We start from the raw sequence: 144,179 nt of genomic DNA, 5'->3' as shown, positions 1-144,179 counted from the left end.
AACACTTGATAGGTCCCTATTTCTTCGATGGCGTAGTCAACCAACACTCCTATCTCGCCATGTTACGGGCATTTTTTGTTCCACAGCTCCAAAGAATGAATCTCCTGGGACGTTCCTGGTTTCAACAGGATGGAGCACCGCCCCACTATGCCATTGCTGTCAGGGAATATTTAAGTGAAGTGTTTCCCAATAGGTGGATAGGACGCGGATCGGTACATTATCCGGCGCCTCTGGATTGGCCTCCCATAAGCCCTGATCTCTCGTCTTGTGACAATGCCCTCTGGGGCATTATTAAGGAAAAGGTATCAACAACGATACCAAACAACAGAACAATTAAAGGACGCTATTAGGGCAGCCTTTCAGACAACAATCACGAAAAATTTGCTTCGTAAAATCACACACAGGTCATGGCGCCGTGTCATTTTGTGCCATGAAAATAATGGTGGTCATACCGACCTTTTGGATGCGTGAACAACATCCTGGTTGACGCTGAATCCATACGTCTTACAAATTGTTACATACATATGGAATGATGGCTACCTTACACTTCATTATATTATATTGCATTATTATAAAATTTTATTATTATCAAGTTATGTAAAATTATGGGGGTAACAAGACATATGGACCACCCTGTATGTGTCTTGTGTTGTATGTTTGTGTAGTAGTTTTGCTGTCTAGTATGTTTGTTTTGTCTTGCGTTGTAGTTGTGCTGTCTAATTTGTTTGTGTTTGTCTTGTGTAGTAGTTGTGGTGTGTAGTTTGTTTATATTTATATTGTGTAGTAGTTGTGGTGTGTTTGTGTTTATATTGTGTTATAGTTGTGATGTGTTTGTGTGTGTCTTCTGTAGTAGTCGTGCTGTCTAATGTGTTTGTGTTCGTCTTGTGTAGTAGTTCCTCCATTCATATTGGGGGTTAGGTGTAGAGCTGACAACTCTGCACTGTAAAAAAAATGTCAAGAAACAGCAATATAAGGCCATGGATGTTCCCAAGGTAAAATAGTCCCCCCTTTTGATCTCCGGGTTGAGACTACTTTGGGAGGTCCCTGGATTAAGGATAAGATCTACATTAGGAATAAGGATATTAAATTAGGCACCTGGAATGTTCTGAGCCTTTACCGGCCTGGGGCATTTCACTGTACAGTTAATGAGATAGTTAAGTATAAATTAGATGTAGTAGCTGTGCAGGAAGTTAGGTGGCCAGGAGAAGGGAATTGTAAAACTAAAAATTATACTTTTTTCTATGGTGGTACTGAAAATCATAATTTTGGAACATACTTTTTCATAAATAATAGAATTATCTCGGCTCTTAAAACAGTAGAATTTATTAATGATAGGATATCATATGCAGTTTTACAGGGTAGGTGGTGTAAAATTATTTTAATAAACATACATGCACCAACGGAAGATAAAGATGATAATACTAAAGATGATTTTTATACAGAGTTAGAACAGGTCTTTGATAAATTTTCTCAGTATGATATGAAAATTCTGTTAGGTGACTGTAATGCACAGATTGGCAAAGAAGAGACATTTAAACCTACGATTGGTAAAGAAAGTCTTCATGAATTAAGTAATGATAATGGTATAAGATTGATTACTTTTGCAACCTCAAAGAATTTAATTGTGAAAAGTACCATTTTTAAACATAAAGATATCCATAAATATACCTTGTCTTCTCCAGATGGTAAAACTCATACTCAGATAGATCATATTCTCATTGATAAGAGAAGGCATACTAGTATAATTGACGTTCGTACACATAGAGGTGCTGACTGTGCCAGTGACTGTGCTAAATTAAGAGAAAGACTCGCAGTGATAAATCATAAGCAACAAAATCTAAACGTTCTAAAATTTAATAGAGGAGAATTTGCTGATGAAAGAATTAAGAAAGATTACCAAATTAAACTGTCAAATAGATTTGATATTTTGCAGGATTTAAATTATGATGAAAATATAAATGAAACAGACGTAAATAAGAATTGGGAGCACATACGTAATGCAATAGAATCAGCAGGTATAGAAAGTATAGGATACTATAAACCAAGAAAAAGTAAGCCATGGTTTGATAATGAATGTCATAATCTAATAGAAATAAGAAATCAGGCTAGACTTAGGTGACAATTAAGAATAATGGTAAAATATTTTTCAAAACTGCTAAAGAAATAGGTTTGGAAGTTAACAAAGAGAAAACTAAATATATGCTTACAGGCCGAAACCAAGTGTTAGGTAATAATCAAAATCTAATTATTGATAACAACTCGTTTGAACCAGTTTCCAAATTCAAATACTTAGGAGTAATATTAACAAATGAAAATTATATTAAAGATTAAATAAAAAGTAGGCTTAATTCAGGAAATGCATGTTACTTCTCTCTTCATAAACTTTTGTCTTCTTGTTTAATATCTAAGAAATTAAAAGTTAAAATATACAAAACAGTAATTTTGCCTGTAGTATTATATGGATGTGAAACTTGGTCCCTTACATTGAAAGAGGAACATAAATTGAGAGTATTTGAAAATAAGATCCTTAGGAAAATCTTTGGACCTAAAAGGGATGAGGAGACAGGTGAGTGGAGAAGGTTACATAATTTAGAACTACATAATTTGTATTCATGTCCAGATATTATTAGAATAATTAAATCAAGAAGACTTAGGTGGGCAGGCCATGTGGCACGAATGGGAGAGGAAAGAGGAGTTTACAGGATTCTTGTTGGGAAACCTGATGGTAAGAGACCTGTAGGAAGACCAAGACGAAGATGGAGGGACAATGTTGAGATGGACCTAAAGGAAATCGGTAGGGATGGAAAAGAGTATATAGATCTTGCTCAAGATAGGGACAGATGGAAGTCCTCTGTTGCTGCAGTCATGAACCTTCGGGTTTAAGAAGGCTAGAGAGTTAGTTAGTTAGTTAATACGAATGAAACACAGGCTCACCTCTTGATCACCTACCGATTTAGAACATGTTCATCACCGCCTGTTCATATTTGTTAATACCGCCAAGTATCTCTCATTAATTCCATTAAATTAATGTATAGTTACGTACTTGAATTTGAGTAAAGTTACATTACACAATAATTCAATTCAGTCTAGCATTTTTTCAAGCACCTATACGTGATATCGTCGTGTTACTTCAAATCGGATGAGTTAACTAACAGTAGAACAAAATAAACAACGCTCTAAATTTGATTTTAAGTCCAGGGAACAGTAGATCTAGATTTAATTATTAAATACATTCACAAACACATTCATATGAACATTATTTATGTCCACTTTATGCTCAAATTGGCTAATCGAGACTGAACGTAAAGTTTAATGTGGGATCTGAACAACTGCTACCTCTACCAGATGTCGAACCTTGAACCCCTTGATTGTAAAGCAACAACCTTACCTCTACCGCTATACTTTATTCTGAAACTGAAGTCTGGACCAATGAAATATGCCTCCATCGGGTTCTGGAAAATAATTCTGACTAATAGATGATGTACAATCATAAATTGAGGAAAGGTTCATGTGACTTTTATTTACATGTAATACAATAGACTAAGGCATCTAATCGATACGAGACGAGACACCTCGCTCAATCTTGTCTCGGTCTAATCTCGAATCTCGAAATAATAGATTCGATTTTTAAATTTTGACTCAAACTGAATTTTCATGTGTATTTGCATCGTTCTTGGCCTCCCTGATGACGCAGTGCTGGAGTCCTCGCCTTGTAATCAAGGGGTCTCGGGTTCGATACGGTGGAGGCACATACTGGTTTGGATCCCGATTAGCCTTACTGTGCATAAAGTGGACTTAAAACATCAACTCAATCAATCAATTAGCAACGCTTTCTTTTATAGATTCCAGTGTTATTCGGTCTCACCTCCACAAATACTAAACAAAGGGGTCTAATCTTATGCTTTTCTCAATGCTTGATTGGAAATTTATATCTATCTTTCTATCTATCTCAAGTTCGATTCAAATTTCGTGAGATGATCTAGATTTGCCTCATCTTAGTGCCATCATTAATTGATTTTGTTTGAGGAACCACTGACAAATTGAGTGAGAAACACGAGAGCGGGACAGAGCGAATGATATAGAGTGAAGAGAAAGATAGAGATAGAAGAAAAGAGAACAAAATAGACAGGGAATAAAAAGAAAGAAAAAGAAAAAAGAAATTGGAGTAAAGGAGAAAGAGATTAAAGTAGAAGAAGAGGAAAAGAAAGAGACAGAAAATAAAAAGAAAGAAAGAGAAATTGGGGTAAATGAGAAAGAGATTAAGGTAGAAGAAGAGAGAAAGAGAGATACAGAAAATAAAAAATAAAGAAAAAGAAAAGAGAAATTGATATAAAGGAGAAAGAGATTAAGGTAGAAGAAGAGAGAACGAAATAGACATGGAATAAAAAGAAAAATAGAAAAGATAAATTGGGGTAAAGGAGAAATAGATTAAGGTAGAAGAAGAGAAAAAGAGACAGAAACTAAAAAAGAAAGAAAGATAATTTGGGTAAAGGAGAAAAAGATTAAGGTAGAAGAATAGAACGAAATAGTCAGGGAAAAAAGAAATAAGTAGAAAAGAGAAATTGGGATAAAGGAGAAAGAGATTAAGGTAGAAGAAGAGAAAAGAAAGAGAAAAAGAAAGAAAGAAATTGGGGTAGAGGAGAAAGAGATTAAGGTAGAAGAAGAGAAAAGAGAGAAACAAAAAATAAAAAAATAAAGAGAAAAGAGAAATGGAGGTAAAAGAAACAGAGATTAAGGTAAATGAAGAGAGAAAGAGAGACAGAAAATAAAAAGAAAGAAAAACAAAAGAGAAATTGGGGTGAAGGAGAAGGAGATTAAGGTAGAAGAAGAGAAAAGAAAGAGAGAGAAAAGAAAGAAAGAAATTGGGGTAAAGGAGAAAGAGATTAAGGTAGAAGAAGAGAAAAGAGAGAGACAAAAAATAAAAAAATAAAGAGAAAAGAGAAATGGAGGTAAAAGAAACAGAGGTTAAGGTAAATGAAGAGATAAAGAGAGAGACAGAAAATAAAAAGAAAGAAAAACAAAAGAGAAATTGGGGTAAAGGAGAAAGAGATTAAGGTAGAAGAACAGAGAAAGAAAGAGAAAATATAAAGAAAGATAAATTGGTGTAAAGGAGAAAGAGGTTAAGGTAGAACAGAGAAAGAGAGAGACAGAAAATAAAATAAAGAAAAAGAAATAGAAATTGGGGTAAAGGAGAACTAGATTACGGTAGAAGAAGAGAAAAAGAAAGGACAGAAAATAAAAACGAAGAAAGAGAAATTAAGGTAAAGAAGAAAGAGATTAAGGTAGAAGAAGAGATAAAGAGATACAGAAAATAAAAAGAAAGAAAAAGAAGAGAAAAATTGGGGTAAAGGAGAAAGATTAAGGTAGAAGAAGAGAGAAAGAGACAGAAAATGAAAAGAAAGGAAAAAGAAAAGAGAAATTGGGGTAAAGGAGAAAGAGATTAAAGTAGAAGAAGAGAGAAAGATAGAGACAGAAAATGAAAAGATTGAAAAGAAAGAGAAATTGGTAATGGAGAAAGAGATTAAGGTAGAAGAAGAGAAAGAGACAGAAAGTAAAAAGAAATAAATAGAAATTGGGGTAAAGGAGAAAGAGATTAATGTAGAACAGAGAAAGTGAGAGAGACAGAAAATAAAAAGAAAGAAGAAGAAAAGATAAATTGTTATAATGGAGAAAGATATTAAGGTAGAAGAAGAGAAATAGAAAGAGAGAAGATAAAATGAAAGAAAAGAAAATCGGGTCAAAGAAGAAAGAGATTAAGGTAGAAGAAGAGAAAGAAAGAGACCGAAAATAAAAAGAAAGAAAAGGAGAAGAAATTGGGGTAAAGGAGAAAGACATTATGGTAGAAGAAGAGAGAAAGAAAGAGACAGAAAATAAAATGAGAGAATATTGAGAAAGAGAAAGAAAGAGGAAGTGGGAGTGGGATAGATTGAGAAAATGGGAAACAGAAAGAGATAAAATGGAAGAGCAAAAGCTGAAAGAATTATATGGAGAGTAAGGGAAGGAGAAAGGAGAGAGATTGAGAAAAGGAGAATGACAGAGGGGAAAAATGAGATGTGGAGAGAGAGAGAGAGGAGTTGAGAGAGAAGATAGAGACTGAGAAAAGCTGGGAGAAAGATACGTAGAGAGAAGAACCGAACGTTCGAGAACAGTAGATCAATCAAGGTTTTGAGTACATCCACAGCAGCTGGAAAATTTGCAAACCGACAAAGGAAAGCTTATTCGAATTTTCCTTGTAAAAATAACGATTATGTATTTGCTTTCCAACGAGGTCATTTTCCAAAGTCATAGAAGCAGCACTTCCTGCTCATGTGCGATTTATCTAAGTCACCTCCTGTTTGTTTACCTAACTGTACGCTAATCTCTTTCCCAATAGATTGTTTTGGTTTTAAACAGCAACAAGTCATTTACAGTTCTTCTTCCATTTCGTCGCTAGGAAAGGGTTAATGAGCTCTCAACATGAGCTATGAGATCTCGCTTTCTCTTCCAAGCAAACACTTTTCAGGTTTTCTTAGACATTAATACTTATCAGAAGAATTTGCAGCAGAATGCAGAAAGTAATGCAGTGACGATAAGGTGTTAAGAATGCATAGATAGTTGTAATTGTACTGTAGATTCGTCACTTGTTTTTTAAAAATAAATGACAGATTTATTTATGGACATGACTTTCCTACAAGCCTTCAAGCTTTCCTAAGTTCAGTAAACTTTCTCTATTGCATATACTAGACGTAAAAAACAAACTTAAGCTTTTAGACACACAAGGGGACTTTCAAACTTCCATATTAATAAAGATAGGTAATACACGTACTTATAAATTCAAATTTTGTTCAATACAAATATTTAGATAGATAAACACACACACACACACGCATATACATATACATATACATATACATATACATATATTGGATGTACGGGGCGATCCGTCCACGTAGTACAACCTGGACTGCATTTTGCCCGAAGGTTTATTGTCTCAGCAAACATAAGTTTTCTATCACGCCCCTGCGCGTGTATCCCGGTAGCTTTGGAACGCTGACAAGAACTACAGATTGAACTAAATTCACCCTAAAATTATTTAGAATATAAACACTACAACAGCCTTGTATCTGGATATTGCAAATCATATTGTGAAACGCAGATTCAGCAATGAAAATAAATGTTATTATAGTTCGTCATGATTTTATTCACCTAATACCTGCAAATTTCCCAGATACACCCAAAACGGAATTTTATCTTATCACATGAATATCTCCTTTCAATCCAACACCCTGTATTCGGTGTGAATTATTCAGCAACTGACATTTAGTTCTACAAAGATCAAATTACCAACAACGCCATCTCTTTCCATATAACTGCCAATATTTTAGCGTACAGCCTTTTTCCCTCACTCCCGTCCCTTACTCATCTAAAACAATAATCGCTGACATGCCAGAAACTTGGTCCAATTTTGCATATACTCATGAATGGCTGTGGACTGGTGAATGAGAAAATATATCATACGTTATCATAACCCCGTATTCATAACTTTTGATAACAATCATGACCGAGAAACCAGTGCAAAATACCCACCCCCTCTCCTGGAAAAGAACACTTTCATTAAATCACACTTGCTTGCATGCTGTACGCTTAGGAGCATATTCTGGTTCAATAACAACACAACATCGGAAGATAAATTATGTATTTTTATTTATTCTGAACAACAATGAACATGAAATTCTGCGACAAAACGTGGAAATTACCATAAGTTACCACCGATCAGATGACAAGTTATTTTAGATTGTTTGAACTTTATATCTTTTTCATGTAGACAAATATCGGCATAGCCGTCCTTGAAAATCAGCTGATTGAGCAACCTGCGTCTGACCTTATGTACAGTACATGTACTTAACCAGACGACGGATTAACACATATGAATTCAGCCTAAGGAACTATCAAATTCCGAAAGTTTTAATATTGCTCGACAAGTTATAAGTTCGTTTGCTCTTGAATATTCTCAACTGCAATCCCTCAGACACACCAGTTTGTACCAGCTGACAGACGTTTATAGAATCCTTCAACAAACATGTGACAAGAGCTGTCACACTAAGAAATAGAATTAAAGATTATATACAATGAGAATTATTTACAACATCTGTCTTCGCTCCGATGTATATGCTTACCAAGATGGCTACTCGAAGCATACGCTTCCCGCCCAAATTAACGATGCCTTGAATTCCCGCATTATGGCCATAATGTATGTGACGTTCACAAGTCAATTATTTGCACGATTACAACTAAAACGCGAAGGTGAAGATACAACTTCTATAGGTCTATATATTAGTGAAATAACTGAGCAATATGCAGTTCACTATTACCTATATTTCCATTTTTGTCAGACACACTACTACATACTGACTATTGATTCTCGTTGCTATAGCAACGTTAGAATTATAAATATCTCGTTTATACAGCGTATAGTGCAATGAATAACATAAAACATAATTAACGTTGTACAAAGTAATAATTATACATTTTTTTAAACGTTAATATAAAGTGATTTTTATAATATGAAATTAATAATTTCAATAAACATATAATTATATTGTGCGGATTCACAGAACCGTCACATGTACCGCACACGAGAGCTAGCTATATTTACGAAGTAGAGGTTATCCGTTGATCCAAGGATTGACTTGCAATAATCCAATAGCACTTAGGCAGTGGCACAGAAACGTTTTTCATTTGGGGGGGTACAGCCTCATATATATACAGGGTGACTGGTAATTAGATGTATTCCCTGAAAGGGGTTAAAGTAGAGACAATTTGCAATAAATTTGACCATATGATACCCCTTCCGGAAATTAGTAGTTTTCGAGATAATCGAATTTCAATTGTTTTTTTTAAAAAAATGACAATTTTCCACATAAAAAGATGAATTGAGAAAAAAACTGCTCATTGTATGGAACTTATTTCAGCATTTTCTGATAGCTAACAAATAAGTGGTTCGTTGAAAAGAAAAGTTTTTCCCAAATAACAATCACATGTAAGTAACGGGTGGGTCTAAACTTACAAGTGGTGTTAAAAAATACACTCTTAGTTTACTAGGTAATGTATTAATAAAAAAAATGGTATGACACGAACCGTACAAATTATTTAAATTACTTCCTTGAGTCATCAACTATCCACCAAGGTACAAATGTTGCTGACATTCACATTTGTGTACAAGAAATAATACTTCATTCATCTTCATGTGAATGGAATCAATGAACAATACAATTAAAGAACATTATATGTGTTGCTCAAAGTGGGCACCTCCGTAACGAATGCGGGCACACAGGTTTTTACGGACATTTGGTCTCTTAACTCGTGATTTGATGGTGTCCTTGATGTGTTGACCATCTGTAAAGATCCTCTCCCTGAGCTCTTCTTACGAGATTACCGGTGTCTTGTCATTTGGCTCCAAATGTAAAAGTCGCAAGGCTACAAATCGGGGGATCGAGCCGGCCAGGGAATCGAGCCGCTTCGGCCAATCCATTTCTTTGGGTAATTTTCATCCAGCCACAGTCGCACGCCCAGGCAGAAGTATGGATGTGCGTAATCAACAATCATTTGATCGAGCCATTTTTCTTGCCCCAAATCTTAAAAGGCATCACTTATGAACATTTCTTGAGGAACGGGATGGCAATGTTGTTGGAGGATGTGCCTCTAGCTACAAGATGTGACATGATTTATCAGCATGATGACTGCCCAGCTCGATCCCCCGATCGATTTGAAGCCTTGCGACTTTTACATTTGGAGCCACATCACAAAACACCGGTAAACTCGTAAGAAGAGCTCAGGGGGAGGAGCTTATCAGCTGCTCAACACATCAAGGACACCATCACATCACGAGTTACGTGACCAAATGTCGGTAAAGACCTGTGTGCCTGCATTCATAACGGAGGTGCCCACTTTGAGCAACACATATAATGTTCTTTAATTGTATTGTTCATTGATTCCATTCACATGAAGATGAATGAAGTATTATTTCTTGTACACCAAATGTGAATGTCAGCAACATTTGTACCTTGGAGGATAGTTGATGACTCAAGGAAGTAATTTAAATAATTTGTACGGTTCGTGTCATACCATTTTTGTTATTAATACATTACCTAGTAAACTAAGAGTGTATTTTTTATCATCACTTGTAAGTTTAGACCCACCCGTTACTTAAATGTGATTGTTATTTGGGAAAAACTTTTTTTTCCAACAAACCACTTATTTGTTAGCTATCAGAAAATGCTGAAATAAGTTCCATACAAAGAGCAGTTTTTTTCTCAATTCATCTTTTTATGTGGAAAATTGTCATTTTTTAAATAAACAATTGAAATTCGATTATCTCGAAAACTACTAATTTTCGGACGGGGTATCTATCATATGGTCAAATTTATTGCAAATTGTCTCTACTTTAACCCCTTTCAGGGAATACATCTAATTACCAGTCACCCTGTATATATATATATATATATATATATATATATATATATATATATATATATATATATATATATATATATATATACATATATATATATGTATATGTGTATATATATATATATATATATATATGTATATGTGTATATATATATATATACATATATACATATATATATAATAAATAAAAATAATAATAATCCGTCGCGCAATGGAATAGTCGGGGGGTCAGCCCGACGTATCCCCAGCCGTTATAGTAGGTCTCCGTGACGCTCACTCACTCGGAGCTCCCCAATTTCCTCACGATGGTGGGTTGCCACCTGCTCTATACGTAGGCCGAATGAATTCCGACCAGAGCCGGATTCGAACGTACGCCTTCCCGCAGCGAACGATCTCAAGACGAAATATCTAAGGATTTCGAAATGTGAAAATTGCGAACAAAGATACATCTATTGATTTTTAATGCAGGGTGATATTTAAGGGGGTGAGGAGGATTCACCCCTCTCCTCTATCTTCAGCTATCCCAACCAGAAATAATCGTCTCTCACCAACTGGATATAGAAAACATATTATTGAATATGTCATACTTATAGAGTCGACATCAGTTCAGTTCATTTTAATTTTAAAGTCCCATAGCAAAGCATAAAAATATCTTTAAACAATTTATGGCAGATGTGTACCACATCAAATGCCTTTTAGAAGCCATGTATTCGGTATTCCCTGAGATATCTATAGGGTGTTGTATTTTTTTTTTAAAAGAAATATTGATTTGAGATGGTTCCCGATCAACTCGTAGAGGTGTAATTAAGATTGGAATATTTGTAAAACATTTGACAAAGCATTTATTTGTAACATAATTATTTTTACCTAACGACGTTCTTCAAGCACTGAAAGTAATATCATTACATATACAAATCCGAAATCCTTCAGATCTCTGAGCAAGCAAGGAAAGCCAAACGCTCGAAAGTTGTTTTATTTCTCTTTTCGATCTTCGGTGCCGGCCAAGGTTTCTTTTCGTATTTAGTAGTATTAAATGCATATAAATGCATGTTTTAAGGTGACTTGTCAATTCCTCGTTTACTTGAAAAGGTGAACTATAATGTAAGCAAAAGCATGTGCACGTCACAGTTAAGGATGTTTGCATTTACAAAGAAAATCCAAAACACATTCCCACCTCCGTGGCGGAGGAGTGTTATTTGTGAGTGTCCCTTCATCAATTTCATCATAACATCACTCATCCTCATCTTCGCGATTAGCCAGAAGTGGCAGAAATGCGAAATAAAATTAACCAAATCACTCAATCAAACATTCCCAGCTTGCTCAAAGACCTTGTGAATTCAATCCAAAATCTACCAATATCTACGATACCAGCCGAATGTGAAATGTCCTAAACCTATAACCTTAACTGATTAGAAAATAATTTAGAAGTTTTAAACATTCTTTTACTTTCCTTATACTCCCAGTGCATTGCTTTCATGCAGAAAAATTTGCAAGAAATTGAATGAAGTCTAGTCTAGATAACACAGTGGCCTTGACAAGCCAACTGGCAAACCATAGGACCTGTAGTGAGTCTCATTTATCCCATGCATTCATTTGACTAATGTAATTTTCTTCCAGTTTGACTTTAGGGTTTAACTTCGAATGGCGTTGTGTTTGTGTTGCATTCGATATCAAAATCAGATTTTAAGCTATTAATGTCCAATTCTAAGTACTATATCTAATACTTAGGTAAAAGTAAGTTGTCGTCCTCTGATAAAATCACAAATTGCACCCTGTTGTAACGTCCAGGAATGGGGAAACTTTCATTTGACCTAGGAATGACATCGAGATGACACCATCGAGAAATGTCACAGCCTCATCTCGTCTCCTGTGTGGTGAGTTTGAGTTTGATTGAGTTGGTGTTTTAAGTCTACTTTATGCACAGTGAAGCTAATCGGGACTGGACCTACGGTTTAAAGTGGGATTCGAACCACTGTGCCATGTGCCTCCACCAGGTATCGAACCCGGGACCCCTTGATTACAAGGCGACGACGCTATCACTGCGCCATCGGGAGGCCCTCCTGTGTGGTGAGGTCCTTCTCGTTCTTGTTTGTGGTTTTCTTTTGTTTCGGTGTCCACTCAGAAGTTGTTAAAACGTATTCTATGTATGTTCACTTCATGGCCTAATCGGGACTGAATCTGCAGTTTAAAGTGGAATCCAAAGCTCTGTGCATGTTGGACCCTTCAATTACAAGGCGAGATATCTCGTCCTGACCCACGAAATGTTTAGTATAAGCAACACGTACATTGTGTCACCACTCAAAGTTTCAGAACGTATATGTCATTAAAGCAAAACTTTCTTAATAACGTTTTTCTGCTTTCAACGTTTTCGATGCTGTGAACCGTCGAAATACGGAATTATATTAGCCAATAAATAGATTATACCGGGCAGCAGAGGCTCGCAATTGTTACTAATGCATTAACTTTACAATTACAGTAAACAAAATACACGACATTTCGAAAAAAAGAAGTCAATACATTATACGCTTGGTATGTCTGATAAGACACACAGTAATTTAAATTTATTTTTACCAATTTCTTCAAATATGATACCAGAGTTTCGAACGAAATCATCTCGGACATCAAGTATCGCCTCGCTTTGATTTTGCAGAAATTTATTTCAGTCTCGTTTCGAAATTTGAGAGGAAACACAGATTTTTCTTGTCTCAGTATCATCTCTATGTTCAAAAATCTCTTAATATATAGGTTTAAGTATAGTTTTTCCTCTTACAAAGTTAAGTACAGGAGTACATTGTACCCCCCAAGGTCTCGTCTCATTTGTGTAAGTATTTCGTTTCGGAAAATTCATTTTGAAAAATTCAAAAGAAAAGGTCAGTCATATACTCTTCTGATAAAGATTTATATATTATCTTTGAATCGAAGCGACCACTTCTTTAGAAAAGTGTACCCCCTTTACGCAAAGGAGCATTCATCTGGAGCGTGATTTTCTGAGAGTAAACTTTATCTGATTCCATCGTTTCACAAAAGTTTTACACAATTTTCATCTCCTTAAAGAGGTTTCCAAAAACACAGGTCAATGAACTAACAACATAGTACAGTAAAACCTGTCTATTCCGAAACATGATGGTTCCGAGCAAAATTTTCCGTCTTAACAGTTTCCGTGCTTATACAGGGTTGACTTTAAATACAGTATAGAGCGCTTCAGGAAATAATGGAAAGACAGATTTACATTTCGCATTACTTATAATGTAGAGTACTAATGGATGTACGTACATGAATAAAAATGCGATACATTCATCAAGTTCATCATATCATCACTCATCCCCATCTTCGCAAATTAGCCAAAAGTGGCACAAAGCCGAAGTAAAATGGACAGGATTCGAACCCAGGACCCCTGGCGTCGTAGCGCGATGTGCATAGAGGAAAGAGAAAGATTGAGAGACGGAATAAGAGAGATGAAGAAAGATTGAGATAAAAGTGAAGAAAAAGAAATAAAGAGAGATAACAAGAAAAAAGAAAGATGACGAAAGAACAGGGGAGAAATAGACAAAGAAAGGTGGAGAAAGAGGGTAAGAGATGAAAGAAAGAAACGGAATCGTAACAGCTATGAGTATTGTAGCGCATTCTTTCATATTGACAATGTTACCGATAAGCGAGTGGCAACAGAGGCGTGTTCCACTTACATTATTGCATTATTTTCTTACGAGCGAAAAAAATAAAGGAAGAAATTTCCGTCTTACTGAGAATAAAACATCTCGTTGGTCTTTAACCCTTTAAAGCCTAGTGGTACAATAATGTACCAATACATTTGTAGTTATATATATAGTTTTAAATTAATATTAGGTAGTTGTTGCTGTTTTTATTCAACATCCAGTGCTTATTATTACATAAATCTTTTTCTTCCAGCTGGTACCACTGATTTGTGTTTTCTGTTTTGCGTAGTGTGAAGCTGCAAAACTTTGAGCTCCTAAAAACATGGATTTTGGTAAGAGGTAAGATAATTTATTCTTAATTTCTTCACATTTACTAGTAGTATTACTAATTGAAGTGTTTAAATAGTTCATGAACAGTCTGGAGAAAGCCTAAATTCCACTTATTATCTAATTAAATTTTTCTTTGTTAATGAACTACAACTGAAAATCCGCTGGTACATTTCTGCACCGCTAGGCTTTCCCACTATCGCGGATTGTAATGTTTGTAATGTAAATGTGAAATATGATATATTTCACTTCAATCTAAGTTAGTGAGTTTTGGTTATGGTCTTATCAAGTTACATTAAAGAAAAAACACGCACACAAACATCATTATATGTTTCTTATTCATTAATTTTGGGATGTGAACCAAAATATGGATATTTTCCATTTTGTAATAGATAAATTGCAACGTGTGTTTGTCTCAGTTCTACTTGTTTTGCTATATAAGTAAGTTTGTTGGTTCAGCAATTTGCATATGTGCATTAGTGTCTTTAGCACCTGCATTTTATTTTAGTTGATTTATGTTTTATGTATTGTTTATTTCAGGTTGACAGTAGCTGAAATAGCCACTTTATTAGAAGAAAATGACCTGGAATTAGACAAGCTCTATATAGAACCCCCAGATGAAGGTGACCTGTCTGGTGCTGATTCTGCAGAGGAAGACACAGGTGGAACGTTAGACAACATTTCTAAGGATCAACTCGCCGGACAAGGAGAAGCTTTGTTGAGGGATGGCAGAAGAATAGGTGCAGGGGATGACAGAGAAGACCAAGGTAAGAATGGTGCTGCAGATGGTACTACCACTGAAGGAGTGCCTAGTTCTGACAATGACCCATCTGAGTCTAAACGAAGAAGAACTGAGACAAATTTGTCGCTTACAGCCAAATTTAGAGAAAATGAATTCACTCCTGTTGACACCAAAATACTAACATGGAAAAGGAAAGACATTCAACAATCCGTTACAATAAAACCAACCCCAAATTATTCCCACTATGGTAACAAGAGTCCTGTGGAGCTTGCTGAATATTTCTTGTCCGATGATGTTATTGAACTTCTAGTCTGTGAGTCTATAAAATACAGCAGACAGAAAAACAATAACGAATTTCATGTTACAGCGGAAGAAATTAGATGCTTTATTGCTATTTTGTTGTTGAGTGGCTACAATCATGTGCCTAGTAAAAGACACTATTGGGAAAATGCTGAAGATGTTCGTAATGAACTTGTACGCAATGCAATGAGAAGGGATACTTTTTTTCAAATAATGCGTTATTTGCACTGTGCAGATAATACTCTTCTCCCTCAACAAGACAAGCTTTTCAAACTAAGGCCCTTGATGAATCTACTAAACGAAAAATTCCTAGAACATTTTCAAGGCGATATTGAGCTCTGCTACGATGAGTCTATGATTGAATATTATGGCAAGCATAGTTGCAAACAGTATATCCGAGGCAAACCCATTAGGTTTGGGTACAAGGCATGGTGTCTGTGCAACACTAAAGGGTACCTGGTCAATTCTGAAATATTTCAAACAAATATACCGAACCTCAGTCCACATGATGCAGCAATGTTTGGGAAATCATCTGCACCCTTGGTGAGAATGCTAGACCGGATCCCAGATCGATTCAAAACCCTGCCGTATGAATTGTATTTTGATAATTTGTTCACCAGCGTGAATCTGCTTGCATACTTGAAACAAAATGGGTATACAGCCACAGGAACTGTTCGCGAAGTTCGAGTTCCTAAAAACTGTACGTTAGTAAGTGTTCGTGAAATGAAAAAGAGGAAGAGAGGATCTTTCGATATGATGTTATGCGAGGAAGAAGAAATTATCTTTGTTCGGTGGATGGATAACTCTGTGGTCACTGTTGCTTCTACTGGCTATGGTGTGGATCCTGTAGCAAAAGCAGAAAGGTATTCTAGAACCGAGAAAAAGCATATACAAATATCCCAACCACACCTCATTCTCAAATATAACAAGAATATGGGAGGTGTCGATCGGATGGATCAAGATCTTGGAAATTATAGGATAGGAATTCGAGGGAAGAAATGGTATTGGTGCATTTTTACCTGGTTTATAGATGCAGCTGTTCACAATGGATGGGTCCTCTCTAGAGCAAGTGGATCAAGTATAACACAGCTTGAGTTTAGAAGACATATAGTTCAGACGTACCTTTCAAGATACAGAACTGTTCCTAGAGGACCTGGACGTCCCCTTGGAATGTCAAGATTCAGTGCAACAAACAGCCAGATCTCCGATGACATTCGATATGACCGATTGGACCACCTCATCCAGCAAACAGACAGTGCCAGAATAAGATGCCAAGGAGAAAAATGCAAGAAACGAGTACAAACTGAGTGCAGCAAGTGTAAAATTGGACTTTGTTTGCATTGTTTCAAGCCATTTCATAGGCAATGATTTCTTGTATGTTCACATTTTGTGTATTTCTTTAGTTTCATTATTATATTACTAATTGTAACAACTTGTTTTCTTGAACTTCAATATAGTATATTATTTACTAATGACATATAATTAGACAATATTCATCTTTCTCCATTTTCTATGCCTTAGCATTCTGAAAATAATATATATATATATATATATATATATATATGTAATTACATAAAAATACAATATAATTTACATTAAACTCAATCCCCGACCAAAACATAAAACCCTATTAATGTTTATCTAAAGGAACACATAAAATTTAGTTATAACATTTTATGAAATTATCATTGTAAATAAGACAACAAAAATATGACAGTTCAGGAGCCTAGCGGTACATTAATGTACCACCTTCCTATTCGAAATTGAAAAATAGAATTTGCCAAAATAATGTCAAAAGTCTTCTAAACATGCCTAACTAACATGGTAATATAGAAAAAATTAAAATTCAAAAGAAAAAAAAATCAGGCTTTAAAGGGTTAAATGGTGTTCCGTTTCCGCGTTAAGGAGGTTTCCGCCTTAATCAGGTCATTTTCAGGTATATAATCGGTCCGTTCTGTGGACCTTTTTTTTTTTTCCGTATTTACAGGTTTCCTTCTTATAGAGGTTCCGGGATATGCAGTTTTTACTGTAGCAAGCACAATGTAGTAGAATAAGTTTACAATGGTTTGAATTTCTGTGGTAGCTAAGTAAGATAAATTAGATAATGCTTGTAAGTTATAAACAATATACCTAAACCTTTTTTATTGAGCGAATTGAAAATATGTTCCTTTAACAGTAGCACGTTACGTCTGTCAAATTTTCTAAGCGGGGTACAGGGGGTACAACGGGATTTACTGATTTAGGGGGTATAGTACCCCCTTCAAAAATTTGATGGGTGGTACCCCTGTACCCCCCCCCCGTTCCTGCGCCACTGCACTTAGGATAGGTAAAGTTTGCCACTTATATCCGCTCCTGATACCTCGATGCAATGTTCATCGAACAAACGAAGAAAAACTAAAATAAAATATCTGTCCCACCTAACTTTTGTGCACAAATATTTTTCGAGTGGAAGGTGTCCTTGACCTTCATGCAACGTTAGCACCATATGGATTTCCGGGATAACTTAAGGATGCTTGGATATTCCTTGATATCCCGTACCAAAGTGCGAGTCGTTCCTCCAGGATCCGTTCATCCCGTAAATAACCCGTTCCTCAATTCCTACATACGAGTCCAGTCCTACGTGCAAAGTTGCCATTATCTAACTGTTTAGGCCGTATTTTCACATTTACCACATGTTTGAACTTTACGTACCACCTATTACCAGATATGACACATAAATTAAAAGAATAGAATCAATTTACTGTTTGGATTCGGCTTGAAAACGAGATCGGCTTATAAGTGAACGGTTCAGACGAACTGATTCACTTGCCGTCCTTCATACAGCAACCATCAGGTGTATGGAATTTACACTTGTCAATCCATCACGCTGAAAGACGAGCGCGTTGCATCAGTTTTGACGAAAATGTCTCTAACATACATAAATCAAAGAAATAAGAAAAATGTATTCACTCAAATTAGATCGTTATGACGACATACGTCATACTTCCATCTCTTCCTAGTGTGCTCAAACGAATCCACCTTTGCCATCCTTACCAATTTCCTTTACTTAGTCTTCCCGCAGGTCTCTTTCCACCAGGCTACCCAACAAGGATTCTGTAACCTTTGTATCTTCTCCCATGCGTGGTACCTGGCCTGCCAACAAAATTCCTCTTGATTTAATGTTTCTAATGATATCAGATGATTAATAGACATTATGTAATTTAATATTATGTTACCACATACAATCCAAACTTGTAATTACAATGTTTAAAAATAAACTTTATGTGTTGAAAAGTTGACACATAGTGATGAATTTTGCGTCTTCAACAGGAAGCTAGTAGGTAATATAGGTAGACGCAAGGCAGATTTTCAAGAAGGAAATTTGACAGTATGTATTCCAAATTTAATATGCATAACAAGAATATACCATTGATCCTCCACGATGGCGTAGAGGTAACGTCTTTCCCTTGTAATCAAAGAGTTCCAGTTTCGATACCCGGTGGAGGCACACAGTGGTTCGGATTCCACTTAAAACTGTAGGTATATCCCGATTAGCCTTACTGTGCATACAGTGGACTTAAAACAACAAATATAGGATGTTAAATGCATATAAAACATTATTTCATACATTAGTAATCATGTTCTGGATTAAAATCAATATTCCGAACTACATTCTCTTCTTTCTTTCACCACAGGTAAAATGTTAGGCAATTCCTGGTAGTTCGAAATATTGTTTACTATCTTAGCATTCTACCAAATTATCCCATGTAAATGTTACAAGGAAAGGATAGGAAGCACACGTTGCACAACAAATCTCCGTGTATTACCATCACAAACAGACGATATCCTTTTCAGTCCTGCTGATAACAGCACCATTTGCGGCTTTCACCACGAAATGAAACGGTAGGAAAGAGAGCAACACATCCAGTTATCTCATTTCCGGTCGCTGTAGCGTAGGTCTCTGCTTCAAAATGTTTGCACGAAAGCCTTCCGCCGAGTTATGTCTGTAAAGCCTGTAAAACAGTTTCGCCTCCAAGAGAGAAGGCAGCTTTAGACTTGGTGCAGGTAGATGTCGGTTGAAAGCCCCACAACTGCGTCAAAGTCTCTACCATCTGTGAGGGCCTCTTTTTTTCAGTTGGAGAGGGACACAAGGCCATTTACACCTTACGACCTTGCGCCGAAGAACCAACAGCAATGGATTTAATATATCGATTGCTGATGCATTCGATATGAATGGCGATTGCACTGTGAACAAAGAGATCCATAGTAGTGGTATTGACTGTACTATAAACTCAAGAAAGTATGAACCCCCCTCAAGCAGATTTGGCTATACTTAAAACAAGCTCAACATGCCCATATGAGCTTTTTGCTCAAGTGTGGAACCCCGTCTAATCCAAGATTTTTGTAAAAATGCCCTCATGGATTCCATGAGAAAGTATGAACCCCCTCAGATTGATTTGTTTACACTTACAAAAGGCACTTCTGTGAGATAGTTGTCCATAAACCTGTCAAAAATATGCCCCTCTTGATATTTTTTTTGCCCACACTTAAAATTAAGCCAAGATGCTTATAAAACCCACACCCACCTACACCCACACACACCCACACCTACCCACACCCACACATATTTACTTCCGGTCCACTTCCGGTCTACTTCCGGTCTACTTCCGGTCTACTTCCGGTCCACTTCCGGTCTACTTCCGGTCTACTTCCGGTCCACTTCCGGTCCACTTCCGGTCCACTTGTGGCCAAGTTGTGGCCTATTTCTGGTTTTTATCCAATAAATTATTAGATACGTGTTGTTTTCTGATTGGCTGCTTATGACATAATGTGATGATGTGTTACGTTTAAATAAGCAGTGTTTCTATTGGCTCTGTAAATCTATATAAGCCAGGGCACACTGCAGATTCTTCACCATTGCTGGATCGGCAGTGGAACCCACAAGTGGGGGGCAGAACCTGAACAGGCTCCACCAAAGTATAGGAGACTTGAAGCATATAATTTGGCGGAATAACCCAAGTAAGGTCATAGAGACAATATACACTGGTGCAGTAAAAACCAATTTTTGGCAGGGGGGCCAAAGTGGTTCCTAAATACAAAATCTCAAGAACTAATTGACATAGAGCTATGCAGTTTTTTTTTGTCTGCACTGAACCCAACTGATATTTTTTATCCAGCATAGAGCTTTGATTTGAACCCCAAGAAATTTTATATAAATACCAAAGCCAAAAATATTCACACACATACACACATACACACACACACACACACACACACATACACACACACATACACATACACATACACACACAAAGCACAGTGCTGAACCCAACTGATATTTTTTATCCAGCATAGAGTTTTGATTTGAACCCCAAGAAATTGTATATAAATACCAAAGCCAAAAATATTAAGTGTATACACACATACACACATACACACACACACACACACACACAGTACAGTGCTGAACCCAACTGATATTTTTATCCAGCATAGAATTTTGATTTGAATCCCAGGAAATTGTATATAATAAACAACAACAAAAATGCCAAGTCAAAAATATTGTAATCAATGCAATAAGAATATATCCAGCCCCAATTGGGCTAAGCACCAAAAGATTTGTAACCCGGACAAATACAGAACTCCCACAAAAATTTGCCCCAAATGCCATAGAAAATATAACATGCAATACTTCACATATACACATAAAGATACTTGCTCTGTACAGTCATCAATATTGCCCTCTCAACCATCTACATCTGGTCTGAAAAGGAAGCATGAAGCACCTGTTAATGCTGGACCTGCAAAGCAGCCACGCTATGAACCCATCCGTAGCAGTTTTAACGGCCAACTTAGGGATCACCGGTTTGTATCAGAGCCAAGATGTGGCATTGAGAATTTTTTGAAGAGTGTAAATTCTAATGTGCAGGCAATTCTAAATGCACAAAATGGCTCTTATAAGCTCTCCCTCAAATTGTTTACACAATATAAGAAACCAAATGGCACAAAATTTACACAGCCCCACATAACAGAAACTGTACCGGTATATTCAAATGCAGACAAAATAATAAGCAGCTTGATGGATCAACTGAACATCAAACACTCTGAATTTGCAGCAAAAGAGTCTGGATGGAGCCTATGCGGTTCTCCACACAAGTTATATGTTAATATTTCCGAATTCAGCCCATTAAAAGGTTCTACATATCTGCCATTACCTGCCAATATTAAAAACAAAAGAGCCGTGGTTAATATTGAAAATACCGACCAGAAATGCTTTATGTGGTGTATATTAGCTGCTTTGTTTCCAGTTTCAAGGAATCCTGAGAGAATAAGTTATTACAAACAGCATGAACATCTTTTTGATGATGCAATGGAGGGTTTAGAATATCCAATGTCTGTTCAGAATATTGATAAATTTGAAAAAAAGGCCAGGCACATCAATGGCAAACAATTATCTATTAATGTATTTATTTGTTCCACTGGCAATTGCCCGATAGATCCTCTCAGAATCAGTACAATTGATGATGAATCTGCTGTTCCGATTGATTTGCTCTTAATTGAAGGGGATGGCACATATCATTATACTCTGATAAAAAATCTTGAAGCTTTAGTCAGAACACAACTAGACAAAACCCATACAATATTCAAGTTGTGCAGAAGATGTTTATCTGTATTTTATGGTCAAAAAATGGTGAAGGGGGTTCGGGAAGAGAGTGCAGAAATTGCAAAAAACAAGTTAATTGAGCATCTGAAATACTGTGGCAACCATAAACCTGTTCATATGGTGATGCCTAATCCAAGTGAAAATTGCAAATTCAAAAAGTTTGAAGCCTTGTTGGAACACCCAGCATGTATTGTCTGTGATTTTGAATCGAACCTCAAACCTCTTGCATTCTGCAATCCAGATCCCGAAGAATCTGCAATTACACCATACCAGCTACATGAACCTTCCAGCTTTTGTTATACAGTTATACGGGATGGTGTAGCTAGTGAGCCATACTTATACATGGGACCAGATGCCATCAAAATATTTGCACATAGAATAGAAAATGAGTGCCGTGACATAGCATCTAATTTCTTATTAAAATCAAAACCCATGTTGCCTTTAACAGAGAAACAGATTGAGGATTTCAACAATGCAGAAAAATGCCCGGTATGTGATTGTGAATTTTCAGATACAAATATCAAGGTGAAACACCATTCTCATACAGATGGTAAATTCTTAATGGCCCTGTGTAATAGCTGCAATATTCAGATCAAGAGACCAAGATTTATCCCCATATTTTGCCATGGAGCATCCAATTATGATTTCCATCATCTGATCAGATACGAGGGGTTTGACAAGCAGAATTTAAATATTTTAGCTGAAAATGATGAAAAATATATATCTATTAGCAAGATAATTAAAGTTGATGGTGTTCCTATTCACATAAGATTTCTTGATTCTTACAGAATTTTATCGGCTAGCCTGGCTACACTGGTAAATCAATTATCTGATGATAAATTCAAAATCACACGTGCATTGTTTCCAAATCAGGATTTGAAATTAATTAGGCGGAAGGGTGTATATCCATATGACTATGTTACAGATTTTTCTAAATTTGATGAGTGTTCTCTGCCACCACAAGAAGAGTTTTACAGCAAAATCAGAGGATCTGGAATCACTGATGAAGATTATCACCATGCTCAGTTGATGTGGAACAATTTAAATTGCCAGACACTTGGTGATTATCACAATGCATATTTAAAACTTGATGTCACCCTCTTAGCTGATATAATGCAGGCATTCAGAAAATCTTCCATGCAAAATTATAGACTGGATCCAATGTATTTTTACAGTGCCCCGGGCCTAGCATGGGCTGCAATGTTTTTGAACACTAAAATGCAATTGGATCTGATCCCAGATCAAAATAAGTATCTGTTTATGGAGAAATGTATAAGAGGGGGGATGGTGCAATGTTCCCAGAGATATGCCAGAGCAAATAACAAATATATGCCTGATTATGATCCAGCACTGCAATCAAATTTTATACTGTATGTAGATGCAAACAGCCTCTATGGTTATGCTATGATGGATAAACTGCCATATGCAGGGCTTGAGTGGGTTGAAAATTTCAATATTGAAGATCTTAAGGACTTTGATGACAGTGACTATGGCCTCTTCTTAGAGGCTGATCTGACAATTCCTGATGATTTGCACAATACATTTTCTGATCTGCCCCCAATTCCCGAGGTTCAGTGCTCACCTGGCTCTAAACAGAAGAAGCTCATGATGACTCTGGAGCCAAAACAGGGCTATGTCATATATTACAAAAACCTCCAGTTCCTGATGAAACATGGTGTTCAAGTGACCAAAGTTGGCAAAGTTTTGAGGTTCAGGCACTCAAGATGGTTGAAACCATACATTGATACAAACACAGAGCTTCGAACATCTGCAAAAAGCCAATTTGATAAGGGCTTGTTTAAATTGATGGTTAATTCTGTGTATGGCAAAACTATTGAAAATGTCAGAAAACATACCGATGTTAAAATAATTACTGACCCCAGCCTGAGTAAAAAATTGGTTGCAAAGCCTAATTTCAATTATAGAAGAATTTATGATGAACACATGGCACTTTTCAACATGAAAAAAACAAAGATCAAGTTTGATAAACCTATTTATGTAGGGGCTGCGATATTGGAATTGGCCAAATTACATATGTTAACATTGTATTATGATGTGTTGAAACCTTTTTATGGTGATAATATAAAATTGATGTACATGGATACGGATAGTTTTATTCTTGATATTAAAACAGAAGATGTTTATCAAGATATGTCACAGCCTGAATTGTTTCAATACTTTGATACCAGTGAACATACAATAATTCAACACCACAACAAAAAGGTGCCTGGCAAGTTAAAAGATGAGACACTTGGTGATGTTATTGTGGAATTTGCTGGGTTAAGTGCCAAGGTGTATAGTTTTAAAACATGTAGTGGTGTTGCTGCCAAAAAGGCCAAGGGCATTGGCAAAGTAACTGTTGAAAAAGACCTCCAATTTGAAGATTATAAAAATTGCATCAAATCCCAGAGTTTAATCAAAACATCAGAAAATAGAATTCAGAGTGAGGATCACTTATTGACTTCAAATATTGTAAGAAAAGTGGCCCTGGACCCACATGATGATAAGAGATGCATTTTATCATGTGGCATACATACTCTACCATGGGGTCATTGTGATTTGAAAAATGGGAATCAATGCCCAATTACAGAGCATGATTTGAAATAAATAAACATGCCTATGAACTTATTTGGGTTCAAAAAACAGGCTATTATGGAGCTGCCAATACCACAACCCTCTTCTGATATGCTGTCTAAACTGAGTGGCTTGTTAATTATTCATCTGAACAGCATACTTACAGATGTTGATGATGAAACGGGTAAAACATTGTACATATTTAACAATAATTTAAATCATTACCAACTACCTGTAGGTGGGCAATTGCAATTTATTACAACCCCTGAGGGTGATGTTAAAATTTCAGTAGGGAGAAATATTTATAGAATTAAGCACTCAAACATGGTTTCTGGCACTGTTTATACTGTTTCTGCTGGTGACTGCTTATATATTGAGGTCCCTGGGTCATATGACAAGCTTATACCCTTTTTTATAGAATTAAGAATCAGATACTCTATAATAAATAAAAACTAAAACAAAAATGCCTAATGATATATTTGGCCATACAAGACATGAAGATCACAGTGATGAGATTCTGATGCTTGATGTCAGAGTCAAGAAATTAAGAAGTGATTTACAAGCTTTACAGACCACACTCAATGCCAGTCTTCAATTAGAAATTACAAATTTACAATCACAATGCATGGACCCTCTTCTTAAAATTGATTCTGAACTCAAATTGTTGCTTCAGAAATATACTGATTTGGCAACATTGGATAATTTTCAAAGTTTGGAAGAAGCTGTAGCAGCTCTTCAAGCCAAATTTAAGACCCAGGCTAACAACTCTGAGCAATTGAAACAACAATTGGAGGAACAGATTAATAATGTCCAGGCACAGCTCCAAACAATTGTCAAAAGCATAAAATCACAAGAAGATTTTGATCTAGTGATTTCCACTCTAAAGGAACAGATTCAGTCACTCCAAATACCTAATCTGGACCCTCTGAACAATGCCATAGCCGAGGTTAAAGAAAAAATTGAGACACTTGAAAATTTTATGAACAACTTGCCATCTTCTGATGCTTTGAATGCAATAACTCGGAGTGTAGCAAATATTAAGCTGCAACTTGAAACATATGAAGATTTTGGAAAAATTCAAAGTTCCATAACCCATCTTGAAGGTACAATAGCAGCAGTGCAAAGTGATTTGGCAAATGTACTAAGCCAAGCGTCAGGTTAACCTTGCAGCAGGTTTTATGTATCAATCCGCGCGGGAACTGAGCACAGAATCTTCCGTGCCAGTCTTGCCTCAACCGCCGAGCTGCTTACATCGCAGACACTGAGAAAATCCACAGTATTGCCAACCGCACAACACATCAAAACCCGCATGCATGTCAAGCGGAATATATTTGTGTTTCTTTTTGTCTCCTGAAACATAACATTTTAGAAGTACTTTCGGCGCATAAATTATTTTAAAAAATGTGTCATTACTTAATGTAAATGCGAAATATCTTCGAAACATGAGAGTATTTTTCCCAGGGGGGCAAACAAGTCACATTTCCCCCAAAAGAATGTAGTTCCCTAATAACATTGCTTAAATTTGAATTTATTGTGTTAATGCAATAATTAACATATTATTGTGGTTAAAATGAAATTATATGTGTGAAATACATAATTTTTGGTTGACTTTCATTTTCCAGGGAGGGAACGGCCCCCTTGCCCCTCCTTCCGGACGCCCATGAGCATGTGTGTATATTTCGAGCACGCAAAAATAAAAATAAACAAAGATATAAGTAAACAACGACAGGCCCTCTTGAATTTAATGACAAATTATTGTTTTTGGTTTATAAAAAAATACGTTTATGAAAACCTTTGTTAATGTAAGACACACGCACTTCAAGTTATACCAGCAAAAAAAAAAGTATGATTTGTTATTGTGGATATATACAATCAGGTGCATTGTCTGCTGCTATTATTCTGGTTACAATTTATGAATCACTTCACTAAACCAGGATTCAAATCTTGGTCTGTCCATTTCTTGCTAATCATCCATCCCTTTCCTTGCACGGAACAGTAAATATATGCGCCTTCAACAAAGACGTCATTGCCGTCAGTAGGTGAAACAATAAGCCTCCCCCTTCCCCTCTCCCTTTCTCGTCGGTTTCTTCAGCCCTGGCGGTGGTTTTGCATGGTGATATATATATAATAAAAAAAATCAATATAACGCCCACGCCCCTCCCAGAGTTAAAGCACGTCTGGTCCAAATAATAAACATGTTTCTTCTCACGGCGATATCTTTTAATACCGGGGACATTCTTTTGTAGTCAAACAACAAACAATCGTTTCCTCTTCCTAAACTCAAACCGCAAATCATTCAACACCCGGGATACAGTTCGTGCGCCCATTGACGGCAAATCACCTCACGGCCTGTTTCACTTTGATCTTGTTTCCGTAAGGAGGATTATGCATTTTAAACAACTTGCTTGATTTGAAGAGCTTTTCCCTTCGGATGAAGCCCACAATAACACTCGCTGAACAGGAAACCTTGCTTGATTCAGCTATTCTCGCCGCTGTATAGCATGATTATTAATCACAATAAACATAGGGTTAAAATAGTGGGATGTGCAACACTGGTTTCACGGATTCCGCGCGCTCTGCAACGTATTCAGTCTTGCTCGACTCGCACTTGGGCTTCAGGGATTCCTGAGCTCAATACAAACCCCAGTTGGCGAATCTGCGGATCCAAGTTCGTCTGCACAGTGATTGCAACCGATCAAGTCCACACCTGCTAATGGATGTATTATTTTGTCTGTATTTTACAAATCAAATAACTGTGTTCTTGCAAGTATGCAGTTGTGTCGGAATAGAACCCGTCTCAGTGGAACTATATTCTTGCGCGCACGTTTGGATCTACATATGCGAAAACCTGCTGCAAGGTTAACCTGACGCTTGGCTTAGAATCCCGATTGCCTGGGATTGTAGACACTCTTGTCAGTGTCCAGCACCAAATCACAAAGCTTGAAAACCTCAACACTGAATCTGAACTATCACATTTTCATCACTTGATAGATGATATCCAAACAAAGCTTGAAATTTTACAACAATCCACACCCACTCAGGCAGATATTGCCCTGCTCCAAAATGCTATGCAAAATGTGGCTGATGCTTCTGAATTAAACAATGTAAAATTGGCACTTGAATCTTTGCAAAATACAGTATCAAATCTTCCTACATCACAGGAACTTAAAAATATTAAGAGAGCTGTGAATAGGATATTGAAATCAGAAGATATCAAGAATATCCAAGCAGAGATCAAACAACTCACTCAGACAGTGGCCACTCTACCAACCAATCAACATATTAATGAACTGCATGCCCTGTTTGAGGATATCAGAAGACAGGTCCATGATCTTACTGCTCAAAATTCAAAATTGGCAGTTGTTGAAAATTTGCAACAAATTGTAGCTAATATCAAGCAACAGCTAGGGACCATGGAATCCAATCAAGCAAATGCTCTGTCTGTTTTTGCCACGCAGCTTCAAGAGATTGTGCAACAATACAAGAAACTTGTTGTGGACATAAAAATCAAGCCAGGCCATGATGATGTTGTTAGGACTATCAATGAGCACCTTGAATCTGTAACAAGCAGATTGCTTACAGCAGAAAAAGAAATAACAGGCATAATCGAGAATCCAAAACATACAGTAATTCTTGAATTGTACAGCATCCCCAACAAAGAATATGATTCCCCATTCACACCAGGTGGGAAAATATATATGCTGTCCCCTGCACAATTTTATTACCAGTTTTTTGTTGGAGGCACACTGAGACCAATCAAGATCAAATATTGGCTTCAACCACAGGCACACCACTACCCCACCTTATCAATAACAAATGCTGACAACAAAGTAAAAATCACCAGTGTAGAATTGGAGGATTTTACAGATCCCAATACATTAGAAACAGCCTATACTGAAAATGATGGCTCTTTGGAATTTAAAATACAAATAGGGGACAAATTATATTTAGAAAATCCTGCAGTATCAGCTGCTGAACACCCCATAGTTGCAATATTCTTGTTTTCATATTATGTCTAGACAAATTATTGTTGATGAATTACACAGACAAGCCAGACATAATTTTAAGAGACTGCCAGTAGTCACAAAAGGCATAGATGATTTATGGCAGAGCGACTTGATTGAAATGGCAAGTGGACAGCTGAAAAACTTAGACAAGATCAACAAGGGCTACAAGTATCTACTCACTGTAATAGACACATTTTCAAAATTTGCCTGGGCTCTGCCACTCAAATCCAAGACTGGAAAATGTGTTACAGAAGCCATCAGGACAATCATCAATCAGAGTGGAAGATCACCCCGCTATTTGCAAACAGATAATGGCAAAGAATTTTATAACTCAGTGTTTCAACAATTTATTAAAAGCCAGTCAATAAAACATTATTCGAGTTACAGTGATCTCAAAGCCTCGATTGTAGAGAGATTCAACAGAACCTTAAAAAATCTTATGTATAAACAATTTACACTTCAAGGTAATTATAAATGGCTTAATATTCTTCCAGAACTTCTACATAAATATAACAACTCGTTCCATTCCACAATCAACATGAAACCCTCTGAAGTAACTTCATCTGATGAGCAAAAATTGATCAGGACTGTTTATTATCCTAGATACCAGCCAACAATAAGAAAGGCCAAATACAGGGTGGGGGATCAAGTAAGAATCAGCAAATATAAGCACTTATTCAAAAGAGGCTTTACAAGAAACTGGAGCACTGAATTATTTACAGTGGTTCAAGTTAAACCCGGGACCCTTAACACATATATAATAAAAGATCATCGAGGAGTAATTCTCAAAGGCAGGTTCTATGAAGAAGAACTCAGCAAAACTAAACAGCCTGACACATATCTCATAGAAAAAATCATCCGCAGAAAAGGCAACAAGTTACTTGTCAAATGGCTTGACTCCCAGAACACAGCTGGATCGATGCAGACAAAATAATAATATGAACACCTGGGATGTTATAAAGAGGCTGCCAGAACCTGAACAGCAGAATAAGAGAAATGGCAACTTGCTGCCTGATAATATTAGGTGTCTTATTGTTGGGCCATCTGCTTGTGGTAAAACTACACTAATGGTTGATAATTTTTTATTGGCACCCAACTGGTTAGACTGGAAAAACAGGCACTTGTATGTCTCCTCTAAGAGCTTGGAACAATTAAAATATCAGCAGCTGATGAAGCTATATGATGGATTGGATATAGCCACTTTTGAACCAGATGTTAAGCCACTTCATGACTGTCTCGATAATTCTGTTGTTGTGTTTGATGACATTATACTGGATAATCAAAACAAGGTTAGAAATTTCTTTACCCAGGGCCGACACAAAAACATTGATTGCTTCTACCTGGCACAGACTTTTTCTAAAATACCGAAGCAGCTGATCCGAGACAACAGCAATTTTATATGTGTGTTTCATCAAGATCATACCAACCTCAAACACATACATGATGAATATGTAGGTGGGGACTTGAGCTACAATGATTTTTCCAAGTTTTGCAGTAGGTGCTGGAACCAGGACAGTTATGGGTTTGTCACTATTGATATGACAAGAACACCCAATAGTGGCAAATACAGAAATAAAATCAACAATTTTCTAGACATTGAAACATAAATAAATAACCATGAAAAGACCAATCATTGATGATCTTAAATTAAAAGATTATCTTGTAAAAAGATTTAAGGGATGGAAATCAGAGAACCGTGGAATTTATGAAAAACACAAACAAACAGAACAGCCTGTAATTGATGCTATTAATAATTTAGGTAAGAATATCAAAACTGTTACAGAGCAAAATCAAAATTTGATCACAGAGCTTGTACCTGTAGCTGCAAGAAACATATTAGATTATCCATTCACCCCACTTTCCAGTATTCATACACCTAGTCCTATTGCTCCTAGAAGAATTGAAGCTACTCAGGATCCTATTGAATTGGGTCTTCTTGCTCAAAAATATTTAACCACACCTAAAGACAATAAAGATGAGGTGTTTGGCTTATATGCTGACACAGAGCTTGATGGCAGCATCATACATAGAATTGGCAATTTCAGAGTAACTTTTATGGGGGATGATCTGATTGTTTATTCAGAATCTCGTCTCGGAGAAAAAGGTGCTTTTGTTAAGTACCCCGGCACACCTGGGTTGTGGGAACTGATAACTAGGAAAAGGCCTGGCAGCTATACAGATCAAGATTATGAACATTACAAAGAAATATTAATAAAATCAGATGCTCTGTACCAGAACAATGATCCCACACAAAAAAGAGTCAAGTCTAGCAGTGGAGCAAAATACAATAATTTAATCAAGCCCATATGGTCACAGATCAAGACTGGCAGTGGAATCAAACAATACAACACCCTGCCTAAAGAATTTGTGTGGGTTGATGATGTCAGGAAACTTGTAGATAGGTTATTGGTGATAGCTGGGGAGGAAAATGCTGGGAACAACAATTTTTACAATGAAAAGGTTGGAATTATGGACATGATAAGCACAAAATTGTCTAATTTTATAGTGAATGACACTAAGGGGATTGGATATCTCATAAAAATTATTAATACTCTACCACCTAAATTTTGGAATATTTCTGAGGGTCGGGGGTTGGTTAATGACATTATAAACAAGCTGCCATTTGAACTACACATTCCAGGCTATCAGTATTGTGGTCCCGGTACAAAATTGGACCATAGATTAAACAGAGGTGATCCTGGTGTTAATCCCCTAGATGCTGCTTGTAGAGACCATGACATAGCATACAACACACATTCTGATCTTGACAAGAGACATGTTGCAGACAAGAAATTAGAAGAGGCTGCATTTGGTAGATTTGTAAGCAAAGATGCTTCTTTGAGTGAAAAAATAGCAGCATTGGGAACCACCATAGCTATGAACACCAAACAAAAACTGGGGTGGGGGCTGTGAATATGTATATAATAAACCTAGGATGAAGGCCAAGGGTGTTATGTATCAAATACCTTATGCAGGTCTCAAATCTCTTAAAACTATTGATAGTCTTTTGACCAAAAAGCAGCGCAAGAAAAAAAGCTCTTGTCTTGCAAAGGGCCATGGTATGAAATTGTTGCTTAGCACCCCCCAATTAAAAAAATTACAGCAATCAAGAAAAAAATCACATGTAGGGGGTTTCATATTTACCATCCCGGCCATCTTAGCAGCACTCGGGGCTGTGGGGAGCTTGGCTGGGGGATCAGCTGCCATAGCAAAAACAGTAATAGATGCCAAGAAGAATAGGGCAGAATTAGATGAGCAGAAGCGCCATAACCTGGCCATGGAGAAACAAGGCAAAGGTGTTAAGAGAGCCATGAATAAGTTTAAAAAAAACAAGAGCCGCTTACAAACCAAGATATTGAAGCTTTAATCAAGCCACTGGGCATCAAAAATTTTAGGGGTGTGTACATGTCTGATTCTATACCAGAACAACCACTCAACAAAGAGTGTGGCATTGTTAATTTGGATGAGTACAAAAATCAGGGCACTCACTGGATCTGTTATCTTAAATATTTAAACAATACGGCATTTGTGTTTGATTCATTTGGAGGTGTTCCACCTGAAAATTTAATAAAATATTTAAAATCAGCTAATCTTTATTACAATAATGCCCGTGTTCAAAACTTCAAAGATGTTAATTGCGGACATTTGTGTTTATCTGTTCTTAGATATATGTCTCAAATAAATAAACCATCAATTGAAAATTTTCAAAAAGCCTTGTGGTATTTAAAACATCATGGGGGTATTCCATCTCACCAGCCAAAATTCAATATTGAAACTCAAATTACATGATGATATAGTGTATCCCAAAACAATAGCTCTCAGAGCATTTTACGGCATGTACTTGATCCCTAATATTACGCACCACAACAACACAATTGCAGTAGGGGATCAAAAAATTGTCATCACTCCAGGGCAGTATAATCTATCCACTCTAAATGCTCAATTACCCAGAGGTGTAGTGTTAAGTCAAAATTCTGTCACTCACAGAGTAGAGATTGTGTCTGCTACAGAGACAGTACATCTGGGTACTATAGGAGAACTATTAGGATTTGAGAACAACACAAAACTTGAAGCAGGCATCAAACACACTGCTATGAATATACCCAAATTCTTAGCCATAGAGACTCTGAATATTCACTGTAATGTGGCGGAGGGTATGATCACCAAATCAAATGGCATAGGCACTCACAAACAAACTGGCATCATTGCAACATTCAAACCTAATTCCGAATTCATGGAGACCATCATCTACAATCCATCCCCAACATTATATTTTCCTGTGTGCCATAATAGAATAGATTATATTGAATTGATGGTCACTAATGAAAAAGAAGAATTAGTTGATTTTGCTGGAGCCACAACAACTGCAATCATAGAGATTAATATTTAAATAAAAATACATACAATGGAAAATATTGAGAGTTATGAGCTACAATCATTCCCCCCAAACAGGAGGACATTTGCAAATTTAAATCAACCCAACACAGAGATTGAGGTTGATCTTGATGTAGGGGATGGCTTTATACACCCCCACAGAGCAGATCTATACATCAAATTTGATGTTGTAAAGCTCGATGGAACAGATTATCCGGCAAATTCAAATATAAGATTGGTAGATAATTTTGTGCCGCATCTATTCTCTGAAATTGAGGTCAGAAAGCATGGTGTTGTTATAAACAGAGTGGATTATCCCGGCATTACCTCCACAGCTTTGGCCACACTAAAATTATCCAAAACCGAGGCTTCATACTACAAAATCGGTGGATTTGAGGCTGGTGAGAAAATATTATCTAAGAACCACACAGTGCTGTTCCCTATGCGCCTGTTGCCAGGATTCTTTTCAGATTACAAAGATATCATGTGGAAGGGTGGGTTAAGAATTACATTTAGAAGAGCTGCCAATGATAATAATGCTTTGATGAGGTACAGTGCAATAAACTCTACAGGAGAAGCTCTGCCTAATACCCTACCTGATGAGGGCAAATGCATTATTCAGACTATGGAGCTAAGAATCCCTGTTGTTGAGTATGAAGCCAGTTATGCTCTTAAATACAAAGCAGATATAATAAAAAATCCACAGGTTCCTCTGCAATTTTATACATATCAATGTGTACAGAAGCCCGCAACTGGTACATATTATGAGTTTGATGCTACAAATTCATTCTCCAGTATACAATATGACATGCCGGATTTTGTGGTGGTACTGTTTCAGACTGGAAGACACAACAATCAGGAAAAAAATTCAAGTAAATTTGATAGCTGCAACATCAAGAACATATATCTTAAAAATGGCAGAAATGAGGTATTTCCTAGAGAAAATTATAATTTAGACATGTCCAAGAATGATTTCCTCAAATTATATGAGGCATTTTCTTCCTTCAAACGTGTCACTACTGGCAATACTGATATGTATTACACACCAGATGAATTCAAAGCACAGAGACCCATGTTTGTAATCAACACTTCAAAAAGGAAACAGGTTGTGGTGAATGACAGGACAAACATTAAAATTATCTGTGAATTCCATGAGGCATTACCTGATGACACCATATGTAGTGTTATTCTCATAGGTGAAAAATCATATGTTTATGATGTAAGAAATGAGAGGGTCACAGAGCAATTCTAGAGGGTCTCTGCATATTGCATTGTCATAGTACTAGATATGCAAGATGAGCCTGGTGTCCAATTGAACTTAAACCGGAAGTGGACCGGAAGTGGACCGGAAGTAGACCGGAAGTAGACCGGAAGTGGACCGGAAGTAAATATGTGTGGGTGTGGGTAGGTGTGGGTGTGTGTGGGTGTAGGTGGGTGTGGGTTTTATAAGCATCTTGGCTTAATTTTAAGTGTAAGCAAAAAAAATATCAAGAGGGGCATATTTTTGACAGGTTTATGGACAACTATCTCACAGAAGTACCTTTTGTAAGTATAAACAAATCAATCTGAGGGGGTTCATACTTTCTCATGGAATCCATGAGGGCATTTTTACAAAAATCTTGGATTAGACGGGGTTCCACACTTGAGCAAAAAGCTCATATGGGCATGTTGAGCTTGTTTTAAGTATAGCCAAATCTGCTTGAGGGGGGTTCATACTTTCTTGAGTTTATAGTACAGTCAATACCACTACTATCCATATTTACTGAAAGAATCTTGTGCCTTCGTTTTGAGTCTGCAAGTGTACGTCATGCTACATTAAAGCACCAGACAACACCACTGAATCTAACCTACAAGACAAGTTACTTGACAGACCCAAAACGAAGAATTGTACACTGTAATGATTAAAGAACGTAGCAAAGTTGAGTTCTATAGTGTGATATAAAGTGTGGAAAGAGTTAAAGGAAGTTGAATGATAAACTGAACCAGTTAGTCACGTTCATCTTCTGATATGTCGTTAGTGCTATGTCTGTCGTTTAAAAGTTATGCAATATATTTTGTATGCCTTTGTATTTACGTCATAGTCCCTCTCACTTACACTATCCTTGAAGGTACATCTAGAAGTGCTAGTTTTGAAAGCAGCCAAAGTAGCTCTGAAGATGAATAAAATGAAAGTACAGAAAGCGTTGGACGCTTCCGAATATGAACTTACCATCACAATGGAGTAGAGAATTCTACTGATTAAGAAATTCCATTCACTTCAGGAAATTGGTTTAGCTATTACGGGAGAATCAAAGGGTGGCAAACAACACGTACACCATCTACGTGAGCGGGTAATCTTTCTGAAGAATGTTTATTAAGAGACTCTGGAAATACAACTACTAAGGGGAATATGTTGTTGAATTTGACGGGGAAACTAAAAAACTATGTATGCAGAGATGAGGGGAATACTCTAGTGAATTTTCGATTGATTGATTGATTGATTTAGTTTATTTTACTTCGCGTTTTGTGCCTCTTGGCTAATTTGCGAAGATGGGGATGAGTGATGAAATGATGAAATTGATGAATGGACATTCACAAACAACCAAGCCCGACCGGGATTCGAACCCGGGACCCTTGGCGTCGCAGCGCGATGTGCTAACCACTAGGCCAGGGTCGGGCAAGTGAATTTTCGACTTCCCGAATACGAATCAAGTACCTTATCTATTAAGAACCAGAAGGCATGAGTTATTAGGAAATGTTAAGGTTTGTACATTTGTAATTTGCAAAATTAAATTACTGTAGACAATGCAATCGAATCCTGCTGTCGGCGTTTCCGGATGTGATAATAAATTTACTATAACATGTAGATCCAGTCCCGATTAGCATATTTGTGCATAAAGAGAACAAATAAATGCACGAAAGTAGAAAAAAAGACTGTAGCTACACGGTGGTATGCGTTGACAGTCTCCCCTGTCCCCCGCATAGCAACAGTAAAACTCATCTTTCAAGAGAACCTCCGCGAAGGGATATAAGTGTTGAGAGCCGACTAATTGTTGCAACTTGTGAGGCGACGAATTCTTGCAACTCGTGAACGACCCTAGCCTACTATCACGCCGGGGAGGGGTGGTGGAACTTCGGCTAGGGTCCTGTTCAAACGGGCGACATCTCGCCCGCCTTCCCTCCCCTTTTCATCTGAATTAGTAGGCTCGTGGCATTAGAAGGAGTAGAAGCTGCGAGGCCTCAAAGTGTATGGCCACATTTGTTCACTTTTATGCACATGTGCTTTACGAGAGTGGTTCTACAGTTTCACTTGCTATCAGGACAGCGTAATTCCTTCTTTCTCGCTTGCATCGAACGCAGGAACTCCTGTGTGCAAGGTAAGAGCAGGAACTGCTACGTTCACCTTTAGCCCTGGAAAACGAACCTCCTAATTATATCCCGAATATGCGGAAAATCATGATTTCAAGCTGTTCTGCTTCTTAAAGAAATGGCAGATCCCCCTGGCGGAATATTTGTAAGCATAGTCACACGGTAGATGTTTTGAGACGCAATAAATTATAATAATACTTTAGTGTCTGCAGCTACAAGGCTTATGTTTTACAACATACACTTTCCCACTGGTTATAGATCACTCACTCTGTGGCAAAGAGTAAGTCGTTATGTTGGTACGTACGTATTCGTGAAGTCGAAAAATGGCGATGAAAACATTATGGATGCAAAACAAATAATAATAATAATCTTTGTTAAACGTACATTCGTGTAGAGTACAATAGAGTAACAACGGAATGCCCTGGAAGGTGATATATCCTTCCTCTTCGATCTCTTTGGGAAGAAATATTTCTTTGGTAAGAATGTATTTCAGTGACTTAGTCTGAAATGTTTAAGAGTGGCCTGGAGGTTGGCATGAAAAGAGTTTTCCTGCCCCGTCGCGATACAGAGACACCTAGCGACATATCAGGGAACTAGCAATTCTTCTCGCTTGTGTCCTAAACTAGAGGAAGAGCACAGGCCGGGGACAAAGGACCTCCCCCCCCCATGGTGGAATGACTTGCCACCATGTCTCCCCCCCTGCCTTCACCACCCACTCCCCTTCGTGACCGCTGCGAAAGGGCACCACCTGTTTCATTTCATTCTGGTTCCGGCTTCTTTCAAGATTTCTCCACTGGCAAAATATTCACTGCTGGCTGGTCCTTGCTTGGAAAGTCAGGACCTTCACAAATGAGATTTGGATTGAATAAATTTTGTTGATTACAGTGGCTGCTATAATTATGTAGAATTTCTCTTTGTGCGGTTGAGATTATAAATTGAGAGTAAAGAAGGAGGTAGAGATTATCAGTTGAAAGTAACGACGAATCAAGTAAGAATAACTAATTGAAAGTACGCTGTGTAAATGTATAGCATACCAGTGGCAGTGATAACAAGCCAGAGGCATACTAGTCGCCATTTTCTTTTTTTTTGTAGGGGGTTTCGTGTTGATACAAAATTTGTATCTAATAGTAATAAGCACAAAAAATAGTAACACTTATTATTTTAACTACTACGAACAGTGCTGATAATAATTCGAGATGGACGGGAGCGAGACTATTTCGAATTTAAAGAAAAAAGTCTCGGATATGTGGAATGACCTAGGGATAATCAGAAGACGCGAAAGACAAACCAATGGAACAAAATGTACAACTACAGTAGTAGCAATGATGTAAGGTACCGAATAGGCAAACATTGAAATTACACTTTATGTATTACCCATCTTAAAAACAGCTCAAACGTATTTGAAACTTTCTACATGTTATCATTTTGTATCATTATGACACGTGCTTCCCCTCGAACTAATATTTATTGTTGTTAATTTCCTTTCTCGTTGCACAAATGTTTATTGCTCTTTCCATTTCTAGAAATATTTTAATGTTATTCGTAATACCTTTAATTTGCTGCGTGATTTTTGTGTTATTTAATATTAAGACCTATTACTGATGATGTCACAGAATAGTGACTCACCTGTATGTATATATCTTGTAAGACCTGATGCTATGGTAATTATGGACTGTGTTTAGTTTTTAGCTTTTTACAAAGTACTCTTAAAAAATCCCCAGTGAATTGGTCAAAATCAATTGACAGAATTTCGAGGAGAGGTCGAGCCGCTGTAAGACCACACCTTACGCCAATATACGTAAGTAAACCCGTGGCGCAACAGCCCGTGAAGGCAAGGGCCTACTCACTCACTCACAAGGGCCGGCCTCACTCACACACCAATCAGTTACAGGGTGACGTGTGGTCAGCACGACGAACCCCCCAGTCGTCGTTGAAGGTTTCCCCAATCTCCTCAACACGTCCTAAAGACCAGCCATGTCAAACTCAATTCGTGAGTAGGGCCGCATAACGATAATGTCAAAACTATCCGGATCACACATCTAGAACCCCAACACCTTGAAGTCCAGAACTAAGTGGTTCGACCCAACGGTGCCGGGATTCCAGTGATTATTATTGCAGCATCGATATGTAAATTATATATAGACCTCCCCCCATATTTTTTCATGGTTATAATATTTTACATGTTATTTCGAGTATAAATTGGTTACAATTGTGCAAAACTTTTTGCAAGAAACTGTGTGCAATTATAGTTTCGTTTCGCACAGATTTGACAGGTTTTTTTAACAAGCTTCTCAAAAGTCTGCAATAAGTTTTTTTGTGAGCATGAAACTCTTAATGCAGACAACAAATATTTTGTCAGTCATTCTTGATCATTCGGCTCGGCTGTTACATTAATCTTCATTATGGAAAACAACTTTTCACCAAGGCAAGTGCAACCAAAATTAATAAAATTTCTACAGCAAAATAGCTTATTCGAGGATACTGCTATGGGAGATATGAGAAAAATCAAGGATAGCTCACCTTGCGACATTTATTTTTCAATACGAGTTGCACTGCAATTCAATAAGTTCCATTCGAACGCAGGACTTGCACACGCATCATCAAAAGAAAAGGGAGCAGAGCAGAACAAGAATATTGCCCTTCGCACCCTCTGAAGTCTTGAAACCTGTTTCCAAATTCATCACGTAGTATTTTTACTGTGGACAAATATTCCTGCCATTCCTGGTATTCCTGAGAAGTTGAGGACAAATTATAACTTTATTAAAAAAGTTTTACTATAACGGAAGACTGTAACTTTGCAAAATGGCCTCCACTTCCTTCAAAATATCAGCCCTTGTGTCACGGGGAGGAATCATTCAAGTAGTTTTACTGTCATATCGAGATGAGAATCGCATCCACGAATGAAGGGAGCTAACCGAGCTAGCTCGCAGACGTTCGTAATTTCACATATTGTGAGCGAAAAGGCAACAACACGAACAATTTTTGCTTTAAATTGTTCTTTGACTAAGTCATCAATCCTCTCCTTAACTGTATTTCTGATTTTTTTAATATTTTTTTTATTAGCGTTGCTTTTCTGCCACGTTTGGATAATGGCGACGATGAGGATGAGTAATGGTATGATGAAATTGATGAAGAGACACATACAAAGAACACCCATGCTCAGGCCAGGATTCGAACCCGCAACCTCTGGTGTCGCAACGGGCTGTGCTAACCACTCTGCCACAGAGGTTGGCAAATTTATTTCGTGATATAGAAATACTTCTGAATGAATAAACTTTATCAGGGTACAAATTTTCTACGCTTTTCACTATTCACTTCACAACTAAAGTAAGCATTTCACTTGAAAAATCTACATTCCTCTTCTATAGTCCTTTTCTTACTCCCACGAAGTTTGGGCAGCCATATGGTTCTCTGAAACTTTTACAGAAACTGACTTTTCTTCCAGGTAAATCCTTGAAAATCAAGAAACAAACTCATAGGCGACAGAAAGTATGCACGCTGCCCTCCCCCAGCTGGTAAGATATTTTCGTACTTCAGAAGTAACATGTCCATCAGCTTGCTTAGTTGACACAACACCTACTCTATAATGGAATGTATACCTGTGTAGGGAAAATTGGTCAATGTGTTGAAGTTTGGACGAGTGGTCTTGTATTACGAGAAAAGAGAAAACGGGATAACTACAAATGTATAGATAACTTCAAGCATGAAGTGTTAAGTGGGGCCAAGGCGGGCCGCATTAACGGATGCTGGGGCCTACATGCGGCCCGCGGGCCGCGAGTTTGACTGGCCGAAATATCAGGAGAAAAGTTGTTACGCTTCTTCCAGGAGACTCGAACCTGCGCGCGGCCCGTAGCTGGAGAGCCCAAAGCATAACACCTTAGACAGCAGGCCCGTAGGCAGATTTTTTTTTGGGGGGGGATGCTCATCCCTTATCAGCAGCTGCCATCTAAGGGCGAAAAAGTGAGGGAACCCCTGAAGATGAGTTTTTGTTTCCTAATTTTGATTTGGCAAAGGGGAGCTCTCTCACTGCACCAAGCGCCGTCAACCCTATGCCGGTCGTTTGAGTATCTTGAGTTTGAGTTTCTGAAAGTCTTCTTTATGTATAGATAGGCTAATCGGGACTGGACCTACATTTATAGTGGGATTGAACTATTGGGCGTCCACCAGGTACCAAACTCGGGACCTTTTGACATTACGAGGGTCATCTTTACCATTACGCTATAGGGGAGGCAAAAATATCTGAAACTAAGAAGACATTTTGAATGGACATGTAGAATGTAGGAGGCAGGGTTCGCGCTGAAGAGGATGAAGACAGGGAATTCTCCCTCCCCTTTCCTAACCTGTACATCTCTAATGTAATTCTCAACCAAGCCAAGAGTCTTGTCTAGTGTTGCCCACGAGACCAGACTTTGGCCTGTCTCGTCTCGTGGAAATGCTGTGAAATGCTGTCTCGTTTCGAAAATATTCGTTTGTCTCGGGACACATGATCAATCTCGTCTCGTCTCGAATTTTTAAAAGCCTGTCCCGTCTCGTCCCGTGGGCAACACTAGTCTTGTCCTTCTACATTTTATGTCGCTTTTGTTATTGTTAATGAAGAATTCAAATTAATAATTTGTCTTTAAATCTCAAGTTAGCAAGTCAGCCAAAATTATGTTTTTATACTAAATTTTAGATTAATTGAAGATTTGCAAAGAAACAGTAGACCTTTTCATGATCCTTCCACTCCAAAAATAAATGTTTTGTAAGAGTCACATCAAGTTTATGTTTGGAAATAGTGAAGTTCTAGGAACCACACACACACACACATATATGTAAGCAACAACGATAGTAGGCTATTGTAATTTGGAGAGGATATGATTTGTGAGCGGAACAAGCATGGGAATTTAACGAAGTTCCTTTGCGAATCATCAATTATGTATGCATGTGTGTACACGTATTTCCTATCTGCACCGTTGACTCACAAAGTACTACATGTGAGGTAAAACTATCGAAATGTAAAAAGAGGAAGCGCTACCACCCTCCCCGCCTTTTCTACATTTTATTCAAATCGAACACCAGGCACGTATCGAGATATATATTTCGGAGGGGCGTCCTAACGTAATGTCTCAAAATAATAATATTAATAATGTTAAATTAAAATAAGTATAATTATATTAAATTAATTAATATATTTTTATTACATTAATAGATAAGAAGGCGATATAACAACAGTGATACAGTATAACATCACGTATTCATTATCTAGCTTACGTGTAGTTAAGGTCGGCAAAATTTGTAAATAAATAGAAACTGCCCTGGCAAGGAAATTAATGCCAAATAGATAAAGAATATAATATTTATTGAGTATGAAAAAATGATGTTAGATCCAGTTGACGAAAGTAAAATTCCTGGTAATATTTTGCATGTTATTATCAGTAGTAATAATTCTTGCATAAATCTTCTTTGGTACTGTCATTCAAAGTCGTATTGCTTTCCAATATTTTTGCGGAAATAAACAAATTGCGATTAGACAACAACTTTATTTTCATTACTTAATTGAAGTTATTTTATGATCTCATTATTTAATTTTTGTACTTGGTAAGTCTTTCAGGGGGAGGTTGGGATTCCTGGACCTCCCTGAATACGTCCTTCGCGGTAGGGATCGAGATAAAGTTACTGTGTCACTGGTTCCAATTCACGGTAAATATGCTCTGCTTCTCTACACTCAAACATACACAAACTTATGGCCTTCCTGCTTTCTTGGTTTCTTGCCTGGGAAAGAGGCAATAAATCAAGCAGTGACAGCTACGGGACCTTCTGACGAGGGGACGGAACCCAGCTGTGCAGAGGATTCAAACACCCGCGCGAACTAGCCCTCCCCGTCACCCTGGGGCAATTTTCGAACAGAGACATCTAGTGGCCAAGTGGCGAACTATGATGAATGAAATTCGGCTGAAGCGGCCGTATCTTTTGCCGTCGATAATACATGACATTTTTAAACAATCATTTTGAGCTGTGCAAGTGACTTTTGAAAGAAAAGCCCTCCCTAGCTTAGTCATAAAAGGATTGAGCATTACGTTAGTATGCATCATAATGGCCATTTTCGTTGGTGCTACCCACAAATCCTATAACCATTCTGTGCTTATTTACGTATTTCCTTATGGGAAATTGAAAAAAAATAATGGAATTTGTGCACATTTAACGAACTGAAATTGCATGAATGTGTCATGTACTAAAAGTTTCATAAACTAAGTTCACATCCACTGCGTGTTTTCCGGCAAATTTTTGTCCTAAAACGTTATATTCAACAAAATGCAAAAAAGCCCATGTTAAATTTAAGCGCTTTCCACGGCGACCTTCGCCAAACTCCACCTCCCTCTTAAGGTGCTTCTGTTGTATACATACACATATTCCTTATTTTTAAAGAAACGAAATCGAACCTGGATACTGAAGTTAAAACCATCATATATGCAGTAATAGCGTAATTACGTCGTAACAAATAAATGTTTGTTTAATCGTAACATCCCAGTGGGTAAAAATCTCGCGCCACGGGACAGATCGCAATACCCCTCACGGCTCACCAAACATGATTGTTTACGGATGCAAAGGTTATAGTTTTCTACTACGCTCCAAACTGAAATAACATTAATTTGCACCAAAATATTTTCCATCTCCCAATCAATTCAATGCACTTCTTCGTCGCCACGATTCGTGGCCACGAAACCTTTTGATATCGCCACCCAGGGGTGCCCATCCCCCCCTCCAACGCCGTGGACGCATCCCGCACAAGGTCATTCATCAAAATCCCCCCAAAAGAATTTTTCACCATACCCCCTCCCCCATACACATACAAATATAGTTTGGATAAACACGCAGTTATTGATTGTTGTTTGAATGTGGATAATTTGATTTCATTTTTTTTAAATTAAATTTTCAAAATACGTAAGCTTTAGACAACGAAAACTGACAGTATGTTGTTACAACTATCCAGTCAGTCGTAGCACAGGAACACATACAAGCGAAACTAATCGTGCCTGAAATCATCCAACAAACTGAAAGGAAACACCAGGCATTGTTTAACACTGGCCGAGATGCCAACAATCGAAAGGCGCATGACATTCGAAACCTTTCATTGTAGTTGAAATTAAAAGACTAAATATAGAAAAAGTACGGTTCATTTTCATGTTTGTTACAGGAAATAGTATTCTTGTGGAAGTTGTTAAATCATGAAGTAGATGCTGAACATCTAATAACCATAACTAAGAATCAATACCAAGTCAATCAAACGAAACGATGCCCCCATTTTTGTGTGAAGATATGTAGAATTGGTAGTTACACTATATAATTTCGTCCCCCCCCAAAAAAATCCCATGACGCAGGCGCGTCTCATGAATCCCCTTGGGGGCACCCCTGTCGCCACCAAAAGTCTCGGGTTCGAATCTCTGCTTGGACATAAGTATTATTTGTGGTGTCCCTTCATAAATTTCATCCGAATCATCACTCATTCTCGGAATTAGCCAAAAGGGGGGCGTAAAACGACGTAAAATGACAAATAGAAAAATACAATACGATTAACCCATTCAGTCAGTAATAAAATGCAAAATTTCCAAGCAATTGATGATGAATGTATGTATCCTGGAAATAAATACCTCGTGTATGCTGCGGAGTTCTAATTTTCGACTTTTCGACCACCTATATATATAATTTAGAAACACAAATACGAATTTCTTGGTAAAGTTCGCATAACGTAATCTGAAGACAAAAATTCATTCTCAAATATGGTTTACAATTTCACCTTGTAGACTTATTCAGATTTTTCGTTTCGAATCCTGTTGCCAGCGCTTGTGGTTGTGATAATACTATAACCTGTAGGTGCAGTCCAAAATAGCATATTTGTTCATAAAAGCAAAGAAAAAATTAATTAAATTACGATTTTTTTAAAAAAAAAAAATACTGTAGCAACACAGTGGTGCGTGTCAGAAACTGTTGTCTCCTGCATAGCAACAGAAAAAGTCACGTGTCAATAGCACCTCCGCGAAGGGGTATAAGTGTTGAAGAGCCGACTAATTGTTGCAACTTGTGAGGCGACGAATTCTTGCAACTTGTGAATGACCCTAGCCTACTATCTCGCCGGGGAGGGGGTGGTGGAACTTCGGCTAGGGTCCTGCTCAAACGGGCGACATCTCTCCCGCCTTCCCTCCCCTTTTCATCTGAATTAGTAGGCTCGTGGCATTAGAGGGTGTAGAAGCTACGAGGCTTCAAAGTGTATGGCCACATTTCTTCACTTTTATGCACATGTGCTTTACGAGAATGGACCTACAATTTCATCTGATATCAGAACCACAGGAATTCTCGTCTCTCTTGTGGATAATGATCCTGGAACTTCTGTTTACAATGGTTACGTAGCTTTTAACACAGCATTTAACGCTTAGTTCTCTATCTAGAGATAAAAACTTGCTAAAGTAATCTCAATGATAAAATAAAAGAAAAGTGTGTCATTAAAGCCAATTTCGTTAGTTCATAATTGACTATAATGGTATAATTGTAGACTACAGTAATGCAAACCGAATGACAGGTTAAGGTGATGGCCTGATAAAGTCGAAATTTCGAACTCTTGACTAGTTTTTCAGCATTAAGGATTTTTTATCTCATTTCCATCGTTATATGGTCTTTACGTCTCCGTTTACTTTGTGATGCGAATCAATTAACTCAACCGCCCCAATCAGCCGTACGTTCCATGTTTGTTGAGAACGATCATTGAAGAGTTGAAACGCAAAGCTGTCTCTGTCTACTATCCTTAATTTCTGCAAATTTTGATTCTGTATGGTATTTCCAAGTATCTCCTATCTGGAATTTGCTTCCCACATCACCTACAAAATCACGTTGGTTAAGATCAAAGAACGAATAGATTTTTCAAACTTTAATTTGCAATCCGTTCATCTATATAGCTATATCAAATAAATTCCAAACTTTGACAACTTAAATTTACATTAAGCATGAATTATAGTTATACATAAGTATTACCAAGCAAGTTGTCCATCATCATGTTTATTCTCTTTGTTTTACGCGATAAAAGCCTGTAGAATTGAAACAAAACGTTAAACAAGCCGCTGACTACATCTACACTTGCACACGTAAAAATCTAGTCCTTAAAAACATGTAGAATGGAAGAGAAAAATTAATAAAAATGGTCGTGGACAATTTGGCGAGTAATACCTGTGCATCCCACTGTACAGTAACTGTACTTGAAGTTGTGAGCCTTCATTAAATGTCTGATAAAAATTAATAATGATGAGGAAAAGGATAGAATGATTTAATTATAGTCTGTGCTTTTACACTACGTTGGTAATTTGTTTCATTTCCCACATAAATTACACGAGTTACGAACAGACATCAGTGGCGGCGATTAGGGGGCCATTTTGCTGCCGCACTATGCTAAACCGTATCTAAAGGGAAATATACTGTATTTGCCCCCCTTCAGTTTTGGCACCTTGTCCCGCCCCCGGTTTTGGAACCCAATCGCCGCCACTGACACTGACACACATACATTGCAACATATAATTATTATTTTACCAAGTAAATAACAGATCCGTGCCAAGGAACAGTAGATCAGTTTCGTAGCTTCTATTTGACGCAACGTATCCCTATCTGAAAGGATGGTAGGATATACCACTGCTTACTCTAAAAAGGCAATAATCCTCTCGCTTTGAGCATAACTTGAGACTCGGTGTCAGTCTACTTTAAGTGACAGACTCGCGATCTCGTAACAGAATGGTTTCGGTTCGAATCCCGGACATAAACATAATCGTTCATACTAAACATCGTGACATAATCTACACAGAGAGAGAAAGAATGTAAAATAAGATACAATTCAAATACGAAAATCCTGAGGAAGCCACTTGGAAATAATACGAGCTTTATATTTCCTGTTAGAACTATTCAATTACATCATGGCTATTGATGTTGGTGCCTAGATTCAAACGAACAGTTTCAGGAAAAAGCCCTCACATAAAAAAAGATAAATTTCAGCTGAAGAAAGGTTGAAATGAATGGGAATGGACACCAAAACCAATCGTCATGAATAATTTTGAACAAACACTTAATTAGAGTTCACCACATTCGCTTGAAATCGCCGTTCTTGGTTAGCCTAATATTTAAACTACATAAATAAAGTCATCTTACAGGAAATTGAGGTAATCCTTTTCATCCCGCCAGGCCATTGTGTTCAATCGTGCTTTCCAAATTGTTCCATAGATACTATTGCTTATTGTTAAATATTTAAGTATTGTTGCGCGATAAAAAAAATGTTCGATTGTTAGGCGAACGTGATATTCGTTATGTTCTCTTTCGGAGAGTATTCATATTCAAAGCTACCAGACGTTTCGATTTAAACAGGATGGACGGACCCTTCCTTTTATTTCTTGTCTCAACTATTATCCACTGTTGGCACGAGGAAATATGGATTCTTTCAGGAATAATATTTCGCGTTAAAATAAATTCTGCTGATATGCTTCATGAAATTAATTATGATTGTAGTTAGTTCAAACTAGTTTTAGTTTTACTAGAGGTAAAATTCTAAACTAAATTTGTAGTTTGTTAACATCGTTTGTGCTCCAAATTTGCTTTTCTTGCTTTATTAAACGGAAAACTTACGCCTAATGTGATTTCACAGTTAGTTAATTATTTACAGTAGTAGCACACACACACACACACACACACAATCACACACACACACACACACACACCATCACACACACACACACAATATATATATATATATATATATATATATATATATATATATATATATATATATACATAATGTGTGTGTATGTGTGTGTAATCTGTGTGCCCTTGATTCTATCATATATGACCAAAAATGGAGATGACTTGATTTGTTGCGGAGAAGGGACTAGGCAGAAAAATTAGCAAAGATGAAAAAATTCAATGATAATATTACATTCTTCTTCTTCTTCCTCTTGCAGGTCTGGGTAACCAGAACCCGTTCTGCTACAAAAATTGGTCATTCCATCGGTGGTCTTCCTGAATTTCTTTTTCATTTTGGCGTGTAATTTAATAATTTTCTTGGCAAACAGCTACTGGAATCCTCAGAACATGTTGATTCCTCTTTAACCCATACTTTTGAATTTCTTCAACCATTGCTTCAATCTTTCACCCATTTCGGATCGTAAGGTTACTCCACTTAATGACCGCAAAAATCTCAGTTGTGAACAATTTATTTCAGTTTTATCATATTGACGAAGAGTAACATTCGCTACCACATAGAAAAGCCGGTTTTGAAATTATGGTTTGTAATTTGAATTTCTTTCTTTTTTTATTCTTGTTTTCCAAAATGTATTTTCAAAATTTCATTTTTTCCATTTCATTAAATGCTTATCAACATCTTAAAATGATGCTTACAGAACATGCAAAGTCTGTTACCTATTCAATTATTTTATCGGTTAGTACAATTTTCACTCTAGGTAGTGGTTTCATTGCCTGAAATTTTCATGTTTTAATTTGTAAGAATTGAGATTTGATTCCAGTTTGAAAACAGAAAATCTTCACTTGCTGCCATCAATATCTGGTCGTCTGCAAATATTACGGTTTATATTATTGTATTTCCATCAACATATATTCATAAGGGCTTTTAAGATTTCGTTTCCTATTTTCTTTAAAGACTACGTCCTTATCTTAGTCATTGATTTAGTTCAAATGCTTCCGTTGTTCTTCCTCATTCATTTTGATTTTCACTAATGTAGCTTTATAGAGGCTCTTTATTTCATTCACTAAAGTTCTTATGACTTGATAATGCTCAAAGACTTCGCATAATTTATGTATTTGTGTTCGGTCATGTACCTTTTCAAAATCATACAATAATGCATGAACTGGACAATTAAAATCATTTCTTTCCTCGTTTCAGTGCAAATATAGCATCTATACACAAGTGATTCTTTCGAAAACAGAATTGATCTTCTCCAATTTTCTCTTCTGTTATTTTCTGTAAATTTTCCTTTCAAATTGCTGCATATGTTTTGTATGCTGTAACTGTGAGTTCCCCTATAATTTGAGCGTTTATATTTTTCTCCAATTTGTGCATAGGTGTTACTTAGGGATGTGCCGAAGCCGATTACAGATGTATGAAAATCGGCCGAAATTGACATATCGGCATCGGTATCGGAATCGGCAAAAATCCGATATTTAAACCGGTACAGATTATACTAGAGATTTACCTTCTAATAAGTTTTATATATTAGTTTTGTAAGATTTATTGAAAATTAGGTTATGATTCATCATTATTGTAGAGTTTTTGTAATAAAATTATTGCAAACTCTCATTCAGAGGATCAACCTAACTCAAAATCGGAAATAAAACAGTACATTGCTGATCCAGGATGTGCTGTTGTATTGGAAATTCAGAAGTGAGTATTCAAACCTCAAGCAAGTGCTGAGAAAATACTTGGGCATACCTGCTGCATCAGTATTCAGTGTTGCTGAACAGATTTGCGATAAGAGAAGAAGTAGGTTACTTCCATAAGTGCTTCCAAAACTCGTGTTTCTGAAGTTGAATCTGGCAGCAGTAAATTTCCAACATTAAGAACAGGAATTCATTTTGCATTTCAAACAGCTGCTTGTGTACTAATGTTAAATCTCTTGAGAATCCATGTTCTTCTTAAAGGTTCACATAACCACCTTTTGTAGATGCAAATGTACATTTGCATCTCTTGAGAATATATATGTATATACATATGATATGCAATAGAAATGTACATAGCAAATTTACTTTTGTCATGCTGAAAATAACATCCCATTTCTGTTTAATAACCTTATGTATCGGAATCGGTTAAATATCGGCATCGGTATCGGTTCCAAAAATTATCGGCGAGTACATCGGCATCGGTGAAATTTCAGCTTCGTCGCATCCCTAGTGTTACTAATTATGGTTTCAAATCATTTGGTATTATCCCATGTGTCCAGATGTTATTGAACAATTAAATCCGTCTATCATGATTTTTTCTCACCTTACTTCCATAGTTCAGCAAGCTGTTCTACTTTTCATGTTCCTTATTGCAATAATGGCTTTATTTCTAGAAGTTTCATTGTATGCTTCGGTTACAAAAGTGGTAATTTGTGTTTCCTCCTCCTTATATAGCAATTGTAAAAATATTGTTGGCAGTTCTCAGCTGTAATTCCAGTTATAGCTAGCTCGTTACATTATTTATTGAATATATCATAACAAAATCGTGGCTAGGTAATATTGTTGTTGTTATCCCAACTTTAACATTGCGTTGTATTGATACGCCGCAACGCGAACCGAGGTTACAAGCGGAAATTATTCTGGTACCTCATGAGATTTTATTGAGGGGTGGTTAGCATATAGTGTCTTTCCGTACATCCAAAGCAGTACCTATGAACCCCATTGTAAATTAACATATTTTCAATTAATGGGAATAATTTTAAACCGAAAATGAAGAACGGGAGTCGTATACATTCTCACGATATCGTTCTATTTATTGGAGGCATATAGTGGACCGGATCTCACTTTAAACTGTAGTTCCAGTTCCAATTAGCCTTACTGTGCATAAAGTGACTTAAAACACCAACTCAATCCAATCAATCAATCGCTCTATTTACGTTAAAACATAAAAACACAAAGACTTCTTATGTTTTACATGAGAACGCGCAGAAAATTTTCAAAAAGAAGGCAGACAGGGTCGAATTGTGATGTCCTCTGGTGGAATATAATGACGTCACGTTAACGTTATCATCAGAAGAAATATTTTTGAAGAGAGAGAGAGGGGATTAATAGATGGATATGGAAATAAGCGTTAGAGAATGAGAGAAAAGAAAGAGGGAAAAGAAAAGACAAGAGATACATAGAAGGCAGAGACAAAAAATAAAGTAATGAAGAATAAAGAAACAAGACAGAGAGTTTTCGAAAATGATAGAAAGAGAGAGAGAGAGAGAGAGAGAGAGAGAGAGAGAAAGAGAGAGAGAGAGAGAGAGAGAAAGAGAGAGAGAGAGAGAGAGAATACTGACGTGCCAGGATTTTTTTAAACGGAGGGGTTCCGTACACTTTTCTTACTAGCCAATCCTCACTACCTGAAAGGAAAGCGTTATGACCCCATCCCTTGGGGACTTCCACGATGGCGCAGTGCCTTCTAATCAAGGGATCCCGGGTTCAATATCCGGTGGAGGCACATAGTTGTTCGGATCCCACTTTAAACTATAGGTCCAGTTCCGATTAGCCTTACTGTGCATAAAGTGGACTTAAAACACCAAATCAACAAACGTGTCAATCACCACTTTGGCACGCCCCTGTGTGGGTGAGAGAGTGAGAATAACGAAGAAAATTATAGAAAACCGGGTGAATAACAGAAAACCAATGAAAAAGAAGAGATGAAGAAAGAACGAACAAAAGGAGATATATATTGATAATCGTCTTTCTTTGTTCGTACTTACTACTAAAACTGAAAATAATCCTAAGCTAGAAAGATTGATTGATTTGCTTTATTTTACTTCGCTTTTTGTGCCACTTTTGGCTAATTTGCGAAGATGGGGATGAGTGATGAAATTATGAAATTGATGAATGGACACTCACAAACATCCATTTCCAGGCCGGGATTCGAACCTGCGACCCCTGGCGCCTTAGCGTGATGTGCTAACCACTCCGCCACGGTGGCCGGCTAAGCTAGAAATAGGAGACAAGGAAAGAAACGTAGAATAGATAAATTAGTTACAAATAAAAGCACGCAGTTTCTTCTCTTATTACACGGCTCTTGTGGTATTTATACAGCCTATTGTCACACACGAACCGGAAAACGAGAATTAGTTGCATAATTGCTTAATGGTAGATAGTTCCCTGTCTTGAGACTGCAGCACCGCTGGAAGAAAGACGTTTTGTGAGCTTTGGAGTGGTGTGTTCTAAACTCAAAAGTCGAAAAGACTGACAGAAGAACAGTGTTATGATCCAAACACATGGATTCACCATTCCATGAACAATCAGCAGGCTAAAAAATGGTAAGTCCTTCAATTTTCCGTGAGTACGTAACTCCTTAACAAGTTAATATTATTGAAATCAGAAACAAAACGACGTCGCATGGTAGAACTATTCTAGAAGGGCTCCAGGGTTCAGTCAAAAAAAGATATTAGATTTCAAAAAGGGGTCGGTTTTTAAATTTTATCCAAAACATGTTTCTCTTAGGGGGGAAGTATTTTCGAATAACCACCTCTTATTATAATTGCATTAGGTAAATGTTCGTAATTTCCCCAATCTCTGGAAATCTGGAATTCTACACGTCATTTTCACCTTAAGTGATTGTCTCTGCTTTTCTTGAATAAAAACTAACAATTTACAATAAGTTCCAGGTACTTACAATGCAGAAACGTTGAGAATTGACGACTTTTTGAAATGACCATTCAGTATTTCCCGGCTGCTCGGGATCCCGAAAAGACGGGAAGTCATTTCCCGAAGTCGGGATCAGGACACGACATTTTTTTTCCAATCCCTGTCTCGATTCTTCGGGATCAGGCAAACCCCTACTAATTGCAATTAGTTACAACACAGCTGTTATTTAGAAAACGGTCACAGTAATATCCCAACTATTTTCAGGTCACCTTCCCTTACTTGCAAATATTAATTACCATCTTTTCATTGCTTCCAATCCCCTATTCTATTCAGTGAAAAGAGTGCAGATGTTAAATATATGATAAATTCCCAATTAATCATTTGAAGGAATAATAGTCTCTTTGATAGTGTTCATTTCAAAGAACAACGAAGGAGGGAGCAGCTAATGAACAGAACAGAATTCTGGAATAGCATATACGAGGGTCATCCAGAAAAAAGAAACGTTTTGGTGTAAAAGACAAATGACAAATTATGTAAGAAAAAAATTACGGTACAGAAACTACATATCTTACTCTACTTTTCCACATATTCACCTTGCTCCCCCGGTTTTGGAACCCAATCGCCGCCACACCCATTCAAGCAAAGGGCTTTCTGGATAGAAGGAACATTCGACTGTACCACACAGCATACTTTACACACACACTCTCAATTTGAGCCGAGCAGCGAGACGATGCAGACATGTATTGAACTGAGAGTCCTGAACATATGCCACAAAATTGAGAATAATGCCAAGATGTGGAGTGTGACAAGTTTTCTGAATGCGAAAAAAGTTCTTGCCAGTGAAATACATGAGCAAATAACAGAAGTGTACGGTAATGACATGATGAATGCCACTTTGCCACGGCTGATGAACTCAAAGATGCTGTTATTACATTGGCAGCAACCGAGTACAATGACGGCATCAACAAACTGATATCATATATATATATATATATATATATATATATATATATATATATATATACATATATACATTTTCCCGGAACGACTGGGATGATCCCACGATCATCGTCTCCCCCAAATAGTGTAGTTCCTTGACTCACTAGTTCATCATCTCGTTATCTACTATCACTGTGGTAAACACAAACGTCCACTTAGGATTTGATGAATTCATTAGACGACAAAGCTGAACTTCACCTCTGCAAGAGTGAGCGCCATGGATGGGCTACCTGTTGCGCCAGTAACTTTTCTCATCCCTGGGAGACGCTCCTGCATACAACCAAGGAGAGCTTACTGCTGGAAAAGCCCAAGGTTTTTAGTGAGATTGTCAGGATAGCTTTATGCTTTGCTTCACACCTTCACCTTGCTCTCACAATTCCCAAGCAGACACCCGAATCTAAGACGGCCTCAGATAAAGTCCACTACACTGCATGCAGAAGCCTACACTTAAGGAAACTGGTTATAGCATGAGTATGAATGTATGAAAAAAATTATGCGTGTACTAATAATTTTCTATTTCAGGGTAGGAAGATGCTCACCTCTTTCTTAGATATGTCACTTCTCTTAATCGATTCAAGGTTGTCCACTCCACATTGGTCGTAACTCAATGTGAGTAGCACCACCATTGTAATAAGTCATTCAGGCTTGAATTACCTAACCTTTTCATCCAGGTTCTCTCTGCTGCTGCGAATTTTTTCTCCTCATCCATCGCCGTGCTATTTTCTTCCGTGACTGTCCTGGTGAAGTCTGTGCAGTACATGACGCAGATGAGGTTTACACGCTTGCTTGGTTTATCCTTGTGACTTCCTGTTTCTATGTTCTTGTATAGTCTTCTTTGTTTTCCAATACCTATCAAAATGCTCAACCACTATGCAAAACAAAATCCCATCATATCCAATTCCACGTGCCCGACCCTGTGGCCGAGTAGTTAGCACATCGCGCTGCGACGCCAAGGGTCCCGGGTTCGAATCCCTGTCGGGCTTGGTTGTTTGTGAATGTCCATTCATCAATTTCATCATTTCATCACTCATCCCCATCTTCGCAAATTAGCCAAGAGGCACAAAACGCGAAGTAAAATAAACTAAATCAATCAATCAATCAATCAATCAATTCAATTCCACGTAGCAAAGTGCTGCTATGAATGGAAGGCCCTTCTTCAAACGTCGTACCTTCCCAGTCGAGAATCTCTGCAACGCCGTAGACCTATGCTGGAACCTACTCTATACCACGGATATTTCTTTTTTGAGCCACATTTTTCTTCTATATATCCATGGGCGTCTGGAAGGGGAGCAAGGTGGGGCCGTGGCCCCCCCTGTAAAATGAATGTCCATCTAAAAGTATATATTTCACACATAATTTCATTTCAGTCACAGTAATTTATGTTAATTATTTTAAAGGCGTCAAAATAATAAAGTCAGACTGAAGCAGTATTTCTTGAGGGGGCATCACTATTTTGGGTGAAAATATGCGTCCTTTGACCCCCTGGAAAAGAAATTACCTTGCTTGCCCCTCCCTAGAAAAAAAATCTGCGGACGTCCATGTACTGTATATATCACGCGGAGTGGTTAGAACAGTGAGCTACGACTCCAGGTTCGAATCCAGGCCTGGGCATGTAAGTTCTTCATGAGTGTCACTTCATCAATTTCATCACATTATCACTCATACACATATACGCAGGGCCGGATTAACCTATGGGCAACTGGGGCAATTGTCCCGGGGCCTCCATCAAAAGGAAGCTGTGAAGGGCCTCCACCAAAAAATATTTTAACCAGCTGGCTATGCTTGTGAAAAATTACATAAGAAGTTGTATTTTAAAAATCGAAAAACTTCAATATTGTTATGTCTACACTCTTCTGGATCCAATTGTTGCACAGCTCTCAGTCGATCTGTTTGTAGATATCTGAAGCTCAGTATACTTTATACCATGAATCGATTTGGATGTGGTGTAGAAATAGGGCACACTTATTCAAACAATCAATTCTCAGATACGATTAAGATAATAAATAATCCTACGAAGTACATAACTTTCTTTCGTTAATAACATCAAAAAAGAAAATTAGTGAAAAAACGGCTTCGTGTTGCAATGGGACAGGATCGCATATCCAATCTTTGTTTATTAAGCACTGCTGAACATGAACTTCTTTGTGGATTGGACTTCGATGATGTAGTAGGTGAATTTTCGGCGACAAAAGGCAAGAAAAGTGTGTCTACTATAAGTGTTAAGCCTTTGGGAATTTTCTTGAAGAAAGTGTACTTACTACAATTTCCACAATGAACCTGTCGGTAATTGTCCAGTAGATGGAGCGTGCATATGTAGTGACATATTTACTCTTAATTATAAATAATATCATTTATAATAAATTATGTACGTAAGTACAGTCTACTGCTCAGTTCTCTGTTTCCGTCTGAACCCCCTTAGTATTTACCATATATTGTAGTTACGGTGTTCACTCTTCATAATATACTGTAGACATTTAGACGCAGAATTTTACTGCTGCTATAGCGCTACGATTTTCATCCTGTAACTTTATTTCACTGTGCTATTCTCCCTGCAAACCTATCTGCGGTATGTTCGATTGTGAATGACTACTTATTCTAAAATCAGGTCTACCATTTCAACTGCTGAAAATTGGTGGTTAACCTATTGAGCTAATAAATCTCCTAGTAAAAAATAATAAAAAAATGGGGCCCCCACAAAACATTTTGCCCAGGGGTCTCCACAAGCGACGCTAAATAACAATAATGAAATTATTGATTGATTGATTTGCTTTATTTTACATTTTTTTAACCACTTTACACCACGGGGGCCGGTCAAAAATGAAATGAAATCCTACATATACGTATATATATATATCATACTTACATTTTGACTCTTGCAATATAAAATTCTATAGGAAATGGTAAGACGTAGGAGTCTGCAGTTTACTACACCGTATAAAGAAATAATTAGACTATCGGACTATGGAGCCCGGGGTCCCGGATTCGAGTCATGCCTTTAGGCATGATATGACACATTTTAAAGTACGTCAAATTTTAAATATTTTTTTAAAAATAATGTGTGCAGTGTTATTTTCTTTTCACTGCATTTTTTATAAAATAATTCATATTTAAAGTTTATAATCTCAGTTCATGTGACCATGACGAGTGACAGAATATTTACAAAACGAGAACTGTCGTTTAATATACATCACTCTAAATGTGAAAATTGCTTTAAAAGTTTGTCAAAGTTAGTTTTAAGTCCATTTTATGCTCAGATAGGCTAATCGGGACTGGGCCTCCACCGTGGACCACATGGAAACTTCCATCAGCACTTGTGCCAATAGTCTAGCCATGCTTTCCTTCTCGTTGAGGTCATCCTAACGGTGAACAGCATGGCTTCAAAAGGAAGGTTACAATCATTCATTTTCAGCACCAGCTACTGGTGAACAGCGCCACATCTCTTGGCAAGTTTTATCTTGATGTCAATACGCTACTTTTCAAAACCTAACTGACATTTTGTTTTCTTAGATAGCCGGTAACGTCTAACTTTCACATTTCGCAGCCGTAAAAGTTATCTCTTGCTTGTATGTTCGAGGAAGCTTCCATGAAAGTTCGATAACTCTGTCGGCGTCTACCTACAACGATGATAAGGCACTTGCATAAAAGCTTCCACTAGACGCATCACGCCACCATTTTGCTCAAGTGAAAGAGTGAATTTACTTACAAAACACATCTGAATCCGCCGACTATCCAAGGTGTAGCTGAAGAGGTACTGAAATGTATTCGATATGTTTATTGTCTATCACTATCCTGGTGTTTATGTGTGTGTGTGTGTGTGTTTTGAGAGAGAGGGTGATGGAGAAAGAGGGAGACAGGAAGCCAGAGAGAAAGAGAGAGAGAGAGAGAGAGAGAGAGAGCGAGAGCGAGAAAGTGAAAACCAGAGAAAAGAAGGCATGGAAAGAAGAATTACAGTTCTACATGGCTCCGTGTGTAGGCTAGTGATGGTGTGTGTGTACTTCCTCGCACCATGGGCACAAATGACCCCGTTTAGTTCGCTGCACTTTTTGACACTAGGTGTAGTGCAGGTGTATCCTGGTGTCAGACTGGTGCAAGAAAATGCAGTTCAACCAAGTAGACGAAAAGCAGTGTTCAAGTGCAGAAGATTCAACAAATTCCTGTCTGCTGCTTTAAACGTTCATTTGATTAGTTACTACTAACCACGTGACCATACACCAAACATACACCGCTCCAGAACGTAGTGCAAATGGAGTATACACCAAATCAACGAAGTAGACGAGTCGGTTTTGTACCGTGTAACCAACTAGACGCTAGCCGCGTGATTTCAGAGAGAGCAAAAAAGTGCAGCGAACAAGACGGGGCTATTGGTAAATTTTTTCAACTTACCATGTTCGATTCCTGGTGACTCAGCCAAAGATGTGGGAGGGGAGCGAACTCCCTCCAGTAACCAAGTAGGCTCCCTACTACCCTCAAGATACAAGAAACCCGAATAACTAAATGCTCTTTTAGATAAAATATGCATTGTAAGGTATTTAAGTGAACACTAAGTGTGAATGCTCCCTGCTGCCTGGAAGACACATGGTATAGAGGTTAAGATCCAATTTCATAAATATCCCCAAAATACACACACATCTGCGTTTCGCTATTAATAACAGGTTTAATCATTCCTTAGCAGATATTCACAATTTTTGAAAGACGTTTCGACCTATAATTAAGGAACCTTAGCATATTTGAATACAGTTATTTTACTGTGCTATGTTTTCCAGTGACATGTGTTGAGCCAATTTTGCCTAAATGAACAGAGGAACGTCTTCAACATCTACTCTCTCTACTCTCTATACGTTTCCCAGTCGCTTTACTCCCCTTCACGGAATCGAATTCCCTCTCACATGTTCATTGGTGGAGTCGTCTTGCGTCACTACTTGCGCAGAGACTTGTTTTCGTTCGCTTGCTCCAGAGATAAGGTAGTTTGGACAGGGAATAATGCGTGACACTCAGAGTAATTCTGCTGCGGTGGTGTTGTAGTCGCGAAAGTTAAAAATTACGACTGTTCAACAGAGAGGGCAAGTTATTATGAGATTAATCCCGTTATACAAGTGAAGTGTAACTTTCGTCATGTGACAGGGGTAAACAATCGATGTACTGGGTGAGTCTTTTAAATGAGGCTCCGTGGAAAATATGCTCCTTGCTTGTAGGCAACCCTGGTACATCGAAGAGAAGAGCGGGGCAGAGAACAGTCCAGGATATGTCATGTCATGTCATGTTGTCGAATATGCTTGGCACCGATATCCTGGACTGTTCTCTAACCCGGTCTTCTCTTCGGTGTACCAGGGTTGCCTATATGCAAGGAGCGCATTTTCCACAGGGCCTCTTTTAAAAAACTCACCCAGTATATTTGGGTGAAAAATCGGGATTTGATACTGTGCTATAGGTCTCGTGTCTACTCTTAAGTCGGGAGACCTATAGACTGTCCCAGCTAAATCTGGACGAAAACAAGTATCTGCGCAAGTAGTGACGCGAGACGGCTCCACCAATGTGAACACGTGAGAAGGACAGAATTGCGTGGAGGGGAGGAAAGCGACTGCAGTTACCAGCATTCGCTCTGCCTACTCGATTTCCCTCGCTGTTCTGACGCTATGCGCGGCCTTGCTCCACAGTTAGCTGGGACAGGGTATACATGCTGGTAAGGAAAGTGTGGAGCGGAGACCAACCAGACAACATCGGTGGCGCGGAGAGTTACAACGTCACTGAAGGAGGTGCTTCCCGCGCCTCGTACCACAGGCTGCTGCGTTTCTTATCGTGCTGGATTGGCCGCTTCCCCGCTCCCCACTTCTCTTGCAATCATGTAGGGCGCCCGCCGTAAGACCAAACAACAGCTATAATTCTTGAGGAGAACTCACAGTCCCGCAGAAATCAGCATCGAAAAATCCATACAGGTGGAAAACAATCAAAATCCACCCCACCGCGGAAAAACAAAGTCCGAATATAATTAAAGAAACGAATTTATTCAGTTGAGTAGGAAAGTGTTTGCAAGCCTGCTTGTTTTCTTTACATTTTTTTCATTGTCCTAGTGTTTGGGTTTTATTTGTAATAACTGCATTGTTTCAAAACGTTTGCACTGTTGATCAAGGGAACCAGAAAGACGATTGAGAGTTTCAGTGATTTTAATTATTGCCTTAACGAAAATGTTACATTTCGTCAAAGTAGATTTTCAAAAAGGTCGAAACATAATAAAATTACAAATGCCAGCAAAGCATTAGAGCAATGAGCCATGTGCAAGTTGAACACCGCAAGTGTAGGAAACAGTGTTTCCAGAAAATTGAGGAAACCGAAGCGTGATCTCATAATCCGCGATTTCAATTTAAGTGGTGACAAAAATACACAAAGTGTTTACATGTTCAGCTCATGGACTTCATTTCTCAGTAAAGAATAAAGAAAGGAATGCCCCCCCCCCAAAGACAAGGACATTTGCGAATTGGTTGTCAACAGGAGTTCTTCGAGAACCGTCTCTAGTTGAACGACTTACAATAATTACACTGTCCAACAAAATTGAAGTTTTTTTCTGTTAAAAGAGAAGTTGGGGGTGATTCTAATTGAATTTGATGTGCTGATTTCAAATCTAATTACAGAATTTATCCATCACCCATGAAATTTGAGTAACAGGGTATATACAAAATATCAGGTACATACAAATCTTATATAGCCTTATAGTGATACGATGCAATATTATTTACAATGGCATATCTAGAATGTCTTCGAACTTGATTTTCGGCTGTACTTTGCCTGAGGAACATCTCTTTTTAGTGTCCAGCCATAATCTGCCAACATATTTGGAGTCCATTTTTCCTGGTAGACCCTTTCCATTTCACCAATTTCCTGGTGGAAACGTTCTCCATGTTCGTCGCTCATTGTCCCAAGGTATTGCGAGAAGAAACGAGGTGGGAGACTAAAAAGTGTATCTTCAGAGACATATTACACCCCAGAGCATGATAGTTCTGAATCAAATTACTGACAAGAAGTTTTCGGTAATTTTCTGACTTGTTGTTTCTGAGCAAATTTATGCGAACTTCCTTGAAAGATTGCCAAGCAGCCAATTCCAGCTCATTTAGGTTCTTTTCAAAATCATTATCTTTCATTAGTTTCCTGATTTGAGGGCCAACAAATATTCCCTCTTTTAGTTTCGCCTCAGTAATTCGCTAAAACCTCTCTTTGAAGAACATAAAACCACTACCCTCGCGGTCCATTCCTTTTACAAAATTCTTCATCAGATCAAGCTTTATGTGGAGAGAAGGCACTAAGATTTTGTCTGAACTTACAATTGGTGGATGAACAAAATTCTCCTGTCCTGCGATGAGTGATTCTCTCTTCGGCCAGTTCTTTTTAACATAATGATTTTTTCTATCTCTGCTGTCCCATTTACACAGGAAACAGCAAAATTTGGTGTAACCTAGTTGCAATCCTAAGAAGATAGCAATTACTTTAAAATCTCCACATATCTGCCAAGAGTATTTATAGTACTGGATATTTGTTAATAACAGTTTCATGTTTTCATAACATTCCTTCATGCCCCAGGAATATGGTACGGGAATGCTTGGATAATTATTTCAATTGTGCATTAGCACTCCTTTCAAACTTGTTTTCGAAGAGTCTAAAAATAAACGCCATTCTTCATTTTTATGGACAACACCTAGTGACTCTAATAGACCATCGATGTTACAACAGAAAACAAGGTCCTTATCTTCAGCATACATATCTACAAAGTCTTTTTGGCGTTGCCGGAAAAAAGTAACTAAGCCAAGCGTCAGGTCAACCTTGCAGCAGGTTTTAGCATATGTAGATCCAAACGTGCGCGCAAGAATATAGTTCCACTGAGACGGGTTCTATTCCGACACAACTGCATACTTGCAAGAAAACAGTTATTTAATTTGTAATATACAGACAGAATAATACATTGATTAGCAGGTATGGACTTAATTGGTTGCAATCACTGTGCAGACGAACTTAGAACCGCAGATTCGCCAACTCGAATCTGTATTGCGTTGAAGAGACATTGAAACTTTAGAGCGAGTCGAGCGAGACTGAATGCGTTGCAGAGCGCGTGAAATCGCTGATACCAGTGTTGCACATCCCACTATTTTAACCCTATGTTTATTGTAGAGCGGCGAGAATGGCTGAATCTCCTGTTCAGCGCGCGGTTTTACCCGAATGTTATTTTGGGCTTCATCCGAAAGGAAATGTTCTTCAAAGTCAAGCAAGTTGTTTTAAATGCATAATCCTCCTTGCGGCAACAAGATCAAAGTAAAACAGGGCGTGAGGTGATTTGCCGTCAATGTGCACACGAATTGTATCACGGGTGTTGAATGATTTGCGGTTTGAGTTTAGCAAGAGGAAACGATTGTTTGTTGTTTGACGACAAAAGAATCTCCGCGGTATTAAAATATATCGCAGTGAGAAGAAACATGTTTATTATTTGGATGAGACGTCCTTCAACTCGGTGAGTGGGGGAAGGGGGAATAAACCATGGAAGGATACCACCATGCAAAACCACCGCCAGGGCTGAAGAAACCGACGATGAGGGGAAGGGGGAGGCTTATTGTTTCACCCACTGGCGGCAATGAAAGCTTTGTTGAAGGCGCATATTTACTGTTCCGCGCAAAGAAAGGGAAGGGTGATTATCAGCAACAAATAGACAGACCAAGATTTGAATCCTGGTTTAGTGAAGTGATTCATAAATTGAAACCAGAGTAATAGCGACAGACAATGCACCTGATTGTATATATCACCAATAACAAATCATGCTTTTTTGGTGGTACAACTTGAAGTGCGTGTGTCTTACAGTAACGGATGTATTGCGAACGAAGCAACCAAGTTTTTCATAAATCTATTTCTTTCTAAACCAAAAACAATAATTTGTCATTAAATTCAAGAGGGGCCTATCGTTGTTTACTTTTATCTTTGTTTATTTTTATTTTTGCGTGCTCGAAATATACACACATGCTCTCATGTTTAGAAGTTGTTTCGCTCTTATATTAATGACACATTTATTAAATAATATATGCGCAGAAAGTACTTTTAAAATGTTATGTTTCAGGAGACAAAGAGAAGCAAAAATACAATCCACTTGACATGCATGCGGGTTTTGATGTGTTGTGCGGTTGGCAATACTGTAGATTTTCTCAGTGTCTCCGATGTAAGCAGCTCGGCGGTTGAGGAAAGACTGGCACGGAAGATTCTGAGCTCAGTTCTCGCGCGGATTGATACATAAAACCTGCTGCAAGGTTAACCTGACGCTTGGCTTAGTGTCACTCTTCAACAAATGCCATCCTTTTAATCGCGATGCAAGCAGTTCTGCTTTACCATTACTTAACTCTAGATTTCGAACTAAATCGTTAAGAACCTCTTGAGTTATTAAGTGAGGTTCAGCTGTTGAAACACTCCCCACAAAATCAGGATCATTATGCAATTCGCTACATTTGTTAGGAACACTTTCACTTTCTTCCGTTATACTTATGTCATCTGGTAGAGCATGTATAGTAACTCCAGGTCCATGAGGCATCGGTCGAGTTGATGATTCTAGTGATGGATATTTCACTGTTTGCCTTGATTTCGAATTTATCCCAGATATATTTGTGAAGCAAAAATAGCAGTCTGTTATATGAACCTTAGGTTCCCGTCATATCATAGGAATTCCAAAAGGCATATGACGAGATCATTTCAGCCAACCACTCAAAAGCGTTACACAGTTCGCACAACAGATATCAAGGGCCAATTTCTTGTTTTCGTTTATCTTATTATCAAAGTAAGACTCATAAGCTTTTCTTACACGAGGAGTAAATGTTCTCCTATTTGCTTTTAAGGTCAACTCACCACAGATATAACAAAAATTGTTCCTGTCGTTTACGCAACTTCTTGACATGATTCTGTCTTTGCTTCGAAACGGAGACAACTTGTTATTGAAATGAGAAGTAGACATAACAGTTAAATCACTGCATTGCGTTGAAAAGTTAATCATTGTCAAATATTTCAGTCGGATTGTTTAACAAGTTTAATTGTTATCATTCATGCAGACATTAATGGCATAAAGTTACTAGTGTATTGTTGGAGCAAAGAAATAAAAATATTTTAAATATTGCCTACCAATCAGCTAATTATGGACTGCATGCTGCAATAATAATGCAGAATTATATTTTTATTGTTACAAAAAAATGGTGGGTGATTGACAATTTCTGACTTCATTTTCGGAATCAGCAGGTGGCAAAACATAAAGAACCGTTGAAATTTTACTTTTAACAAAATCATTGTTGGACAGTGTTATTGGTAGTACCACGTCATTGTTGACAAAAACTGTGGTACAGGAAGTGGATGACATTCAGCTGCTTAAGATGCAAGTTTAATTCCACTGTACGGCCCCTGAATGGTTCTCTTCAGAAAATATCCAACCTTAGCTACTTATCAAGATTGTCCATCGTCAACTAATTAGTGTTATGGGAATATTACTTTCTGTTATCTTTATTCTCTCATTACAACTTGACTTTTCTATCATGCGAATGAACAGTGGACAAATATTGTTTTCAGTGAAATTGTGCATTTTGTGCATTTACCGCCAGTTTGGAGAAACTGCCAATGAATATTCATAATGCCTCTCACAATAACTTAGCATCTGTGGCCTCTCCGATGGCGCAGTGGTAGCGTCGTCGCCTTGTAATCAAGGGGTCCCGGGTTCGGACCCGGTGGAGGCACATAGTGGTTCGGATCCCACTTTAAACTGGAGGTCCAGTTCCGATTAGCCTTACTGTGCATAAAGTGGACTTAAAAACAACAAATCAATCAATCAATTAATAACTTAGCTTCTTAGTTTTTTCCGTAAGACTGTGCATTTTGTTACTTTAGCATTAATTAGAACTTGGCAACGTAGTCTATGTTATTAATGAACACGAATATTCTGTTACTGTGCAAATGTAAACACAACATGAAACCTGTATATTTTTCCTGCTTCATTCTGTAGTATTTTCAAATTACATTCCTCTAAAAAGTTAAAAAGTATAATTTCATTGCTTTTCCACTCTATCCTTCATGTAACCGGGAAGGATATCTATCACCTAACACACTATCATGGCATGGAAAAGCCGTCCCGTCCAGAGGAAGTGTGTTGAAAATTCACAGACGCAGCAGTCGGTGCTCATACGCATGTAGGCGTCAGGTGAGGCATCACTAGGCCGCACAGGCTTCCCTGGTTGTTGGGTCAAACCCAGGGGACCGATTTCATGCCCACTCCCCCGATGCCCGGACAATATGCAATTTTCCTTGTTCTTGTGGAGGTATGTCACAGTGACATGCAAGAACTTCCTGTGCACATACAGGACGCTACTGCTCCTGTCGCGCCCAGACGTTAGAGAACACATAAAAGAAAACCGACCAGATATGTTCTGCGCAACAGAAGGAGCACATGCGGATCTGTACTAATTTCACTAATCTTACGTAGAACTACACTGTCTGAATTTTTTAATCAATAAAACTTGGTGAGTGTGTCTTCAAATTGAATAACTTAGTATCATTGCATTTCTTATAATTTAGCCTTTCAAAATATAAAGGTAAAGTGCTCCCCTGTGCTTAGCACCATGCCATGAAGGCGTATAGGGGGTGTGGGAGTAATATATAAATCTCAATCTGGGCACTCTATTATATACGTATTTTTTACAGGAAAAGACGTGGAATAAAGACCTCTGAAGCCATATCAAGAGTAAGGTTAAAAGATGAATAAATTAATAGGTAAGTACAATTTTCATTTATGTTCCAAAGTAAAACTTACAAAATGTCGTCACTACTATTTTATTAATTTCGTCTCTTAATACCGTGCGTTTGTTTTGGCTCTGGGCCGAGATAGTGCGTGCCTGTAGACGGCGCGGATGCCGGCATTTTCGACCCATGACGTCCCACATAATTGTACGCACATATCTTTAGAACGCAGACAATTATTCTTGTACGAGTATTGCATAACGAGTACAACCCGTTGTTCTAAGAGTTGTTCACGCGCTATCTCGGCCCAGAGCCTAGCTAACTAACTAACTAACCTGTTATATTAATTGCAATTGACAGAGGACTGAGATTAATGCAACATCAGAAAACCTTGGTGCCTCGTTTATTGATTAATACTTTGAAAAGGATATACATGTCTTCCCCCTTACCCCTAAAATAAGTTTAGTCGAAAGTTTAGAGAGGATGTCTGGAAATACGTTGTTTTAAAAGTTACAGACTGAAGTAAAAACGAGAAGAAACGAACTGTACTTAAGACAGTTACACTTGCAGTGAGGTTGGTTCCAAAATAAGCAAATAAAATTATCTTACTTTAAGATGTTATTGACGGCAATGATAAATACTGTTTCCGACAAGCGACGGTGATTGAAAACCATCTAGTCAATTGCCGGAATATACAGCATGGAGCACTGGCGTACGCAAGACTTTTATTCGGGAGGGGCTGGAATTGTAAAGGAGGATAGTACATTCTATATGTGCTTTCAAGTGGGACGGTATACACAATAAGATATTTCATACATTTAGAACGTTCTACTCTCAAAAATATCAATCGGAGTCATTTTAATGGGTGTTTGCATTTACCACTCTGGTTTTACCGAGATCCTCACTGCTTTTATGTGAAAATGTTTATTGTCTCAAAATTTCGGAGGGGGATGTGACCCCATCAGCCCCCCATCTGCGTACGCTAGTGGCAGCTATGGTTGCAAAATTACATTTGTTTGACACAGTGCTTTTCACGGTCAAATCGTTCGTGGAGCGGCGGATAGCGTCTGCCGGCAAACTGGATGAAAAATTCGGTAACTGGAAATGTAATGAAATAAACAATAAACTTGTACAATTACATTGGCAGTTACAATTAAAATGAGCACGTACCTTGTTACAAGAGGTGTTGGAAATTATAATATCCTCCTGCTTCCACACATTTACGGCATCTTTTTAGGAAATTTTCAATAACATATAACAATTCTTCTTTCGAAATTGCTTCAAATTCTCTCCTGATATTTTCTTTCAATTCTTCTAATGTAAGGATTCAGGTTTAAAAGCTTGGTAGCTCGCCAGTCAGACTTCATGGTAATGCCTGTTTCTTGTGCAAGGCACCGGAGGGATTTTTGAGGAGTATGTTCCAATCCAATCGTGCTCCAATGTCGTCTAGTTTCTCCTCAGTAAGCACATGCCGTTTCGCCCTTAGCTTCTTATCAAAATCAAACCCTGATTCCCTAAATTTGTTCACAAGTTTTGGGAACGCTGTCTCTGTGTGGGACAGTAACATCTGGGAATTCTACTGCAAAATGTCTTCTAACTGCCCTACAAGAATTGGTAATGTCGTAACAGCACTACATAAAAATTCGTTGCTTTAAATTGTACGTATATCGTGACATTATTAGACTGCAGAAAAGCACCAGCAATGCGTAAAAGTAAAACAAAACAATCTATGACAATTGTTAAGACCTTAAAACTTCAAAAACACGTGCAAACTGGACACTAGCTATCTGGATACTGAAGCACTGACACATCCAGTTCCAAGGTCAGCGTACAGCTGTGAGTGTAAATGCTGACAGACAAGGTCTCACTGCTCAGCGACTCGACAGTGAAACGCACTTTATATTCTAGAACAACACGCGACTCGCATCGTTTATCATTTCTCTGTGAAATGAATCGAAAATGTACGAATAGAATACAGGAACTTTACTCATGAAATATATTTTACTTTACCTAATGAGTATCATTGCCTGATAATTTTCGGACTCTCTAAGATATGCTGCTCTTCCTAATGTAGTGTTCATTCTCCTGCTCAACACCTTGAGGTGGTGTTCTCCCTTAAGAACTGGTCCAGAAGGAGCCGCTAGAGTGCTGGCTTGGAATCTGAACCACTTTGGCACGCAACTGCTTCAGGTAAGATGACATTTCTTAACAGCTTTCCTATATTATTAACAGTGCTATCACTCTTCCTCTTATTCAATTTATAAAAGTTATTAATCCAGTCAGTTAAAGGTGACCTTTACACAATGCACTCAAGTGATAACATTTTAACCATTCTTGCAGGATAATGAAAGCCTGGCATCTGTAACTGCAGCCTCTATAATAGTCTGTGAGATTGCGTTGTCCTGTGTCTTAACCATATGTGTGCTGAAGGCCCTGAATTTCAATTTTTAAAATTAAATGCAATGCTGTAACTTTATTCTGTGAGTGAACAATCTGAAATTGTTATTTGCATAAAAATTCAAGTATTTTACATAATTAAGTTAAAAGGTAGAAGGCATTGTACATATTTCTGGTTATATTTAAACTTTTTGATTTTGTATTCTGTCCCCCCTTGACGTGACTCCCCGGCTTATTATCTCTTTATTATATCTGAAACACAATTTGTCACTGACAATTACATCATGGAAGCTATGGAGCTCTCTTTACACCAGCGGCGTGGCATGCATGTAACCGGTGTTACCGCAGGTAACAGCAAAATGTAAAGAATTTAAAAGTTGCTTTAATAAATTGACAACATTGTTAAATACGTTAACCAATAGCGTTGCGTCGAGTAGATATTGCAGAGGACATTTATTTCTGCAGCCGACAGAAGCGAAGAGAGAGGCCGTACCGCTACCCTCAAGAGGTAACAAGAGAAGGAGCCAATGCAAGGGAAGAGGGGGGAAAGACTTTGGGGCAAGTGTGCTCTGGGGTTATTCATATGTCTGTTTAGGGCCCAGTTACCGGTGAGCCCTGCCGGACACAGGCCAGTGTTGTCACATTGGATTGGCAAGAAAGAGCTAAATCCCTCCTAAAATGGGAATACTATTTCTGTGAAGCAACTAGAGGTAGACTGCAAAGCAAAGGCTGGACTTAACTACAAATGAGACCAGTTAGGTATTAGACGAAAAGATAGTTCCTTGGTGCGATTCGTTATTTGGACAAATCTTGCTCCAAAATACTAAGTTGGCAACAGTAGCACGTACAGCTGCGCATCCCTTCCACATTGACTGTCACTGGAGAAGAGAAGTTCTGTCGTCTCATCACCACACAAACGTCAAACTGACCCGAGAAAAGTGTGGTTCTTCTTCTTTCCCTTTGCACAGAAACAGAGACAGATGAAGAATTGACAAGGGTCCACCACTATTCATTGGATTTTCGCGGTAACTGTTTCGTGAATGTGATGAACAAAAATCTAGATCGAAGACATGTTTTTTTTCTGGGGGGGGGGGGTGATGACATCTAGCAGACATAATTGTCGTACTGATGGCCAGTAACACTTTTGAAAAAGTCACGCACGCCACTGCTTTACACATAAAATAGAAAACCTCCCATAGAAAATTTAACTGATCGACATGTGGTGTATGGTATATTCCTAAGAAGGATTAATGATTATATACATCAAGTTTGATCAAAATCTTTCAGTCAGTTCCTGTATGCTACCTTCAATTACTGTTTTCAGTATATTTCCATACCTAAAGATATTTACTGTGGCCATTTTGGACCTCACATATATTATGTTTGTGATCTACAACTCGAGATTTGTGCTTGAAGAGGCCTCTGCTCAGAGAAATCACTTACAACAGCTTTATAATGTGAGAATGTGTTTTCTGTAAGTCACAGTCTAAAGCGCCTTGTACACGATAAAAGAAAAAAAACACGAACAAGTTCTTGAATTGAAAGCTAAAAAGGAAATTACGTCAGAGAGAACACGATTTTTCTAATTGGATCCAAGGTTCGGTCAAGGAATTTCTATTTAGGAATGGTTCTAATTAACACGATCCGAGTCTGACTGTCGACCAATCAGAGCACATGCTATTGTAATCGATTGTCAAAAAGCGACCTCTAGGTCACGAATGCTGGTGTAATGGCGGCCGCGTGAGATGTAAGCACTGTATCACTTCACATATTTATAAGACGATAACTATTCTACCGAGAGGAAAAACGTTTCGTATTAAATGGTTTTAGGTACGAAAGAATGGTGCTGATTAAATACATACATACTGTACACGTATGGAAGAATATTTAAGTTTTTTCAATTGTAAACAAAACACCGTCCACTCACCACTCCATGTGTCTTTCGTGCTGTCATTTATAGACATTGTAATCGCAATAGCTAACCGAAATGTTCTAATTCCAAGAAATGCTTTCGTGTACTGTTACAAGATCTTTTGAAGCATTTACTTAGCATTTATGCTAGCAAAAATGTTTTAAAAAAGTGCTTCCGTCTAAAACAGGCGCGAGAAAATACTGCATCCACATTACACTTCTTTCGGAATAGGAACGCTGTTCAACGACTTTCAATTGCGTTCAATTCAACGACTTGTTAATGATTAATTTGATCGGGTACAAGGCGCTTAAAACTGAAAATAGAGATTTGCCATCGCCAAGAACGCTGAGTTTTCACACAACCTAGCCTAACCTACACAAATACGTATAAACAATTACATGAAGATTTTCTATAAAGTTGGTTAACATGTAACAACTCTTAAGTTCATACTTTGTTGAATTGTTTGTAGGAACTGAGCTACAGCGAGATAGAGAATCTGGTGTTTTCTCCTGCCAGCATCGAATCGGCGCTGGTGATGCTTTACGAGGGATCGGACAATGTGACCAGAGACGAGATCAAGGACACCTTGCTTCTTCCAGATGATCCTGACGTCACGAGGGAAGGCTACTCAGAGCTGCTGAGGTCCATTGAGGTAGGAAACAATACTTTGGAAACCCTGTATGTTATAGCCCATATTTTTATAATCGGAAATTCATGGGTAGGGCCTCCTCGATGGCGCAGTAGTAGCGTCGTTGTCTTGTAATCAAGGGGTCCCGGGTTCGATACCCGGTGGAGGCACAAGTGGTTCGGATCCCACTTTAAACTGTAGGTCCAGTCCCGATTAGCCTTACTGTGCATAAAGTGGACTTAAAACATCAAATAAAATCAAAAATAAAATCATGGGCAAAGGTGCACTCTCATCTCTGCATTGATAACTTGCGAGTTGAGCTGACTCGAAAGCGGAAATGTTTCTCTACAACCAAGAACAGTTTCAAATACCTGAACAAATAAAGGCCAATCCAAAATTTCAAAAGTTAACATTTTTTCCTTGTTATGAAAATTGTAACGGAGATTATGACACTATTCTGGCAGATTTCTCGGGAAGAGAAGGTGACAGATTGTAATTCATATCTGGTGGTTGTTCACTATGCTCCGTAGACCTGCCCGATGACGTTGTGGTGACGTTGTCGTCTTGCAATCAAAGAGTCCCGGGTACAATACTTGGTGGATGCACATCCGGTTCGAATCTCACTTTAAACTGTGTTACCAGTCCTGATTAACCTATTTGTACACAAAGTAGACTTATTGTAAAATCAAAAACAAAAAAATAAAATAACTGTCTGCTGTTTGCAACCCGCCCTGTGCTGCATTCACCTTTAACTTAATAACAATATTGTTCTAGTAATCTTCTGCGTGCAAAAATTTATAATCTCCATCTACGCACACAAAGTAAAGGGTATGACGGTAAGTAGACTTAACAGCAAGCGCTGCAGAAACAGAATAGGTTCCTGTTGTTTCGAAGTGTTGTAGTCGTGGAAAAATTACCTTGCACTATTCTTAACAGTGACGAACATTTTTATTAAGTAACAGTACACAGTATATTAAATATTCTTCTCAAGTATTGTACGACAGCAGTAGACAAGCCTAGCTCGAGTGGACGAATTCAACCAGGAAAGACAGTGTAGGCAGATACATGAGCGAAACTACGCTGTGTTTTCCAGAATAGTAAATTTTTCTTATGCCATTGTTTACTGTCGCTCTCTTTTTTGTCACATAAATTGCGATGGAATAAGAACCCTAAGAATAAGAACCTCATAAAAAAACCTTTCGAAGTAGAACAAGAGGAATCTACATCCCAGTCTCAGTCCCGCAGTGAGGGATAGGTTAAGGGGGCTGGAGCCTAGGGCGTCATGCACAGCTTTTTTTTTTTAAAAAAAAAAATAAGACAGCAAAATCAGAATATGCGACAAAGAAATTTGCACTTGGCAGATTATATACTGGTAAAACTCTGCTTGAATGTTATCTTTCCCAAAGTAGTAGTAATAGGACGTTTATAAAGATGTTCTTCAGATACAAATACATTACTGATTCTTTTTTCAAATCAGAAATGCAAATCTCAAATTTTTAATTCCCATCTACATTATTTTTTAATGAGTTTTTCTTTGTTCCTTTATTTCAAAATTTGTAGGATGTAAATATCATAAACCATGGCATAAGAAGATAATATCGAAGGACGCACAAAAAATGTCGGTGCCTGGTATATTCCTACAGGGCTGCCCAGTCTTATAGCTAATATTTATTTTGTCAGTAGACTCGTCCAGTTGGCGCATGCACTCTTGTGTCGATGATCACGAGAGAGAGAGAGAGACGCAGACTGGATAGGAGTCAACACCCACTATTGTCACCTGTTTATCCTTGTGCAATAACTCCTCGAGTATTCTATGGCTCTGAGAATTTGGCACTAAATTGGATTGCCCTTCAAATGAATACGACCTGGCATTTTTCAAATTAAACTTTTCTTTCAAATCAGCATCGCACCTTTGTTTCTGTACTTTACATTGCCTACGTGCACTACATAAACTGAAGTCCTTGTAATCTACGCGTTAGCTTAGATTTATAATCTACGACACGTCACTGTTTACATCATAGTGCTACAGCTTTAAACACTGTAAATTATTCACTCTGGGTGAATTGTGGCTAATACTAACTACACTGATGACTAGGGGTGCGGATTTATAGGCTTACTAAAACCTCTCAAATAGACACCAAAAATGACGAAAAATAGTCACTTAAAAATGATCTATAAAATTAGAAAAGACACTAAAATAGGCACTTAGAAGGTACCCTAAAATTAAGAAAGCATTGAACATAAACTTATTTCAATTTTCTTCTTCCAACAGTTATATTCTACTAGCATTACAGTTTATACATAAAAGTGCTCTAACTATTCATAAATTATTAATAATATTTTGATCAAAATTCGCATTTGCGGGAAATCTTTAGTTAAAGTAATTCTCAAGAAAGAACTTATGCTAACGGTTGTGCCAATTTGAACAAATGTCCCAGTTGCGTGCACAATTGTTTAGAAGTGAAGGAAAAAACATTTGCGCCATTTTAACAACAACAAAAAATAAAGGATATTCCAATCACAATTTCCCCTGAAGAAATAAACTTGTGTTAGAGTCCGAGTGCATTCGGAACATCTCCAGCTGACTGCGCGAGTCTAGTCAGCGAGCCTACGAGCAGTGTACAGCGTGAGCAATAGAGTTGGCTATAGGCGCAGAGTAGAGATGACGTCAGCGGTTCACTTCTTGATTGGAGGCGTCGGGAGTTATGACTCGCTCCCAAGGTGCAAGCGCAGAACGGCCAGAGCTGTTATAGAAATAATCTCACTCTACTCATTGTATAATTGTAGAAAATGTTTCACTAACAATTGACAATAATAGTTTGAATCACATCCTTATTTTCAAGGATGCTAGGATAACACAACCTGGTTAATACATGGGATAAGAAGCTGAAAACTCAATTTTAAAAAAGAAAGGAGAGAAACTCCGATGCTATGAGGCAATAGAAGAAAGAGGAAGAAGGAAGATGAAAAAAGGAGAGTGCAATTTCTCTACGCTAGTCCGAACAATCGACGCAAGTTTGCATGCAATAACTGGACGAGACTAGTGGAATAATAGGGATGACAAGTGAAACACAAACGGGAAACAAGGTTTCGTGAAAATCGTCTTCTCCTAACATAAAATTGAAGTTTGAAACGTAATAATAATTGTGTGTGTCCCAGAAGTCGCCGAAATCGATGTTTACGACCGTATAACTGAAATGCTAAACGGAATGAGAAGAAACGCTTTCTTCGAAGATAAGGCCCTGTATGTTGAGAAAATTATGTCATACAAACATATGGAATATCATGCATGATTGAATAATAAATAATCAAAAATGTTGCCAGAAACGAAAAAAAATCTGCAAATCGTATTTATTGACACACCGAACTCACTGAGGTAAATTATTGTAACATTTTTCAATATCACCGAACAATCTGGATGGTATTCTATTGAATTCGACAGAAAAAGTACGTTGATAAAGTCTTAAAAACATTGGACAAGGGTATGAATGAGCTATTCCCAAATTCTATGTTTTTGCAATATTACGAACCACACTGGCAACACTGTTGCTGGCAAGTGTCACTGACAGACGTGTTTCACCTCTGGCCATGACACTGAGGCACTTTTAACGAAAAAAGGAGAAAGTTGGTTATTTTAGAAAATTTTCGATAACTTTCATACACCTTGCAGCCCTGAAATGTTGGTAGTGAATTACGTTTGTCAATTGTTTAATATTGAAAAATGTTGCAATAATTTACCTCAGTGAGTTCTGTGTGTCAATAAATACGATTTGCAGAATTCTTTTTTTCGTTTGTGCTAACATTTTAATTTGTTATGATGCATGATATTCCATATGTTTGTATCCCATAATTTTCTCAACATACAAGGCCTTATCTAATTTCGTTTAGCTTTTCAGTTATACGGTCGTAAACACGGATTCGGCGACTTCTGGGACACCCTAGCATAAAGCGAATGGTAATAAACAACTAATAGTAATTCTGCATCTGACTTTCTTCTATCGTAGAAATGCGTCGGAGAAAACGAAGCCTACCACGCAAATAAGATGTTCCTCGACGACCAGTTCCAGCCTTATGAAGACTACGTGATGACTTTGAACATGTACTACCATACCGGAGTTCAAACCGTGGACTTCGATGACGCAGCCGACGCATCGGAGCAGATCAATCGCTTTGTCTCGACAACGACAAGAGGAGAAATTGCAGACATAGTATCTCCAGGTGAGTAAAATTACGTTATTACTTTTATTTTGCGTAAAATCTCCGTGCTGGACTCGATCCTGAAATGCATTCTGTAGACATAATTTAATGGCACTTATTACATAGAATTATAAGTAAGTGGTGCCACACTTCGGGGATATAGACAAGATAAATATGGCAGAGTAATGTAATGAGTTCAGATAGACTCGCTTTTCGTGTTTGGCAGAATGTGTCAGTTCCTGGAAGTAAGAATTCCTATGGTATGGATCATTTTAAGCATTTTAGTTTATTTAGTTTTCTCAAAGTCACGGACCAGCAAGTTCAGTGGTCGATTCACGATCTCGTCAGAGAAGGTTCCCGGTACTAGTCTTGGTCTGGAAATGGGCGTTGTTCCTTTGTATGCACCCTTTTATCAATTTCAGTTATTCATCATTCACTCTCATCATCGTGGTTAACCTAAGCAGGTAGGAGAAACATCGTAAAAATACAAAATACAGTACGGCATAACCAGCGACAAATAATACATTTTCACCGTTCTCGATTTTGAGAAGAAAAAGGTTCTACTTACCCATAATAGCACATACTTTGTCCAGCGATTGCATCTATATATATATTAAATTCATTTGACAAATCCAACCCACGTTTACTTTGAACCATCGTATCGTTTCTGTTGGGAGTCCAGTAGAACAGTAGCCTGTGACTATAAAATTGGGTTGAAGGTATATCCCCCCCATGAGAGTTTGGTAAGTTAAAAATATAACGGATTACAGTCACCGTTACTCTGCTTCCAACAGTAACATGTTAAATTTACGTTAATTTGTTTCTAAATGTAAGGTGTAACTATTACTTTGCCATACTGTAACAGCATTTAACTGTTTGCATAAGTATCATATCTGAAACAACAAATGAAAGCGTGTTTCGTCCTGACAAATAAAACCGTCAGTTCAGAATTTTTCTTGGTAACACAAAACAACGAAGTACCGTTCCAAATACTCATATACAGTAAAACATCGTTAATCCGGACCCCGATAAGCCGGACTTCGCTTAATCCGGACAGGCAAAATAAAAAAAAAACAGAGTGGAAGGTTTTAAATGTGGCTAGAAGTCAACGATCGCATTCGTCATATTGCTGCATTACATTTTACTGTACTGTATAGTGTATGTAGACCTATGCCCTTTAAATACACCAAAATAAACGTGTTTTGTTGCTATAAACGGAGTTTTAATGCACTTTCTACTGTTCTTTTAGGCTATTTCAGTTAATCCGGACTATCGTTAAACCGGTCAACTTATCCCCCCATTAGTCCGGATTATCGAGGTTTTACTGTAATTTCTTTACTGGAATGAAGTGACCAGGCCACAAACTGGCAGCATAGGATTATCCACCGAAATACGCAAAGATGTTGCAAAACCCAGAATTCATACTTCGATTTGGCAACAACGAGCTCGTTGTCTAGTCCATTCGGATCCGGATCCGGATCCAAAAGTTACGGATCAGGATCCGTAAGTTCCGGATCCGAAAATCCGGATCCGAGAGTTTCGTATCTCAATCCCATTATAATATTACCACACTTCAAAAGGTATTATGATCTTCGATTACAAAGAAATTTTTCATTAGTTAGTCCTACAATAATTTTTTTCAAGTATTGTTCCTAAAATACTTTGCTACGCATCGGCTAACCCACTCGTGCACAAAAATAATCTTACTTGTTTAACATAAAATGTCAGAGGTGATTTTTTAAATGCCATTGAAACGAATATGTATTCATTCGTATTGGGTAGACTTACAAATACATTATTGGTTTTGTTTTGAAGCTCTTTGCATCTGTTTATAAAATCCATTCTCATTATCAATTCACGTTGCAAAACCGATTTTACACAGTTTTTTATTCAACAGATTAAAGATGTACGTGGAACATGGTAACACGGCACACAGCGATGTCCATTCTAGGGATGGCCAAACGGATCCGGATCCGAAAATTCCGGATCCGGATCAGGGTCTGAAAGTTTCGGATCTGGATCCGGATCCGAAAGTTCCGCATCTGGATCCGGATCCGGGTTCGAAAGTTTCGGATCTGGATCCGGATCCGATAGCTTCGTATGTGAATCCCATTATAATATTACCACACCTTAAAAGGTATTATGATCTTCGATTACAAAGAAATTTTTCATTAGTTAGTCCTACAAGAATTTTTTTCAAGTGTTGTTCCTAAAATACTTTGCTACGCATCGGCTAACACACTCGTGCACAAAAATAATCTTACTTGTTTAACATAAAATGTCAGAGGTGATTTTTTAAATGCCATTGAAACGAATATGTATTCATTAGAATGTATTGGAAATTGAAACACACATAAATGTGAGACATTCCATTCCAGGATGAAACCTTTAACACATATAACAAGATAGAAATGTTATACAAAAATTATACAATTTTTCTACAGTTACAGTTTTACAAATTAAAATAAAACATTATAATATATGCAGTGTTATATAATTACAAAGTGTAAGACTAACAAGTGAGGTTATCTAAATGCCCCCCCCCCCCCCGATTTCCATGAAACTTGGCAGGCGTATAGTGGGGCCCAATGGAAGAAATACGTGTTTTTTTGTTTCGGCTAAAAAACTGTTTTAGGGGGCAACCCCTCTCAAATGTCAATACGAGGACAAATTTAAGTGGGCATTTTACCTATGTGTCCCCTTCCGATTTCCATGAAACTTGGCAGGTGTGTGTATAAACGGGCCCAAAGGAAGAAATAGTGTTTTTTTTTTGTTTCGGCTAAAGAACTGTTTTAGGGGGCATCCCCCCTCAAATGTCAAGATGAGGACAAATTTAAGTGGGCATTTCACCCCTGTGTCCCCCTCCGATTTCCATGAAACTTGGCAGATTTATAGAGGGACCCAAAGGAAGAAATACGTGTTTTTTTTTTGTTTCGGCTAAAAATCTGTTCTAGGGGACAACCTCCCCTCAAATGTCAAGATGAGGACAAATTGAAGTGGGGATCATCTGACCCCTGTGTCCCACTTCGATTTCCATGAAATTTGGCAGGTGTATAGAGAGGCCCTATGCCCCCTGTTTCTTCCTATGCCATATTTACGTGGTTTCGGGGTCGGATCCCCACTTCAATTTCTCCTCATCTTGACATTTGAGGGGGGGGGGGGGTCCTCCTAAAGAAGTTTTTTTTAGCTGAAACACAAAAACACGTATTTCTTCCTTTGGGCCTCTCCATACACCTGCCAAGTTTCATGGAAACAGTACACCAGTGGATTCCCAAGAAGAGTTGAGAGAGAGAATTGAGACATAAGAGACAGAGTGTCAACGCGAGTGATTGTGTCTGAAGTACGCCGTAGGATTTGTAGTTTTTGTAACAGTTAATTCTGACAACCTGGAATCATGTGAATGGTAAATAAGATTATTATTTCACTCATTTTCGTTCCTTTATTTCTCACAGCCGACAACTTCTTTTCACTTTACAAAGAGGTCTACAACGCTCCTTCTCCGCTTTTTATTCAGATTTTTCCCCAACCCGTGTGTCAGTTGACAACATTTTTATCTTTTTGGAGAGCTTATGAAACGAGAAAGTTCTTTCCGTAATTTTTACGCCAAGTGTGTTACCAATTTTTTGAGTAATCCTCTTCGATTTAAACGATAATTTCCAAATTTCTTCATGATGTTTGCACCAATGACTGTTTCTTTCTGTTGGTATGGGAATTTTGGGCATGATTTTTTTCCCCAGTAGTCACTCATTCGTCAGGTGTTAGCAACATGTCGATTATATGCTCAGGGTGTAATAGTTTTTTTCAGAATTAGAAGTTTTTTGGTCGCAAGTCGGGATATGTCACGAAAATCTACAAACTGCTATAACTCGAAACCCATTGATTTCCGACCCCCGGTGCATAGGGTCAAATTTGTTGCAAATGTGTTCTAGTATTACCCCTTTCCAGGAATAGGTCGAATTACCAATCACCCTGTATATGTATATTAGCAGGTAACAATATGTTATAAACACATTCCAAAGAAGCGCATGTGGGATGGCAAAACGGATCTGGATCCGAAAGTACTGGATCCGGATCCGAACGTTCTGGAACCGGATCCGAAAGTTCTGGATCCGGATCTTAAAATTCTGGATCCGAAAAATTTTAGGATCCGGATTTCCGATCCGCCAGGATCCGGATCTGGCCATCCCTAGTCAAAACTCTCTGGACCGCACACCTCGAACCCCAACCCTTTGAAGCCCAAACCAAGGACATCGCGCCAGACGGGGGAGGTGGAATTTCCAATAATTCTCTTGCAGCATAGTTATATTATATAAACTATATATAGAGCCTCCCCAACCCCAAGTGCCAAAAAATTAGGGACCAGTGATATGCAAGAAACCAGAGGGGGAATTCCCCCTTATCCGCCTTTATATAACACCCTGCTTAGAGTTGAATGATTACAATATTACGCGTGTGTGTTTAATGAAAAATATTTTCATTAAAATCCTTATATTTATTATTTCTATTGATATAAAATGAAATAAATTGGTTACAATTGTGCAAATATATTTGGCAAGAAATAGTTTATGCATAATTCTACTTTTATTTCCCGGAGATTTGGCACTTTTTTAAAAAAAAAGAAAATAATCTAGCTTCTCAATATCTGAATTTTGTTTTTGTGAGCAGGGAACTTACTCGTAATACAGGCAATAAATGCTTGTCAGTCATTCTTGATCGTTGGGCTGTTTCATTAATGCTCATAATGTAGAACTGTTCAACTGCCAAACATGACTAAAATTCAAGCATCAAAATGGCTTAGGTGTCGTGTCGTTTGCGCCGAGTCATTTGCGCCGAGGCTGCTTATCGGTTCATTTCCGCCGTACATATGTCAAGACCATCCTTGGCGGGTTTTCCCACAATCCATAGTGTCATCACCGCCGCACGCACGTGTGTTTATGGGCACATAAAGTGGACTTAAAACATAAAATCAAAGGTATGTTTATGACGTTGCACATCTGTGTTACACTGAAATGTTAAACCTATCCACAGAGTCAAATATGACTTTTCTTTACTTATTTTAAAATACGTTACATAGGATTACTTGTATCAATTTTATTCCACAACACAAAATACATAAATCAGCATCAGCCTATTAACTATTATTCATTTATCGTTAATCGTCAAAAAACATTGTAAATACAGTGTTATTTTTGCAAACATTATATAAGTAATAGCTACTATATATAAACGCAATATTTCGATAGACTTGCACAAGAACAGTACAAACGTAATTTGAATTCTTGTAGGTATGCAAATGCTCGAAGGAATCCTCGAATATCGCCTGAGCTTCTGTACTTCGAAAGAACACACTCAACACATTTGTCCATTTCGATGTATTGATATTTTCATATTCTCAGCCATCTTGTCGTCTCTTACAAGTCTTAGTTTTACATAAATACTAATTTCCCAATGTAGATCCCTCATATATACTTTCATCTTACATTCATTTACCAATCACCTTCCTTTTCAATCAAAGATAAACACAGCTGCAACTGGGCAACGTCATAAACTCAAGTATGCGCGGCGGTAATGACACTCCGGATTGTGGGAAAACCCACCAAGGAAGGTCTTGACATATGTCGCGGCGGAAATGAACCGATAAGAACCCTGGGCGCAAATGACTCGGCGCAAGCGACACGGACTCAATGGCTTATTCCAGGATACTGCTCTGGGAGATATGGCAAAAATCTAAGATAACGTCGTGATAATTCTCTTTCAATAATGAGTCGCATTGTACAATTGAATAAGTTCCATTTGAAGGTCGGAACTTGCACACGCAGTTTCAAAAGAAAAGGGAGCAGTGGACAAGAAAGTTTCCCTTCCCACTCTTTCAAGTCTTGAAACTGTTTTCAAATTCAGAAAGTGGTATTTTTAGTTTGGACGAGTATTGGTTTAAATTGGGTTCACAAACTGGTATTTCTGACAAACTGCGAAATTACTTATATGATAAATTTTATTTATAAATTATTATATACGTATATTATCAACTTGAATAATGGAAGACCGTAACTTTGCAAAATGACCTCCATTTGCTTCAAAATTTCTTCTCTTGTTTGGTGTCACCGAGAGCAATCATGTCAAGCAGTTATTTTGTCACACTGAGACAAGAATCGAATCCACGAATGAATACAGCCAACTGAGCTATCCCACAATCCGTATTTTCAACTATTGCGAGCGATTCACTTTCAGTTGCTCTATAATATGGCTTGCTAAGTTATCAATCACATCCTCATCTGAATTTTTTATTTTTGTCTTTCATTTTGTTTCGATTTTTTGTTATTTAGCACCGCTTTCCTTCCACTTCTGGCTAATGGCGACGATGAGGATGAATGATGATATGATGAAATTGATGAAGGAATGTACACAAAGATCATCCATGTCCAAGCCTGTATTCGAACTCGAGACCCTTGGCGTGATATCCACTCCGCCTTGGATGTGAGCAGCTGGATTTCATGACAAAGAAATGTCACAAATTCACTTTATCAAGGTGCGAAATTTCCACGCTCTTCACTATTCACTTCACAACAAAAATAGGCAATCTCCCATTTTATCTTGAAAAATTCTACATTCCACTTCTAAAGTTCTATTCTTACTCCCACAGAGATTAGGCAGTGACACGGTTGTCTGAAACTTTTCCAGACAGGGCCTTTCCTTCAAGACAAACCCTTCACAATGGAGAAACAAAACTAACTCATTGGCAACATAAAGCATTCACTCTACCCCTTCCGAGCCAGTATGATATTTTGGCACTACAGAACTAACATGTCAATCAGCTTGCTTATTTATCACTAGTCCTCTGATTTTAGGTTTTTAACCTATTTTTTACTTTGCAGGTAAATAAAAATAACAGGTTACGTCAGCATTTCATTAAATAACCCAACAACTTATGAAGCTTTACAATGTCCAAAACAACCTATTTTGCTTGTTAGAATCTATTTTAAGTTTATGCGCTTAAATCATACCTTGTTTTAGATCTTTATACATTTTTTTAAGGATTTACAGGTTTTTTTATATCATACAGAGGTATTTGCTCTGTTTGGTGACGAAAAAAATGAATGACTAACGTGTTTGAAATACAATCTCCGTCGATTTCCCTCCCTCCGATTCCAAGATGATTTTTTCTAAGACAAAACAAAATGTCTGGCACTAACATTACCTGCACGGCACAAAGTACAAACTTCTGATACGTGCGATCTTGCTGATTTTCGAGTTAATTCGGTGCTTTGTGGCATTCACACTGTACGAAGTAACGTTTCAGCATTCAAATTTGCACCACTGAATATGTTTCTGTTGAAAGATCATTTTGTTATCTACCAAATATTCTTAGTTGTCGTATTAATTTCATACTCAAATTTACCTTATCAACTTCAAGATATCTTCCTGGTGGGTGAGTAGCCACCCTGGAATTGTGCAGTAAATTATGCATAGTGTAATTCATTCTTCATATCAACATGTATCTTTTGCAAACAGTAGTTACAATAATTTGGGGATAATTTTGAAAATGGTGTATAGAATTGAAAATTTGGCTAGAAAATTAATTTGGTTGTTAAACATAGTACATATTAAAATTTTATATGGTTGTTTTGTAAATTTTTTAACGATTGTACCCAATGAAAATTTTCAGTAATATTGCATCATTTTAAGTTGTTTGGAACCTACTTCAAGTTTTTTCGAGCCTAATTTATGATTTTTAGAACCTATTTTAGTAACCTAAAAGCACACGTTTTAGAACCTAAAAATCCTATGTTTAATTATCACCACACCTATCTGTTAATGGAATGCAAGAATGTACGTGTTATAGAAAATAGGTGAATCTGGAGAAGTTCCGATGAGTCGAAGCTCTTTCAAGAGAAAGGGAAAAGCGGGACAAATATACCGGTATATGTGTAGATAGTCCTGCATACATGAAATGCACGTACGGCCAAGGCGGGCCGCACTGAGGTATCCTGCGGGCCTCAAGTTTGACATGGCTCTAGTCTTATGGCAGAATGTTCGACCGCCTTGTCCTCCCGCGTAGCCAATTAGAGTGTGAATTTGTGTTCTCTCACATCATGCACGCAAAGAAAATAAGACTATCAGACTTTGGCCGCGTCCGAATCGGCAGCAGATGTCACCTAGAGCACCGTTCCATCCAGGGACTCAGTCAACCTCCGTTGTCCGAATCCGCGGCAGACGTGGAGTCGGAGGGGAGAGCAGAGAGGCGCGACAGATGCACGCTTGAACTCTTTGTGACGCTGCGCTTGGCAGCCATATTCTAACTTTCACTTTGTACAGACAACATTTACTGGTTAGAGGATGTAAAACTCAGTTATACTTTAACATTTTATCGATAATACTGAATGTAGAAAAATTGTAAATGATGGAATAGCGTGTTACATTTTTAATATGAGTAGTAAATAGGTGGAAATCATTGTCATGTGTGTTTGGCGTCTGCTTTCTGCTTCCGTGCGATGCGCCTGCGCCCCAGAGCGCGGTGGGTGAAGTTCGGGCTGACACCTGGCGGGAAAAGTGACAACCGTACTACTAGGGGACATGTAGATTCGGACGACTTGGACGTGACTTCGACGGCACGCGAGAGGAACGGGACAGAGCGCTTGCCAATCCAGACACGGCCTATACATACCATTACACTGGCTCCATCTAGTTCGCTGCACTTTTTGACACTAGGTGTAGTACAGGTTTATCCTGAGAATCTGTGGAGTAAGCGAACGAAAACAACTCACTGACAATGAACGCGTGAGAGGGAACGGGATTGCGTGGAGTTGGAGAAAGCGACTGAGTTACCAGCGGTTTGCAGGAGCGTGTACTGCTTTATTCCACTTTGCTCTAAAAATTCCCCTGATAGGGTATAGACGAGTAACGGTGTTCAAGTTCAGAATTCAAGAAATGCCTGTCTGCTGCTTTAAACGTTCATTTGATTAGTTAAGCATGCACCATGAGTCATACACCACACACGACACTACTCCGGAATGTGGTGCAAACGGTGCAGACAACATATACACTACTTGACGCCAAATAAACAAGGTAGACGAGTCGGTGTTGGACCGTGCAACCAACTAGACGCATGAGTGCAGTGAGAGTTTAAAAGTGCAGCAAACTAGACGGGGCTAATCGAATACTCTGCAACAGTATTGTAGGCATATGGCTGTTTGCTTCCTGTGTTCTAGTTCAGGCTTAACCAACTCGTTTGTCCTTGTGCAGGCTTTCAAGGCCAGTAAGCAGCAATGCAGGGGTGGGGGAGCCGCTTGCATTGAGAGGTAAAAAATATCCTTGGGGAAGCCGCCCTTCTTGTTGCATCCGTCATTATTACAATGCCACCTGTACTATTACTACCGAATTAGATGACGAGAGGTTTCCCACTACACGAACGCGAACGACAGGGTTAGCGCCCACGTTCCTGATTGTTTGGAGAGTACGCCACTGTGCAACGGAAGAAGAATCAAAAATGGATGAAACGCTTAAAAACTTTAGTTATCATCTCAACAGCAGTAATCATTTGACTTTCTCCGCCTATCACTAAAGTTCACTTTCTACACACTTTCCTCCTATCTCCAAGGCACTTATTTCCCTACGTTTTACTTGTCATTATCCCTTGCCAAATACGAGTAGATGTTTACGCTTTGACAGACACTTCCTCCGATAGAGCAAACTTTGAAACTTTGTTTTTCCTTAAGCATAGACAAGGAAATAAGTCCATGTGAATTCTATTTATTCAGTGACATATTTTCATTACAAATTATACAGTACAATATTCACATAACAGTATATACTATAACGAGTAGCCTGCTTTAGAAACCCTGTTGGCCAAACTAAACAAACCCCGTAACGAACAATAATCTTCAAAATCCCGAAATAGTTAAGAACCTTACATCTGTCCATACAACAACATAGGCAACCGTTATTCACAGCTCTTAACTCATATTTCAGTGTTCCAGTGCTTCAATAACAGTTTTGCAATTATCGGCAATATGAGATCACAAAGTTGAATATAAAAGTGTGTGTGATACTATGCAATAATGGATAAATTAATGCATCACATTGCTAAAGCACATATCTACTCACTAATAAGCATTTACAATTCAAATCATACATATCAACTCAAACAATAACTTATTCGTGTGATTTGAGAATTCAACAGAATTATTGAAGTTTATGGAATTTAGCATTTTGTTGAATTCCTAAGGTATACGCTTTTCAACCATTAAAGGAAATACTAATCTTCGATATTTCTTGGCCAAGAATACCAACCAAATTATCCATTATTACAATTTTAATACAAAAATATATTTCTATCAGAATTTAGCCCACAATTTGTTTAACTTGAAATCTTATATTTTTCACTAAGTCCAGTGGAGGGCCAGAACCCTAAGGGGGCCAAAAAAGGGTACAAATTATTATTCTCGTATTTCTCACGAACAATATTTACGCAAATTTTCACGGTAACATGCTTGGACATTTTTATCCACTTAGTCCTGTCTTGAATAAGAATAACAAATTTGGATGAATTTGCGACAAAGTAACATATATAAATAATTAAAATTGTTGCTCGTTTGTTGTATCCCGCGTTGATGTCTGTCTCGCTGTCAACGTACAGTGAGATCCTTGAGTATTACCGTGCAAATTATCCATCACCACGTTCGTGCACTTTATTTGACCCAATAACAGCTTCAAGATTTGAAAGAAAACTCCAAACCCATCGAACCCTACAGCGCATGGCGTTGCCATTTGGCTACATCAAATTTACTGCATCGTAGTTATGTCAACTAATCGCTAGATGGCAGTTGTATGGCTTCATTTTATTCTCTGAAATATGAGTTTGCCATTTGTAGCACTAGATGTCATGAATTGAACTTAAAGGCTCATTAATGTTAACTAATATACTATGACCGCGTTAGTCAAGGTTGTGGTTTTACATATTATTTAGTAATGTTTATGTACAATATAATGACTTTTCTTTCGCAAAAATTACACAAAATAATTTGAAGGTTTGAAGTTCACTTTATGTGACTGTATATGTAGCAACAATTAATTTGGTTGCTATTGTTACGATAATAACCTTGTTTCCAAATGGCAACATTATGCAGTCAGGGCCTTTTACAGTTCCAATATACTTGTTGCCAATTGGCAACATGATGCAAGAAGTAGCAGCTGTAGCCACAGTAAGTAAAGCATTGTAGCACATTTGTACTGCTTCCTGTGATCATCGAAGGTGGTGTCATCGCGTGATTTGTAGTTGTTGGAGTTTGTTGAACATTGGAGTTATATCTAGCTGTGTGTGAGGTGTGTTCCAGGACAATAGAGCAAAGTGTTGACAATACGAGGGGAGGCTGAGAAGTATTGAGCCTTACCCAGAAAAAATTGACCTAGGAGGCTGAAATTTGCAGGGTGTACTGGTAAATTCTTCTATAAGTAATGTTGCAAAAATCTACTTTTTATGGTTTTTATTTCGCTTTGTTTTTCAGGTCCAAAGTGAAAATGGCAGCACATACAGAAAAGCTCTCCAAGGGCGTCATCATGTTGCAAATCGTTGTCCCTTTGGGTGTTTTTTCAGATGGGGGAACAGATAATAGTCAGATGGAGCCAGGTTTAGCGAATAGGGTGGATGTGGCAACACTTGAAAGCCTAAGGAAGGCTGTGTTTCACCTGCAGTGTGTGGTGAGGCATTGCCATGCAACAGGATTACGTCTTTGGAGAGCTTTTCTGGAGGTGCTACCATTTCCACATTAGACATGAAAAACAAAGGGAAGTTAATCTCATAGAAAGTCGATTTTTACACCATTAAATATAGAAGAATCGACGAGTACATCCTGCAAATTTCAGCCTTCTAGCTAAATTTTTTTTCTGGGTAAGGCTCAATACTTCTCAGCGGCCCCTCGTATACGCTTTGTGGATGAAGGCGGGAGTGTGAGGCCATTGGCACAAAGCATTATACTAGAAATCCCCAGTGGTAGCGAATTGGATCTTGATTTCGACGACAGTGACATGGACACAACCTTTAATCAGAAATGTATAGGGTTGGGCACAAAAATAAAACTGGACCGTCTCATCTTGTCAGATATTCATAAACTATTATTTCATCTGCCGGCCCCCGTGGCGGAGTGGTTAGTACATCACGCTACGATGCCAGGGGTCCCGGGTTCGAATCCTGGCCTGGGCATGAATGTTTGTGAATGTCCATTCATCAATTTCATCATATCACCACTCATCCCCATCTCCGCCAATTAGCTAGAAGTGGCACAAGAAAGGAAGTAAAATAAATCAAATCAATCAATCAATTATTTCATCTACATTCGCCCATTCCACTACTTTCCCTTCTGGTCACATCACCCCTCCCCCGTATCTGCTCATGTTCTTTTTTCTACAGCACATTAATTTAGCGTTTAGGAGAAAGTTTTATTTCAGACCAAGTGATATGAAATTGTTCATAAAATTAATATTTTTCACTTTTTATTTTTTAAATCATTTTTTCATGTGTATATATTGTCTAGAGAACAGAATCATTTTTTTTTCATTTCATTAAAGTTAGGTTAAGAACACACAGGATGTAATATAAAAATTAATGAAAATAGTCATGGACAATTTGCTGAGCAATACTAGTGGATCCCACTGTGCAATGGGATCCATGAGTATTACTGTGCAAATTGTCCATCACCATGTTTGTGCACTTTATTTGAAATAATGACAGAATTAGAGTTTCAAGAATTAAAAGAAAAATCAAAACAAGCTGTTGAGAACTTCTGCACCAGCATTAATAAAAATCCATCGCTTAAAAACACATAGGATGTAAAAGAAAAAATAATGAAAAAAGTCATGGACAATTTGCACGATAATACTCATGGATCCCACTGTACAACCACGGGAGAGAATTCCTCACAAGCAAAATAAACATGTGAGTAGTTTAAGGCATAAAATCAAGCTTTGAAACTGTACAGTAGATAATTGCGACAACATATGTAGCCATGATATATAGCCATATGATTTTGCAGAACCTTGAATTATGTTCAAAATTCACGTAATTTTTTAAAAAAATCTTAATATTTAGTTCTTGTATTTGGTTTTACTTATATTTCCGATGAGAATGAATGGTGGATCAGATGAAACTAATGATAAACATTCATGCCCAGACTAGGACCAGAACCAAGATTCTTTGGTGGCAAGATATACCACCTTTGTGGTTGTTTTGTTCTTGTGTAAGCTGATCCTGTAAAATTTAAAAGAAACGCAAGCAAGGATTACCTATTACAGGATGAGACACTGAGCATATTCTATTGCCTTGTGCGAACACTTCCTAAGGCCTTACACGGTAAACCACAGACTATGCATGGGGGGAAGACAACGAACTCTAACAGTGAGGAACTATCGATTAATACGCATATCAATGTTTGAGCTCGATACTTGGAAAGCAAATCGACTTTTTCATTGGAATGTAATAATTAAAAAAAAGGAATAATTAAAATTGTTCCGTCTTTTCTTGGATTGTGCAAAGGAAATACCTGAAAAATATTCTAATTTATTATATATTTACAAGTGGCCGCGGTGGCTCAGTCGATCGGCCACCGTGCCCGAGTGGTTAGCACATCGCGCTACTACGCCAGGGGTCCCGGGTTCGAATCCCGGCTCGGACATGGATGTTTGTGATTGTCTGTCCTGCAAGTCCTGAAAGAGAAATTTGAGTGAAATGATATGAGTAAATGAAGAGTGATGGGAGAAGCTTCCGCTTAGGGGTTTTTTCCTTTAAAAAAAAGAAAAAAAAAGTTTGTAACGCGTCTAAAGGTCCCGGGTTCGATCCCCGGCCGGTTCAAATCCGGGAACTTTTCTAACGTTGGAAGCGGCCCCGGCGCCCACAAAGCATCGAATGACATGGGCACCTGGGTGAAACCCTGGGGGTTAAAGGCGGTCAGGGGCATGATGCTGATCACATCACCCCCACTCACATCACCGGATCAAGAAAGTGTGGGGCGTTACCCCCACACCCCCTATACGCCTTTATGGCATGGTGCTAAGCACAGGGGAGCACTTTACCCTTTTTTTGTTATTATATATTTACTAAATATATATGATACTGGGTCACGTTTTTTGGTTTTCGTAAAATTCAAAACAAGAAACATATCAAATCTAACACTAAAAATCTTACTTAATACTTCATTATTCTAATCGATTCTGGATTTGTTATTTACATTTGGGTTTATTAATTGCAATCTACGTGATATGGAATGAGATTAACAATAATAGGACCGAAATGTGTTCCACTTGCACTGAAATAACAAACTACCCGTAGCGCAGTACAATTATCACAGAAGAAATATTGTACTGTGAAGTTACAATGAAAATTATTCGTATGCAAATACAGAGGACATACCCATATAATATTTAAACTAAGAATTTTTAACGTTGACCATACACGTGTTTTTTTCTTTTTGATTCATCATAAGTTTACCTTGTCTATCTGACATTTAAAATCATTTACTGTTCCAAAATGTTATAAATATGTCTAGGTTTTCTTTAAAAATAATAAATATTCACGTATGCAGCCATAACTCATTTGTAGGATACAAGAAAGATTTATTTTCCAAATAAACTTAAATTTTTATTCTACACGAATTTAAATTACACACACACATAAAAATGTAGAGTTTCTACCTTTGCTTAGAGCGATAAAACTCAACCTGTGTGCTTTGAGACTTCTTAGAGGATGGTATTTAATCACTATAGAAGGTAAAAGAGTATCTTACACGATGCTCAGTCAACGACGCATGTAAAAATTTTGTAATGAGATGTGTACGTTAAACACGAATACCAAATTCCTAGCCTATTCTATACTATGCTTGACATAAGACATAAAATAAATATTTCACAGCACAAGGCTTAATAACAAAACCAATCACCACTGAATTCCTAAGCATTCCAGGAAGATCGTAAGGGAAATCACAGAAGCTTTAAAATTCTCCACAATGAACCTATATTGTGGTTCAGAAAGTAAAAGATAGCCACACTAAATCGAAATGTATTTATAACAAAAAATCAGTCCTTGATCCAGGTGCGTTACCACAGGTTAGTCAATAACGAACTTTGAGAATAGTGAAATGCGTCACAATCTTCCATGAAAGTTTAAAATCTTAACAACAGTTTTATTAAAAGTTTCAAGTTCTTGAATATGCACGACGTAACACAGTACTACATAAAATGCAATACAAATATACTTTGTAATGTACATTGCTTGAATTTATACGATCGTTTTATGAGTTAGCCTCTGACCATGGACTAATAGCAACCATGACAGGGCAGATCCCATTAATTGTCCATCATTTTAGGGCTGTTAATTTTCGTCCAAGCGGTTAGATGGCACTATGCACTTCCGTCTCCAACGGAAATGACGTATAGCAAGTTCCGCATCCGCCTAGTGTCGGCCTGGCCTGGCTTATGCGGCTGGGTTATCCTCATATATATTATCCTTGACGCAAGTATCAGATTTCAATCACATTGCAATTTTATTTAATGTTTGGCTCTTCGCGTTTGGCTACGTTTTTATATTAATGATCTTAAAGTGTCTCTTTTACTTTTCTTTCAACTTACTTCGTTTACTCGTTCACTCTACTTTAGTTCTGCTATCAGTTTACTAAAGTTTAGATGATTTGTCTTAGGAATTCAAGCCTTCATTTTTTGTCCCTTACAAGCACCTCTTATCATCATATATACTGTCTTCAGACTTACACTACAATGTCAATTCACTCCATCAAAGATCACCTCTCTGTTTATGCTAATCCATCAATGTTCTACCTTCCACAGAAATGAAAGGCATGCTTGTCAAATATCTGTTTGGCTTATTCAAGTTCAATAATGACTTAACATTCGCCACATATCAAGGTTGCACACACAACTGATTATTCCTAACTTAAACTAATATTTACAACTTTATTATAACTACTTACAGCCCTTAAGGCAACTATTTACAATCCCTAACCTTACTATTTATATCTCACATCCAGGTAGATACTGCATTAAGCGATTTAAGTCTCAATCATGTATAACGACATAGCAGATAAACCTTGTCCATATCAGGTAGTTACAGTTTAAAACAGTAGCCAGTTAAAGACATCACAACCGAACACAAGATTAAGAAGTTACAAATAATACAATAACATTTCGATTTCTTCTAAGTGGAAGCAGTCATAAATGATGTAAGCTCATCACGAAGCAATTTTTCCAACGTGAGAAAACGGTTTTTCACTTCTAGCTGCTGCTTCTTTGCGAAAAATTCCAAATCGTGTCTATTCGTATTCAGTTTTCGAGGATGGACTTTTCAGCTGAGATTTCTAATTCACCCAAATGTTCATTAAATTCTACAGGAATCTAATTGCCAGCTGCGTGGATCCTCTTAGTCAGGTCATATTCCAAACTCCAGTCCAAATTTACTTTCCTGATTTTTCCCGGGCAGGAAGAGGTTTCCTCGCGCGTCTTCCTGTGCAAAAAAAACCCTCTAATTTTGAACTTAATTCGCTTAATTTCCGCTTGAGAAACAAGCTCTTTACATTTTGAAACAGTGTCTTTAGTTTCTGCATAGTCTTCTCCACTTCAGATCTTCGGTACATTTAGTGCATCAGCCACTTTCCATTCTTCAATGTAAATCTTCTCCTTCCCAATTTCCTCTCTGCTCTAGTGGCCCAATGTCCATAACTAGTGGTGGTTCTGATGTTGTGCTCAAGATGGCGTCTCCTCCGTCCCTGGAACAGTGTGGTATCTCTGCGCGTAGTTCTTCTGCGTCAGATGGTGTTAATCCTTTCAAATCTTCAACCGACGCCATCTCAAGTGCTTGATGGTCAACTTCCCGCACGTTTTACAACACTGACATCCGCTTAATATTGAAATATCACTCAAAATAACAACGCGAAGTGTCCTGGGTTCGAATTCCATCATAGGTGACCCTTCATCTATATCATCACATCATTACATCCTTATCTTCACGATTAACCAAAGTGGCAGAAAAGATAAGTAAAATAAACCTAATCAAGTTATTGACAGATGGATAATTTGGAAATGAACCTACAGTTTAAAGTGACATCCAAACAACTATGCAGTATACCTCCACACCTGGAACCTCTTAATTACAAGGTGAAAGCGTTACTCCCTAAACTCCCATTACCAGGTATGGCATGCAGTGTGCAGAAAGGAATTCGGCAATCATCCCTCCCGGCCTTGAACAAACTATGATCCGGTCAAATCTCTTTGCTTCCAAATAAAATTACTGAATTGTTTGATTAATAACATTTGCAAAGTACGTGCTTGAAATAAAATATCAAATTATGCTTCCTACATGTCACATTGTTTCATTCCCTTCAGGCAGCATCGGTGGCAACAGCAGAATGCTTCTTGTGAACGCAGTGTACTTCAAAGGGCTCTGGGAGAAGCCCTTCAACAGGCGCTCCACCTACAGAGGGAGCTTCAACGGGTACAACTCCCAGCCTCTAGCGGTGGACATGATGAATCAAGTAGGAATCTTCAACTACACATACATCCAACGATTGGGCAGCGAAATCCTGGAAATGTCATACGAGGTATGTCAAGCACGAGCAATATATGTACTGGGTGTCTCATAAGTAATAGCGCAAACTGACACAGGTGAAAGTACACGATAATAGAAGCAAAAAAGTCTCAGTAAACATGGGTCTGCAAACTAGCCGTTTTCGAGACAATCGCGAATGTGTGATTACAAGTCGCCATTAACTTCATTGTTTGCAAACGTCGTCCTAGTTGGTAAAAATGCTAATAATGTGTGGTTACAAGCCGTCGTTGATTGCATTTTGTAAACACCGAGTGCTTTACTTCTTGCGCTGTCCGAGGTTTGCTCTGTTTAAAAAAGAGAACATTTCCAAGAGGTGGCGTTGTAACCAAACAGAACATTTCTGAAGTTAGTGACGGCTTGTACTCATACATTCGTACACATTATTAGCATTTTACCAACTAGGACGACGTTTATAATCAATTAAGTCAGTGGCGGCTTGTAATCACACAGTCGCGATTATCTCGAAAACGGTTCGTTTGCAGACCCACGTTTACTGAGACTTTTCTTGCTTCTATTATCGTGTACTTTCACCTGTGTCAGTTTGCGCTATTACTTTTGAGATACCCTGTATATATATATATATATATATATATATATATATATATATATTGATGAGGGAAACTGAGCAAACGTTACAACATCGCCTATATCTATCTATCTATCTATCTATCTATCTATCTATATATATATATATATATATATATATATATATAGATAGATAGATAGATATAGGCGATGTATATATATATATATATATATATATATATATATATTACTCTGTTCCAATCATCTCTGGAGCAGGTAAACGAAAACACTCCAGCAGTCACTAAAGACATAGCGTATGCAGACGATACTATCTTGATAATCTCAGGAACTTTAGAAAAGAAATAGAAAATAACGGAACCACCGCTATTAACACCTTAGCGGACTGATGGCAAACTGCTAAGTTAGAGATCACACCCCAGAAAACGCACTTCCTGTTCTCAAAGGCAGACTAAGCAGCATAAGAAATCCACAAATTGAATTAAGAAATACGACACTAAAAATTGTTTGGGAGGCTAAATACGTATCTGATATTAATATTCACATCATACGGGAATGGCAGGAGGAATGGTCCAACGCTGATCGGGGCAGAAAGGTGTTTAATCAACTACCCCATGTCCATGAAAGGCTCTCAATGGATCCTTTTGCACCTACAAAAGGATTGATTCATTTCTTAACAGGCCACGGGCCTTATGTTCAATACCTGTACAGATTTAACTTGAAGAGAACATAGTATTGTGATGACTGTGTAGACTTGGTAGACACCCCATTAGTACACGAATGCCCCTTCAATAATCCACAAATTAACCAGTTAAGACAGGCCTTACCCACAAAAAACACCAAATTATAAGATCAGAAAACTTCAACCTTCTCAATACATTAGCGAACCTGGTGTCTAAAGAATAACTTACCAAATTCCAATCCAGAAACCCCATACCTCCCCCACGTTTCTCGGCATCAACAGGAGCCCTGGAGATCTGAAAGACTACGAAACCCAGTACCCTTGAGTCCTCTACGTACACCAAATCAAGAGCAGGAAATCGATCCTGAAGAAGGACACTCCAGAGAATGACAATACATGCCTTCAACCTGAAGACAAGAAGCTGCTAAGGAAGTGGAGGAATGTCACAGGGAATAATTGGACAGAATTCACCTGAAAATCAATTTTATATCTTAAAAACTAACATTCACTACTCTTACTAACTTAGTACTATACGTAACCTACCATTTAACTTTTCGCTTACTTCAATAACCAACATCTCATGTGAAAACATACGATTAATATATCTAAATTGACTTTATCATTTTTTCACATGCAGCCAGTGGCGCAACCACATGGGGGCAGGGAGGCATTGCCCCCCAGGCTTGGTCGGAAATGAGTTCTAGGGGGGGCAAACATTGACGGTCAAGTGTACCTGCAGGGGGCAATTACCGCCCAGGACTTCAAAATTTTATGCAAATAAAAATACTATTCCTAAAAAGTTCTTGCTCGCTTCGCTCGCATTTCACTGCCTGCTTTTCTTAGTCTTATCAAGTTCAGAACCGTAGCTAGGAGGTGGCAGGAGTCGGCCCTGGGCGCCGAACAATCTAAATGAAAATAAGTTGTAAAATTGATTGATTGATTTGTGTTTTCATTTTAAGTCTACTTTATGCACAGAAAGGCTAATTGAGACTGGACCTATAGCTTAAAGTGGGTTCCGAATCACTATGTGCCTCGAACCCGGGACGCCTTGATCACAAGGCGATGATGTTACCACTACACTACACCATCGGGGAGGCACAAAAGTTGTAAATGATGTAATGCCATGGCGTTCAGTGAAATTACATGCGCCGTATTAAATTAATATTGATTTCAGCCTGCAAAAAAATTGGATCCAAAAAGTTTCTTGCTCACTTCGCTCGCGATTTCTGTTTCTTCGCTGTAATGCATTGTACGAGATCACCAGACAGAGAAATAAGACTTGTCTTAATTGATTTTGTTTTAAACGCATGAACAATTGTTTTCAGAAAAAGGGAGCGTGCACATTTCAGAGACAATGTAAGTAATTTTTGCTGTTGCTTTATTGTGAGATGGATGAATTGGTTGTGTAACGTATTTAAATAATACAATGCTGTATATAATATTTATTAAACTTTGAATACGTACACAATTTAGTGTCCACGTCACTCCACGTTGCATATATGTGAAACATATATTGTGCATGAAAGTTATGTTAATGTAATTAAAGAATTATATTTGTAACGCATTTATCAAGCATTTTCTGTCTTTCAAAAATAGTTTATGTGCTTGTTTCCCGTAATTAACGTGGAATTGAACGTGTTAAAAAAATAATTCAAATCGTTTGTTCGAACACGAATGCTTTAGCACAAACTTCTATCTACTTTTTGCGTAATTTACGAGAATAATAACGTATTTGATACTACCACTAGTACTAGCAGGAATAATAATGTTGGTCCTTGTTCGAAGCCCGGCTCGGGCATGGATGTTGTGAGTATCCACTCATCATTTTAATCATGCCATCACTCATCCCCATCTTCGCAAATTAGCCAAAAGTGACACAAGAAACGAAGTAAAATAAAGCAAATCAATAATAACAATAACAATAATGCTATAATAACATTATTAGTAACATTATTATTATTAAAATTATTATTATTATTATTATTATTATTGGTACGTTTAGCCTGGTACTTGCCCCCCCAGACAAAAATTCGTGGTTGCGCCTCTGCATGCACTTCTGCATATTCCACGACTGAATTAACATTTAACCAAACTTCCTGAAGCTCCCCAGGACTACTATCCTGAAGATTTCAGGAACATCTAATAATCAACAATAACTAATAATAACCATATATAATCCTACTGATGATTATTCCCAGTTAGATTCTCTTCATTATTATTATTATTAATTCACTTATTATTATTATTCTATTATTTTCTTTCTTCTTTTTCTCTTTCTTGCTGGCTTCCAGTAGATTCACTTTCTTAATTCTTGCATTAGCTAACTCGACTTTTTCTTATCTTCTTTTTCTATCCAACATTTGATATGCTTTCATCTCGTACTTCTCTTATCCACTATCAACTCAACTACTAACAATAGCCAGTATATTGTTCTGGTTATCCGAATATCTGATCCTGTATATTGCGTTGTTTTGTAGTATCATTGTATTGCACTGAAAAAAAAAGGACACGGGGGAACTGCAAAATTCGGCGGATATGACGCCCTGGTTTATCTTAAAAGCACCAGGGCACTAAGTGCATACCCCTGACTGTATGCGGGTGGAGATTGGGCTACTTTGGGGGCTACTTTTTTTTAATTTACAAGAATGAGGGGGGACCAAAAGAAGCCTCTGCGCAAGTAGTGACGCGAGACGACTCCACCAATGAACACCTGAGAGGAACAGTATTGGGTGAAAGGGAGGGGGGGACGACGACTGCAGTTACCAGCTTTCCCAGCAGGGTGTACTGTTTCGCTCTGGTCACTCGATTTCCTCCTCTTCTCTGCCACTATGCGCGGCCTTGCTCCAGAGATACATTGGACAGGGTATAGTAGGAAGCTTTCGTATCAAACTCTCCGTGCACGATCAAATTAATCTCAAACAACGGGTTGAATAACTCGTTTGAAGGAAGTGACGTCAGGACCTACGTCATTTTTCTCCCTATATTCTAGATTAACTTTCAAGAATTCCTATTTAGGAATGGTTATAAAATAAACCAATTAAAGCCCGACACTATCAAAAAAGCAAAAATACCAAAATTCGACGACATTTTGAAATCTTTTAACAGCTGTAGATCAGCCTAGAGAGCTCAAATTGGTGTCATTCTCTTCCGCTTTTAATGAGCTTTAATTTGAAATGCAACATGACTTTTACTTGCATTTTGTAATTTTGTCATAAACTCTAAAAATGTCAACAAATTTAGCAAATTTCGCACACATTAAAACACAAAAAAATTAATTTCCATAGGAACTCATTGTCGTCCCATTATGAAATTTTGTACACAAATAGTCAACTGTTGTCTTCCAAACATTTTTTTTCAAAAAAATTAACTGGGGCTGTTTTTGAGATTTTCAAAAAAAGTTCATGAAAAGTTACAAAATCTAAGTAACACAGTCATGTTGCATTTCAAATTAAAGCTCACTAAAAGAAGAAGTAAACAAACATAAAACTTGTTAAAATGTTACATAGTAAAATATAGAAGTATTTATCACAGACAAAACTGATGAGATGATAGAAGAAATAGAATACAAAGAGCCAATAAAGCATACTTCTCATTATTACCAGTGATTAAATATCATGAGTAAACCATAGAGTCAAAGTTACTTTGTATAATACAGTAATTCGCACCATAACGATACACGGGAGTCAAACATGGACCTTTAATCAAAGCACAGCTGAATTGGTGAACCTTTTTGAACGGAAAAATATTGAGGAAAATATTTGGGCCAATAAAAGTGCAAGATATTTGGAGAATAAGAACCAACCAGGATATATTTGAACTTTACATCTCAACTTATATAAGTGTTGAAATATTAGAGTTGGCAGGAATTGTAATCAGGATGGATGAAAGCCGAATCCCCAAGAAGGTGATGGAAGGAAGTGGGGAGACCCAGAAACAGGTGGGAAGAAGCGGTTGGAGCAGATGCAGTACAACTGCTGAGAACTAGGAACTGGAAGAGAGCAGCCCTGGATAGAACAGGATGGAAGAGAACGATTGGGGAGGACATGGATCAATTATGGACCGGAGCGCCATAGAAAAAGAAGAAGGTTAAATATACCTAGAGGAAGGACATATTTATAGTTTTTGTGGATCTGGAGAAAACATGAAGTGGATGAAAGTTTCAGAGATACTGAAAGGTTTGGTGTAGATTGGAAACAGGAGGGACTCATCAAACTGTAAAATGAGTTAAACTCAGAGTAGGAGAAGGAATGACAGATGGAAGTGAAATTGGAGGACAATGATGCTGCCCAGTATCGTATACAGAAGACCTAGTTTACGTTAACAATTCTTATTTATTGTACCGTATTAATTAGATATAATAGAATTACCCACTGCTAACTTTCTCTGTTCCAGGGAGGTGAGACATCTCTTCTGATTTTCCTGCCAGACGGGTTGAGTGATGCTGATCATATTTTGTCGCTACTTAGCCAAGTTCCCATTGAATGGATAATGTCGGAGCTTCAACCCATGCACGTGAACATAACGCTCCCTCGGTTCAGGGTTGAGAGGGGGCTGCAGCTTGTGAATCCACTGAAACAGGTAAGTCCATATGCAATTCCTTCTATGTCCGATTCAGCGAGTGAATGTGCGTGCGGTTAATTGACCTTTATGTTCTCAAGAAAACCACTACAAACTAAAAATGAAACCGTGAAAAATATTTTGACAACTGAAACCAGAAAAGAAGCTGTTTTGACAACTGAAACCAGAAAAGAAGCTGTTTTGACAACAGAAACTTTAAAACTGATTTGTCACTTCAAACCAATAAAATGAAATGGTTTTAGATAACTGAAAATGGATAACATGCTTTGGAAATCGAATGTGAACAGTTTAAAAACCAAATCCAGGAAACTCGATTTGGAAAACTGAAATGTTATTTTTAAATCCGAATACTAAGAACCAGTTCTGAAAACCCAAGTCAAACAATAGTTTTGAACTCCGAAACCAAAAGCGAGTTAGTATATAGTAAACCGAAACCCAACATAGGTTCAAAAAATTGAAACGTACAAAGGTTTCGAGAAATGAAAAGTGGATAACCTCTTTTTGAAATCAAAATAGAAAAACTGTTTAGAAAGTAAAGACTGTACAACGGTTCAGAAACTTAAAAAATGGAAACATAAAATAAAGTTTAGAAAATCAAAAACGGATATCTACTTTGAAGTTTTAAATTGAAAAAGTACTTTTGAAAACTGAAAATCAGTTTTGTAACTAGTTTCCTGAAACCAATTTTTGTTTTCTGAAAAACTGTCTCCATAACTCTAGTGCCTACTAAATTTGTAAATTATTGTCTTACAACAGATCTTGTCTATTACTGATTATATTACTGTTTATTTTCCAGCATCGTAGTATCTAATATTTTCCATACAGAATATGCATTACACCTTACTCAGGGCAAATCTTTGTTAACAATAATGTAATACATATATTTTTCGTGACAATACGTGCCTCATTAAATCAATATTCGTTAGCTCTTCCAATCTTCAATTTCAAATTTAACTTCCAAATTTCATCTATGCAGCTGTGTTAGTTTGAAAAATGTCAACATGTCACACGATATAATAATTATCTCTAACGCCAAGATAGATGCCCGATCAAGACATTAGTATATGCTGTGTCGAGTTAAAGATGTTAAGTATGGTATTTCATAAAATTTCACGTTCGTTGTTCTAGTAGTTTCTGAGATCTTGATAACGGAAACTGTTGAACGCACAGAATCACCATATAAGGCTTGTTGTTTGAAAGAAAGTTTTCAGGTAATTATTCAGAGCTATTTAGACCTTAAGAACAGATAACAGGTAAAAGTTGAACAACTACAATCAACATAAAGACCGTTCGGTTATGTATTGTTATTGAACTAATAAAGAGGAACATTTTAGAATGAAGGTTAAATTTATGCGAGAAAAATATGAAGGTCAAATTAAATATGCGAGAGTAATGAAAAGAATACTTGAAGTTTATTATGAAGGATAATGGCTGAGAATTACAAAGGTGAGGCACATTCAACTTCCACCTGAATCAAATGGTCTTAATATATGCCAGTATTTAATTAGTCTTTTGTCCTGAAAAATACACTTCAGGAACTTGTACAAATTACCTTGCAAATATAAATTTTCCTTTCCTTTCATTCTTTTGTAACGTAATGTTATTAAATTGATGAGTATTAAGAAATTAAAGTTTCCAATTTGATTGATCAGTATACTTAGCTACAGTATATATACTTAGATTCATCCCACCCTCTAAAACAGTTAATCAGTAAATTATAACAATCTCGAGAATAGTAATATATGCATTTATATTATCTTTACATCACATTTCTGCCTTGTTAGGCTAATCGCAACGATGAGAATCAATAATGCTTAGAATGTAGGAAAATCCTTGGAGAGCGTGAATTATGTAATGTTGTCAGCCACGGGCTCAGTAAAAGTCCAACTCTGTTCAATCAGCGCCCGAAGTATGCATAGGAATTTCTACCGGAAATTCTCATTGAATGTTACGTATTGTAAATACGCAAATATTTTGTTCATTAGAATCAGCCAATTTGGACACCCTGAAAATGAACTCCTAGTTAATGGTAATGAACTTCGAGCACATTCAAGTGGGCGTAAAGGAATTATTACCACTAAGGCCTAGTTATTATTATTATTTAATTTTTTTAAAATTATTGTCCACAGCTTGGCATTGTGGAAGCATTCAGGACATCGGCTGACTTCTCCAGGATTGCCCCCGACCCCTTGTACGTCACGGATATTGTACACAAAGCTATGCTGGAAGTGAACGAGGAAGGCACCATTGCAGCTGCTTCTACAGGTAAGTGATCAATGCAAGGTAATTACGTTTCTTGGATTTGGACTCGAACAGTCTTCAAATCTTAAAATGACTATGGATAGTTTTGTGGTGATTAGAACTCTTCTTTGGTCAAATAACCTTAGACAAAAGAATACCACATAATGAAGACACACTAATAGCTCATATAAAATTGCAAGGTTAGGGTGTAATATGATTCAATGTGATTGGGTGATTGATTTGGTGTTTTAAGTCCACTTTATGCACGGTTAAGCTAATCGGCATTGGACCTATAGTTTAAAGTGGGATCCGGTATCGAACCCGGGGCCCCTTGATTACAAGGCGACCTGGCGACGACGCTACCACTGCGTCATCTGGCTAGAAAAGCAATATCAGATTGCACCTCGAACATCAGATTTGCTTGATGTTTTCTAATGGTGCAAGTTGATACGTGTATTGAGTGTTGGGTTTTCTTCCGTCAGATTGTTCTGCTGCGAGGGCGCTATTCGATTGTCTTGCCAACAGAGGAACAAGTAGAATGAGGTTATTTTCGTAACATCTCCAGCTGTTTACCAGTAGCAGCTTGGGAACGAGTCACAACTACCGAAGCATCCAATTAACAAGTGAGTCGCTGACGCCATCTCAACCCAGAACATCAGTGGAGGCACATAGTGGTTCGGGTCCCACTTTAAGCTGTAGGTCCAGTCCCGATTAACCTTACTGTGCATAAAGTGGACTTAAAATACCAACTCAACTCAACCCAGCACCTATCGCTTACCCTCTTTCCCCCGCTCTTCGCCGTTGGCCGACTCGCTCGCTCAACACGTGCGGTCATTTAGAGTTGTTCCGAAAATAAGCAGACTCTACCAGTGACGAAAACTTTCCGCTCAGAAAGCGGTAGATTCCCACGCAAGATAATCTTGCCACGTATCAATCTGAAGTCATATTTGTGGGCTGCTACTAACTCATTTAATACAGCCATAAAGTTAGATCAAATTTTAACGAAAATGTGAAATATAAAAAAAAAAAACAGGCAAGTCAAAAAAATCGACAGTAAATTTTAAGGATTATCCCCCAATCCCCTCAAAAAATATAATGGCGCCTTACGATCTCTTCCTACCACAGTGGTATCGGTTTTAGAATAGCATGTGCAAATTTATAAAATAACTAACTCTCTAGCCTTGTTAAACCCGAAGATTTATGGCTGCAAAAACACAAGCCTACCACCTGTTCCTATCCTGGGCAAGATCAATCCAATCTTCTACATCCTTACCGATTTCCTTTAGGTCCATCTCGACGTTATCCCTCTATCTTCGTCTTGGCCTTCCTACAGGTATCTCACCATCAGACTTCCCAACAATAATCCTGTAAACTCCTCTTTCCTCTCCCATTCGTGCCACATGGCCTGTCTACCTAAGTCTTCTTGATTTAATTATTCTAATAATATCTGGAACCCCATTGCCCAGTGGCTTGTTCACTGCAGGTAGTCAACCAACAGAGAGAAATGGTCAACATTTTCCTGTGTTGGAATTTATAGAGCTGTCTTGTCATGGCTCTATGAGCGTCCCGCAATTGGCAGAGGTGGGATAGGGTTGGTGGTTCACCTAGCCAGATCCGAGGGATCCGCTGACCAACGACAGGTGCGGTCCTCCATTCATATTGGGGGTTAGGCGTAGAGCTGACAACTCTGCACTGTAAAAAAGTACTCTGAAGAATCATCAAAATACGGCCATAGATGTTCCCCAAGGTGAATTTATAAAATTAACATTAACATTTATAAAATAAGCATTCAAATTTGCACTACATCCTTATCTGGTAAACAAGTGTTATGGAATAAGGATCTTGACAGCAAAATCAAATGTAATTGGATATTATGCAGCAAAGTCCATTTAAGAACAATGAAAGCAGGGTAATCTATTAGAATCAATAGTACTTTCACTTGAAGAATAACAAAGTTACGTGCTATGTTATTATGCTAAACGTTTCAAAGATATTTCAATGTAGAAAGTAGTATTTTGATCACTATAATTATCTTTTTCTTTGCAGGCACTGCGTTCATGCCATACAGCATACCGTTGGATTTCTACGTTGATCGTCCATTCGTATTCCTTCTCATGGCGAAGGATCCAATCACGACCCTATTTTTAGGAAAAGTTACAAACCCCGAACAATAAATACTCGTTCTACAAATTTGATGGGCCAAATGAAATATTGAATGTGAAATTTCATACCAGTATTTAACAATGTTAAGTACAAACTTGAAGTAAATTAAGTTCACTTTCCAAATCTGGTTCACAAATAAAGCCAAACACAAGACCTATTTCTATGTGGATATCTCCGAAGTACAAGTCGTTACGGAAGCTTTCACACCGAAGTGGCACGTGACATACCACTTTAAGGAACGTTTCAAATAGGAGTAGTGTTATACTTTATGTAGTTCTGATTCCGAACCTGTTAAAATATCGGTAACAATCTGATCAATCTTAGATGGTCCAAAACATGCACCAAAATCTGACATTGTATGTACGATTGAACAAGCTACTTTGTTTTGTTTCGAATAACAAAATTCATATTTCCTACAACAATATTGCAACTGACAGTGTTGCTCAGTCAATCTTTAATTAGCTTACACATCAAAAGCATATAATACTTTTTTAAACACAGTACAAATGATTATGCAGGCGTTATGAGTCTAGCGGTTATGGATTTCCCGAGACCACATGATAGCCTCGTATTTTATAGGTTTTGTGGTGAGGATACGATACCACAAACTCTTCTCTGTAGTGAAAGATGTAAGGTCTTACGGTACATTACCCACAAGAAAGTATAAAAATGAAACATTTTATCGGAGAGTTCGTACAAGTTCAGTTCAATTTGCATTTTGGTTAAGTAACGTTTTATTAATTGTATTTTGTAAATCAAATTTATTTCTATAAATTAACCTAATAATCACAGGAATTAAATCAGTTGACACCTAATTGGAACATCTAGAAATTAATTCTACACTATTTACAATAATTCACGTGTGCATGTAAAGTGTACATTACCGAACAAAATATAATTACATGAAATAACAAAAATGCAAGGAATCAGTACCTTCCTTAACGATTCTGCTGAATAAATTTTCTTAGAAAATGATACAAGACAATATTCAGTGATTAATTTCAACGATTATTGCTTATAGTGGTCTTGTATCATTTTCCAAGAAAAATAAACAAATAAATAAATTGCTTGTTATTTGTGAACCAAGATTAAAAATGAAATAAAAACTGAGCTTAGCCATCATTGTTGATTAATTCATACGCCGAAAAGAAACCTAGTGAGAACGTGACTCAAGGAAAAATATATTCTCATTTCCTAGAATACATTTCTTTGATACTATTTTTTGTATCAAGTGTCATTATGTAATTATACAGTTTACAATGAAGTAAATCAAAGGAACAATTGATAATGTATAATAAAAAAATATCTGAATTATTTCTGATAGTGTAGTTAAATTTATTATGAAATTATACCTTTCTCGTTCTCTTAGGAATTGTGTTGTTCTTAGTGCACAAGGAGCGTAGGCCCATGCTACACTGTTCATTTGCAAATTTCATGTATGTGATTTTGGATCTCCAGTAGAAAGATAATCAGTTCTTTGCTCTAATTTAGCACCCTCCCCTCTTCAATTAAAATCACGGACTGAATTGAATTAAGTTCATTAACAAGCTCTTCTCGAGGAAGTCAACAAAACTCGCCCCTTCTCGATCTCCTAAAACTTGCGAAATCATTTGTTAGGATATCTTACTTTCTGCACAAGGAATCGTTTTTGCCAGGGTGAGCTTACCTAGAGTCATTGTAACTTGGCTAACTCGGTTTCTCACCTTCTTCACCCTCGTTTAGTACAATATTTTTGTTGCAGTATTCAATCAGTAGGCAGGTTATTTCTGCTATTGGCAGCCATATTTAATATACTATATTATACATACTACTTTAATGAGTAAGTTATAGGGAGAAACTTTTAACTTTTATTGATTTTATAACCTTATGAATAGTGAACAAATTCTCTCGGGCAATTGACCAGTCAATTCTGAAACAGCTTCCACTAGAATTGAGCTGGTCGATAGCCCGACAGAATTTGCTCAACATTCGTCGCCAGAAAGACTTGAAGACTTACTTATGAAAGATTGCGTAGAATAAAACTTTTTGTATTGTCAGTCTAATGCATATGGTTTGATTTGAATTTTGCCATTTAGGATTTTCTCGTCACTTTTTGCTAATTGCGACGATGTGGGGGACACTCAAAAAGAACACCGATGCCAGGACTCGATCCCGTGACCCCTGGCTTCGTAACGCGATGTACTTACCACTCCGACACGGATTCATTGATTCGGTTTATTTTACTTCGCTTTTCAACCCCTTTTGGCTAATATTGAAGATGAAGATGATAATGATATAATGAAACTGATTAAGGGACACTCATAAATAATATCCATGCCCGGGCCTGGAATCGAACCCTGGACCCCTGATGTCGTGGCACGCTGTGCTAATCACTCTGCCACGGAGGTTGATTGCAAACACATATGGAAAGAAAGCAAATAACATTAGGTTTAACACCTTTTGTGCCCAAAGCATGCACTGTTCAGCCCGGCCGAATAAAATATAATAAGGTACTACTTCTTTCATTGCTGTTGTAGTGCTTTTCTTTATCGAGTCGTCCGAGGTTTGGCGGCTAACACGCCGAGCGGTCATTTACACTCACAGCTGTACGCTGACCTTGGCACTGGACGCGTCATTGCTTCAGTATCCAGATAGCTGATGTCCAGTTTGAACGGGTTTGTGAAGTGTTTGTCACGTGCAAGTTCCGACGACACAATGAAAAATGCAAGGAACAAATGTTTCCCGAGAGGAACGATAGATGGCAGCACGCCATATAAAGAAGAGCAGAGTTCATTGTAGAAACTAGGAGCGGAGAAGAGCAATTATATATATTATAGTAAATGCAAAATACATGAAGGAAGAGTATAAAAAGTATAGAAGGAGTGAATAAAATGTTGTAAATAGCCAATTAAGATAAATAAGAATATGCTCGTATATGAAACAATTATGAAAGTTAATAAGTGAGCAAATGAATTCAGAAATGTATCTCTCCTTTTTGATCCTAGTGATCAAAATTTAATACCTCTGACGAGGAGAACATCGTCAGCTTTTGTATTTGTCCGTCCCTCGGTGGCGTTGTGTCCAAATTAGACGCCCAGAAGAATTTACGGTTGCGCTCCTTATTAGACGCACTGGGCCATAGGCAGCGCTTGCTGTTAGCGATCCTGGGCTATCCCCCTTCTTGGTCGTTACATAGGAGGTGGCGCTACTGTCAGTTTAGACGCCCCTAATCTTTCTATAGGTATAGCTTGTGTCGTTTGTATAATGCCAAAGAAGTGAGGGAAAGCGAGCGCATATATGTAATAAATAAGATTACGCTTTAAAAGGAAAGACAATAAATTAGAAGAACGAAGAATAAGCATTTTCCAAAAATAGAAAAGAAGAAAAGAAGAAGAAGCCTTTTACCACAATAGAAGGAAGAAAAGAAGAAGAAGCCTTTTCACTAATCAACGATAGAAAAGAAGAAGAAGCCTTTTCCCTAATCAAAGATAGAAAAGAAGAAGAAGCCTTTTACCAAAATAGAAGGAAGAAAAGAAGAAGAAGCCTTTTTCATTAATCAACGACAGAAAAGAAGAAGAAGCCTTTTAACAAAATAGAACGATAGAAAAGAAGAAGAAGCCTTTTCCTAAAATAGAAGGAAGAAAAGAAGAAGAAGATTTCCTTTCAGTTATACATATATTTATAAGAAGAATATAACCAACGTAAATTTGGAATCAGCATATACATATGAATAGCTTATTGCAGAAAGGGACCTGAGTCACATTTTTGAGGTATCGGAGTTAATGGTATTTTTTATTTTCCTAGTTACAGACACATCTTTTAGTGCAGAAAGGACGTCAGTCACACGAGGCTATAGCCAAGAAAATGCACTGTGAAAAGTGTACTTTAATGCAGAAAGGTACCTGAGTCACTGACTCGGGTCCTTTTCTGCAATAAACCTAGCTACTCTGTAGGGATGGACACTGGCCCCTTTTCACAGAGAAAGAGAAATAACTATGTGGAAAATAAAATTGGCAACTCTGAAACAAGTGACGAGCGATTTTCGTAAGAATAGTGCGTTTGTAGCCATTGTCTGTAGAGGGTGATATGTGTTAGTGCAGAGTGGTGGCAACTGTTCTGAGATGTGTTGTTGCTTGTATTACAGATATGCAGGACGAGAGTAGTGTTAGCGACGTGAGCGTTGACAGTCCAAGAAAATGTAGGAAAGGAATTCGACATCCAGAAACATATACCAGAAATGTGATTAGAAGTGTAAGGGTGAATGGACAGGAGTATGTGAACTACAGGGGTGTTACAACTCCTGCGATAAGAGTGCGGTCGCCTTGTAAGTGCCCAAAAAAATGTTATGAGCAATTCAAGGAAGACGAACAACGTGCAATTTTTGACATATTGTATAGAATGCAAAGTAAAGATGAACAGGATATACATTTGCAGAGAATAATCCATGTTGAAAAGGTTAAGACACATCGTCCACGCAAAGAAGATGCTACGTTACACAAAGAGTTGTTTAAGTACCACGTACTACTGGCAAGTAGCAAAATACAAGTTTGTCGTGAGGCGTTTTGCAGACTTTATGATGTGTCAGAGAAAAGAATAAGGCGTTTACGGAAGTTACTGTTAGAGGGCAAAATACCTCATGATATGAGCAAAAGTGGGAATATGATTAAGGCTGAGGATATACAGGCAGTGCATGGACATATCGCGTCTTTTCCAACTAAACGTGGACATTATGCAGACATCAAATACCTACATGAAAACCTGTCAATTCAAAAGATGTATGAACTATATGAAGAAAAATACCCTACGTCCAGAATAAAATACAGTTTCTACTACAAATATTTTAGGGAAAATTTTGTGTTTCGTTTCGGGAGGCCACAGGTAGACACGTGTGGTGTCTGTGAAGAACAGACTAACAAAATGAAGAGGATATTTCTCGTCTTATTTCTCACAGTTTCCACTTTTATTGCAGAAAGGTACCGGAGTCACAACTTTTTCATCTCCACTGTCTCTAGCAGCATACTGCAGGGGGGTGCATTGAGAGTTGCAAAATTAACTATTCATTATGCTGAATATTTGAGCCAACAACGGTACATTTCTTTCTTACACTATCAATATTATACGATTTTCCTTGTTTTTTTCAGAATTCTGCAAAAGTGACTCAGGTCCCTTTCTGCAATAAGCCATTCATATATATATTAATGTATATACAAGCTTCGTTATATATTTTCTCTGTATTATGTACAGTTTTCAGAATATAGATCCGCATTTAACTATATCCTCTTGGCTATAAGACGCTTTCTTATTTGGAATTCTCGAATAAAGAACCTATCCCCTGAGATTAAGATATCTGTAGCCGTGGTATAAGTTAATTTTAAGAAGTGCACTAGAGGGACGTTGCATGTTAATAAGTGTTTTTGATTGTTTTATTTTAGTTTACGTATTACTGGTGTTCTCCTGCAGCCTAATAATGCCACGCTATGCGTACAATTTGAAACAAAGCATTTTTATGTACGACTCTTACGTCATTACGAATTGCTGTAGGGAAGTTAAAATACGTTTTGCAGCAGAATTCCCAGATGTCCCTGTTTCAGACAGAGACAGTGTTCGAATTCTTGTGAACAAATTGAGATAATCAAGGCCTGTTCCTGATAACCGAAGGGTAAAACGGCGTGTGCTTAATGAGGAGAAACGTTGATGTACGATCACAGGGTGGCGACAGACCTGGAAAACCGGGAAAAGTCAGGGAATTTGAGGTGTCAAAAAAAGTCAGGGAAATGTCAGGGAATTTCGTCTTCATTGACTTTTTTTTTTTTTTTTTATTTATTTATTTAAAGATATCGTTATGGAACTCTGCACGGGAACAGGAAATCTCGTTCGTAAGTTTCGACCTCAACTTTTAGGCCCCTTTTATGCGCAACACAACCACGCCACCAGAAACCAGTGGTGGCAGGAGGAGGAGGAGAGAGAGAGAGAGTGAAATTTCTCTCGCCCGGTCTTCTCGGCGAGAATTTTAAATTCGAACACTCTTTGGAGGAATATTGTTGTAACTCGGGCACTATGGGAGCAATCTACTTCGGATAACTTTTGTTTTGCTGCTAAAACATCAGAGCATGCAACCGTATACAATTCAGAACATCGGACCGAGGAAGGGGGGCTGGGGGGGGGGGCACGTCCGATCTGGAGTTTGCCCCCCTCTTCTCCCGCTATTTTGGGGAGAAGGAGCGAACTTTAGTATTCTTTACAAAGAATGGACATTTCTCAAGAGAATGAAAGATTTGTCATGTTCTTGGGTGCCATACAAGTTGAATAATAAGCCAAAATGTGAAACTCTGTTTTTTACGAAAAATACGTAATTTGCATATTGCTCAGAAAATTGTTATAACTCTGGCACTATGAGAGCAATCTACTTCGGGTAAGTTTTGTTTTGCAGCTAAAACATCAGAGCATGCAACTATGTACAATTCAGAACGCCGAATTGAGAAAGGGGGGTTTTGGTGGCGCGACCCCCGAATTTCAATGGAAAAAAAATAAAAATTGGAGTTTGCCCCCTCTTCTCCAACTATTTTGGGGAGAAGGCGCGAACTTTAGTATTCTTTTTAAAGAATGGACATTTCTCAAGAGAATGAAACGTTTCATTTTCTTGGGTGCCATACAAGTTTAATAATAAGCCAAAATGTGATATTTTTTTAACGATAAATCTGTGATTTGCATTTTTGGAGGTAAATTGTTATAACTCGGGCACTATGGAAGCAATATTCTTCGGATAAGTTTTGTTTTCCAGCTAGAACATCAGAGCATGCAACCGTGTACAGTTCAGAACGCCGGACCGAGGAAGGGGGGCTGGGGGGGGGGACACGTCGCCCGAATTTCAATGAAAGAAAAAACATAAAAATCTGTAGTTTGCCCACTCTTCTCTCGCTATTTTGGGGAGCAGGCGCAAACCTTAGTATTCCCTTCAAAGAATGGACGTTTCCAAAGATAATGAAATATGTTTCAAGTTCTTTGGTGCCATACAAATTGAATAATAAGCCAAAATGTGAAACTCTGTCCTGTTTTTTACGAAAAATAGGTAATTTGCATATTGCTCAGAAAAGTGTTATAACTTTGGCACTATGGGAGCATTCTACTTCGGATAAGTATTGTTCTGCAGCTAAAACATCAGAGCATGCAACCGTGTACAATTCAGAACGCCGAACCGACGAAGGGGGTTTTGGGGGCACGACCCCCGAATTTCAATGGGAAAAACATAAAAATCTGGAGTTTGCCCTCTCTTCTCCCGCTATTTGGGAAGAAGGCGCGAACTTTAGTATTCTTTCAAAGAATGGACATTTATCAAGAGAATGAAACATGTTTCATGTTTTTGGGTGCCATACAAGTTGAATAATAAGCCAAAATATGATTTTTTTTATTATTCTTTTTACGAAAAATCGGTCATTTGCATTTTTGGAGGAAAATTGTTATAACTCTGGCACTATGGGAGCAATCTACTTCGGATAAGTTTTGTTTTGCAGCTAAAACATCAAAGCATGCAACTGAATGCTGAACCGAGGAAGGGGGGTTTGGGGTCGCAACCACCGAATTCCAATGAGGTTGGTCATCAATATGAATTTCCCAGGCTTGCTCCAGACCTGTGTCAGAGTTTCCACCCAAGAGTATGAAGGTCCGAAAAGCACATTCATTTCGTAATCAGCACCATGATACCATATGGTATCATCGTGGGAGTAAAGGTTAAGCCTCTAAATATTACGTGGTAAATGCATTGAATTATCATTTTTTCTTGTCCTTATGGGAGTAGTAAGGGGACTTGTCAACAGATGGAGGGGATAAGAGCGGGTGGGGCCTTCCGATAGTTATCGGACGTCGTACTAAGGCATTTTGTTGGACAAACTGAAGGAACATGGAAACAAATAGGTTCCATTGATACATACGTTTTTTTCAAATATCGCCACCCGACAAAGTATCTCACTTCAACATGCGACAGAAATTGCATGGACTGCAACATCCAACAAAAATCGCATGCATAAACAAGAAGAGCTTTAGACTGCAAATATGCTGCTGGAATTTTATTACTCTTCTGGCTCACTTCACCTTATTTAATGTAGCAGTGCTTACGAAGGTTTTCTTTCATCATCCTGACGTATTACTGGTTTCGCACAAGTTAACATGCGTTTACAATGACATTGCTCTATTCTTAGATATGAAGAAGAATCCAACCAAACGGGATATATATTGAATACTATCACGAAAAAGTGAAACATAAATCTGCATTGGTGAACGTTATAAAAATTGGCAAGTGCATGCTCCCAACCTCAAATTTACTGCAACACTAGTATTGCAATGAAATTAACGCCACTCTCTGTCCTGTCTCTTTAAACTCGTGGGTGATGATCATTAATCTCTCACTGAGTGAAGTTAATGTCCAATATTATGAAATAAAATACTAATAATAAATACGTAAATATTTTAATATCATACTTACTCGAATCATTCAATCATAAAAGCAAATCTCTTTCTTCAAGAATTGACTTTTCTCTGCCAGCCCTGCTAAATTTTCCCTTTCTATCTACTGATTTAAATGAGGGGTGGCCAGAAAGTAATTTCCAATTAGTAGGGACATTGATTTTTGCAAACGCGAAAACCGTGAAAAATGGTAATTGCTGCGAAGTTATGTTCAGGAATCTGCAGTGATGTCTGGACACATTTTTCACCTGTTCGAGATAATGCGAATGTTTTGTCCTAAAACAACAAAAAATTCCATGAAATCCAACATTCTTGTCTTTTCTAGGCCATGTCTGTGTACAAAGAACATGCAAGTTTTCCAACATTTTACTCAAGAGTAAACTATAGAGTTACACGTACATGGAATAATTCCGACAGCCACATTAAATCATGTATTTCCCATGTTTTATTCAACTTCTATCAAAACCATTTGCATCACAGAGCAAAGTGGCAGGGTTCTAACAGGAGATCGAGTGCGTATCTACCGTCACACGGGAGCCACATCTTTGTATTTGTCGCACGAGATATGTTTTGAATTACCAAGCTAAGTGCGCACCATTGGCATTTGTCGAGCGAGTAATAATGGAGCTCAGTCGTTAGGGCGTCTGACTACTATGCGAGAGACACGGGATCGATCCCTGCGGAGGAGAACCGGGATGTTTTCCACCTATTCAAACTACTCCGGTGCCACCCAGCATCATATGAAGCTGGTACCATGAGGAAACTGAGGGATAAAAGTAGCCAGGAGCGTGGTGCTGATCACATCACCCTCACCTCAGCCGTCATCAAGAAAGTGTGGGGCCCTAACTCCACACCCCTATACACCTTCATGGGAAAGTGCAGGGGAGCACTTTACTTTTACTTCCTCAAAAATCTGTTCCAACATATCAAACTGTCACGAAAATACATGTGACCTACAATTTGAAATAATAGTTTAAAAGCACAGTGAAGTATTAAGTTTCGGTATATTTGGCAGATAAATGTTCTAAAACAAAAATGCGAATTTTGGGAAACGTAACACTAAAAAGTAAAAAAAAAAAGATAATGCCAATTTTTGGTGCCATAACATATCGGTATCTGTCACATGAGATTGATTAATTTAAATTTTTTCGGGTCCATCGCCACTTTATTTTGTTCGATTCAATTGTTTCACTTATATGCAAGAGTTAAGTTGTTTGCTTTACAGAGATGAGAGAAGTAGCTTTATGCATTGAAAAATGAGTCCGCACTCATGGTTCTTGCAAGCAGAGGGTTCCAAACCTCAGTGGAAATATCAACATATAATACCGAGAATGTATAAGGAGACTGATAAATTACAAATTGTATTTCTTAATCAATCACTCTTCACTCTTATCTCATTTAGTCGTAACTTTAAAAATAATCAAGTATTTTATTTTAAACTTACTGCGTATGACAAAATTCCGTATTCCTTCCGTAGCTTGTGAATTGTAATAATTTTCCAAATTCACTATTTTGCAGTTTGAATTCAAATCATAGAGAATAGAGAAATTAAGTCAATTTCATAGAAGATAATATTGGTACTTAACAAAACCATACGTGGATCTGTGTGAGTTTATTATTTCCATTTGCAAAAACATCGATTTAGTTTAGTTTGTAATTGTCAGGGAAAAATGTAAATTTTGTCCTGGAAAACCTGGAAAAGTCAGGGAATTTCATTTCTGCTTGTTTGTAGCCACCCTGGATCAAAAATCTCTTCGGCGCCTTGCACAAGAAACAGACATTTTCATGACGTCTGCGTGGCGAGCTACCAAGCTTTCAAACCTGAAACCATACATTAGAAAAATTGAAAGAAAATATTAGGGGGGGAAATGAAGCAATTTTGGAAGAGGAACTGACACGTGTTAGTGAAAATTTCCTTTAAAAATGCCGGAAATGTGTGGATGCAGGGGGGACATAATTTCCAGCACCTCGTGTAACAAGGTACGTACTCATTTTAATTGTAACTGTCAATGTAATTGTACGAAATTCTTTTATTACATAGCTAGCGGCTCCACTTACGCGGATATTGCATCCTGTTTGCCTGTAGACGCGATCTTACTTTCCGCCGCGCTAACCGCCGTTCCACAGGCGACTCGACCGAGAAAGAGACTGTAGAAGATGCATTGATTATGCCAGTGAAATCTTAAAGAAACTAACGTTTGCAAAAGTGCTGCATCATATGAAAATTTGAACAGAGAGACAGATAGGAAGAAATATTAATAAGGTAGAAAGCAACAGGAAGACGACAAAGTAAAGACAGCCAGAGGAAAGACAAAGGAGGAAAAAGAAGGAACAGATAAGGAAGAAAAGAACAGACAACAGAAATACAAAGGAAGGGAAGGAACAGATAAGGAAGAAAAGAACAGACAGCAGAAAGACAAAGGAAGGGAAGGAACAGATAAGGAAGAGAAGAACAGACAGCAGAAAGACAAAGGAAGGCTGAGAAACGGATAAGGAATAAAAGAACAGACAGCAGAAATATAAAGGAAGGGATGGAACAGATAAGGAAGAAAGGAACAGACAACAGAAAGACAAAGAAAGGGAATGAACATAAAAGAAAGAAAAGAACAGACAGCAGAAAGACAAAGGAACGGAAGGAACAGAAAAGAACAGACAGCAGAAAAACAAAGGAACGGAAGGAACAGATAAGAAAGAAAAGAACAGACAGCAGAAAGACAAAGGAAGGGTGAGAAAGATAAGGAATAAAAGAACAGACAACAGAAAGACAAAGGAAGAGGGAGAAACAGATAAGGAAGAAAATAACAGACAGCACAAAGACATAGAAAGGGTGAGAAACGGATAAGGAAGAAAAGAACAGACAGAAGAAAGGCAAAGAAATGGTAAGAAACGGATAAGGAGAAAAAGGAAGATGAAAAGAGAAACAGACAAGGATATAAACTTAAAAGAGAGAATCAGGCAAGGAGAGAGAAAGACAAAAAGGCAGACCTAAAAAGTATCATTGTCGGAAGTGGGATTTGAAACATCAACCTATTGACTACAAGTCTGTCAACTTCATGAATGTGTTATTGATGGAACATTAAGCTAATGTGGTTTTAAGCACCAACTGACGTTGTCCATCTCATAACAGGTGCCTCGGGTTTCATTTTTCCATTATCACTTACTAATAACATCTCAAGGATTATATGTCTCTTGGCATTTTTATCATAATGCCAAGCAATTAGATGTTATCCACAATTTTACGACCTGTATTCATTGTAATATTTTGCATCATCCACATCTAATTTTATAGGCAGAAATATCTCTTCAAACCAGTTATGAATGTTGTGATTCTTCGTGAGTTTTCGATCATTGGAAAGCAGTGTTTGCAACCGCACATACTTCTTGCTAACTATAATGAACGTAACCTCTGTCCTATTACAAGGGTTTATTAAGAATTCGTAGAGGATGAAAGCGCCAAAATGACCATGCATTGATAATAAATTAGGTATTTGGGAAAGGTTTTCAGGGAGTAATTGTATTATTTGGTTATTTAAAGTTGCTTTCCCTAAGTTATTAGGCTAATCGTGACGATGACACACTCTAACCAGGATTCTAACCCAGACCTTTCAGTGACAAGACCGTGAAGAAACCAGTGAACGTGTTGGACCACCGAAATGGAATCTTTAGAAACACTAAATTGTAACGAGTGCACTCACGGTCCCCGAACAGGGACCGTGAGTGCACTCGTTACATTTGGCGCCGCGAACATGGGACGGCAACTTTTGTCATGTCTTTCCAGGAAAACCAGGTTGCGAGAGCGGTAGAAATTTCATTGTTGTATACGTCATGCATAAAATTCTTGTGTTAGGTTCCTGATGATTTGTGTGTTTTTCGTTTTGTATGTCGAGGGTTATTTTCATGTATTTGTCGTAGGTTCACGTGTAAGGACACGTTATTGGGCGTAATTGGTAACAATAGGGCAGATATTTTTTCGGCGAAAGCAGCAAGGGCAGCTGCATAGGGCATTTTTTATGTACTTTTTGTGTACTTTTTTTGGTTGTTGGCATAATTTATGGCATCAGGCTGAGTTGCGGGATAAGGGATTCCCGACGAACCTCCTTTTTCTTTTTATGTATCGATTTGTAATTCACATTTTGTGTGAGCTCGCGTAAGTTTGCGTAACTGTTCCAAAGTGCGACAGAAGATTGAGCAGATAATTAAGGAAAGGCCTTCATGAGATTAAGAAATCGTCGTATAGACTGTTTGAACAAGAGTGACGTCATGATGGGTTGCGAGGCTTGTGGACAGGAATTTTCCGATTTCGAAGTCGACAGCGAGGGAGCCAGACCGGTTTGTCCCCAGTGCAAGGGCCCGTTGGAAATGGAAAGGGAGATACCAAGTGCCCAAGGGGGTACATCGTCACGTGCGGACAGCGACCGCAGCAAGGAACAAGATGACGTAGGAAGTGGCAGTGGTGCCAACCAATTTCAGCTGGTTCTCCAGATGCTCCAGGGAATGCAGACCGAGATGCGGACCAGCATCCAGGGATTGCAGGCTGAAATGCAAGCCAACATCCAGGGTTTGGAAACCAGATTGCAGACCGAGGTCCAGACGAACATCCAGGGATTGCAGGCTGAGGTGCAAGGGATGCAGACCGACGTGCGAGGAATGGAAGAACGCCTACAAGGGACGGTTCGCGCCTCCGGAGAAGAAGTGACGCAACGGCTCCTTCAGACGATCCAAGAATCCGAGTCTCGAATCGAATCCAGGATCGCCAGGACCGACGCTCGCATCGATGAACAGGAAGCCAAGGTGGCAACACTGGCGCAGAGCGTAAGTGAGCAGGAAGGAGCTTTGCAACACATCGGCCAACAATGTGCACAGCTGGAGTCAGCCTGTAATCGGAACAACGATGCCCTCGAGCGACGGGTACGGCGAGCAGCGAGTCTAGCGGAAGGGAATTCCGAGAAGATAAAGGACATAGAGGAGAAACTGCAACGACTGAACGTAGCCGACGTTCCCGGATCATCGCGAGAGCCGGCAGCTATGACGTCACCACAGCCAGCTGCGGTCCCCTCGTCTTCAAGGCGCGCGAGTGACGCAAGGCCGGCTACACTTGTCAACGGAGGAAGCGAAGTGGAACCTGGACTACATCTTCCATCGCCGCGACCGTTCGAAGCCCAAACTTCAAACCGGGAAGATATACGGTCTGAACCAGCACCGGCGAGGAGGGCTCTGTTCCCGCCGGAATATAAGAAACATTTCAAGAAGTTCTCCGGGGCCGACAGGATATTGCCGTCTGCATTCGTCGAGGAATTCGAAGCAACAGCGCGGAAGTTAGGACTTGCGGATGGGGAGCGATTACTCGTGCTGAAAGGCCTAATGCAAGATCGGGCAAAGAACTGGCTGGATCGGAATGAAAGACACTTTCATTCATACTCGGCGTTTAGGGAAGCGTTCCTGACACACTTTCAGCGCCCTATGCAAGTGGAAAGGATGCTCATCCAGCTGAGGAACGAGAGGTACGACAGGAACGGGGGACTTACTTTTTCGCAATATTTCTGGCGTAAGTTCAATGAGTTCCAAGCTCTCCAGCCACAGATGACCACGTCGGAGATAATTGCGGCCCTAATTTATCATTACCCGCAAGAGATAAGACGGCATCTCAACGGGGCCTGCGTTTTCGATGCAGAGGCCATGTCGCTCACGCTCGAGAACCTAAACCAGTGCGAAGAGGAACGCGAGAGGACACGGAGTGACAGATGGAACAAAAGGAGGCGACCGGAGGATGAAGGAAACCGGGGAAACAAGCACCCACGCGTCCATTTCGTCCAGAGGAGGTACGATGGGCAGCAACGCGCTCCAGGAGCCGAAGTTCGCCAGTTTCGAGATGATCCGCCTTCGCCACGACAGAGACGCCAGTATCGGGGACAGAGACGTCGAGGTGGTCAGACTCGTAGGTCGCCGGGTCACCATGGCAACGGCGGCGACAGGAACTTTTACAACGGGCGAGTGAACAATGGTTATTATCAACGTCACCCCGACAGTAGACCGGAGAGCCCGCGTTCGGACAACGAGAACACAAGGCGCAGCCCGCCGAGGGTTCAAAGGAGCCCGACGCGAAACGCGAACGGGCCGAATCCCAGCAACATATCTCCACAGCCGGGGCCGTCAGGTCGTCAGCGCCGAAGGGAGGAATGGAATGGCGAAACATGGTTAAGCGACATCGCGCCATTTTAGAAGTATAAAATAACATTGCGCCATACCCAGAGTGTATAATATGTATATTTATTAAGTAAATTGGAGGTATCATTTATATCATGTGTTTTGTGTTATCGAACTGGTTTATTTTTCTTGTACAGGGTGTTAAAAAATTTGTAGTCAAAATTTCATGCCCCTGATTAGTAAAAAATTTTATTCGCCTACAGAATTTTTTGATCGGAAGGAGGGCGAGATGTCACGGTATCTAGTGACATGTGAAACGCAGTTCGACATAAATTAGTTTTTATCGATTGATTCATTTTATGCACAAACATGAAAGTGTGAGGTTTGATCTTATTTTGTGAATAAACTTGTATCCGAGCCAGACGTCGGGAGTTGGGGACGAGTTTTTCTTGAGTGACAGCCGCCGCTTAGAACATGACATATTTGCACCAACGCGGAGATAAGGAAAGATTATTTTCGCTGCTACCGGGCTTGAGTCGCAGCAGGCGTTCGAACCCATGCTCACGGATGACCAGGAAAACCAGCTGGAGCCAAAGCCTGCAAGGATCCAGGACGCGTCGCCGACCGCGCCTTTCAAGACAATGGACAGAGGTCATTTCCATCCCCTGAGAAAGCGAAGCGAAGCCACCTTAGCGTGGGTTTCAACGGACGAATTTGAATCTCTTATATATATGCGGTGCTACCACCCCAGAGAGAGGTTTTCACCCGGATTTCATAGAGAGAGCAGCTCCGCGCTACACTCTCGCGTGATCATTGCTTTGTGTTCGTGAACTTTGTTTCCTTACGTGCTGTGAGCGACTTGCAGATAGAGAGTTACCAGTGTGCGCCTTATTTTGGTGAAGATTACGCGGTGATTTGTTTTTGCCAAGCGTGGACTATATAAGGATGGAGGGCTAAAGAAGATAGAGAAGGGAGTCCGTCGACTCCCCTGACGCCTGCAACGATGCCGAAGCCAGTCAGACGACGCCAAAACCAAACACTGCCCAAAGCCCGAAGGACGTTTCCAGATCGACGTTCCAACCGAAGCTAGCAACCTGAGAGAGAGAGAGAGAAGGACGACTCCAGAACGACGTCCAATTGATGCCCGACACTGGAGAGATTCCTGACCGGCGCGTCACCACGTACACCCGACGCTAGTGACAAGAGGAACGCCCGAAGTACTGAGGAGGTGCAAGTACACCAGATCGTCGCAATTATTCTTCGTCGCGATCGACCTCGGAGGACAATTTCGCCACAAAGGAAACGTGTGCAAGTTCCGCGTCCAGGAGAGATGAATGACCACGCCATGTAGCAGAGTCTGGTACAGTATACTTCAGACGGTCTCATGTACATGTAAACGTGCGTCGTTAGTATCAACACCGTACAGTTAACGCCGAAGTCTCACTTATTCGCAAAGTTACTCAGGAAACCCCGAACCTAACCCCCGCGTCTGATAATTTTTGGTATTGTTATAAAAAAGGGTAATTTCATGTTCAGATGTTCTAATTTAATTGTCTGCATTCAGGGTTAGAAGCTCCATTTCATTTCTTTAATATTTAGTATAAATTGTCAAAGTGTGCTCCACTTCTTGTGTAACCGACCGCCCCGTCGCGCCATTTAACTTGTCAATAGTTGACTGATGAGTCCTTTTTAATTGTGGAAGGCGTAAATTTTATTGCAAGGTCTTGTTAGTGAAATAGTATTATTGGTTGCATAGTGGTTTTTAAGGTAATTTTTGCTCGCGCCGACGATTGGTTTGTGTATTCCGGCAGCTGGAGCCAATTAAGTTTTTGCATCACTATGTAATTGAGTAGTTGTTCTCATTGGACGAGAGAGGCTTGTGTGTAATACCCACGTCCGAGAAACTTGTATAATGTCGTGCTTACGACTCGATGCATACGTTCGTTCGAACGAAAGATTTAACCACGCCGACCCAATTGTCTTAGTTAACCGCTTTCCGAGGGCTGCCACTTAAGTTAATTTAAAAGAGCACAGGAGCTGGCAGACAAATGCCCTAAATTCACATAAAGGTTTAAAATTAAAAGGAATGGTATGTTAATGAGATCCATGATTTGTATCCATACTTCACATGTAAAAATACCTCATGTGTGTGAAAGAGAGATAGAGTGAATGTTGTGAGAGTGAGGAGGCTTTGTAAACAGTTGTTGATTGCAATATTTTTGTTGTTACAATATATATTCACTTTTTACCGTTCGTCAGTGTTGTTATTTGACGTTTTTCAGGTACCAGATATTATGCTATTAGTGTTTTATGACTGTTCGAATCTACATATCAAAGGTAAACAAAACAGTGTAACTTTTCAAGGTATTAATCTCCGCCTCGCAATAGTATGACAATAAACGACCGTCTCAGTACCGAACTTGATAACTGGACCGTGAGTCACGACCGGTTTCCCGTACACATAACGACGTTTGGCCCCGTGCCGGGGTATGATTGACACGTCATTTCGGAGAACGTGAGTGCACTCGTTACAAAATTGCTGACCAAGGCAGTTTATTAAGATATAAAAACACTTAACAAGTAACGTTTCAACCCTGTATCAGGGTTGGATGCTTTAGACACTGTCAGTAAAAATGTAAAGTGCACGAGACAACAAGTCCTGGTCTCGTCTCGAAAGCCAATTTTTGCTACTTTTGCCCCTGCACTATGCTAAACCTTATGGAGCAAGGGGAAGTAAACTGTCCTTGCCACTCCCCCCCATTTTTGGAATTGGAACATAATCGCCGCCACTGTCACAAACCATGACATAAGATGAAAATATCGAAGAATGCACATTAGAGGGTGGTGGGGGGGTAGAGGAGGGTCCCAAACCATAATCCTGCCTAAAGTGCCAAAATATGTAACTACGGAGGTGATTGGCTTGTGGTAGTCTGATGACGCAATCGGTGTATAAGGTTGAGTCATCCACGAACTACAGTACGGAATGGATATTTTTTTAATTATTATTTTTATTATTAGGTGCTAGGGTTGCACTATGTACTGTAGATGTAAAAACTGTTCCAGTTGAGAGCATGAAATCCGAGACAGAAATACTTTGTTTTATGCCAGTTACTTTATTCGTTGTAAAGAACATATTTACAACTTTCTCACTTAAGGGAATTTGTTTTTTCATGTCATGCATATATTTCTCGTACATTTACTGTCGGATTATAAATTATAAATCCTCGAGTTTGGACTCCAATTAAGAATTAACCAGTAAAAGTAACCCTATAAAGCTACAGCCCAATATTGGGCCCTGGCTTACCTCCCACGGGGGCCACCAGGGGCGTGGAGATCTGCAGCCACACTAGGGGGACGGGTGATCAGTCCGACCAACCCCCAGCCGTTGTAGGACGTCGCCACAGGATTACGCTCACTCACTCGGAGCTCCCCAATTTCCTCACGATGGTGGATTGCCACCGGCCCTATACACAGGCCGAAAATTCCCGGAGACTGAACCAGGGATCGAACCTATGTCGTCCAAAGCAAGATGTCTTAGACCGCACGGCCACGGAGGAAGAATTAACTAGTGGACCTACATAAAAACGAGTTATATCAAAATTTAGCTTATTCAATTCTGCGTTAATCTATGTTAACCAAAATTTTTTCGATAATGTCTTCAATTTTTATCGTCGTGAGAACAAAAAACGTGCCGCTCTTTTTCCGGTTTTGCAAACTATTGATCTCTTTGATATTCTATTAATAAAAAAAACGGGTGGTTCGGTCGTGATGAAATTTTAATACGAAGCAGACAGAAAGGTTTTAAACACAACTCTCAATTGTCAGATATTAAACATTTGTAAAAAAAAAAAAAACACGTTATTTTCAATTTTGCAAAACAACTTTTTCTTGGTATTGGGTAGTCTTACAAATACAGTATTGGTTTTGTTTTGAAGCTCATTGCATCTGTTTATAAAATCCAATATCATTGTCAATTCACATTGCGAAACCGATGTTACACAGATTTTTATTCAACGGATTAAAGATGTACGTGGAACGTGGAGCAGGCTCCTGTGGCGGAGTAACTCTAAAACACGAATATGAACAAATGTTTCAAGATTATAGAAAATTTATTATGCCAACTTTTTAAATGTAATAGTTGAATAACATAATTTGTAATATTTTTGGAAAGAGTGGTTAGCACGTCGCGCTACGACGCTAGGGGTCCCGGGTTCGAATCCCTGCCTGGTCATGGATGTTTGTGAGTGTCCATTCATTAATTTCATCATATCATCACTCATACCCATCTTCGCAAATCAGCCAAAAGTTGCACAAAAAAGCAAATTAAAATGTAGTTTGAGTTTTAAGTCCACTTTATGCACAGTAAGCCTACTCGGGACTGGACCTACGGTTTAAGGTGGGACCCAAGCCACCATGCCATGTGCCTACACCGGGTATCAAACCCGGGACCCCTTCATTACAAGGCGACGACGCTACCACTGCGCCATCTGGGAGGCCCAAAGTAAAATATATCAAATCAATCAATCAAACGTAGAACGTTGTAACATTGTCTCTCTAGGGCAGCCCGCAGTTTCCACGGTTGAATGGACATCGCTGTGTGCCGTGTTGCCCTGTTCCACGTACATATTTACTCCGTTGAATAAAAAACTGTGTAAAATCGGTTTCGCAACGTCAATTGACAATGATAATGGATTCTAAAACAGATGCAAAGAGCTTCAAAACAAAACCAATACTGTATTTGTAAGACTACCCAATACCAAGAAAAGTTGTTTTGTAAAATTGAAAATAACGTTTTATTGACAAATTTTTAATATCTGAGAATTAAGAGTTGTGTTTAAAACCTTTCTGTCTGACCCATACTAAAATTTCATCACGATCGAACCACCCGTTTTTTATTTATAGAATATCAAAGAGATCAATAGTTTGCAAAACTCGAAAAAAGCGCCACTTCTTTTGTTCTCACGACGATAAAACATAGAAGACATACTCAAAAAGAAATTTGGTTAACATAGATTAACGCAGAATTGAATAAGCTAAATTTTCATATAACTCTTTTTATGTAGGTCTACTGGTTAATTCTCAATTGGAGTCCAAACTCTAGAATCTATAATTTATAATCCGACAGTAGGCTTTAGCACCTGCATATTGCAACACTGTTTCTTTACTCTTCCTTGGTTAATTGACAAACACATCTGACGTCTGATCCTTCGACACCTTGACTGGAGATAATATCCGCAACCACCTGGCACTTGCTAATTGGGACATAAGGAAATGCTTGGCCTTTGCCAGAGGCTTTATGAGCGGACCAAGACATATATATCTGAAAGTGGGGAGTCTATCACTACCAGTTGGTATCCAGCGACGACAGGGAACATCTTCCTCTTCAGTCCACGCCAGTTGGCAGAGCAGGTGAGTTATTAAGTTTTCTGATTAGTTTGATCTGTACACCAAAATAAAACCTACATTTTGGTGAAGAAGTAGTGTCGCTTTGGACAGAGTTCTCAAAATAGCCCTTTTAGTTCAAGATGTCGCCGATTTTTCAAAATGGAGAAAATATTGTGAATACATATTTTAAAATATGATATGGGCATATAACATGTCGTTTTCTACTGTTTCGAGAGAAATGAATTCAAGCGAACTAGTAAAAATGTCATAACTTTAAAATTCGTTCTTGAATTTTATATTCCTCTTTTGCCTACCTTCGTGTCGCAGTGGTTATCACAGCTCGCTATGACGCCAGGGGTCTCGGGTTCGAATCTCGACCTGGGCATGAGTGTTCTTTGTGAGTGTCCCTTCATCAATATCATCATGGCCTCCCAGATGGTGTAGTGGTAACGTCGTCGCCTTGTAATCAAGGGGTCCCGGGTTCGATACCCAGTGGAGGCACATAGTGCTTCGGATCCCACTTAAAACTGAAGGTCCCGTCCCGATTAGCCTCACTGTGCATAAAGTGGACTTAAAACACTAACTCATCCATTTTTGCAGTATTCTAACAAACCAGTAGCTGTTGTTTTGTTGGACATGGACAGAAATTACACATAGAAGGAAATTAATGTATTTAAATTACATGAAATTAAGCTCCATTAATTTTACCAAAACAAGTATCAGATTTGTTTCACCTTAACCACCAGCAATATTTATTTCTCCCTTCCTGTCTGAAATCAATTGCAGAATTCTTTCAATGTTAACGGGAAGTAGTATTTTTAAACTTTCTATCTCTGACAAATTTCAGCATCCTTTTGGCCGCAACTACCAACAGTATTTTTTTCAAATTGGCAAGATTTTCAGAGTATGTTTACGTTGTAAAACTACTCAGAACTCAAACGTTCTTATCAGCCGTTTGCTAATAATGGGAAGCATTACCGTTAACTATGGAAGTTAGCCTCGAGATGAAACAACAATATGTTGAGGAAGACGTGTCAACAGTCCATTTCCGTATGTAGAGCGTGTGAAAGTGAAAACGCAAGAATGCAATCACAAGTTATTGTTTGTTTTCCCTGCTGTCGACTACAAAAGCTGCGAATAAAATAAGAATCTAAGGTACTATTCAGAAATTTAACCAGTATCAATTAAGACACTCTATAACTACAAAATTAAAGATAGTCACCAGAAATATTCTCCGCACTTTTCTTTTTCGGTAATGGTTTAACTCGAATTTAGAAGTAAGCCTCCTCGATGGCGCAGTGGTAGCGTCATCGTCTTGTAATAAAGGGGTCCCGGGTTCAATACCCGATGGAGGCATATAATGGTTCGGATCCTACTTTAAACTGTTGTTCCAGTCCCGATCAGACTTTCAATGCATAAAGTGGACTTAAAACAACAATTCAAGCAAATTCAGAAATGAGACAGGGAATTGTTCTAGGCTCTAAAATATATATTGCATAAATTTGCAGGAAACGCCGTAAGAAGCACGAAGGCAAAACATTCAAACATCAGCAGTGGAATTGTGCAACATTTAACTAGTCAGTCTCGTAGCTAGATATTTTGCCGCCCCTGGCAGAATTGTGGTGTGGCGCCCTCCACTAGCAAGCACTAACGTTGGATGTGCATCCTTCGATATTTTCTTCTTTGTGATATTTACATCCTACAAATTTTGAAATGAGGAAACAATGACAGAGGCGCGGAGTAGCCATGATTTTTTTGGGCGGGGGGAGGAAGATATCACAGGAAAAAAAAGTTTCGCGGCAAGTTGAGAATGCCAGTAAAAAAGCATCATGTAAAATGTACGAGTATATATATATAAAAGGTAAGTCTGTAACTTCGTATCTACTTCTTCAATGGGAAAAGATTTATGATAGATCTTTTCGTGGCATGGTCGAACAAGGAACTCCATGCATCGAGTTGAATGATGACATCCATTTTCACGCGGTGACGCCCAAAGGAAGTAATTAGGAGCCTTTTGATCACTTTGAAATCTTCAATGGGAACTTGGACAATTGCGATGGCGGACAATTGCGATGAAGCTCAAATCACGGACAATTGCAATGATTTTGACGGTGAAGGTCATTTTTCAAAATAATGGTAGGACAATTGCGACGATCATAATGACTAAGCGCAGGTGCACCTAACCTAAAACCTAACCTAAAAGTGTTTGTAATACAAGTACGTTTACAAGTTACCTTGCCAGTCCAAGCCTGGAGAGTGTGAGAGGAATCAGTATTCTATTCGAAAATATCAATATTTCACATAATTCTCTTGTAAGATGTATTGTACGGGGTGTTAAGTAACCCTTCAATTTGATAGAAGATTTAAAATATCATAATATCATCGCAATTGTACACCCGCACTTTCATTTCTAACTGTGTTCATCGCAATTGTCCGTCATTCCAATTGTCCGCCATCGCAATTGTCCGGCTACCTAGTAACACCCTACATGTTTTCCTTCTCTCCTTACCTCTGAGAAGTGTAAATTTCTCCGTTGCATGTTCTTTCTTTGTTGCGTTACCGGCCATACCCGGAAAACCTTTCCTAAGCATTTCCCAACTCCCGAGAGCTCTATAAAAAGGATTAAATTCCTGCCTCGAGAGGAGAATGCGACGAGACCGCCAGGAGCCGACAAGGTAAGGAGATCCACGTCTGGTCGCGATTGCTGTCGACCGCGTAGAATCCACCACAGATCCACCAGAAACTGTGGGGCCCAAGCCAGGGTCCGTGCGAGACACCTCGGGCCAGCCAGCAAGATCAGTGTCCAGTCTCGCACCAGGGACCCTTAGGTAAGTGCATGCCCCTTTTAAGATTCGCTTCACCACTAACTTCACTCCTTTCATTGAAATTTTTGGAACACTCGTATTACTAACTGAATAACATAGTCAGCTGAAATTGTGTTACATAATATATTGCTCTAGCTCTGTCTCGCGGGACCTACACTCCAAGAAAGGGGGTAAAATCCGGTATAGTCCACGCGTTTTATTTCGTTAACGCCGAAGAACTGAAGAAAGCCTCCGCCACGAACATGGGGGGATAAATAGCGGGCAAGTTGTTTTCGTCCAATCACACTCAACCTTCAGCCAATGGGCGCAGCTGTCATTCTGCTCTCGTCTACTCCACGTGGAGTGTCAATCACATGACTGCGGATACGATGTATCCGCAACTTCAATGTGGAGACCGTGTGAAGGTGCTTGTTCGCAGAGGGACAAGGTGGCAACACTGTGCGTTGAATATGATTGTTGCAGCTGGTGGGCGCGCTCCGTGGACTTCAAAGCCAGCCGGTCGTTAACGTACCTAGCGCGTGGACAAAGGTGAACGCCCCCATTCGTGTCTCCAGGGAATCGCCCTGGGACGGAACGTTAGTTCGTAATGGTTGTCTTAAAATCCAAAACCTCTGAATGGCGCCCAGGGTTGCAGCCCTCTTAGCCTACTCCTCTCTAAGAATCTCCATGGTAATCTTTAGGTTGAACATTAAAGCTTAATAATTGACTATACTCTGTCCCGAGTACCTCTGGAGCAAGCGAACGAAAGCAAGTCTCTGCGCAATTAGTAACTCGAAAGGGCTCCACCAATGAACACGTGAGAGGGAACGGGATTGCGTACAGGCGGTTGGGACTGCAATTAACAACCTTCGCAGCAGCATGTACTGATTCGTACTGTTCACTCGATTTCCCCCTTTCTCTGCCGCTAAGCCTAGCCTTTCTCCACAGATTCCGGGGACAGAGTATATTTAAAATTATATTGTGTGCTTCAGTACTAGGGCTATTTGCCTCCTTCTCCTAATACGGGGTTATAAGCTTATTAACAACAACAAAACTAAATAGCGTCAGCGAATTAAAAGAGCATTGAGTTGGTGTTTTAAGTCCGCTTTATGCACAGTAAGGCTAATCGGGAATGGAACTACAGTTTAAAGTGGGATCCGAACCACTATGTGCCTCCACCAGGTATCGAACCCGGGACTCCTCGATTACAAGGCGATGACGCAACCAGTGCGCCATAGGGGAGACCGAATTAAAATAGCAAATGTCTTGAGAATAAACAATGATATATAGTAGTATATATGGTATAGTGATGATATATTCTCGTAGACAGAATAAAATTGAAAAACTAACGAACTCTCTAGCCTTCTTAAACCCGAAGGTTTATGGCTGCAGCAACACAACTCTTCCATCTCTCCCTACCCTGGGCAAGATCGATCCAAAACTGAAAAACACACAAGAGAATTAGTCACTCGGGGGAATACACCCAACTTTTTTGGCTGTTTATAGCTTCGCGAAATGAAGGAGTGTCGTAATGAAAAGAATGTTAAATGAATGCTACATGTTTTGTTATTGTAAGTCTTATAGCAAAAGAACCATAGAAAAATAAACAGATGGACGTCAATTTGGGCAAATCACCCCGTGTTCAGCGTGAAATGACCACCCATTAGGGGTAAAATGCCCAATACAAGAAACAATTGTTGTAATACTTGACATGACATATTTAAAGGAAAATAATACACAGCATTAACTGGAAGATTATTAACGTTTGTTTCGTAAACAGAACATCATTTGTACAGATAAGCATAGCGTTTCTAACAACATTTATTTTGAATTTACTATAGCCTCTTTAATTGTTTACATTTCTGAGAAATTGCATTTCACTTTGTACACATGGACGTGAATTTGATACATATTTCATGCATCCACATACTACAACCAATACACTGAATCCAGTCACATTGTGGTCCTTTCTTATCATAATAGTACCCATGGGCATATTGTACTTAATTTCTGTGGGTATATCACCCCACAGCTACAAGCAGAAAATTGAATCACTGGGTTGGCAACTCTGAGCACCATGCGGCAGTTTCACTCTGCAGATACGTTTCCCTGACTCTTGGTCTTCACACCAAATATAGGGTCATTCAGGGACATCTCGACACTTGGGAGATCCCGACACTTTTAAGAAAAAACCCTCTCAAGCATGTGCTGCCACCTAGTTAACGGTCAAAAAGCACAACTCAGAAGTGCTTCAAGGTGTGTGTGTGCAATTGTTTGTCGACGGTTGGAATACCTGATTTTTGGGGGAAGAAATACCATCCGAAACTCTTTCTGGTGAGTAAGTCATAGTGTCTAAAGACCCTACTATAAGAATAGCATTGAAAACTGATGTATATTTTACCGATGTGTGTAAATTCATTAGATTTACAAAGTGGACGGTGGAAGGGCCAAACACTGGTGAATATAGCTGTCTGCTCCAAAGAAGCGTGCACGTTCATAAGAGGCAGTGCTGCCATCTAGTTGGAAAAAATGTAACTCTGGGAGATTCCGACACCATGCTATGGGGAGATCTCGACATGTCGAAATGTCCCGAATCTTGCAATTTTCGGCAATGTCTCGTCTACAAAAGTTTTTGTTTCTCTTTCAGGTATCGGAAATGCCTCGAACATACCAATATAAAGGAATTCATGGCAAGTGGAAGCCAGAGGATATGGCGGCTGCGATAAAGGAAGTAACAGAGAACAAAATACCTCTTGCAACTGCGGCCAAAAGATGTAATGTTCCTAGAAACACGTTAAGAGCAAGGGTGGTAACGGGTATTGTGTCAAACCGGCAAACTGGAAAAGGAACAACACTAAGTGCTGCTGTGGAGCAACAATTGGTTGAACATATGCTATTGTTAGATTCGAAAGGATTTGGTATGACAATAAAGGATCTGAGGGAGATTACTTTCAAATTTGCAGAAAGAAACAATGTAAAACATAAATTTAATACCGAAAAGGGAATGGTAGGATATGACTGGGTGTACTCTTTCCTAGAAAGACATCCCAATTTGTCCATTAGAAAAGCACAAGGACTGTCTTACGCTCGTTCAAGAGGTCTTAACAGAGATGAGGTTCGAAAATTTTTCGACAATTTAAGGAAGATGTACGACAACCTTGAACTATGGGAAGATCCGGGAAGAATATTCAACGCAGATGAAACTGGGCTACAGCTGATATTCAAGCCAGGAAAAACTATTTCTCTCAAGGGGAAAAAAGACGTTTATCACGCCACGACGGGGGAAAAGGGTTCTACCGTCACTGCAATGGTTTGTAGCAGTGCAACGGGAAGTGCAATTCCACCTTTTGTGATCATGAAGGGTGTCCGACATAAACCCTCCTATGCAAAAGGGTTGCCGAATGGGGCATGTGTCCAGTTGTCTGAGTCTGGGTACATGACTAGTGAAGTATTTCGTCACTTTCTTGACCATTTAAATAAATACAAGCCTCAAGGGAAAATTCTGCTCATTATAGATGGGCATGCCTCTCATTGCAAGGACCCAGATGTCCTTGAGAAAGCTACAAATTTGGGGATCGAAATGCTCTGTCTCCCTCCTCATAGCACCCACAAGTGCCAACCGTTAGACGTGTCTTACTTCAGAAGTCTGAAACACTTCTACAATGAGGCATGTAGAAATTTCGTTCATCATCATCCTGGGAAGGGGATCACAAAGGACGATTTTGGAGAGATTTTTAAGCAAGCTTGGGATAAATCGGCAACATCAGGTAATCTTGCCAGTGGATTCCGAAAATGTGGGATTTATCCATACAATCCTGACATACTGGAAGACGATGTCTTTGAATATCAACTGGTCCCTAGTGAAAATGGTGGAGTTCCAATCATACAGGAGGAAGAAATTGCTCGTGGTCAAGATGAACGATCTTCTTCTGGTAGTTCGTTTGCAGAGCTGTCTCCAGTACCAGTGACAGAGAAGGTTTCTGGACGGAACAGAAGGAAGACCCAGGAATCTGTCATTGTAACATCCGCCGAATACATTCAGAAACTTCGTGCAAAACAAGCCACTCCTCCATCCAAAAGGCGCCAAGGAAGGCCTGCACCCAGTACCTCGAAGGATCTCAAGAACAATGAAAATTATTGTGGTGGTTGTGGTGGGTACTACTTCGACGACACTGAAGGAGAGAAATGGGTGGAATGTATGGGGGACTGCGGTAAATGGTTCCATGAAGACTGTGTAGAAGATGGAAGTGAACCTCAGTTCACATGCCAACAATGTGCCTAGTTGAAACGTGGTCTGTGTCGTGTTTACCACGAGTCGCGATACATCTTCTGAAACTAGCTACAAGACGAGACACGCAATCTTTAGTTTTTGCCTTCCGAGACGAGACGAGACGACAAGAGACATGTTTTTCAGGCGAGACAAGACACTCATTATAGCATTAGCAATGTGTTTGAGTGAATAACTCTTGATATTTACATCTGTTTTGAAAATGTTTTCTTTACTGTCGAGATCTCCCATAGCTTAGGGAAATATGGACATTTTGTATACTTTTATTTTTATTGTATTTGTAACTTTTATTACATTCATGTCGTTTCCAAACTTTTCAAATAAGTCAATGGCATGTTCATGTACATGTATACAAAATGTAGTCATTAAATGTGCAAAAATGAGTCAGTTATTTCACGATTTCTCTTAAGGTGTCGAAATGTCCCTGAATGACCCTAATTCAGTTTCTTTCTCTCTTGGGAATATTATTGCACACTGTTAATACAGCAACGTCCAAAAAATTATTACCTCAAAAATTGTCTTCTTACCTCATGAAATTAGCCCTGGATGGTTTCAGATTCTTCTCACAAGCTCCAAACCTGCTGCCTCGTCTCACCACGGAGGACGTTTTCAAACAAGAGTCGCAGAGTTGCCATAACATTAACGTTGCGCGAGATACGAGGAGTTGGGCATTTAACCCCGATGAGCATATTCTCCCGAGTGACTCTAAAATCACTACACCATTGATGAAAGCTGGTGCTGTGAAATGGCATTCAGCTTAAATATAGATAAGACACAAGAAACCCAAACCCTATAGCCCTATAGAGGATTATCCTAACAGTAGGTCCAGAAACCCGAGCCAAAAAAGCACATAGAACAAGCGTCCAATACGTGGAGCAGAGATTTGATGTTTCAGAGATTTCCAGAAATGTCTCCTCTCCCAACATTCAGGCATTAAATGATCCTGAAATAGAACTAATTTATTTATCATGTTTCATTATCTTCTCAATATCGGCCAATGACAGTGATATACTAGAGTAACATTCTGAGTATCAACAATAATTAAATGCATTTTACTGATTATGTGTTAACATTATATTTAGCTGTGATATATTAACAAATGTACTTATTATCATAATTTGTGAATATTTTGTTTTATTTTATGTTTTCAGTTTTATTTCAAACAACTTTTAACCCAAGGACCTAAAAATGAAACCGATCATTCTACTATTACGTAAGTATTGATGTTCTACATATTTTCGCATAACAACAATCTGGTTCTAAATACTTTTTCATTCATTTTAACACTCAGTAATGTTATCTGGAAGAGAATATTGAGAGTAATTGATTAACGCATGTTAACGGATTTGATATTTTATATCATTATTGCGTGCCCAAGTGTGGTTCTAAGTATTTTTTCATAACTTTATACTCGGGACGTTCAATATATAAGTTTCCCTGTGCTATAAAATATTGTATAAAGCAATGCCATTGAAAAGAAGCACATGGTTGACAAGCGCCATCCTTCGTCTACATGGAACAACAATCGATTCGTTATCAGACGTGAAGGCGCATGCGCTCAAGGGCGAAAGATAATTGCTTGTTCGGAAAACACGGGCTCGCGTCATAAGGAGTTCAGAAGCATGGATGCTAAGGGTGTTCTGCTGATGGACTTTTTGGAACGAGGAAGAACAATTAATGTTGACCGTTATTGTCAAACATTGGATAAACTGAAAAACGCAATTCGACATAAGCGACCAGGTCTCCTGTCAGCTGGTGTCATTCTTCTTGACGATAACGCTCGTCCCCCCCCCCCCCAACTCAGCAGTGTAAACACAACACAAAATTGAAGAATTGGGGTGCGAACGGCTGGCCCACCCTCCATACAGCCCCGATTTATCACCGAGTGATTTCCATCTTTTTCTGGTGTTGAAGTCTGAATTGCAAGGTTACCGTTTCGAAACAGATAAAGAAGTGAAGCGTGATGTGAGAATAGTGCTCAATAGCCAGAGCCCTGATTTTCTTGCATAGGGTATGGACAAATTGGTGCAACGGTGGGACAAATGCCTGAATCTCTATGGGGATTATGTCGAGAAGTGAGGAAGGATCCTGCTACACATGTATGTATAGTTTTCTAATGTATCTTAAAAATATTTTTTTACAGCATACGGAAACTTATATATTGAACGACCCACGTAACAATTAGGAATTTTGTTTAGAAGAAAATTTTCACCACATATTACTTTTACGAAGTGTGAATTAGATTACAGGTACCAATTTTTAATGGAAAGAGTTAAATTTACATAAGCTGTATATTTAGGAGATATTGTAAGGCAATAGTATCTTCAGGATATGTCTCTTTATCTTATGTTCATGTTTTATTAGAAGAATTACAATTCGTTCTGGACGTGCAGACAAAATTGCCATCCGATAAGAAATACTCTCAGAATTTAGTTTCTTAGACCTTGGAAATACTATATTTTGTTTGGCATGGTATGGGCAGCAGTAATGGAGCCTCGAATGCACCTTTTCCACAATTCACCATATTTTTTAAAGCCCTATTCAAAGTATGCATTGAAAAACTATGGAAGAGAAAAACAATAATATACGTATGTGTATTTGTTGGAATGGCGTGATATAATTGTATATTCCATTATAAAATAATATTTTTGCTGGCAGTTTAACTAATAACATTAGCACATTTATGAATATTTTTTTAAAATACACTCTTAATAACCTATCAACATTTTCAAGTGCATGTACATATATAAATTCAAGAACCAAATTTGAATTAAATGCAGATCTTAAAACGGCTGGTTACGGCTCCATATTTTCCTATTCTCTCTCTCTCTCTCTCTCTCTCTCTCTCTCTCTATATATATATATATATATATATATATATATATATATATAGGAAGGATGCTAGTTACCAAGACGTTTGAAACGACGGATAGTATGGGGTGGTTCCATGATATTATATATATATATAACTAGCATCCTTCCACATCTAAAAGACCTCGACGTTGTGCTCTAAACCTGCATGAACTAACATTCAAATCAGACGAGACATCTGATCTTAAAAAATTCATTGCTAATGTAAAAAATAAAATAACAGACATAATATCAAACCACTTAAATTTGTGTAAGAAATATGTGTAATAAATATAGAAAATTACTTAGAACGAAGGCTGAATCTTGGCACAACAGAGACAAATCAAAATGAATCTGCTGTTATTAAGCAAATTTATAATATTCTGCTAACCAAGCATGGAATATTTGTCCAAGGTTCTGACTGGAACTTATGTGGTGCTTAGCACAGCCTCCAACTCAAAAGTCAAATATCAGTCACTGGGTGATATTAGTTAGATCAAGCTTCTCAAATAGACATTAAGAATGCAGATCCTAATATTCAAAACAAGGACAATTGCTTCTTGCGGTGTGTGATTATGGCTTTGCACCAAGCTCCATATTACACCAAGTTTGCTCTGGCATTGAGAACATAATTGAATGCTCTAATACCCAGTTTCCTTATCCATCATTAATAAGTTTGAGAAGCAATGCGAGAGTGTCAAGAGCTGTCAAGCTTGATTGTCCATTTTTCTTGCATGAAATCAAGCTCAGTTACCGTTTTTTATTGCATGAGATCAAACTTGGTTGCAGGCTTTTCATATTTCTCATTTTACGCCGCTGTTCTGTTAATCTTGGCCAGTGACGGTGATTAGGGAGGGGGCGAGGGGGGGCACTTGCTCTACCACATTTCGCCACTATGCTAAACTTTATCTACAAGGGGAAATAAAGTTTCTTCCATTAATCCCACCCCAGTTTTGGCATCTCGCCACCCCCCCCCCCCTAGGTTTTGAAACTCAATCGTCGCCACTGTTCCCGACAACGAAGATGGCTGATGAGCTGAAATTAACATAAAAGCACCTATTGCCAGGCTACGACTCGAACCCGAAGTTAGCCACCGTCGGGTACCCGTTGTCGATTTTCTATATGAAGTCAAGCTTGACTGCCGATTTGTATTGCGCGAGGTGAATCTTGGTTGACAATTTTTATTGCACACTCCAAGCTTTCTTGCCAATTTTATTCCATGTTTCAACCTTGACTGCCAGTTTCATTCCATGTACGTACCAAGTTTGGTTGCCACTTTTTTTTTTTTTCCATATACGAAGTTTGGTTGCCACTTTTATTCCATATGGTTAAATATTATGGTTACTGATTCGTTTTCCATTTTGCCAAGCAGCCATGTTCCTGGCCGTTGCAAACGCGGCTGCAATTGATGATGAGGCGGCTGCAAAGAGCGTCAAAGATGGAGCGAACGCCTTTGGGAACGACTTGTTTAAGGTAAGTAGCATGAAGTATGTGGCGTATAATTTATATTAACTGAATTGGTCAACTGTTACTGTAGCACCAGAATAATACGAACACATGTTTACATTTTAGACTAGTTTCACGACTAACAGTTTAAAATATTACGCTGTCTCTATTAAGAGTATAGTCCGAGAAGTTAAGAAGTTTCTAATTTACAAAGAATTTACTTTTTAAATTAGCTATAGTACAATTATTTTTAGTAAGTTGAAACAATTACTTTACAGTTTACTTTATGCCACACCACGATTTCATTGCACACTAATACTTAAGGGAAGATTTCTAAATAGACAATTTATGTTGTAACATATTCTCTCTGCTTGTTGATAGTCTCTGTAGTTCTGTCCTTCAAATATAAATTGTAGCATAATAATACTAATTATGGTAGCTTTCACATGAATTGTAAACTACAACGTAGCTGTTTTTCTGCACGATATTTTTACTTTACTGTGATAAGTGTAATTAACTTATTCATTATGTTAATCTTTACATAAATTATGTAAGTCATGCTTGAAAAGTATACATAACTGCTCTTAAAATGGTCTTTCTGTTCATTCTCGATTCTGTACTAATATAACAGTAATTCTCCAGAAGAAATTACCATAAGTGTGATTTTAATTATCTTCCAAATTATCTTGCAAATGTGACATCTATTTAATTGAACAAATTTTTAAAACAATTTGGTTTTCACACAACAATAGTTTTGTAATTTTTTAAAAAATAAAATCCTACTAATAAATTAGGTCAAATTAAATATAACATCACCGTTCAGCTTTTACATTTTCTTTTAAAATGTATAGCTTTTTTATTTACATGTATATCTTACATAAATACTATCTAAGCCAATTAACTAAATACACTTTAAATCAACCACCCCAGGAACCGACCTTGGTCTTCCTCGTCAGACGCTCTACCGACTGGACCACCATGTTTCGTACATTTGTGTATATACGTGTGTGTGTGTTTGTGTGGTGTGTGTAAAATCTGAAATGTTCCCATGGCACTCTCTCTAAGTAATTATTTTGATTTCCAGAAATTGGCTTTGCAAAAGGATGAGAACCTGATTGTGTCGCCATGGAGTCTGACAAGTGTCCTTCTGATGCTGAACGAAGGGGCCAAGGGAGACTCCGCTCAGCAACTGCAGACTGCAATGAGACTCCCAGGGGACATCCAAGTCACCAGGAAAGGCTACTCGAAGATTCTCAGTGATATTCAGGTAAGTTGAAGGCAAACTACCTGTGCTTCGGAGATGTCTTTAAATACGTGGTTTACCCCCATTTTCTGTACTACTTGAATTGAAAATGTGTCATGCGATTTATTCTTTTACATTTTCTAAATACTGTGTTATTCTTCAAATGTTCAAATAGGACCGAGTTTTATTGAATAAAAGTTGCCTCTACAAAGTGAAAATTGCAATGTGACTGTCGAGCGAAGGGCTACAGGTTGAAGCGTGCACTTGTCACGGTTTCCACCTCTCCCCTTCCTTATCCACCCATGCGGCGGAATCGGACAACAACGGTACGAGTAAACCGTGGGTGGGACAGTGCTCTAAGTGGCAGCAGCTTCCGGTTCGGACACGGCCTGGGGGATTCAGGTTTGAAATCTACGTTAAACATGGCAACCATTAAAACCAGGTTTGACGTAGAGAAATGAAAGTAGATTATTTTCCAACTATTAAGAAGCGCGAGAAGTAGGCACCGTCCACTATTCGTATTTAGGTAACATTTCCCCTCCAACAGCCAAAACAATATATCAGATAAACATGAAAATGCTAATCATAACAATTTCAGATTTCTCGTCAAAATAGTTCCATGATTTGATATAGCCTAATTACAACTCAACATATCTTGAAGATTCCATTTCTGTTTTGCTGCAGTGTAGTTTAATATGTATGTTTATTTGTTGAAGTAATTTAAATTAAATAATATTTTCTGTCATAGATTTTATGTACTGTGAGGGAATTGATTATTACATGAAATAATTTTAATAATAGGCCATTTTAACAATCGTAGCTTGGTATGGGGAAATTTTTAAGGAGAAAGTAGGAATAATTTTATTAAGATTATGTTAAAAGTTTTCTGAAGAATGTACACACACACACACACACACACAGAGAGATAGGGATATTTAAAGAGAACTTAGCAACATAACGGAAAAGTCATTAATTAAAGCTTATTTTTAATGAAGAAAGTATCTGCATAGAAAATGTTTGCTTAAATGTAAAATAGATGCAGCAGATTGCACAACTGCCAATAGGCAGCAGATGGCAATAAAGAGCAGAGCATGGGACTGTTTTCAATGCCAACATGGTAATCGCCTACTGAGAAGTCTTTCTGTGTTTGCTTACCATGAAACAGAAACTATGTAGCAAGTTTAACAATCAACCATCATCTAGAGCACCACATTCTTAAGTGGCATAAACAGTATTGCAAACGTGCATTGTCTATTAGACATACTTATGAGCCTTCAAAGAAAATTTTTTCTCTTTATACAGAAAGCATTTTGAATGACATAACTTTTCTTCACATGGAAATATAGTTGATGCCACAGCTGACTGGAAATGAGAATGACATCATTTTAAAATTAGATGTGGCTCCATCGCATTTTCAAAGTGTGGTGCGAACCTTTGTAATTATAAATTTTGTATGTCACTATATTGGCAAGTGATTTAAATATTTCGTCCTGGCCGCCAAGATATCCCGAACTTACTTCGATTGGGATTGTGTGCAAGGCTTTGTCTTTTTCCCGTCCCTCTATGTTACTTAGAGAACTTACGAGATCGCATAACTGAAACTATCGGGAAATATCAAAGAAAGTGTGGTGTGGGTTTAATTTTAATATCGTCTTGGGTTTACCCATGGAACACACATTGAGAACTTGTAATAGTCATTGTATAAATATTTTCTGACATGTAAGCTTTCATTTAGAACCTTTTTTTCCATATATATACGTACACACACAGGCATAAGTCTCTATTAAAACCATTACAGTTTTCGACACTATTTTAAATAATCCTGCATATACAGAATAAACTGGGTACGCTATCACTGTAAAAAAAATACACTTTCTGCACACTTTTGGAACACTTCCTAGAAACTACTTTTGATCACTTCTTGTACACATTAAATATGCACAAGAAGTGTACAGGAAGTGCTTCAATAGTGTACAGGAAGTGCTTCAAAATTGTACAGGAAGTGTACAAAAAGTGCAGCAAAAGAAGTGTACAGGAAGTGTGCAAGAAGTGCTTCCAATATAAAGGTGTCCCAAAAGTGTGTAAGAAGTGTGCTGCAGAAACTACTTTTGATCACTTCTGGTACACTTTACACATTTGGAACACTTTTGAAAATACTTGAGCGACACTTCTTGCACACATGAGATATATCGCAATTCAGTACTCATACTTAGTTTCTAGAATAAAAATACAGTTGACTCACATTTAACTTGACAATTGAAGGAGGAAAAAGCAACAACTTTCAACTGTGAACCTTAAATTTTGTGTGATGCGTGTTTGTTTTTCTGCGACGCACGTACCTTCTACTTATATAGTCCAGAATCAAAAAGGTTGCTCATGGGAGATTCACTTTTATTCACTGCAGTACATTTTCTTCTTTAATTTGTATCTTAGATGTTCACATATTTTTCGAAGAGTGTTAAAGCACAATTTTTCATTATTTGTTGTACAAAAACTTATGTTTCTTGTACACATTTTGACAGAACCATCTAGCGGCCGGTGTAGGAAACTCAGTATAAAGTAAGTATATTCTGAGCTTTTTTCAGAATATTAGGTTACGCAACAACATAAAGACTCGCTTCGAGTAATTATCTAGATACATGAGTTTCAATTTTCGACAAAGTATTTTCATACTACACTCGACGAAACTGGACAATCGTTATTTCAAATTCAGAAGCACGCTCACGCACATATAGTAAATTTAACCAAACGTTTTGTTTCTCTTTACTTACATATGTATCATTTTGTTTACGAGTACCAAATTTCGTCTGACCAAATTTTTTGGTATTCTTAAACAAAATTATTTAGTAATTACAAGCAACATTTGGTTACCGGAAACAAAAAGCATAACCAAACAGCTCAACTAAACTTTTTTGGTAATTCCAAACAAACCAGTTTTTTCTGTGTAAGGCGAAGTAAGTGGCGTTACATAATAATGATGATGACAAATTTCCAGCAACAACCAGCCCCCCGAAGTTAACGACCTGTTTTGGTGTGCTTTAAAGATGAATAGTTCGATTTAAGAAAATCTATTAATTTCCTCGGAACATTCAACTTGCTCCTTCTTCAATTTTAATGAGATTTATCCAATTATCAAATTTGTACATTAAACAAAAAAGTATTGATAGTTTCATGATGCAATGCGATTTCCATGTGTTCCAGGAAAAAAATAGTTATATTTTGTTATTGTTTAATGTTGTTTGCTTTCAAGTGTGTTACTACTTTATATAATGAAATTGATTTATGTTCATAAGATATTCATTTGTCAAAAAAGTATAAAATAACAATCGATATGACCAACAACACAAAATGAAATCATGTGCTACAAAAGTGTACAAGAAGTGTACAGACTTACTTTAAACAAAAGTGTACAGAAAGCGTTGAAGAAGTGCACACAACTTTGAATGTGTCCCCAAAGTGTGCAACAAGTGTACAAAATTTCGTCATTTCGGGTCGCACACATCTAGAACACTTTAAGTACACTTTTGCAACACCTTCAATACACATCTTGTGCATATTATATGCAAGAAAGTGTACCAAAAGTGTACAAGAAGTGTATTTTTTTTTACAGTGTATATAATGAGATATAAACATCAACTTTTTCTTTTAAATTGCAGAACAATAATTCCAATAACAGCCTGGATATTGCGAATGCATTGTTCCCTGACGAGGGTTTTACGCTTTTGGAGGAATTCACAAACAGAATTAAGTCAGATTACAAGGGAGACGTGGAAACCGTGAATTATCAGAAGCCAGAGGAAGCAGCCGAACACATCAACTCGTGGGCAGACAAGAAGACCCGTGGACTCATTCAGAAAGTTGTCTCGAAAAGTGAGGAACACCTCGTATATATTATATATATATGTTATCGTTGCGAATTAGGCTTGGTCGAAAAGGAATTGCTTGAATATTTTGCATGCAAGTTTCACAGCATGTAGTTAAGGTAAAGAGGGGATGATATTCTTATAGAGGCATCCAGGACTCTGGAAGAAAATAAGTGCAAGATAATAATTTTAGTAGACCAATAGTTATATTTATTTGCATATTTAGGAAACTATAAATGCTACAAGAATGAAATTTTGTACAATGAATTCGGATTCAATTTCTAATTAATTATCTACATTGGTTTTTGATTGATTCAATTGGTGTTTAAGTACACTTTATGCACAGTATGGCTAATTGGGACTGGACCTACAGTTTAAAGTGGGATCCGAACCACTATTTGCCTCCAGCGGGTATAGAACCCGGGACCCCTTGATTACAAGGCGACAATGCTACCACTGCACCACCGAGGACGCTTTATCCACATTGGCAATTCGTTAAAAATCTGTAACAAATAAAACAGGACTCACTAATGGGGAAAGAAGGATAGTTTTCTTGAAGTGGTTTGTGTCAGTGTTAACTCATTCTAATGTTTATTTTAACAACACTGACGTAATATATTATTATATTCAATTATGTACACTGAATAGAAAATTGCATTATGTTTCTTTCAATTTTAGTTATTTTTCGCTTGATAATTCAGAAGTTAAAGCTGAAATTCCGTCTGTTCTACTTATCCATTAGTTACAATCTTCATTACTTATTTACTAACATAATTTAAAATATGAAAACACACATACACAAACAATGAAAGCACTTTCGTAAGCATTTCCGCTAAAACATGATGCAAACATAACTGCAGTTCACATATTACAAATAGGATACATATAATGTTTAATGGTCGCTGTGCATTATTTTCTTATGTCTTTCTGTGTAAACGGCACTTAGTGAGGGAATCAAATTGCTTGTTCAACTTTCATAAGTGTTAACAAATTAATGTTACTAATGAAGAAGAGGTTTGGATTGTTGTCGGTACTAAGCATAAATCGTAGAAAATCAACCAATCCAGAGAAAAATACAGGTAAATAAAATTGCTACTAATTATTTGTAAGAGCTGCGATGATCTAGTCGGTATGGTGCCTGACTGCCACAGCCTTGTCCCTTAAATTAATGACACCGATGATCTTTATTGAGTGTGCAATGACTCTAATGGCCTGTCGATTCTGTTCTTCAGACACGCTGTCTCCGTCAACCAATTTCTTACTGGCCAACGCAGTGTACTTCAAAGGTTTCTGGAAGTTCCCTTTCAACCCCGAACGGACTGTGGAAGCGAAGTTCTACCCCAACGGCAAGAAGGGAGCCTCCGTGGATGTCCCAATGATGAGGCAAGAGGGCGATTTCTTGTACGGAGACTTAAGTGACTTGAAGGCCAAAGCTCTAGCCCTTCCATATCACGTAAGTTCCAATTCATTTTTATAAATACATTGATTGATTGATTTGGTGTTTTTAAGTCCACTTTATGCACAGTAATGCTAATCGGGACTGGACCTACAGTTTAAAGTGGGATCCGAACCACTATGTGCCTCTACCGGGTATCGAACCCGGGACCCATTTTTATAAATACAGCATCGTGTATAGAGTGATCCAATAGGGATTACCCATGTAGTTCTTTTAAGTTTGAACATGGAAATGAAGGACAGAGAGTTATTTTTTTTATATTTTGCAGTATTTATATGTTTATCAACATATAGAAATATCCCGGAAATCTCTTAAATGAAAAATGGGCAACGAAGATGGCGGCTGCCGGGTATATGTACAGAACTTGAATATCGTGGAACTTTCTATGTGTTAGTGCTACGGGCTTCCTCTTCTTATGTATTATGAGTTTATGTTTTATGTGTTAGTTTTATGTATGTATAAAAGGTCATCTTTGGTAAATGAAAATGGGATGGGAATATAGACAATATATATCCTCTAGAATATATCCATCAAATCACGTTCTTGTCGCTACTTCAGTCAGTGATTTATCAACACACCACAAACACCTCCAAAACATCTCCAACATTTCGTCAACACCCCCTCCCCCCAAAAGTTTTCCACAAAGGTTCATTATTTCCATCTTGGCTCTACATTTTCACACATATCCCCCATTCATTTAACCAAGTGTTTCACCGGGAGAGTTGCCATATATGTATGTTACTGATAGCAGCGATATGTTTTGTGATGTAACTTCACACATTGTTTTAACAATAATGTGAGTTCCAAAGATGTACATACATTACAGAAGCAAATTTGTTTTCTCATAACATTTCCACGCTTAAGCATCTTGTTTGCACTTATGAAGGCCATCGAACATTCCGTGCGGTGCGAACTTCTCGCCTGCATATTGCACCTCAAGACAGTAAGAGCAGAGCAGGAGTGGAGTGAGACGCTTGAGTTGAGTTATACACGGAACCACATACTGCCATGATTGCAACGGCACGATGCACTGCTACTCACGAATCAGATGACAAGTTGTTCCCCACGTGACCGACGAAGCCTGTAGCCTCACTCACTCCCTTTCCTCTGCTTCTCTTACAACGCTACAGCACCGTTGATCACTCTGTACTCCATACGTGCATACAAGAGCACTCTTCCACAAATACGGTTGTTGTGCACTGTCCACTTCTAAAGTAATTGCAATATACTAGGAGTATTGTGGCATTTGCTAATGTTTCCAATATTCTATAATACTCTTGTGATTTACTCCCTTGCGGTAGTAGCCAGGGCCATATCTAAGCCTAGTGGGTAGGCTAGAAATATTAGAAGCGGTCATTATTCCATTCTGATGTGATCAGTGCGTTACTTCACTTCTTTCCTATTTCTCTTCACTATTTTTATTGCTATATTCTATGTGAGTATCCCTTCCTCAATTTTATGATATCATCACTCATCCTCACCATCGTGGTTAGCCAAAATCAGAAAAACAATGCTAAACAAGAAATAAGTCGAATAAGTATGATTGATTGATTGATTTGATTTATTTCAGTTCGTATACACCCAAGTCTGTTGGCGATTTGAAGTAAACGTGCAAATAGTGTGCACCTTATGTCGATTTGAAAGAGTAGTTTCGAACGAAAAATACTTAAACCAAATTTTGGGTAACATCAAAAAAAAGTATAATAATATGATGTACAGAAAGGAGAACTTGGTAGTGGGAATTTGTCAGTCATCTTATGTGGCGGATGGTGTCTGTAATATAGTTGCCTTGGCTTCAATAGCTTGATTACGTGAAGGTTTCAGTATGGTTTTGGATGACATCTGCCACTGTCCCTTAAAGATAGATAGAGGAAACATCAGTCTCATACGTCTGGTCAAGAATGAATAAAGAAAAATTCTTAAACAAAATCAACCTTCCAGACACTGTGGAGGAGGGAACCACACTGAATGAATGGGCTGAACTGCTTGCTGCGGGATTCAGTGAGCGCCTCTACCCCTATCAGACCCGAAAGGGTGCAAAACAAACCATGGTCGTCAAAACTAACAGAGTTAAGGGCAAAAACAAGGTCAGCTAGGATGAGGTATCAAAAAGCCATGATTCCGGATGTGCAATCTGCTTGACTTTAATTATACAGGAACTCAGAACTCAGGTCCTTCAAGGAAACTCAATGGAACAGATTTGTTGAGAAAAATCTGAATACAGACAAATGGGGTATTCCCTACAGGATCCTTACTAACAAGACGAAAACAAATGTAGGAAACACCACAATAAGAAAACCAAACGGCAAACTTACTGCCACTATGGAGGAAACGGCAGACGTGTTATTGTACGGTCCCCTTCCGGACGACGACGCGTAGGCGGAAACTCCAAACCACATTGCAACACGACAAAAGAACAAAACTATCCCAAGTAATAACCCTGTGGAACCTTTTGCGCCGGAGGAGATTGTTGGGGAGTTGGCGGGCATGAAGAACTTTAAAGCGCCAGGGCCGGATGGTATCCCGGTGGCAGTAATTAAAATGGCGATGTCTAAATTGCTGACATTCCTGACCAGTCTATTCAACCACTGTCTAATCAACAAGACGTTTCCGATGCTTTGGAAGGAGTTCAGGCTGGTGGTGATACCAAAGGATGGCAAGACAGATTACACGGATATCAAATCCTACAGACCCATATGCCTATTGAACACTGTGGGAAAATTGTTCGAAAAACTCATTAACAAAAGACTTCAAGATTGAATGGAAATACAGGCGCTCAGTATGGCTTTACTAAGGGTCTTTCCACTGAGGATGCTATAAACAGACTAAAGACAGTCACTATTCAAAGTACTGAGAGAATCATAATGGCAATTTTTGCGGACATAACTGAGGCCTTTGATATCCTTTGTTGGCTTCACCCGTTCGCGGTACTCAGAGACCGGGAATGTGCAATGACTTTAATAAGAATAATAGAAAATTACTTTCAGGACAGAAAAGTAACCTTAAAAATGAATGGAGTGTAGACAGCAAAGGTTGCCACCAAGGGGTGCCCGCAGGACTCGGTTCTCGGACCGCACTTCTGGAATCTGAACCTGGAACCTTGCCTTCAAAAGCTGAAAGATGATCCCAATGTACAAGAGGTCATTGCGTACGCGGATGATTTGGTTATCTGCACTGGAAACTCCAGAAGACAAATAGAGAAAGCAACCTACAGCTCTCTTCAAACTCTCCAAAACTGGTGCAAGGGAATTAAGCTGGAACTCTCCAGGACAAAAACCAAGTACTTATACTCAAGGGCAACATAGCCAGAAATAGGAACCCATCAATTAACCTGGAAGGTAAAACAATACAAAGAGTCCAGGAATTTAATTATCTGGGGGTAACAATCGAAGAAGGAGTAAAATTCAATTCACACATCAAGAAAGCTACTATTATAGCTGAAGCAACCATGGGCAAATTGACAAGTCTAGCCTCACAAAATTATAACCTGCAACCCAGTATAATGAGAAATTATATTAAATCCATATATGAGGCCTCTACGTGGGTAGAGGCACTGAAGAACAAGAAAAACATTAATGCAATTAGGGCCTCACAGAAGCGAATCTTGCTAAGAACAACTGGGGCCATATCCAGGGAAGCGTTGCTTGTGATCACGGGCCAAATGCCAATCGACCTAGAAGTCAGAAGAAGAGCGGCGGGATACTATCTCAAAAAGGGCGACGACGCATCCATCACCGGATGCATATGCGTCTTTCTTCCAACTGCATATGACATCAAGAACAAATTACTAGATGACTGGCAACGGGAATGGAATGACACTCCTAATGGGAGAAGAGTCCACGAATTAATACCCAACATCAGAAATAACATCTTTGCCAAATTCACCACATTCCGAGGAATGACTCACCTGGTAACTGGACATGGACCATATGGATCCAATCTATGCAAATTCGGAAGAAGAGAAACATATGTCTGCGCAGACTGCAACAACGCAAAGGATACTCCAGAGCACAGCACCTGCTGCTGTGGACCATGTGAAAGATATGAGGAGGGAACTACCTACTTTTATCCTGAAGTTACTTCTCTGCGAGGAGCAATTGGGCACGCTGAAGCTACTGGCTGATGCCGTCTCTTTCGTAGAACTCTCCACATTTCGGACACAACAAGCAAATCTACACCAAGCTCCCCCACCACTCAACCACCTACCACCAACCCGTAGCCCACGACCGCGAAGAAGATGCGAACTTCACAATGCAGCCGCTGCCAACACTAACGAGGAAAACCGTGAAGAGCGGGAGGCTCCAGTGGGTGCCTCACGAAGGAAATTCCTGACTGTCTCAACTGGAAGAACTGATGCAGCGGAGCGTCGAAAAGTTCGACCCAGGAGGGAACCAGGGGAGCGCCATAAGGACTACATAGCCAGGGTCAAACTAACAAAACAAACTTAAAGCTACACCTTTTCCCTCAAAAATTCTTCTAGAGCAGGAACACCTGCTCACTTAAAAGAGTTGGCACCCCAGCTAAATTCTATATTCATTCATATCTGCTGGCACTCCAACGGAACTACACCAACACATACATATATAGATTCTATTCATTCTCACTTCGCATCTCAGAAACTATTCTAATAACACTTTTCTTCTTTATTAACCTTTTGAATTTACACTGTCTTTACTTATATTACACTATATTATATTATTATATTATATTATTTTATTCTCTTATATTATATTATGTTACACATTTCATTTAGCTCTTTTCTCTCAGTAAATACACACATATATAATTATATTACACAACAAGTAAACACGACGAGATTGGCCATCAACCGAGAAAAGCCCAGCC

General features: G+C 38.4%; 3 protein-coding genes across 6 annotated transcripts in view; all 3 read left to right on the top strand.

The window, feature by feature from the left end:
* The window catches only part of LOC145990440 (uncharacterized), a 639-nt gene extending 289 nt beyond the window's left edge, over window positions 1-350 (top strand). The window contains exon 1 of the mRNA XM_083126130.1: window positions 1-350. This exon is cut by the window's left edge and continues 289 nt beyond it. Coding sequence (XP_082982256.1) covers window positions 1-350 — 350 coding nt within the window.
* A 50,934-nt stretch (window positions 351-51,284) lies between these two features.
* LOC145990211 (iris-like) lies at window positions 51,285-102,701 on the top strand. Of its 4 annotated transcripts, none has more exons than XM_083125882.1 (9): window positions 51,285-51,416; window positions 64,441-64,509; window positions 66,551-66,666; window positions 69,255-69,437; window positions 73,418-73,631; window positions 90,987-91,201; window positions 96,827-97,012; window positions 99,142-99,277; window positions 101,300-102,701. In XM_083125882.1, exons 2-9 carry the CDS (start codon window positions 64,494-64,496, stop codon window positions 101,425-101,427), a joined length of 1,194 nt encoding a protein of 397 aa, XP_082982008.1. In that variant the 5' UTR covers window positions 51,285-51,416; window positions 64,441-64,493; the 3' UTR covers window positions 101,428-102,701. The 4 variants fall into 4 exon arrangements, with proteins under 4 accessions (XP_082982008.1, XP_082982010.1, XP_082982009.1 ...); XM_083125884.1 differs by having other exon boundaries at window positions 51,285-51,435; XM_083125883.1 differs by having other exon boundaries at window positions 51,285-51,439.
* Window positions 102,702-121,304: 18,603 nt separating this feature from the next.
* The window catches only part of LOC145990210 (serpin B3-like), a 25,890-nt gene continuing 3,015 nt past the window's right edge, over window positions 121,305-144,179 (top strand). The window contains exons 1-6 of the mRNA XM_083125878.1: window positions 121,305-121,408; window positions 129,628-129,689; window positions 132,699-132,799; window positions 133,857-134,039; window positions 137,672-137,885; window positions 139,111-139,331. Of these exons, the coding sequence (XP_082982004.1) occupies window positions 129,665-129,689; window positions 132,699-132,799; window positions 133,857-134,039; window positions 137,672-137,885; window positions 139,111-139,331 (744 nt within the window). The 5' untranslated portion in view covers window positions 121,305-121,408; window positions 129,628-129,664. The remainder of the gene's footprint in view (window positions 121,409-129,627; window positions 129,690-132,698; window positions 132,800-133,856; window positions 134,040-137,671; window positions 137,886-139,110; window positions 139,332-144,179) is intronic.

This window comes from Lepisma saccharinum, chromosome 7, assembly GCF_977018435.1.
Source record: "Lepisma saccharinum chromosome 7, izLepSacc3.1, whole genome shotgun sequence".
NCBI lineage: Eukaryota > Metazoa > Arthropoda > Insecta > Zygentoma > Lepismatidae > Lepisma > Lepisma saccharinum.
This window is presented reverse-complemented; position numbering and strand designations above follow the sequence as displayed.

Bases quoted from the DNA above. Each gene is read 5' to 3' on its own strand.
- LOC145990211 (XM_083125882.1), top strand. The intron at 97,013-99,141 runs GTAAGTCCATAT...TATTGTCCACAG, and splicing joins TTGTGAATCCACTGAAACAG to CTTGGCATTGTGGAAGCATT. The intron at 99,278-101,299 runs GTAAGTGATCAA...TTTTCTTTGCAG, and splicing joins CATTGCAGCTGCTTCTACAG to GCACTGCGTTCATGCCATAC.